Here is a 135,293-nt window from a genome sequence, read left to right as displayed (position 1 = left end):
CGCACAGGACCAGGCTGGCGCAAGGCTTGGAGCAGCTTTTGCCAGCGTGGCAAAGGGGTGTGGAGGTGACCATGCCCAGCATCAGGCCTGGAGCAGGTTTTGTCAGCATGGCAAAGGGGTCTGGAGGTGACAGGGGTCTGGAGGCAGCCATGCACAGCACTTCTTTGGGTGGGTGTCTGCCATGCTGGAGACCCAGGGGGTTAACGCAGGCACCTTCCCCAGCCTCCCTGGCAGCTCGCTGGGCTCAGCCCTGGCATCCAGCCGAGGATGGGCATGAATAATTGAGCAAGCTGTTGTGTGAGCCACAAGAGCTGCTGGGCAGCAACAGGCAGGCAGTGGGTTCCCACAAGTGGCCTTGCCTGCCTGGCACCCATGAGAAGGAGCAAGGGGACTGTGTCACTACAGCAGCTTGCAGCTCTTTGCTGCTGGGGTGGGGGGCGCACAGCCAGTTCTGCCAGAGCCCGTGTGTGTAACCCCTACGTTTGCCCACCAGATGAGAAGGAGGAGAGCATCCTGGGCAGCATCCCCCTCCTCAGCTTCCGTGTGGCAGCTGTGCAGCCCTCGGACAACATCAGCAGGAAGCACACGTTCAAGGTCAGCCTGTGGTGCTGCTGCTGCTGGGACAGCGCTGGGCGGGGGCGGTGGTGATGCTGGCAGGGCTCCTGCTGCTCCCTCTTCTTTGCTTTCTTGGTGATGGGGTGTGGACCAAGCTGGGCAGAGGGGTGGATGCAGTGCCCACCCCCCTCCCCTCACTCTGCCCTGGGTGACCCAGCATGGATTTGGCTTTTGCTGGGGAAACTGAGGCACGTCTGGAGCCAAGCAGCAGCTCCAGGGGCCGGGAGGTGGCTTGCAAAGAGTCGCTGCTCGTCAGCCTGAGCTGCTGTGGCTCTGGGAGTGGAGAGAGGTGCAGGGTGGCTGCTGCAGCTGGAGCTTCCCCATGCCCATTTCCAGCAGCAGACCTTGGCTCTGCCTCACTCAGAGCAGAGACTGAGCTCCCCTGGCACCACATGGTACTTGTTGGCACCTGTGGCACCACCATGCACCTTCCCCAGTGCATCTGCTCGTGGGTCATGTTAGCACTTGTGATGGACAGATGCACAGGGTGGCTTGTGCCCAGCTACACTTGTGCAAAGTTCCAGTGGGCACCTTCTGGCCTGGGTGCTGCCAAGGAGCTTTGCCAGTCTAAGGGATGGATTTTTATAGCTGCCACCCTTAGACCTGCATTTAGCTGTGGCTGAGCATTGGTAAGCAGCAGCAGTGCGTGGCCAGGAGCCACATGTGGGCTGTGCCACATGCCTGTGCTGATGCTGGCAGCTGGCATCATGTCCCTGCCTATGGCTTCCAGAGTGAGAGCAGAGAAGGTTGCCCAAGGAGGTGGCAAAATCACCATCCCAGAAGTTCAAGAGATGTGTGGCCATGGCACTTTGGGTCGTGGTTAGTGCCCGTGGTGGTGTTGGGTTGATGCTTGGACTGGAGGATCTTAGAGACCTTTTCCAACCCAACCAATTCTGTGCCTCTAAGTGACCCAGAGGTGACAAAAATGTCTCTCTTGGCTTGTGACACCACTGAGGAAAGAGCTCTTCAGGCCCCTACCTAACTGCCCAGCAAGGTTCTGAGGGATGGTTTTGGTCAGAGAAGGGTAGAGAGGGCCTAGATGGCCAGGAGACCTCTGTGCCACAGTGCCCACACCCCTGCCACGCTGCGCCTTGACCCTGTGTCTGTCTTTCCTCCTCTCTCCGAGGGCGAGGATCCCTGGACAGGTCTCTCTTCGTGCCCTTCCACCATGCCAGCACCCAGCCAGCACCTAGGTAGTACCTTCTTGTGTTTCTGATGCATGCAGATGGGTTGAGGGGACCTTCTGGCTTGCTGGCATGCTCTGCTCACCCTGCTTGCACTAATCCGGGGGAGGAATGGCTTTGGTTATGCCTTCTGCTCTGGCTGCAGAGCTGCTAGAGGCAGGAGGTGACCCCATGGCTGGGCACAGTGGCTGCATGCTCTGGGGAAGGTCAAAACCCACTGGAGGGGTTTAATCAGAACAGCCCCCCAGTATTTTATTTGGTTTTCATTGTCTTTAAGAGAGTCTCAAGGGCAGGACCCTCCTGCTGCCTCTCTTTACTTCCTCCTCGCTCCCTCCCATCCCTTTCCACAGAGTGGGAAGGTGGAAACTTCAGAAAGGCCCTAAAGAGCCAGACCTGCTCTAGGTTGACAGTGGGCACCAGTATCTTGGACCCAAAGCCAATTCTTTCCCCTCCCCAAAGTGCTGCCTGAGCCAAGAGGCCACTTTCTCCCTACCCATGCATGTCCCTTCCAGCGCTGCTGCTGCTGCTGCCACCTGGACCCTTCGGTCCTGTGAGGACTTGCTTCGTGCTGGGCTGTGGCATCCTCTGCACCGAGGTGCTGCTTCTCTGGGGTGGCCAGGGGAACTCACGGCCCCAAGAGGGATCCCTTGTGAGGGGACAAGACCTGGCACTGCCTCTGCCTGCAGACCCTTCTGAGGTGACACCGAGGATGTAGGTGGCTGCCAGGCTCGGCCAGCAGGGGAACGACCAGCAGCGGGACCTGACGGTGGGGTGAAGATGGAGCTCTCACCCTCCTGTCTGTCTCTCTCCCCACTTCTCTGCCTCCCTGCAGGTGACGGTGTGCTGGGTGGAGGAGATGCCAGCGAGTAACGAGCGGTCCCTGTCTCCCCAGGCCGAGCACGCTGGCATCCGGACCTACTTCTTCAGCGCCGAGAACACGGAGGAGCAGGAGTCCTGGATCCAAGCCATGGGCGAAGCTGCCCGAGTGCAGATCCCCCCCACCCAGAGGTCAGCACCCACCAGCTCCGTGCCACCCCTGCCTCTTGGTCTCTTGGAGATAGGGCAGGGGAGCCTTGCACTGGGGCTGGGCACCTTCCGGGAGCGGGAGGGTCCCTCTGGAGAAGGGATGTGAAGGAGCATTGCCCCCTCCCCGAGGTGGAGGGAGGGAAGGGCTCTGCAGAGGGATCTTGACCGCCTGGACAGATGGGTAGAGTCCAATGGGATGGGGTTCAATAGCTCCAAGTGCAGGGTGCTGCACTTTGGCCACAGCAACCCCATGCAGAGATACAGGCTGGGGTCGGAGTGGCTGAGAGCAGCCAGACAGAGAGGGATCTGGGGGTGCTGATTGATACCCACCTGAACATGAGCCAGCAGTGTGCCCAGGTGGCCAAGAGAGCCAGTGGCATCCTGGCCTGCATCAGGAATGGTGTGGCCAGCAGGAGCAGGGAGGTCATTCTGCCCCTGGACTCTGCACTGGTTAGACCACACCCTGAGTGCTGTGTTCAGTTCTGGGCCCCCCAGTTTAGGAGGGACATTGAGATGCTTGAGCGTGTCCAGAGAAGGGCGACGAGGGAGGTGGTGGAGTCGCCATCCCTGGAGCTGTTCAAGGCAGGACTGGACGTGGCACTTGGTGCCATGGTCTAGCCTTGAGCTCTGTGGTAAAGGGTTGGACTTGATGATCTGTGAGGTCTCTTCCAAGCCTGATGACACTGTGACACTGTGATGCCTTGGGGCCAGTGCGGAGGGAAGGTGACCCTCTCTGTCCTGCCCCTCCCCAGGCATGAGAAACCAGACTCTGAAAACATCCCCCCCAGCAAGCAACTCCACCAGCACCACCACTGCAACGCCGCCCACCGCGACCACCCCAAAGCCGACCCCGACGCCAAGACCCGGGGGGAAGGCGACGGCCGCGGCTCGGAGAAGCCCGAGAGGAAATCGGAGAGGACGGAGGGCAAAAAGGAGCCCTTGGCCAAAGCCAACGGCATCAGCGGGCAGGAGATGCCCTCGGAGCCTGGCAGCCCTTACCCCGAGGCGGGGCGGGTGGCAGGCAGCGCCGAGCGACCCCCGCAGCCCAACGGTTGGCCCTGCCCCTCCCCTGGCCGGCCTGGCAGCACTGCCTGCCCTCCGCCCGACGGCGACAGCCTGAGCCAGCGCCGGGGCTGCGCCCCCCGCACCAACCCCGAGAGGCTCGCCCAGCGCAAGAGCTCCATGAGCCAGCTGCAGCAGTGGGTGAACTCCCGCCGAGGGGTTGCGCCCCCCGAGGAGATGCGCAGGTGAGGGCTGGGGCAGAGGCTGGCCAGGGCCAGGGGTGGGCATCCTGCTGCTTACCTCTCAGGTGATGCCTTGGCAATGTTTGGGTTGTTTGGGGGTGTGTTGGTTTTTTTTTTCCCCTTCGCGTTTGTTTTCTCCCCTCCTGGAGTCAGAAAACAAATCTCCTTTCTGGGTTACGTTAGAAGAAACTCGAGTGCTGGGTTCAGTTTTGGGTTCCTCACACTAAGAAGGACGTTGAGGTGCTGGAGAAAGTCTCCAGAAGCTGGGGAAGCCTCTGGAGAAGAGGGCAAGGGAGGAGCAGCTGAGGGAGCTGGGGATGTTTAGTCTGGAGAAGAGGAAGCTGAAGGAGATCTCATTGCTGGAGCCAGGTGGGGGTTGGGCTCTGCTCCCTAGGAACAAGCCAGAGGACAAAGGGGAAGAGCCTCAGGTTGCCGCAGGGGAGGTTTAGTTTGGACGATAGAAGAAACCGCTTTGCTGAAAGGGTTCTCAAAGCCTGCCGCAGGCTGCCCAGGGTCGAAAGGAGGCTCCTAGGTGACCTTCTTGTGGCCTGCCAGGATCTGAAGGGGGCTCCAAAAAAGCTGGGGAGGGACTTTTGAGGCTGTGAGGGAGTGGCAGGAGTGGGGGGAATGGAGCAAAGGTGGAGGTGGGGAGAGTGAGGCTGGAGGTGAGGAGGAAGTTGTTGAGCAGGAGAGTGGTGAGAGTCTGGCATGGGTTGCCCAGGGAGGGGGTTGAGGCCCCATGGCTGGAGGTGTTTGAGGCCAGGCTGGCTGAGGCTGTGTGCAGCCTGCTCTAGGGTAGGGTGTCCCTGGGCATGGCAGGGGGTTGGGACTGGCTGCTCCCTGTGGTCCCTTCCAACCCTGATTGGTTCTATGATTCTATGAACCTCCATCCCTGGAGCTGTGGTGCCAAGGGCCACGGGTTACCCCAGCCTTAGCAGAGCTAGAGAATGGTTGGACTGGATGAGTGCTTTGCCAACCAAAGTGATTCCATGATCAACACGTGCCAGCTGTCAGCGGTGTCTGGGACACCCCCCAGAGGGTGGAGTTTGGAGGGGAGGCCACCACAGTGTCCTTTAGAGCAGGGATGCCAGGAGGGGAAGTCACCATACGGTCCACGGAAGAAAGGAAGCCAGGAGAGGAGGGCACCATGGAACCCCTGCAAAGAGGGACATGAGGAGGGCAGTCCAGCACAGGACCCCTGTGAGGAGTGGTGCCAGGAGAGAAGCCCAAGATGGAATCCCTGTGAGCAAGGATTCCAGGAGGCCAGACCACCATGAGGTCCCTGGCAGGACAGATACTCCCCAGCCAGCATTCCAGACGCTGGTGTCAGAGCTGCCTGCTCTCACTCTCACCCACCAGAACCATCACACTCATAACTAAGGACTGGGCACCGCTTGGCCACCAGCCTGGCACTCACAGCTCTCTTCTCCCCTGCAGCCCCACCAGACTGTACCCCGTGTCTCGCCGGGTGCCTGATTACTACTCCCCTTACTCACCCCAGTACCCTGAGGACTACCAGTACTACCCGCCCGGGGTGCGCCCGGACAGCATCTGCTCCATGCCCGCTTTCGAGCGGGTGAGCCCTCCCTGGGCGCTGGAGGACAAGCGCCACTCCTTCCGCAACGGGGGTGCCTACCAGCTGCGGGACTGGAAGGAGCAGGCTGCCTTCGGCCGCCAGGACGTCCCGCTCTGGCTGCCCTCTCCGGGGAGGCCACCCAGCTACATGGACGAGGTGGAGGCGGCGTCGGGCTCCCTGCGCAGGCTGTCGCTGCAGCCGCGCTCCCGCTCCGTGCCCCGCTCGCCCAGCCAGGGCACCTACGGCCGGGCGCGGCTCTACTCCCCGGTGCGCTCGCCCAGCGCCCGCTTCGAGCGCCTGCCGCCCCGCGGGGACGAGATCTACGCCGACCCCACCACCTTCGTGATGAGGAGATCCATCAGCTCTCCAAAGGTGAGTGCCTGCTGGCGCTTGGGCTGCACGGGGCTGGAGGGAGAAGCCTCCTTGGGGATGGTGTGGCGCAGCACAGCCGGTGCCCGCCGCACTCGTGGCGCAGCACAGCTGGTGCCCGCCGCACTCGTGGCGCAGCACAGCCGGTGCCCGCCGCACTCGTGGCGCAGCCTGGCCTCGCAGTGTCGCCAAGTCCGCAGCTTGCAGCAGCTGATGTATTTAGGGGTCCACTTTGCTGTCCTGCAAGGCTGCCCAGGTTGTGGTTGTTGCTTCCTGGCTGCTCCTCCTGGCTTGCTGTGAGCCTGGAGGGATGGGATGGGGTTGGACAAGATGGGCTCAGAGATCACTTCCAGCCTCAGCAGTTCTCTTGTTTGATGGGATGGGGATGGGGTTGGACAAGATGGGCTCAGAGATCACTTCCAGCCTCAGCAGTTCTCTTGTTTGATGGGATGGGGATGGGGTTGGACTAGATGGGCTCAGAGATCTCTTCCAGCCTCAGCAGGTCTCTGGCTTGATGGGATGGGGTTGGACAAGATGGGCTCAGAGATCACTTCCAGCCTCAACAGTTCTCTGGTTTGATGGGATGGGGTTGGACTAGATGGGCTCAGAGATCTCTTCTAGCCTCAGCAGATCTCTGGCTTGATGGGATGGGGTTGGACTAGATGGGCTCAGAGGTCCCTTCCACCCTCAGCAGTTATGGTTGGATGGGATGGGGATGGGGTTGGACTAGATGGACTCAGAGGTCCCTTCCAGCCTCAGCAGTTCTCTGGTTTGATGGGATGGGGATGGGGTTGGACTGGATGGGCTCAGAGGTCTCTTCCAGCCTCAGCAGTTCTCTGGTTTGATGGGGTGGGGATGGGGTTGGACTAGATGGACTCAGAGGTCCCTTCCAGCCTCAGCAGTTCTCTGGTTTGATGGGATGGGGATGGGGTTGGACTGGATGGGCTCAGAGGTCTCTTCCAGCCTCAACAGCTCCATGGTTTGATGGGATGGGGTTGGACTAGATGGGCTCAGAGATCACTTCCAGCCTCAGCAGTTCTCTGGCTTGATGGGATGAGGATGGGTTTGGACTAGATGGGCTCAGAGGTCTCTTCCAACCTCAACAGTTCTATGGTTAGATGTGATGGGGATTGTGTTGGTCTACATGGGCTCAGAGGTCTCTTCCAGCCTCAATAGTTCTCTGGTTTGATGGGATGGGGATGGGGTTGGACTTGATGGGCTCAGAACTGCTGTGGTGAAACAGACCTCTAAGCCCATCAAGTCCAACTCCACCCCCATCGAACCAGAGAACTGTTGAGGTTGGAAGAGACCTCCATGGTTTGATGGGATGGAGTTGGTCTAGATGGTCTCAGAGGCCTCTTCCAGCCTCAGCAGTTCAATGGGTCAATGGGATGGGATGGAGTGGGACAGGATTTGGACTAGATGTTCTCAAAGGTCTCTTCCAACCTCAGCAGTTCTGGGCTGGGGTGCTCAAGGCCCCCACGAGCGATGTGCTCCCAAGCAGTGGGCTCTGGTGTCCCCATCTCTCTGCTGTGTGCCCCAAAGCGAGGCCTGACCTTGCCGTGGCGCTGAGGTCTACCTTTGCCTGTGCTTTCTGGCCTCCTGCACCCCCCTGACGTGTCTCTGGTTTTGGGGTGGGGGTCTCCTCTCTCCTCAGTATGACTACCTGGGGGACAGACGGCCGGTGCCCGCGGGGATGTACCCCTACCCCTACCCAGCATCTCCCACCGTCCATGACAAAATGGTATGTATGCTGCTGGCACTGGGGGGGGCTCAGTCCTGCTGCTCTGGGGTGCACAGGGCACCCAGGGGAGGAGGGCTCCGTGCCCAAGGAGCAGATGCCCCCAACTGCTCTGCTCCAGGGGCAGCACTGTGGGTTGGAGCTGAGACAGGTTGGGACCTGGTGTCCTTTCTCTGGTGTTTCTGGTCCCTCCCTGCCATACTCAAAGGAAATCCTTGTGGAAAGGCCCCCCCGGTCCTTGCCCTGCAGCCCCCAGGTTGTGGGAGCAGTCAGACACCCTTGGACCACCCCCACCCCATACGCCCTGCGACGCTGAGCCAGGCTCATCACCCCCAGGGTGATCCCCGGCTGGGGCTGGCACACACCTGGCACCGCTCCTGCTCTTGCTTCCTCACTTCTGGCTACAGCTGCTGCTGCTTCCTGCCTTGCTGCCCCTCGGAGCGCTGAAGGGCTGGAGCTGGCAGGGTCCCCCCCAGCCTAGCATGGACCCCAAACGGTGGGGCAGGCCCAGCCACCAGAGGAGGAGGAAGAAGCTCAAGTTGCCATAAGCCACCCATGCTCCATCCATCCTCGCCAGCCAGAGACGCAGGGAACAGAGCTGCGACGCCTCTCGGGGGAGGCACTGGGGAGAGCTGGGAGGAGACAGCAAGATCCATCCCCCCGCAGGGCACAGCCCTGGTGGCTCTCGGGGCTCTGTGCCAGGGAGATGCCTCCTTTGCTTGGGCCGAGAGGTCTCCACCTTGTTCGTAGGCTCCACCTAACCGCTTTGCTTCTTCTTTTATCTGTCCTGTGTTCGTTTCTTGCCGTGTGCCTGCTGGCTCCTGGTAGGATGAACTTTTAGACCTTCAGTTGCAAAGAAACCTAGAGTATTTGGACCAGCAGGTAGGCAGAGCTGGCTGCAAGCCTCATGCTGCTTACCTCCCTCCTCTGCCCTGTCCCCTCCCAGCGCAGCATCTCGCCCCCTCACCTCCATCCTCACCCTTCTTGGCATTCAAGCAGCACGACTTGGCTTTAGTTTGCTTCTTCCATCCTTCCCCTCCAGAGGGTTGCTCATTGCTTGGCAGAAATAACCTCCCCCTAACCACCTTCCCTCCCCCCACCCCCTACAGTACCTTCTGTGTGGTGTGCTGGAGATGTTGGGGGAGAGGGAGGTCTGGGGAGGGGGCAGCTGGGGCAGCTTCCCAGGTGTTTGGCTCCTGGGTTGGCAGAGGGTGCAGCTGGCTCCAGAACCCCTCCCCAAGTCGGTGTGGGACATTGGTGCTGGTGTGGCCATGCTGGATGGCACGACCCCTCCACACCCAGCACTGCCCTCTGGCATTGGGGTGAGCTCAGGCTGTTGTGGGGGTGCCCGGAGCTGGTGCCCTGTGTGGAGCTGGATGGGTACAAGGTGGTTTTGGTGATGTGCTGGTCCTGTTCCTCCTCGAAGGTGAGAGGCTTGGTGCAGGGTGGGCATGGCCTACCCCAGGTGGCCCTGCTTTGGCGAGGTGGGGGGGGCTGTACTCCATCTCTGGAGGTCCCTTCTGGTGCCCACCACTCTGAGGTACCCACAGCACCGGTGCCAAAGCAGCAGCTCTCAGGTTTGTGCAGTCAGGAGGCGTTTGGATGACAGCTGTGAACTGACCTCACCCCAGGAGCAGGGTGGGCACAGTCTGCCTGGTAAGGACTCACAGAACTGGTGGGGTAAGGACTGCAGGCACTGGCTGAAGCCAAAGCCAGGGCCAGGAGCCTGCTGCAGCCCAGGCTCTTGCCTGCCAACTCCAGGCTTGCACTGGGGGAGCTGCTCCAGGGACAATCTCATTAGTCTGCAGATCTCCATCGGTGCAGCAATCACCAGGATCTGTGTCTGCCTTGGAGCAGAGCCAGAGCCAGGCAGGAGCTCTCTCTGCAATAAAAGCTCTCTGGGTTATTTCACAGCCCTGGGCAGCAGTGCTGCCTCTCCCAGGCTCTTTAAAACACTCCCTAAAAAGGCTTTGCATCTCCTCCTCCTCCTCCTTCTCCTCTGCTGCTGACCTCCAGGGAGACTAATCGGGAGTGACGCTGTCAAGTGGCTCTTTTCAAACAGCTCCCTGCTTTGTTTTCTCTCTCCTTGCTCATCCCAGTTGCAGGAATGGCTCCCTCAGCAGCATCTCACCTTGCTGACCTGCCCCAAGGTGGGGTTTGATCCCTGCTTTGTGCTTAAATAGCTGACACCCTTTGGACCTTGAAGGGCCTGGCTGTGGAGCACAAGGTGCTGTGGGCTCCTGCAGCTTTGGTGCTGCTGGTTTGAGCAGCTCCATCCTGCAGCACTGAGGGACCCTGTGGCCACAGCTGGCTGCATGCCTCGGAGAGCAGCAAAAGCCTTCAGGCTGCAGGGGTATGGATGGAGCCCAGGATTGGGTTAGTCCTGCTCCTCTGGACAGAGCTGGGTGGAGTGTGGCAGGCCTCAGGGCAGTGATGGCTTTGGGGAGGTTCAGGTGAGCTGAGCATCATCACATCCTTGCCTGGCAGCATGGCTACAATGAGGTCTAAAGAACAAGTCTGGTGAGGGCTGTTCAGGCTGGAGAAAAGAAGGCTGAGGGGAGCCCACCTGGCTCTCTGCAGCTGCCTCAAAGGAACTGCTGCTGCTGGTTGGTCTCCTCTCCCGAGGAACAAGCCATAGAACAAGAGAAAGTGGCCTCAGGTTCCCACCAGGGGAGGTTTAGGTTGGACACAAGGATTAATTGCTTGCTCAAAAGGGTTGTCAAGCCCTGGCCCAGGCTGCCCAGGGCAGTGGTGGAGTCCCCATCCCTGGAGAGGTTTCCAAGCCTTGGAGATGTGGTGCTGAGGGCCATGGGTGACCTGGCAGTGCTGGGTTAAGGGCTGCACTGGATGATCTCGGAGGTCTCTTCCAACCTAAACTGCTCAGTGATTCTGCAGAGCCATCTCCACAGGTGCATCCCATTCCCACCTGGCTAGAGCAGGGGGACACTGCTGTCCCCAAGCCCAGACTTCAGTCACCTTCCTCTGTGCCTGGAGCTCAGCCGAGCCTCCAGCGGGGCCGTCCCAGCTGCAGCTGTGCCGTCCCAGCTGCAGCTGTGCCGTGAGGGCAGGGCACTGAGCTGTTTGTCAGCATGAGGAGCAGGGTTGGTCGGTCTGTCTGTCTGTCTGCTGGGACCACACCATGCACTGCAGCCGTGGGGGGTCTCTGTGCCAGCTCCTGGCTGTGTCCACAGCTCAGAGCTGCTTTGGGTTTGTCTCTGTTTTCCCCTCAACAACATTTTCAGGGCATCCAACCAGCCCAGGCCACTCTTGAGTGCCCAAAACGGAGCAGCAGCATCCCAGGGCAGCCATCCTGATGTGGCTTAAGCCCCTGGGACATCTCTTGGAGGTGACATCTTACAGCCCAGTGCCCTGAGGACACCTGGGCTGAGCTTCCTTGCTGCTCCCACAGCACCCTGGGCACCGCCAGGGCACCTCCTGACTTCTGAACTTTCCTTCTCTGTCTGCTGCAGATGAGTGAGAGCGAAACCCTGATCAGTATGGTCAACAGGATGGTGGAGACCTCCTCCCCTAGGGCTCAGCTCTACATGCAAGTAAGCCACGGGCCACCAACGGGGCCGTGCATGGCAGCTGTGCCAGCCGCCCCCTGCTCCATCCCCGAGGTCACCTCCTGTCATCTCCACTCATGCAGGCTCCAGCAGCATCCATGTGGCTCTGGCACATCACGCTCTCGGGGGGCCTGCTAGTCCATCCCAGGCTTTGCTAATCCATCCATGAGCCATTCAAACCTGGCAGATCCTTGTGCTGGGAGAGCACCAGGTGGGGACGTGGCCGTCCTCATCCTCTCACCCTTGCTTTGGGGCTGGGCTCGGTTGTTTCGCTCACCCTCGGTTTGCTGTCGTCTGTTGATGGAGGCAAGGAGTGGGCTGTGGACAGGAATGCTCAACCAAAGCTGGGACAGGGAGAGGAAACACCTTCTAACCCCCCTGATGCTCTGACTCTTCCTGTTTCCCAGCTCAAAGAGGGCTGGAAAAGCACCAGGCTGACGTTGGGCTGTGCAGATAGGACGTGGGGAAGCATCTCTAGGTCACTGTGGGCTGCAGAGGGGTCGTGGGGCCCCCACCAGCATCCAGTGGCTGGATGATCTCTGGGGTTTTTCATCGAGGGGAAGGTGCCTGTTTGCCTTTGCTGTGTGTGTGTGTGGGAGAAGCAGGGATGTGCTGGAGGGAGAAACTGAAGCTGCTGAGATGCTCTCCTGGCTGAGCTCCCTGTCTGGAGGCAGCAGCATCCCCATCCGCCAGGTTCTGCCTCCAGGTTTGAGTCTGTTTGCATCGTCCTGGAGTTTTAAGTGGCTGTAAAGCAGCATCTTACTTTCTAGCAATAATGATCCCCTTCTTTCCATCTCCATTCCTTTCATCTCAGGCTCTTGGAGGCATTTCATTGGTGGAGGCCCCATTAGTAATTTAGATTTCCAGGAAAGGAAAATGACTCACAGAGAAGCCAGGATGGTAAACAGGCCCTGCTGCAGCTCCTGATTTATAGGTGTTTCCACTCTGCTAAGTGGAATTGCAGCTTCAGCCTCCTGCCTTTGTGTCCCTGCCTGAGTAATAGTGGCAGCTACCTGCAGGGCAGTTAATGATTCACCAGGCATCCTCTCTTCAACTCAGCTCCCGTGGAGAGCTTGTCCCTGGCTCCTTCCCAAGGGCTCAGCCAGCTGGTGGGCAGCAGGGAGTGAGGGAGGTGGTTTGTGTCTTCATCTGAGCCCCCAGGCATGGCCAGGGTGGGAGCTCCAGCATCAACCTGGGTTTTAAAGCCAAGAGAAGGGAGGTTTAGACTACAGATCAGGCAGAAATGTTTGACATTGAAGGTGGTGAGACCCTGGCACAGGGCTGTCCAGAGAGATGGGAGGTGCCCAGCCCTGGCACCATTGCCTGGGGCTCTGAGCAACCTGCTCTGGTTGGGGATGATTAAGTTGGTAAGATACTGGGACAGGTTGCCCAGAGAGAAGCTGGAGACATTCATGGTCAAACTTAATGGTTGCCCTGAGCAAACTGCTCTAAAGATGTCCCTGCTGACTGCAGGGGAGCTGCACAAGATGACCTTCAAGGGTCCCTTCCAATGCAATGTGACTCTGTGTCCCTGCTGACTGCAGGAGGTTGGACTAGATGAGATTGACAGGGCCCCTCCAGCCCACCCCAGCCTGGGATTCCATGATCCCACCTCACCTGCAACCATCTGCCAGGATCACCTCTGGATACTCAGCTCTGGCCTCTCTGTCCCCATTCACTTTGATATGGATCAAGAACTGGCTGGAAGGCTGGGCCCAGAGATTGGTGGTGAATGGTGCCACATCCAGCTGGCAGCTGGCACCAATGGTGTGCCCCAGGGGTCAGTGCTGGGCACGGTCCTGTTCAGTATCTTTACTGATGCTCTGGAGCAGGGGATTCAGTCCAGCATCAGGAAGTTTGCAGATGACACCAAGCTAGGAGCAGCTGTGGAGCTGTTGGAGGGTAGCAGAGCCCTGCAGAGGGACCTGGCCAGGCTGCATGGGTGGGCAGAGGCCAAGGGGATGAGATGGAACAAGGCCAAGTGCAGGGTTCTACACTTTGGCCACAACAACCCCAAGCAGCACTACAGGCTGGGGCCAGAGTGGCTGAGAGCAGGCAGGCAGAGAGGGAGCTGGGGGTGGTGGGAGAGAGGAGCTGAAGAGGAGGCAGCAGTGCCCAGGTGGGCAGCAGAGCCAATGGCATCCTGGGCTGGCTCAGGAGCAGTGTGGGCAGCAGGACAAGGGAGGTTCTTGTGCCCCTGTGCTCAGCACTGCTCAGGACACCCCTGCAGTGCTGTGTCCAGTTCTGGGCTCCTCCATTGCAGAGAGCTGCTGAGGTGCTGGAAGGTGTTTGGAGAAGGGCATCAAGGCTAGGGAGGGGCCTGGAGCACAGCCCTGTGAGGAGAGGCTGAGGGAGCTGGGGAGGTGCAGCCTGCAGCAGAGGAGGCTCAGGGCAGAGCTGATTGCTGCCTGCAGCTGCCTGCAGGGAGGCTGTAGCCAGGTGGGGTTGGGCTCTGCTGCCAGGCAGGCAGGGCCAGAAAAAGGGGACACAGCCTGAAGTTGTGGCAGGGCAGGTCTAGGCTGGATGTTGTTAGGAAGTTGTTGTCAGAGAGAGTGATTGGCACTGGAATGGGCTGCCCAGGGAGGTGGTGGAGTGGCTGTGGCTGGAGGTGTTGCAGCCAAGCCTGGCTGGGGCACTTAGTGCCATGGTCTGGTTGGTTGGGCAGGGCTGGGTGCTAGGTTGGGCTGTTTGAGCTTGGAGCTCTCTTCCAGCCTGCCTGATTCTATGATTGAAGGGATGGGGAAAAGGTGTTGGGAACTGCCTCACCTTCCCCAGGGGCTGCTGGAGCTGGGCTCACCCCAGGCTCTGCTTGCAGGTGACTCCCTTCCCAGAGGCCTACAGGGAGACGCTGCACACCTACAAGATCAGCGAGCAGGACACTGATGTAAGAGCAAATGTCCACCCTGGCTGTCCCCTCCCTGCCCCACGCTGGTGTCCCTGCAGTCCCCAAGGAGAGACCCACGCTGAGTGCTTCTACCCAGCTGGGGTGGGACCTGATGCTGGCTCCCAGGGACTGCAGCCTGCACTGAGCTGAGCTGCTTGCTCTTGCCCCACATCCAGATCTGGCCACTCTCACCCTAGCTGGGGTCGAGGTCCCTGTAATGAGAGGAGTGGGCTGGAAACCCTCCCCAGGACCATGCATTGTCCCATCAAACCAACCCTGTGGGCCATGGCTCAGGTCCATCCTGCCTCTCCTGGTTGAGCACAGGAGAACCCTGCAGTCCTCACTGCTGGACTCTCATCCTCTCCTCCCTTTCTTTTCACCTCCTGGGGGCAGAAGCTGCTGGGGAAGCTCTGTGAGCAGAACAAGGTGCTGCGGGAGCAGGAGAGGCTGGTGCAGCAGCTCCGGGCAGAGAAGGTAGGTGGTGAGCAGCTACCAAGTGGCCATCTGAGGGGGAACCTGGCTGTAGAGTCATGGCCATGCTCAGGCAGCACCTTGTGGTGAGGAAGCTCTCTTGGGGATAGCTCAGTGAGGACGTTTCTGAGCTGGGAGAGATGCCCTGGCCGTGACTCAGCCCTTGTGTGTCGGTGACCTCTTAAAGAGAGGGTGTGGAGCTCCTGCACGGCTGAATTCCCATCCTATTCCCTCCAGGAGAGCCTGGAGAGTGCACTGATGGGGACACACCAGGAGCTGGAGATGTTTGGGAGCCAACCTGCTTACCCAGAGAAGCTGCTGCACAAGAAGGAGTCTCTCCAGAACCAGCTCATCAACATCCGTGTGGAGCTGTCGCAGGCCAGCACGGTAACAGCTCCTGCCCCTGGCACCATCCCCACCACCAGGGGGGAAAAACACCAGCAGGGAAATCCCCACAGCTGGCCGAGGACCCAGAGGAGCCAAAGTCCTTCCCTGGGCACAAAGCAAATTAACCCTCACGGTGCCAAGCTGGCACACCTGCCTGGAGCCATCTCAGCTCCTGCTTTTGGCTCCCTGAAGCTTTGACCCCAGCTGCTGCCGCCCCCTTCATGCCCTGGGGTGAGCTGTGTTGGGTGCAGCACCCTTGTGCTGTCCTGGCTGGTCCCCTGGTTGAAGCTGGGGGGAGAAATCTACCAAAGCTCCCCCCAACCCCACCCCTAACCCACCCCCACCTTTCCCCTCCCCAGGCCTTGTCCAACAGCACTGCTGAGTACGAGAGCCTGGAGAGCGAAGTGTCTGCCCTGCACGACGACCTCTGGGAGCAGCTGAACCTGGACATCCAGGTGAGAGGGACCCCACAGGCCCTCCCCTGCCATCCCCCGGGGTCCCCCTTGCTAGCCCTGTGGAGGTGTTCCAACCACTCCATGATTCCCTGCCCTGCAGAACGAGATGCTCAACAGGCAGATCCAGAAGGAGATCTGGAGGATCCAGGACGTGATGGAAGGGCTGAGGAAGAACAACCCCTCCCGTGGCACCGACACTGCCAAGCACAGAGGTCAGCAGGCTCCATCCCTGTCCTGGCACAGCACAAACCTCCTTGTGCCATGGCTTGGCACACCCCTAGTGCCACCTTCTCAGGCAGGAGGTGCCCTGGTGCACATCCTCCTTCCTGCTCTTCTCCACAGTGGCCATCGGCCCCTCGGGGACCTTCAGCTCCAACAGCCCTGCCAGCCCCCTGAGCTCAGCCAGTCTCACCAGCCCCCTCAGCCCCTTCTCCCTCGTCTCTGGCTCCCAGGGCTCGCCCACCAAGCCAGGACCTGGTGAGGTGAGTGCTCTGAGGGGTCCCCAGGGAGCCCTTTGCCACCGTGGTGCCCCCAGCCCAGCTCACAGCATGTCCTGTGCCCTCGTTCTCAGGGGGATGAGTGGGCAGCAGGCACAGAACGTGACTGGGCTTCATCGTGGCTTTTGGCCACATGCATGGCCTGTGGTGGCCCCTGGTGACATCGAGGTGCATGATCCTGGCAGGACTCTGCAGCCTTTGGGCTCCTGCACCAAGCAGTCCTGAAGGCTGAGAATTGCTCAGGTCCAGCCTTTGGCCTCAGGACCAGCATCTGCTGCCACCTCTCGCTGCCCTTTCTCAGGGTCCAGCAGTGCTGGCCCCACCTTCATCCACGTGGAGTCCCCAGGTGGAATCTGGGGACGTCCCCAAGCCCACCTGGCTGCGCAGAGGTGACGCCAGCATCTCCTGGGGCACTGCCAGCCTCAAGCTGGGGAAGCCTCTCTCTTGGGCAGCTCCCAAGCCCTGCCTTGCCTTGCTGCCCTGGGGAGGTGCAGCAGCTGGTGGTGGGCAGCACTGTCCCCTTCTGCGTGGGGACGTGGAGACCTCGGGGGCCCCGGGGAGCGGTGGCCAGCAGCTCCCCCTCCTCCCTCCCTCGGCTCAACGCTTCCTCCGCCCTGTGTCGCCTCCGTCTCTCCTCTAACTCTCTCTTCCTCCTGGCTCTCAGTGTCTCTGCTCTCATGCCTCATGCTCCTCTCCACCCCAGGAACCAGGTCCGCCTCGACCTCCCCTCCCCAAGTCCTACGTTCCCCTGGAGCCTCCTCCGACCGTTCCTCCGCTGCCCGGCGAGAGCCGGCCCTGGCCGTACCCCACCTCCCCCTCCTGGCAGCAAGGCAGCGAGGCGAAGAGGGGACAGGTACAGAAACCTCTGCAGAGCAGCAGCAGGCAGCCCCCTCCTCTTCCACCCCTCCCTCCAGAGAGCAGCTGGCAGGGCTCGGCGGGAGGCAGGTGATGGAGCTGCCCACCCTGCTAGGGGCGACGACAGGGACAGCGCCCAGGTGGCACTTAGCTAAGGCACAGCAGCGTGCGGGAGGTGCCTGCCCTCTGCAACGAGCAGTGCCCCACTGCCAGCCTTGCTCCTGACCACTGCCTATTGCCCTCTGCAACGAGCAGTGCCCCACTGCCAGCCTTGCTCCTGACCACTGCCTATTGCCCTCTGCAACGGGCAGTGCCCCACTGCCAGCCTTGCTCCTGACCACTGCCTATTGCCCTCTGCAACGGGCAGTGCCCCACTGCCAGCCGTGCCCCTGACCACTGCCTATTGCCCTCTGCAACGAGCAGTGCCCCACTGCCAGCCTTGCTCCTGACCACTGCCTATTGCCCTCTGCAACGGGCAGTGCCCCACTGCCAGCCTTGCTCCTGACCACTGCCTATTGCCCTCTGCAACGGGCAGTGCCCCACTGCCAGCCTTGCCCCAGACCACTGCCTATTGCCCTCTGCAACGGGCAGTGCCCCACTGCCAGCCTTGCTCCTGACCACTGCCTATTGCCCTCTGCAACGAGCAGTGCCCCACTGCCAGCCTTGCTCCTGACCACTGCCTATTGCCCTCTGCAACGGGCAGTGCCCCACTGCCAGCCGTGCCCCTGACCACTGCCTATTGCCCTCTGCAACGAGCAGTGCCCCACTGCCAGCCTTGCTCCTGACCACTGCCTATTGCCCTCTGCAACGGGCAGTGCCCCACTGCCAGCCTTGCCCCTGACCACTGCCTATTGCCCTCTGCAACGGGCAGTGCCCCACTGCCAGCCTTGCCCCAGACCACTGCCTATTGCCCTCTGCAACGGGCAGTGCCCCACTGCCAGCCTTGCTCCTGACCACTGCCTATTGCCCTCTGCAATGAGCAGTGTCCCACTGCCAGCCTTGCCCCTGACCACTGCCTATTGCCCTCTGCAACGGGCAGTGCCCCACTGCCAGCCTTGCTCCTGACCACTGCCTATTGCCCTCTGCAACGAGCAGTGCCCCACTGCCAGCCTTGCCCCTGACCACTGCCTATTGCCCTCTGCAATGGGCAGTGCCCCACTGGCAGCCTTGCCCCTGACCACTGCCTATTGCCCTCTGCAATGGGCAGTGCCCCACTGGCAGCCTTGCCCCTGACCACCCTGGCCCTCCCATCTCTGCCAGGTCCCTGCCAGGTCCCCTGCAGCACACACAGCACCTACTGCACTCACTCAGGCTCCTCCTGGGCAGCCCCCAAACCAGCTGCAACACCCCCCCCCCAACCCCCAGCATTGACCCTTCTGCTTTCCTCTGCCCTCCTCTCTCTCGCTGTCCTTCTGTGGCACTGCTTGTCCTGGCAACCTCTGCCCATGAGGGTGACCCTCCCCTCAACCAGGTTCTGCCCACCCAGGGCAAACAGGGGTTTGGGAATTCCAGGTAATCCCTCAGCCATGGTCCTGCTGGGGGAAGGGACAGGTTTGGAGAAGCATCCCTGCAACTGGGGGTGGTCAGGATGTGTGCATGTGGGAGCTGGCACCCCAAAAACATCATCTGTGTGGAGTGGGGAGGGGTCAGAGAGCCCCCTGTGAGGGCTGTGGGGTGGCACAGTGGTGGCAGTGTGCATCCTGACACACACCCCATGGGCCAGCATCCATGGAGGCTTGAGGGGGGCATGCTGGGCTCCTTGCCCCATTACTGTGCCCCTCTATCACACCAGCACCACTGCCCTGGCTCTGGGGCAGGCCTTTCCCATGGGATAGCAGAGGAAAAGGATCCCAGCAATGGCCCTTTGCTCAGCCTCTGCTGCTGCCTGGTGCCTGTCCCATGTCACCTGAGGGCACAGGATCTTGCTGGATGTCAGCACAGAGCCAGGCTGTCCCCCATCCTGGGGCTCCTGGGTGCCCCCTCTGAGCCATGGCAGGATTGTCACCACTCCAGGAAGCTTTGCCCACGCAGGAGCCTGTCCTGCAGGGACAGCCACAGCTGTTCAGCCTCGATGGGTCAGAGATGAGGAGAGCAGAGCTCTGCCAGGCCCTGTCCCCACACATCTGGGGTGCACTGGGACTGCCTGGCCAGTGTCTGTGTGTCTGCAGGACGTGTGTCAGCCCATGGCTGTGGAGAGCAGCAGGTCTGGCCCTAGGTAGAGCAGGGACTCACCAGGAACCTGCTTCCCTCCCACAGCCCAGGCCCAGCTTTGAGCAGAGCAAGAAAGAGGCTCAGCGAGCAGCCCTCCCTGGCCCCCCACCCGAGGGGCTCCCACTAAGCCAGCAGGAGGCAGAGAAGCAGGCAGCTCTCAACAAGGGTAAGGCACCAGGGACCAGCAGATGCCCTGCCACAGAGGGCTCCCCGTGCCTGCCAGGGGCACCCAGCCTCGTGCTGGCACCCTGCCCTTGGTTCCCCAGGAGGCTTCAGCCTGGTGCTTTGGTTTGTTCCACAGTGGGCATCGTTCCCCCCAGGACCAAGTCTCCAGCAGAGGAGGAAGTGGTGCCCACAGCTGGCGTGCCAAGGAGGAGCACCAACGGCATGGCCAATGGGCTCAGCTCTCGGGTAGGGCTTGGGGCAGGGAGACACCAGCTGGGCTGGCTTGGAAGAGACCTTAAAGAAGATCATGGAGACCAAACATAATGGCCTGGAATTGTGCCAGGGGAGGGTTAGGTTGGATTCTCAGAAGAATTTCTTGGCTGCAGGAGCGGTCAAGGATTGGCACAGGGAGCTGGTGGAGTCCCTGTCCCTGGAGGTGCCTGGGGACATGGCACTTGGGGACATGGTTCAGTGGCCATGGAGGTGTTGGGTTGATGGTTGGGCTGGGTGATCTCGGAGAGCTTTGCCAACAAAATCAGTTCTAAGCTTCTATGATTAGCCCAACACTGCCAGGGCACTGCTGACCCATGGCTCTCACCACCACATCTCCATAGCTTTGAAACCCCTCCAAGAATGGGGACTCCACCACTGCCCTGGGCAGCTGGGTCCAGGCCTTGACAACCTTTGTGGGGAAGAAGTTGTTCCTTGGGTTCAACCTAAACCTGTCCTGGTGTAGCCTGAGCCCATGTCAGGGGGCTGGGATGGTGTATCAGGAACTGTAGCCAGCAGGACAAGGGAGGTTCTTCTGCCCCTGTAATCAGCACTGCTCAGGCCCCTCCTGCAGTGCTGTGTCCAGTTCTGGGCTCCTCCATTGCAGAGAGCTGTTGAGGTGCTGGAAGGTGTTTGGAGAAGGGCAGCAAGGCTGGGGAGGGGCCTGGAGCACAGCCCTGTGAGGAGAGGCTGAGGGAGCTGGGGGGGTGCAGCCTGCAGCAGAGGAGGCTCAGGGCAGAGCTCATTGCTGCCTGCAGCTGCCTGCAGGGAGGCTGTAGCCAGGTGGGGTTGGGCTCTGCTGCCAGGCAAGCAGCAATAGAACAAGGGGACACAGCCTCAAGCTGTGCCAGGGCAGGTCTAGGCTGGATGTGAGGAGGAAGTTGTTGTCAGAGAGAGTGATTGGCACTGGAATGGGCTGCCCAGGGAGGTGGTGGAGTGGCTGTGGCTGGAGGTGTTGCAGCCAAGCCTGGCTGGGGCACTTAGTGCCATGGTGTGGTTGGTTGGGCAGGGCTGGGTGCTAGGTTGGGCTGGCTGAGTTTGGAGCTCTCTTCCCACCTGCCTGATTCCATGATTCTATGGGGCTGAGCTAGCAAAGTGAGGCAGCACACAGCAGATCCTCTCCGTAGGTGGTTCCACAGCTCAGCATCCACCTCTCTGGGCTATTTTGACACCTTGCCCCTAGCCCAGCAGCAGGCTGAGCAGAAGCTTGTGGCCCTGGGTGATGGGTCTGTGACCGTGGGGCTGGGTTCTCCTCAGGAGAGACCAAAGAGTGCTGTGTTTGCCAACGAGGCGAAGGTGAAGATGAGTGTGGAGGAGCAGATCGACCGCATGAAACGGCACCAGAGCAGCTCCATGAAGGAGAAGCGCCGCAGCCTGCAGCTGCCCAGCAGCCAGCAGCCTGACACCCCTGGCACCAAGGCACCCACCTCCTACAAGGTGGTGAGTCCCTGCACCAGCTGTGGGGCTGGGCACAAGCTGCACTATGCTTTGGAGGGGGCCTGAAGTTCCTTGGAGAGCAAAAGGGACATTGGGAGCTCCTGGGAGGGCAAAGAGGACATTGGGAGCTCCTGGGGGTCCTGGGAGGGCAAAGGAGACATTGGGAGCTCCTGGGGTTGCTGAGAGGGCAAAGAGGACATTGGGAGCTCCTGGGTGTCCTGGGAGGACAAAGGGGACATTAGGAGCTCCTGGGGGTCCTGGGAGGACAAAGGGGACATTGGGAGCTCCTGGGGTCCTGGGAGGGCAAAAGGGACATTGGGAGCTCCTGGGAGGGCAAAGGAGACATTGGGAGCTCCTGGGGGTCCTGGGAGGGCAAAGGAGACATTGGGAGCTCCTGGGGGTCCTGGGAGGTCAAAAGGGACATTGGGAGCTCCTGGGGGTCCTGGGAGGGCAAAGGAGACATTGGGAGCTCCTGGGGTTCCTGGGAGGTCAAAAGGGACATTGGGAGCTTCTGGGGGTCCTGGGAGGACAAAGAGGACATTGGGAGCTCCTGGGGGTCCTGGGAGGGCAAAGGAGACATTGGGAGCTCCTGGGGGTCCTGGGAGGACAAAGGAGACATTGGGAGCTCCTGCGGGTCCTGGGAGGGCAAAGGAGACATTGGGAGCTCCTGGGGGTCCTGGGAGGACAAAGGGGCCATTGGGAGCTCCTGGGGGTCCTGGGAGGGCAAAGGGGACATTGGGAGCTCCTGGGGGTCCTGGGAGGACAAAAGGGACATTGGGAGCTCCTGGGAGGGCAAAGGAGACGTTGGGAGCTCCTGGGGGTCCTGGAAGGACAAAGAGGACATTGGGAGCTCCTGGGGGTCCTGGGAGGTCAAAAGGGACATTGGGAGCTTCTGGGGGTCCTGGGAGGACAAAGAGGACATTGGGAGCTCCTGGGGGTCCTGGGAGGGCAAAGGAGACATTGGAAGCTCCTGGGGTTCCTGGGAGGGCAAAGGAGACATTGGGAGCTCCTGGGGGTCCTGGGAGGGCAAAGAGGACATTGGGAGCTCCTGGGAGGACAGAGAGGACATTGGGAGCTCCTGGGGGTCCTGGGAGGACAGAGAGGACATTGGGAGCTCCTGGGGGTCCTGGGAGGGCAAAGAGGACACTGGGAGCTCCTGGGGTTCCTGGAAGGGCAAAGGGCCCCCCCCAGGAGCTGGGGCAGGGGTGGGCGTGGGCAGGGCTCGCTGCCCCATCGCAGGGGGGCTCAGCAGGGCTGGGGTCCCTCGCAGGTGCGGCGGCACCGCAGCATCCACGAGGTGGACATCTCGGACCTGGAGGCAGCTCTGCGCTCGGAGGAGCCTGGCAGGGTGTACGAGACGCCGCAGGAGGAGATCGCTCGGCTGCGGAAGATGGAGCTGGAGCCTCAGCACTACGATGTGGACATCAGCAAGGAGGTGAGGATGGGCTCTGAGCCTGGCCCCGGGGGCATCCCTCCCTCTGCTCCCGAGGGCCTGATCCCTCCTCTGGCGTCACTCGGAGCCACTGGTTGTGCCCAGCCAGGGTGCTGGCAGCTGGAGGGGGAGTGGGGGGAGTGGGTGCTGCTGTGGGGGTGGGTGCCCAGCTCTGGTGCTCAGCTCAGCCCTTGACGCTGTGCCCAGCTCTCCACACCAGACAAAGTCCTCATCCCTGAGCGCTACGTGGAGCTGGAGCCTGACACCCCACTCAGCCCCGAGGAGATGAAGGAGAAGCAGAAGAAGGTGGAAAGGATCAAGACCCTCATTGCCAAATCCAGGTGAGGCTGCTCTGTGTGTCCCCCCCCCTACCCCCCACTCCGGGCTGCATCCCACCGCCCCGCAGCCCTCTGGGACCCTGCAGGGGTGCTGATGCTGGATGCTGTGTGCAGCCTGCAGAACGTGGTCCCCCTGGGTGAGGGGGAGGTGGACACCCCCCAGGACCCTGAGAGCCAGCTGCAGGAGCAGGAGAAGAGGATCGAGATCTCCTGTGCCCTGGCTGCGGAGGCCTCGCGCCGCGGCCGCATGCTCTCGGGTAAGGCAGGGGGCACAGAGGGCTGCATCCCAGGGGCAAGATGGCACAGGGGGACAGCAGGTGGGCAGGTTGGGTGCAGGTCTGGCTGGTGGATGGACGAGCAGCAGGAGCAGCAGGAGCAGCAGGAGCAGCAGGCAATGTTCTCTTTAATGCCTTCGTCAGTGATCTGGGCGAGGGCATCCAGGCAACCTCAGTCAATGCACAGATGGCACCAAGCTGGGTGGCTGTGTGCATCTGCTGGAGGGGAGGAGGCTCTGCAGAGGGACCTGGGTGGGCTGGATCAGTGGGAGAGGGCAAGGAGATGAGGTTCAACGAGACCAAGGGCTGGGTCCTGCACTTGGGTCTCAACGACCTCATGAAAGCTTGGCTGGAAACTTGCCCAGCAGAACAAGACCTGTGGGTGCTGAGTGCCAGCTGCTTGAAGATGAGGCAGGGTTGGCCAAGAAGACCACCTGCATCCTGGCCTGGGTCAGCTATGATGTGGCCAGTGGGAGCAGGGAAGTGATTGTCCCTCTGTGATTGGCACTGATGAGGCCACACCTAGAGCCCTGGGCTCAGCTGTGGCATCCTCACCCCAAGAAGGACATCGAGGAGCTGGAGAAGGTCCAGAGAAGGGTGGTGGAGAACAGAGCTGGGAGGAGCAGCTGAGGGAGCTGGAGGGGTCTAGTCTGGAGAAGAGGAGGCTGAAGGAGACCTCATTGCTGTCTACAGCTCCCTGAGAGGAGGCTGGAGCCAGGTGGGGGTTGGGCTCTGCTCCCAAGGAACAAGCCAGAGGACAAGAGGAAAGGGCCTCAGGTTGCTGCAGGGGAGGTTTAGGCTGGGGAGGGCTCAGCTTGGGCATCCTCACCCCAAGAAGGACGTTGAGGAGCTGGAGAAGGTCCAGAGAAGGGTGGTGGAGAACAGAGCTGGGAAGGAGCAGCTGAGGGAGCTGAGGGTGTTCAGCCTGGAGAAAAGGAGGCTGAGGGGAGGCCTTTTGGGTCTCTGCAACTCCCTGCAGGAAGCTGGGAGCCAGGTAGGGGTTGGGCTCTTCTCAAGTTATAGAGCAAGAGGAAATGGCCTCAGGTTGTAGCAGGGGAGGCTCAGGTGGGACAGTAGAATAAACTTCTTTGCTGAAAGGGTTCTCAAAGCCTGGCACAGGCTGCCCAGGGAGGTGATTGAATCCCCATCCCCTGGAGGGGTTTCCAAGAGGCAGAGCTGTGGTACTGAGGGCCACAGTTTAGCCCCAGCCTTGGCAGAGTCAGACAGTGGTCAGAGAGAGTGAGCTTGAAGGGCTTTGCCAACCAAAACAGTTATGTGGCTCTAGGATATGGGCAGGAGTGCCAATGCCTGGGGCAGGGCATCCTTGTGTGGTGGCACAGCCAGCCTGGTGATGCCAGTCTCACCTGTGCTGCCCAGGGCTACCCTTCCCTGTGGCTCTGTGGGATGGAACAGGCACTTTGGCCGGATAGGAGGTTCAGCACCAGGTCAGAAGCATTGGTGAGGGCTGCAGGGTGGCACTCTGTGCCCAGGTGAGGGTGGTGGCATGTGGAGCCTTGTCCATGAGGAGCCCTGCGGGCAGCTCACGTGTGCAGTGCTGCCGGGCACCGCTCTGGCTGCTTGTCCTGACCCCGCTTGCTTCCTCCCTCCCTTCCTCTTCATTTCCTCCTCTCCTCTAACCTCTGCTGGGTCACCTCCTTGCCCTCTCTGCTCCAGCAGCTCCTCCCCTTCATGCCCTTCTCCCATTTCTTGTTTCCAGCTCAATGTGCTACCCCAAGCCCTCCCACCTCCCCAGCCTCCCCGACTCCACCGACCAACCCCCTTTCGTCCGACCCGCCCCGGGGCGCCGACAGCAGCCACTTTATGCGTGTCTGAGCCATGAAGTAAGCATCTCTTCTCTTCTTCTTCTTCTTCTTCATCCCACTCATCCTCTCTCCAGCCCTGGCAAGGGTCCTGGGGCAACTGAGGCTGCTGCCTCTTCTGTGCCCAGCATCCCTCTGCCGCTGCTTGCTCCAGCTAACATCTGAGCCGCGTCAGCTGCGTCTCCTCTCATGGACCAAGGGCAGGTGGCTCCAGGGAGACCTTAGAGCTGCATTGCAGTGTCTGAAGGAGAGCTACAGGAAGGCTTGGGAGGGGCTGTTTAGAAGGGCCTGTGGGGGTAGGATGAGAGGCAATGGTTTGCAACTGGAGCAGGGTGGAGTGAGGTTGGACCTCAGGTGGTGAGACCCTGGCACAGGCTGCCTGGGGATGTGGTGGAGACTCCATCTATGGAGACCATTCAAGGTCAAACCTGATGGGGCCCTGAGCAGCTTGCTCTAGTTGCAGATGTCCCTGCTGCCTGCAGGGGGGTTGGGCTAGATGACCTTTAAAGGTCCCATTCCAACCCAAACCCTTCCATGATCCCAAACGTCCTCCGAGGCAACCCCCTCCAAGGACTGGATCAGCCAAAGGTCCCAAGGTGGCCACGGAGGGAGGTGCTCAACAGGCTGCTCTGGGCAGGGAGCAAACAGGGTGTCTCAAGGCCAGGATTTGGGGTACACCTGCCCTGGCACATCCATCTTGGTGGCTGTGAACAGGAGGGGACACAGCATCCCCTGCTCAGTCAGAGGTTCTCCCCAAGGGGCTGAGGGCACAGAGCTGAATCTGTGCTTGGTTTTAGTTCAAGCAGAGCAGGAGAGGGGTCTGTGGGGTGGGCACAGGACTGCCCCACCTGTGCAGCTCAGCCCTCCTCTCTTCTCCCTCCAGCTCAAGCCCTGGCTGCTGCTGGTGCCATCAAGTTCCACGGGGCCACATTTTAGGACCCCCAACACGACGCTGAGCCTCTCGCCATCGATTTTGGTTCTCCTGGACCCTCTTCCCTGCCACCGATGGTGAGACCACGTGGCCTGGCATCACCAACAGCACCCCAAGGAGACATGTGGGTGCTGGGAGGTTGTCTGCTGGAACAAGGTCCCTGAGGAGCCCCCCCAAGGCTGCCAGCCAGGACAGGGACAGATCCATGGTGTCCTGGGCATCAGGCTTTCGTGGAGGGCTGAGCAGGGCCAGCAGCAGCACGATGCCCATCTCACTGCCCTGGGTGGGCAGGGGACAGACTCCCTGGGCTCTATGTGCTGGTGTGTTGGTTTCCCAAAGGAAAGGAGTTCTTCTGGCTGGAGACCTGCCAGTCCCCACCATGGATGGTGCTGTCACCTTACACTGGACCTGGATTACTCCATCTCTGCCCCACGGGCACCTCTTCCCCTCCCTGTGCCCTGAACCTGCTTTTAGCATCCATCTGGCTAGGGGTGGTCACCAGCAGAGCCTGGTCTGGCCCATCGTGGCTCAACAGGAGGAAGAAGGAGCTGTATTGGGGACAGGATGGATGGAGGTGGGACTAGTGGGGGACACAAAAGTGCCCAGGTGGCAGTGCTGTGCTCCATGTCAAGGTGGCACAAAGGCTGCCCTGGAGCCCTGGTGCACGGCTGGCACAGAGCAGGAAGTCTGGGCAGGGATGGAGATGTTGCACGGGAGCAGAGTGATGCAGGGAGCTGGACTGGGAGGATGAAGCTGAAGCTGTGGGCTCGGCAGGGATTCCTCTGTGCTGGAGGGGAAGGGATTGAGGGCCAGGCAGCAGCAGTGGCACAGGGAGCAGCACCCTGCCTGGCCCCTGGCCCATGGGCACCTCTGGCTCAGCCCCTCTGCAAACCTGGCAGCTCATCTTCCCTCCAGCCCTTGTTGCACTCCAGCTCCCTGCCCTTTCTTTGGCTTTCCTGTAGCAGTTTCCCTTTCCCCTCTCCCCTTCCTTCCCTTCTCCCCTCTCCCCTTCCTTCCCTTCTCCCCTCTCCCCTTCCTTCCCTTCTCCCCTCTCCCCTTCCCTCCCTTCTCCCCTCTCCCCTTCCCTCCCTTCTCCCCTCTCCCCTTCCCTCCCTTCTCCCCTCTCCCCTTCCCTCCCTTCTCCCCTCTCCCCTTCCCTCCCTTCTCCCCTCTCCCCTTCCCTCCCTTCTCCCCTCTCCCCTTCCCTCCCTTCTCCCCTCTCCCCTTCCCTCCCTTCTCCCCCCTCCACTTCCTTCCCCTTTTCCCCCTCCCCTCTGGAAGGAGAGCACCAACCTGGCTCCACCTGGCCGAGCTGCCTGGCACTCAGCAAGGCTGAGCTGCAGCCAGGAGCCAGCCCCCAGCCAACCTGCCCCTATTTATTTCCCTCTTGCCTCTCTCCTGACACCTTCAGAACCCCTTCCCCACTCTCCCTTCTGCCTCCCTCCATCATAGCAATACTGATAGGATCCCAGGAGCCCCCCCAAGTCCTGCTCTGCTCCCAAGCCTGTCCCTTGCCCCAGCCCCTTTTAGCTCATAAAGCTGGCCCTTTATTTTGCTATTTACATGCCTTAATATATGTTTGATGGAAATTCTACATTTATAATATATAATCTATATTTGCTTTTCTTGGGTTTTTTTTTTCTCTTCTTTTCTGGGAGGTATTTTTTGTGCTAAGCTCTCTCCCTCTCTCCCCACCGGGGGCTGTTGGCACCAGCCCTGCCCGTGGAGGTAACAGGGGAAAAAGAAACCAAACAACAAAAGAGGCAAAAAAGAGAAGGGAAAAAAAAAGGGGGGGGGAAGGGAAGGGCAAATTCTTTGCCAATTTGTCAGAGGAAATGAATTAGAAAAGGAAAAGACAGAAAAATTAAAAAGAGGAAGAAAGAAGGGAGGGGGAAAAGAGGGGAAAGGGTGGGGGGAGGAAAAAAGAGGAGGGGAAAGAGGAAAAAGAAGGGAAAGAGGGAAAAAAGGAGGGGGAAGAGAAAAAAGAGGGGAAAGAGGGGAAAATAAAAGAGGGGGAGATGAGGAAAAAAGGGGGAGGAAGAGAAAAAAGGGAGGAAAATGGGGGGGGGAAGAGGGAATAAAGAGGGGGGAGAGAAAAAAGAGAGAAGAAAGAGGGGGGAAGAGGGGAAATAGTGGTGGGGGGGAAAGAGTGAAAAAAGAGGGGGGAAAGAGAAAAAAGGGGAAAAAAGAGGGGAAGGGGGGAAGAGGGAAAAGGGTGGGAAAAGAGGGGGGAAAGGGGGAGAAAGAGGGGAAAAAAGAGAGGGGGGAAAGAAAAAAGAGAAAAAATAGGGGAGAAGAGAAAAAAGAGAAGAAAAAAGAGGGGGGAGAGGGGGAAAAAGAGCAGAAAAGAGAGGGGGGAAGAGAAAAAGAGGAGGAAAGAGGAGAAGAGGAAAAAAGAGGGGGAAAAGGGGGGAAAAGAGAAAAAAACAGGGGGAAAAAGGGGGGGGAAAGGAGGGGGAAAAGGAAAAAAGTGGGGGAGAGAGAGGAAAAAAGAGGGGGGGAGGGAAAAAAGAAGGGGTGAAGGGGGAAAAGAGGAAAAAATAGGGGAAAAGAGGAAAAAATAGGGGAAAAGAGGAAAAAGGGGGGGGGGAAGAATAAAAGAGGGAGGAAAAGAGGAAATAAAGAGGGGAAAGAGGAGTGGAATAAAGAGAAAAAAGTCAGGGGGGAAAAGGGGGGGAAGGGGAAAAGAGGGGAGAAAGGAGGGGAAAGAGAAAAAAGAGAGGGGAAAAGTGGGGGAAAGGAGAAAAAAAAGAGGGAGGGAAAGGGGGGAAAAAGATGAAAAAGGGGAATTAAGAGAAAAAAGTGGAGGGGGAAGAGAAAATAAGTGGGGAAAAAGAAAAAGGGGGAAAAGAGGGGGGGAAGGGAAAAAAAGAGGAAAAAAGAAGGGGGAAAAGAGGGGAAAAGAGGGGGGAAGGGGAAAAAAGAGGAAAAAAGAAGGAGGAAAAGAGGGGAAAAGAGGGGGGGAAGGGAAAAAAAGAAAAAAGAGGGGGGAAAGAGGAAAAAAGAGGGGGGAAAAGAGGAGAAAAAGAGGGGGGGAAGGGAAAAAAGAGGAAAAAAGAGGGGGGAAAAAGAGGAAAAAAGAGGGGGAAAAGAGGAGAAAAGAGGGGGGAAAGAGAAAGAGGGGAAAAGAGGGGAAAAAAAGAGGGGAAGAAAACAAGTTGGGGGGAAAAAGGAGAAAAAAGAGGGGGGAAAATATTTTTAAAAGGAAGAGAGGAAAAAGAAAAAAGGAAAAAAAAGAAGAAGAGAAAAAAAAAGGAAAAAATAAAGGGGAGAAAAAGGAACAAAAGAGCCAAAAAAAGAGCCAAAAAAAGAGCCAAGAGGACTAAAAGGAAGAAATCTCTATTTAAAGTGTATCTATTTTTTTTTCCCTGCTTTTCTTAAAGGCAAAGTTTATTTCCAATAAACTCTAAAGAGACTCTAAGTTTGGAAGAGGTTGATGCATTTCTTTCCTTCCCCCTCCAAAGCCAAGCTGGGGGCTCCCCAGCTCGTGTCACTGGGGGGCAGACCAGTTGTGGGGGGCAACCCCTGGAGCCTGTGGGTGCAGGAGATGAGAGGGGGAGCCCCCCACAGCAAGCCATAAGCTGGGATGCCTCCTGTCTCTGAGCGACTGGAGGGCATCCAGGAGCATCCTACTGCTCCACATCACCTCTCAGCCTTCCCTATGGTGTCAGCACAGCCCTGGTGCTCCTGGACACCCCCCCCCCCCGAACTGCCCTGCTGATGGTCCTGATTTTTTTTTTGGGGGGGTGGGGTGGTTGGGTTGGGTGTAAGAAAGGGAAGACAAACCCAAACCCAAGCCAGTCTTTAATTCTTGATTGGATTTTGGTTGGTCCTTTCTTTTTTTTTCATACCACTTCACCTTGCAGTGAGGATTTGCATCAAGGGAAGATCTATTTATGCACTGGGGGAGGGTGGGGGGCTGGGGGGGCAGTGGTCTTCTAGGAGGGATTTTTTGGCTAGTGTTAGAGGAATAAAGTATCTAAGCAGCAAGATAGTGTCAGTGTCCTCTGTGCAGAGCTGCCACCAGTCACTGTTTTCATCTTAGACTGAAAGGGATGGAGGACAAATGGCTCCAGCAGCCCCTCCAGCAGAGCAGTCAGCAAGGAAAGGTCTCTGCCCAGGGGCTGGTGGCATCTACTGCTCCTTTAGGCTGGAGAAGAGAAGGCTGAGAGGGGATCTGATCAATGTCTATAAAGATCTGAGGGGTGGGTGTCAGGATCATTGAATGGTTTAGGTTGGAAGGGAGCTCAAAGCTCAGCCAGTTCCAACCCTTCTGCCATAGGCAAGGACAGCTCCCACTGGAACAGGTTGCTCAAAGCTTCTTCCAGCCTGGTCCTGAACTCCTCCAGGGAGGCTGTGGAGCACAGAAGCACCCAATGTGATCCAAGATCACATTGGGTGCTTCTGTGCTTCACAACCTCCCTGGGAAACCTGTGCCAGTGTCTCCCCACCCTCAACCTGTGTCAGTCTCTCACCACCCTCACTGCAAACAACTTCTTCTTAACATCCACTTTCAGTCTCCCCTCTGCCACTTCAAACCCATTCCTCCTCCCTAGCCAAGCAACCAGACCATGGCACTAAGTGCCCCAGCCAGGCTTGGCAAGAACACCTCCAGGCACAGCCACTCCACCACCTCCCTGGGCAGCCCATTCCAGTGCCAATCACTCTCTCTGACAACAACTTCCTCCTCACAGCCAGCCTAGACCTGCCCTGGCACAGCTTCAGGCTGTGTCCCCTTCTTCTGTTGCTGGCTGCCTGGCAGCAGAGCCCAACCCCACCTGGCTACAGCCTCCCTGCAGGCAGCTGCAGACAGCAATGAGCTCTGCCCTGAGCCTCCTCTTTGTCTTAGCAGCAGAGACCAAGGCTGTTGCCATGTTTGTTTTCTCCAGGTTCCCTGTGCTGCTCAGCAGTGTGATAACAGTCCTGAGTTTGCTACTCAGGCATTACAGGCTCCCAGGACGCCAGGGGTTGGAAGAGCTCATCCAGTCCAACCTCCCTGCCAGAGCAGGACCACACAGTCTAGAGCTCAGAGCACACAGGAACACATCCAGCCAGGTCTTGAGAGGATCCAGAGGAGGAGTCCCAAGAGCTCATCCAGTCCAACCTCCCTGCCAGAGCAGGACCACACAGTCTAGCTCAGGGCACACAGGAACACATCCAGCCAGGTCTTGAGAGGATCCAGAGAAGGAGTCCCAAGAGCTCATCCAGTCCAACCCCCTGCCAAAGCAGGACCACACAGTCTAGAGCTCAGGGCACACAGGAACACATCCAGCCAGGTCTTGAGAGGATCCAGAGAAGGAGTCCTAAGAGCTCATCCAGTCCAACCTCCCTGCCAGGGCAGGACCACACAGTCCAGAGCTCAGGGCACACAGGAACACATCCAGCCAGGTCTTGAGAGGATCCAGAGGAGGAGTCCCAAGAGCTCATCCAGTCCAACCCCCTGCCAGGGCAGGACCACACAGTCTAGCTCAGGGCACACATCCAGCCAGGTCCTAAGAGGCTCCAGAGAAGGAGTCTCAAGAGCCCATCCAGCCCAACCCCCCTGCTGAAGCAGGGGCACCCACAGCAGCTTTGCCCAGGTGAGTTTGGCAGCCTCCAGAGGAGACAGCAACTGCCTATGGCACAGGCTCTGCTGTGCCACCCTGCAGCCGTGCTTGGGCAGCCTGTCCTGGGCAGGGCAGGCTCTGGCAGGCTGTTAATCATTGGCAGGGTGACGTGGGGACTAAAGGGCCTTTCCAAGGGTCACTCTGGGCAGGACTTGCCCCAGCCCTGGGCTGGCAAGATGGTGACTCTGACTGACTTCCAGAGTGAGCACTGGGGCTGCGGTGGCACTGTGAGGGGTGGCACTGTGAGGGGTGGCATTGTGTGTGTGGCACTGTGCTGGTGGACATGTGTGGGTGGCATTGTGCTGGTGGCACTGTGAGGGGTGGCACTGTGCTGGTGGACCTGTGCAGGTTGGCACTGTGTGGGGGTGGCATTGCATGGGTGGCACTGTGCAGATGGCACTGTGTGGGGTGGCACTGTGCTGGTGGACCTGTGCAGGTTGGCACTGTGCAGGTGGCACTGTGTGGGTGGCATTGTGCAGGTGGCACTGTGAGGGGTGGCATTGTATGGGTGGCACTGTGTGGGGTGGCACTGTGCGGGGTGGCATTGCACGGGTGGCACTGTGTGGGGTGGCATTGCATGGGTGGCACTGTGCAGGTGGCACTGTGTGGGGTGGCACTGTGCTGGTGGACCTGTGCAGGTTGGCACTGTGCAGGTGGCACTGTGTGGGTGGCATTGTGCGGGTGGCACTGTGAGGGGTGGCATTGTATGGGTGGCACTGTGTGGGGTGGCATTGCACAGGTGGCACTGTGCAGGTGGCACTGTCCAGGTGGCACTGTGCTGGTTGGCACTGCCCAGCCCTAGGGGATCAGGGATGACTCCCAGCACTGGGGTCAGTGCTGGAGGCTTTGGTGGTCTGGGTAGAGTGAGGGAGCAATGGGGCAGGGGAGCCCAAGCAGGGTGTGGGGGACCAGCACTGGAGTCCTGCCCTCACCTTCTGCCCCAGGGCTGGATCAGGAGCTGCAGCTGGGGAGGTGCCAGCCTCATCTGCAGGCCATCCCCAGCTTCTCCCACCAGCTGCCTGCACCCACTTCTGTGCCACTGCTGGAGAGGACCTTCCCTCTTCTCTTCTCTTCTCTTCTCTTCTCTTCTCTTCTCTTCTCTTCTCTTCTCTTCTCTTCTCTTCTCTTCTCTTCTCTTCTCTTCTCTTCTCTTCTCTTCTCTTCTTTCTCTCTCCTTCCTTCCTTCCTTCCTTCCTTCCTTCCTTCCTTCCTTCCTTCCTTCCTTCCTTCCTTCCTTCCTTCCTTCCTTCCTTCCTTCCTTCCTTCCTTCCTTCCTTCCTTCCTTCCTTCCTTCCTTTCTTCCTTCTCTCTTTCTCTCTTTCTCTTTCTTCTTCTTTCTCTTTCTCTCCTTCTCTCCTTCTCTCCTTCTCTCTTTCTCTGTCTTTCCTTCTTTCTTTCCTTCTTTCTTTCTTTCTTTCTTTCTTTCTTTCTTTCTTTCTTTCTTTCTTTCTTTCTTTCTTTCTTTCTTTCTTTCTTTCTTTCTTTCTTTCTTTCTTTCTTTCCATTGTGCTTTACTCTTCATTTAGAAACCCAAAAGGGTTTGTAGGGCTCCAACCACCTCCCCAGACCTCAGGAAGGTGGTGAGGCTGCTTCTGAGCTTTGGGAGCAAACCCAAAGCACACTTCTGGGAGGGAAGCAGGCCAGGGAGGGTGCTGAGGAGAGCAACCACAGCCCAAGGTGGGACCTAAGCTGTGTGCCCCAAGCCTCATCTCAGCCTTCTTCTGGGGCTCCCACAGGGATCGGCGTGGGACTGGTTGGCTTTGGCCTCTTCTTCATCCTTTTTGGGATCCTCCTGTACTTTGATTCGGTGCTCCTGGCCTTTGGGAACGTGAGTAGAGGCTCATAGGATCATAGAATGAGTTTTGGAAGGGACTTCAAAGCTCAGTCATAGGCAGGGACACCTCTCACTAGAAGAGGATTCATCCAGCCTGGTGCTGAACACCTCCAGGGAGGTTGTGGAGCACAGAAGCACCCAATGTGATCTTTGATCACATTGGGTGCTTCTGTGCTCCACAACCTCCCTGGGCAACCTGTGCCAGTGTCTCACCACCCCCAACCTGTGCCAGTCTCTCCCCACCCTCACTTCTTCCTAACATCCACTCTCAGTCTCCCCTCTCTCACTTCAAACTCACTCCTCCTCCTCCTCCTCTCATGACAAGACCTTGTCCATAGTCCCTCCTCAGCCCTTCAGTAGCCCCCTTCAGATCCTGGAAGGTGTCAGGGTGGAGTAAAGGTCTGGGCAGCTCTTCTCTGACCCATTCCCCTTTGTCTTCCCAGATTCTCTTCCTCTCTGGCTTGGTCTTCATCATTGGCTTCAAGAGGACCTTCACCTTCTTCTTCCAGCGGTCGAAGATGAAGGGCAGCAGCTTCTTCTTGGGGGGGGTCATCATTGTCCTCATGAGGTGGCCCCTCCTGGGCATGCTGCTGGAGGCTTATGGCTTCATCAACCTCTTCAGGTCCATCCTACAACATCTGCCCAGCCCAGCATGGTGTGGGGACCCTGGGATGGAGAACAGGAGTTGGGGTGGTAGGGGTTGGGGTGGTAGGAGCTGGGTGACAGGAGCTGGGGTGATAGGAGCTGGTGATAGGAGCTGGGGTGGTAGGAGCTGGGTGACAGGAGCTGGGGTGATAGGAGCTGGGTGGTAGGAGCTGGGGTGATAGGAGCTGGGTGGTAGGAGCTGGGGTGATAGGAGCTGGGTGATATGGAGCTGAGGTGACAGGAGCTGGGTGATAGGAGCTGAGGTGACAGGAGCTGGGTGATATGGAGCTGGGGTGATAGGAACTGAGGTGACAGGAGCTGGGGTGGTAGGAGCTGGGGTGGTAGGAACTGAAGTGACAGGAGCTGGGGTGGTAGGAGCTGGGGTGGTAGGAGCTGGGTGATAGGAGCTGAGGTGACAGGAGCTGGGGTGATAGAGGCTTGGTGACAGGAGCTGAGTGACAGGGGCAGGGTGATAGGAGCTGAGGTGATAGGGGCTGGGTGACAGGAGCTGAGTGATAGGATCTGGAATGATAGAAGCTGGGTGATAGGAGCTCGAGTGACAGGAGCTGGGTTGATAGAGGCTGGGTGACAGGAGCTGGGTGACAGGAGCTGGGTTGATAGAGGCTGGGTGACAGGATCTGGGTGACAGGAGCTGGGTTGATAGAGGCTGGGTGACAGGAGCTGGAGTGACAGGAGCTGGGTTGATAGAGGCTGGGTGGCAGGAGCTGGGTTGATAGAGGCTGGGTGGCAGGAGCTGGGTTGATAGAGGCTGGGTGGCAGGAGCTGAGTGATCCTCACAGAACCACAGAATGTCAGGGGTTGGAAGTAACCTCCAAACCTCCAGTCCAAGCCCTGCCAGAGCAGCAGCACCCAGAGCAGATCACACAGAACACAGCCAGGCAGGGTTTGAACATCTCCAGAGAGGGAGACTCCACAGCCCCCCTGGGCATTCTGTGCCAGGCTCTGGCACCCTCACAGGCAAAAAATTCCTCCTCATGTTTCCATGGAGCTTCCTCTGCCTCAGCTTCCACCACTGCCCCTTGTGCTGGCATTGGGCATCCCCCAGCAGAGCCTGGCCCCAGCCTCTGGCACTCATCCTTTACACAGCCTCATGCCCTGCAGCCCTGGGCAGACCCCACCAGCACCCCCACCAGCACCACCACCAGCACCACCACACTCCCATCCTGATGGGTTCCTGGCTCGGGGCTGAGCAGAGACTTTTCTTTTGCTGCAGGAGCTTTTTCCCAGTGGCTTTTGGGTTCCTGGGCTCGGTGGCAAACATCCCTCTGCTGAGCAAGGTGAGCAGACCCTGCTGGCACCCCCGGGGCTTGGCAGTCCTTGGGTGGGACCAGACAAGGAAGGTCACTGCGGTCCCTCCGCGGCCCCCCCGAGGATGCTCTGCGGGAGGATCCTGCTGCTCAGCATCTCTGCCTCTTGCAGCTCTTGCAGAAGGTGGGAGACAGCAGCTCCATGGTGTGACCTTGCCTGATGGGACACGATCCTGGAGATGGGATGGCAGCAGCCAGCCCTGGGGCCAGCTCTCCCGCTGTGACCTGGCACCTCTCTTGGCCCTGGCACGCTTGGCGCTGGCCAGTGCCACCTGCACTGTGGGGGGGACATGCCTTGCCCTGCCAGGGGGCTCCCACCAGCAGCTCCCCAGCGAGGCTCTGGGGAGTGTTTGCTGTTCCAGATGGGTTGCTGGAATGATTGGAGTTGTTTTATTCCTCTGCTGAGAGACTGAATTAAAAAGTGAGTCTGAGCCTGACCTCAGCCTGTGCTGCTTTCCTCTGCCTCAGGGCCTGGCCCAGCTCTGGCACCTCTCAGTGTCACCTTGGCATTGTGGCCGTGGCTGGAGGTAGCACAAGGCCCTTCCCGTGGCCACAAGTGGAGGTGGAGCAAGGACCTTCCCGTGGCCACAGCTGTAGGTGGCACAGGGACCTTCCCATGGCTAGGGGTGGAGGTAGCACAAGGATCTTCCAGTGGCCATGGGCAGAGATGGCAGAAGAACTTTCCACTGGCCAGGGCTGGAGGTGGCAGAAGAACTCTCCAGTGGCCAGAGATGGAGGTGGCAGAAGAACTCTCCAGTGGCCAGAGATGGAGGTGGCAGAAGGACTGTCCAGTGGCCAGGGCTGGAGGTGGCAGAAGAACTTTTCAGTGGCCAGGGCTGGAGGTGGCAGAAGGACTTTTCAGTGGCCAGGGCTGGAAGTGGCAGAAGGACTCTCCAGTGGCCAGAGCTGGAGGTGGCAGAAGGACTCTCCAGTGGCCAGGGCTGGAGGTGGCAGAAGGACTCTCCAGTGGCCATGGGCAGAGATGGCAGAAGGACTCTCCAGTGGCCAGGGCTGGAGGTGGCAGAAGGACTCTCCAGTGGCCATGGGCAGAGATGGCAGAAGGACTCTCCAGTGGCCATGGGCAGAGATGGCAGAAGGACTCTCCAGTAGCCAGAGCTGGAAGTGGCAGAAGGACTCTCCAGTGGCCAGAGCTGGAGGTGGCAGAAGAACATTCCAGTGGCCAGGGCTGGAGGTGGCACAGGGACTTTCCCATGACCAGGGTTAAAGGTGGCATGAAGACCTTCCAGTAGCCATAGCCTTCAGCTGTGGCCATGAGCCCCAGGCAGCTCGGGCAGCCCTGGCACTCCCTTCACATGGGTCCCACAGGGATGCTGGCTTCGGAGAGCAGAGCCTCGGGAGGCAGGGAGAGGGCAGGGGAGGTCAGGAAAACAGCCATTAAAGCACATCAAGATTGCATGGCCTGACAGGAGCAGAGTGAATTAACCCCTTGGAGTGCAGCCACCAGGGACAAGCAGTTGGCATCTGGGGTTATTAATCAGCTGAGAGATGCCAGGGTGGCAGCAGGGGGGGAGGTGAGGGCACTGGAGCAAGTGCACAGTTACAGTGTTGGCATCTCTGAGCCTCAGGGGCCAGGACATGGCATTTCCCATGGAGCTGTTGCCTGCTGGGATGGGGCAGAGCTGGATCTGCTGCCTGGGGTTGGATGGATGAAGCTGAGGGGATGTGTGGTGGTGGTGGTGGTGGTGGGCACTGGGGCAGCTGTGTTGGGCTTTGAGCCAAGGAACACCTCCAGCACCATCAAGGTGTTGGCATGGGTGCTGGGGGAGGGGACAACTCTCTGCCTACTCATGACCTGGGCACCTGCACCACTGCAGGAGAGCCTGCTGGTGGCTCGCAGCCCAGAGAGGGTTCCAGCCCCATCAGAGGACCTTCTCAGCTGCCACACATCCCCACAGCCCCAGCACACCTCCTGGCAGGGCAATGGGAAGCTGCTGCTCTCCAGCCTGCTTCTGCGGGGATAGAAAGGGACTGCTGCAGCCAGCTGCTGGTGACAGCTTCACCAGACACCCATCTGTGTCCTCCACCACCCACCCACCTCTGTGTCCTCTATCACCCACCCACCTCTGTGTCCTCTATCACCCACCCACCTCTGTGTCCTCTATCAGCCACCCACCTCTGTGTCCTTCACCACCCACCCACTTCTGTGTCCTCTATCAGCCACCCACCTCTGTGTCCTCCACCACCCACCCATCTCTGTCCTCCACCACCCACCCACCTCTGTGTCCTCTACCACCCACCCACCTCTGTGCCCCCTATCACCCACCCAGCTCTGTCCTCCACCACCCACCCAGCTCTGTCTCCTCCACCACCCACCCATCTCTGTGTCCTCTACCACCCACCTACCTCTGTGTCCTCTATCAGCCACTCACCTGTGTCCTCCACCACTGTGCTAGTTTGAAGCAAGCTGGAATGTTTTGGTAAAAGAACTTGATAACAGGCAGTGGAATGAAAAACATGGTGTCAACTTCTCTCACAGTCACGCTGAGAACTCTGGGAAGAAGAAGAAAACATTCTCCATTTTGTTTCTCACTCTTGTTTTTGCCTTAGACCTGGTCACATCTCATTAACCCTGCTCCTACTAACCTTGCTCCCTAACCTCTTGGCTGCACCTCTTTTCTTCCTGAGAACTGGGGTAAGGTTGAGAGGGCCGGGGGGAGGTGTTGGGGTGGTTTGAGAGCCCCTCCTGGGGACTCAGGTTTCTGGGAGGGGAGTTGTGCTTTCATATTGTTTATCCTTTGTATATTTCTGTATATAACTGTATATAACTGTATATATTGTAAATAGCTGCTTGTAAATTCTGCTAGCTGTAAATAAATTGCTTCATCTATATTCCCAGAGGCCGTCTGAGTTAGCTGGGGCAAATACAAAGTGTGGGGGGGCGGGGTAACCCCCAAACCATCACATTTTTAATTGGCGCCCAACGTGGGGCTAGATATTTCAGTGAGTGGAAATTAGCTCTGGGAATTAAGATGAAGCTAATCAAGCAGCTATTGTATTTGGTTGGTGCATTGCTATGGTCTGGTTTTGTTTTCTTGGCATTTAGTTGGTTAAAAGGCCAAATTGTTGCTTATTTCATTGATCTGGCCTATAATAAGGCTAAAGCTAAGGTTTCAGATATGTTCTGGAGCTGGGGTGATTTTATTCTTGGTTATGCTGGTTTTAATATCTCTGAGAATATTACCAAGGACATTACAGGAGCTCTGGTCAATAATGTGACAATCAATGGAAATTCTGCTTTGAATATGGCTCTAATGAGAGTTATTCAGCCTAAGACAGGAATCCCAACTGTTTGCATAGGTACATGCTCGTGTAAAACTGTTTTTCTTCTCACAATTTTTAATATTTGCCTCATGATTTTAATATTCATATTAATTTTGGCATTATTGGTGAAAAATTCTAAACCAGCTTCTATAAGAACTAGGAAAAATTCTGTGTCTCAGAAGCAGTCTCTTTCACAGCAAAACAAGGGAACACAGTTGTCGGCTTCCCCCTTGCCAGCCTCTCCACCCTCCTCTATAGGTTCTGGGAACACGGCCAGTGTTCCCACCACTAACATAAACACTGATAACAAAAACAACAACAACGCCACAGAGTCCAGACAGGAATCGAACTTGGGACCTTTTGCACGGCAGGCAAGCACTCTACCCCAGAGCTACCATGACATTGCTAATGCTTTCTTCTCTATTCCCATAGCAAAGGAGTGCAGGCCTCAGTTTGCATTCACCTGGAGAGGAATCCAGTACCAGTTCAACCGTTTGCCTCAGGGGTGGAAACACAGCTCAACCATCTGTCACTCAGTCATCCATAATGCACTGGAGAAAGGTAAAGCTCCAGAGCACATCCAGTACATCGACGACATCATTGTGTGGGGCCAAACTGCTGAGGAAGTCTTCGAGAAAGGTAACAAAATCATTGACATTCTGTTGCAAGCAGGTTTTGCCATTAAGAGAGACAAGGTCAAAGGACCTGCCAAAGAAATTCAGTTTCTGGGAGTGCGGTGGCAGGATGGTCGCCGTTACATTCCTCAGGATGTGATCAACAAAGTCTCTACCATGGCAGTTCCCACCAGTAAGAAGGACACACTTTCTTTCCTTGGTGTGGTGGGATTTTGGAGACTACACATTCCTGGTTTCAGTCAGATTGTCAAACCTCTGCATGATGTGACTCGTAAGAGAAACAATTTTGAGTGGGGACCTGAACAACAAGCAGCCTTTGATCAGATTAAGCGAGAAGTAGTCCATGCAGTGGGCTTAGGACCTGTGAGATCTGGTCCGGACATTAAGAACATTCTGTACACGGCTGCCAGTGACAATGGTCCAACTTGGAGTCTTTGGCAGAGAGCTCCAAATGAGACACGTGGACGTCCACTTGGTTTCTGGGGACGTTGTTACAGAGGTTCAGAGACAAATTACACTGCAACTGAGAAAGAGATTCTAGCAGCCTATGAGGGAGTGAAAGCAGCTTCTGAAGTGATTGGAACTGAGTCACAATTGCTTTTAGCTCCTAGACTGCCAGTTCTTAACTGGATGTTCAAGGGCAAAGGTTCATCACCACATCATGCCACAGATGCAACCTGGTCTAAATGGATGGCTTTGATAACCCAACGAGCACGAATGGGTAATCTTGATCGACCTGGTCTGGTGGAGGTGATCACCAACTGGCCGGAAGGCACAGACTGTTCCAAACCTCCAGAGGAGAAAATAACTCGTGCTGAGGAAGCTCCTCCCTATGGTGATCTCTCTGATCAGGAAAAGAACTATGCTTTGTTCACAGATGGTTCCTGTCGTCTTGTTGGGAACAAGCGAATGTGGAAGTCAGCAGTTTGGAGTCCAACCAGGAGAGTTACCGAAACGAAAGATGGCGAAGGAGAATCCAGTCAGTTCGCTGAGGTAAAAGCTGTTCAACTTGCTCTTGATGTGGCTGAACGTGAGAATTGGCCTATCCTTTACCTCTACACCGACTCGTGGATGGTAGCCAATGCTCTATGGGGTTGGCTGAAGGACTGGAAGAAGAATGGTTGGCAGAGGAAAGGAAAGCCTATTTGGTGTGCTGATCTATGGCAGGACATTGATGCACGGCTGGAGAAAATTCCAGTGAAGGTGCGGCACGTAGATGCACACATGCCTAAGAGCAGAGCCAATGAGGAACATCACCATAACCAGAAGGCAGACCAAGCTGCTAAGATTTCTCAAGTTGATACCAACTCTGATCTTGACATTGACCTTGATTGGAAACACCGAGGTGAGCTGTTCTTAGCTCGGTGGGCCCATGACTCATCTGGACATCAAGGCAGAGATGGAACATACCGATGGGCTCGTGATAGGTCAATTGACTTGTCCATGGATGCTATCACCCAAGTCATCTATGACTGTGACATTTGTGCTGCTATTAAGCAGGCTAAGCGAATCAAGCCCTTATGGTATGGTGAGAGATGGTCAAAGTACAAGTATGGTGAAGCCTGGCAGATTGACTACATCACTTTACCTCGATCACGTTCTGGCAAGCAGTATGTGCTAACGATGGTAGAAGCCAGCACTGGATGGTTGGAAACCTATCCAGTTCCACATGCTACTGCACGTAACACCATTGTTGGTTTGGAGAGACAAATCTTGTGGAGACATGGAACTCCAGAAAGAATCGAGTCAGACAATGGCACTCATTTCAAGAACAATCTAGTGAAAAACTGGGCCAAAGAGCATGGTATTGAATGGATCTATCACATACCCTACTATGCACCAGCTTCAGGGAAGGTTGAGCGCTACAACGGTTTGCTGAAAACCACCCTAAAAGCCATGGGGGGTGGAACTCTGAAAAACTGGGACAAACATTTAGCACAAGCTACTTGGTTGGTAAATAGTAGAGGTTCAGTAAACAGAGCAGGACCTGCACAATCAGATTTAGTCCAAACAGTAGACGGTGATAAAGTTCCTGTTGTACGTGAAAAGAATCTGTTAGGGAAAACTGTTTGGGTATTTTCTCCTTCAGGCGAAGGGAAACCTGTCCGAGGGGTGGTATCTGCTGAAGGTCCTGGTCATACATACTGGGTAATGCAGGAGAACGGTGAAATCCAGTGTATTCCACAGAGAAATCTAACCTTAGCTGAGAGAGTTTAAATTCAAGCTCTTAGGAGTTTTCTGTTCTAGGTAACATCGGCGCCCAACACTGAGAGAATCTACGATAGAATCTACAGTACGTGAGCACGAACCCAATGTCACCTGGGAGTCCCTGTTCTGAGCTTTTGAATCACCTACATCTGATTGAAGTGTGAACTGAACTTGTATATATAGTTTTAGTGTAAATATTGGTTTAGATTAGATTAGATAATTCTCAGCGATACTCTGAGTGAAGTAGACAAGGGGTGGATTGTGCTAGTTTGAAGCAAGCTGGAATGTTTTGGTAAAAGAACTTGATAACAGGCAGTGGAATGAAAAACATGGTGTCAACTTCTCTCACAGTCACGCTGAGAACTCTGGGAAGAAGAAGAAAACATTCTCCATTTTGTTTCTCACTCTTGTTTTTGCCTTAGACCTGGTCACATCTCATTAACCCTGCTCCTACTAACCTTGCTCCCTAACCTCTTGGCTGCACCTCTTTTCTTCCTGAGAACTGGGGTAAGGTTGAGAGGGCCGGGGGGAGGTGTTGGGGTGGTTTGAGAGCCCCTCCTGGGGACTCAGGTTTCTGGGAGGGGAGTTGTGCTTTCATATTGTTTATCCTTTGTATATTTCTGTATATAACTGTATATAACTGTATATATTGTAAATAGCTGCTTGTAAATTCTGCTAGCTGTAAATAAATTGCTTCATCTATATTCCCAGAGGCCGTCTGAGTTAGCTGGGGCAAATACAAAGTGTGGGGGGGCGGGGTAACCCCCAAACCATCACAACCACCCACCCATCTCTGTCTCCTTGACCACCCACCCACCTCTGTGTCCTCCACCACCCACCCAGCTCTGTCCTCCACCACCCACCCACCTCTGTGTCCTCCACCACCCACCCACCTCTGTCTCCACCACCCACCCACCGCTGTGTCCTCTATCAGCCACTCATCTGTGTCCTCTACCACCCACCTCTGCACCCCCTATCACCCACCCATCTATGTCCTCCACCACCCACCCAGCTCTGTCCTCCACCACCCACCCAGCTCTGTCTCCTCTACCACCCACCCACCTCTGTGTCCTCTATCAGCCACTCATCTGTGTCCCCCACCACCCACTCATCTCTGTCCTCCACCCCCCACCCACCTCTGTGTCCTCTCTGCAGCTAATTCCACCTCAAGAACCCTTCAGGCCCAGATGCTTTTAAAAGCTGCTGGGGGCAGGCATTGCCCTGCTGAGTGCTCTGGGGGACCACCAGCTCCCAGCTGGCTTTCACAGGGACACCTTCACGGCAGGCAGGAACCTGAGGGCGATGTGGAGCCCTCCCAGAGGATTTCACAGGAGCTGTTCTGCTGGGGCTGCAGAAAACCTCCTCTCCCCAGGAGCACAGCCAGCGCTGCTGGGGAACTGGTTGGATAGCTCAGTGGGGCTGCAGGATCAGAGAGAGGAGCTGCGTGGATGCCAGCCAGGTTTCTGTGAGCACTTGGGAAGCTGGGAGCAAGCAGGAGTTTAATTAAAGCAAGGCAATCACATCAAAGCTGGTCCCTGTGCAGATCCCTTTCTTCACTTGCAGGAATTAATTAATGAGTCTGAGTTAAACCTGTTCCCTCTCCAGTGAAGAGCAGGCTGCTGGAGCTGGTGCCTGAGCTTCTCTTGGCATTCAGCAGACACTCTGCCAGGGCCCAGGTTTGCACCAGCTGAAAGCAGAGCTGGGAACTGCTCTGACTGCTCAGCTGATGTGAGGTCACTCAGTTGGGCACCTGGAACCCAGCCCCAGCAGCCAGGCTGAGTCACAAAGGACCAACTTCCCAGCAGGGAGAAATCAGGTCAGCCTCTTCCCCCTGAAGGTGGTGAAGGGTCTGGAGAAGAGGTCTGGGGAGAAGTGGTTGGGGGAAAATGGGGTTGTTAGGTCTGGGGGAAGCTGAGGGGAGGCCTTGTTTGCCCTTTCCCATCTTGTCCTGGTCAAGCTTCATCCTTGGGGCTTCACCCTTAGGAAAGAGGAATGGTGCTGGAGACATCATAGAATCACAGAATGGTTTTGATTGGAGAAGACCTCTGAGGTCACCGAGCCCAAGCACCAACCCAAGACCACTATGGCATCGTGTGCAGGGTGAGTGATGCCCACTTACCTAATGTCCCCATCCCTGTGGATGGGCAGGGTGTGTGCCCTAAGGGGCTGCCATAGAACCATAGGATCACAGAACCAAGCAGGTTGGCAGAGAGCTCCAAGCTCAGCCAGCCCAACCTAGCACCCAGCCCTGCCCAACCAACCACACCATGGCACTAAGTGCCCCAGCCAGGCTTGGCTGCAACACCTCCAGCCACAGCCACTCCACCACCTCCCTGGGCAGCCCATTCCAGTGCCAATCACTCTCTCTGACAACAACTTCCTAACAACATCCAGCCTAGACCTGCCCTGGCACAGCTTCAGGCTGTGTCCCCTTCTGCTGGCCCTGGCTGCCTGGCAGCAGAGCCCAACCCCACCTGGCTACAGCCTCCCTGCAGGCAGCTGCAGGCAGCAATCAGCTCTGCCCTGAGCCTCCTCTGCTGCAGGCTGCACCCCCCCAGCTCCCTCAGCCTCTCCTCACAGGGCTGTGCTCCAGGCCCCTCCCCAGCCTTGCTGCCCTTCTCCAAACACCTTCCAGCACCTCAGCATCTCTCTGCAGTGGAGGAGCCCAGAACTGGACACAGCACTGCAGGGGTGTCCTGAGCAGTGCTGAGCACAGGGGCACAAGAACCTCCCTTGTCCTGCTGCCCACACTGCTCCTGAGCCAGCCCAGGATGCCATTGGCTCTGCTGCCCACCTGGGCACTGCTGCCTCCTCTGCAGCTCCTCTCTCCCACCACCCCCAGCTCCCTCTCTGCCTGGCTGCTCTCAGCCACTCTGGCCCCAGCCTGTAGTGCTGCTTGGGGTTGTTGTAGCCAAAGTGCAGAACCCTGCCCTTGGCCTTGTTCAATCTCCTCCCCTTGGCCTCTGCCCAGCCATGCAGCCTGGCCAGGTCCCTCTGTAGGGCTCTGCTACCCTCCAACAGCTCCACAGCTGCTCCTAGCTTGGTGTCATCTGCAAACTTCCTGATGCTGGACTTAATCCCCTGGTCCAGATCATCAATAACGTTATTGAACAGGACTGTGCCCAGCACTGACCCCTGGGGCACACCACTGGTGCCAGCTGCCAGCTGTCACTTCACTCTGCAGGGAAAATTAAGCCAGGAAGGAGCATCACCCCTGGGTGGCAGTGAGGGAAGCTTCCCATCAGTGATGCAGGGAAACTCGAGCAGGGTTGGAGCAGGCAGCAGGAGCTGCTCTCCCTATCCCTTATTTGGGAAGCTTAATGCTGGGGGTGCTTCCCAATGTGATGCAAGGAAGCTGGAGCAGGCAGCAGGAGCTGCTCTCCCTGCCCTGCATTTGGGAAGCTTAATGCTGGGGATGCTTCCCCAGGTGATGCAGGGAAGCTGGAGCAGGGATGGAGCAGGCAGCAGGAGCTGCTTTCTCTATCCTGCATTTGAGAAGCTTAATGCTGGGGATGCTTCCCAAGGTGATGCAGGGAAGTTGGAGCAGGCAGCAGGAGCTGCTCTCCCTGCCCTGCATTTGGGAAGCTTAATGCTGAGGATGTTTCCCAAGGTGATGCAGGGAAGCTGGAGCAGGCAGCAGGAGCTGCTCTCCCTGCCCTGCATTTGGGAAGCTTAATGCTGGGAATGCTTCCAAAGTGATGCAGGGAAGTTGGAGCAGGGATGGAGCAGGCAGCAGGAGCTGCTCTCCCTACCCTGTATTTGGGAAGCTTAATGCTGGGGATGCTTCCCCAGGTGATGCAGGGAAGCTGGAGCAGGGATGGAGCAGGCAGCAGGAGCTGCTCTCCCTGCCCTGCATTTGGGAAGCTCATTGCTGAGGAATTCATTTTCCCTCTGCTTCAGTGCATTGTGATTCCAATGTGCCCTGTCAGAGCAGTTTGGGGTTTAAGCAAACCTTTGCTTCTGCTGATGTCAACACCCAAAATCCCCCTCCTGCTGCTGCTGCTGCCATCCAGAACCTCCTCTCAATCCTTCCCCAAAGTCACTTTCATGCTCCAGATTTTGGCCCATCCAGATCCTCAGGAGCCTCCTGTGTTTTCACTAGCAGCAAAGTGTGCCTGAGCTGGCAAAGTGTGGGAAGGCCAAAATTGCCCCCACCTTTGGAAAGAGAAGCTCCCTGAAGGAAATCAGGCTGCTTAGTAAAGCTTCCTACTGATTCCATTTCCAGAGGGAAGCACTTAATGATTCAAGTTTTATTTTAAGCAGCCTGCTCCATCAGCCCAGTGCTGGAGGAACACATTTATCTTGCAGGAAGGCTCTCTGGAAAGCCTCTTCCTTCAACTCCACTCTCAGCTCAATCATTTAGCTCCTTGAAAGCAGGCAGGGAAACAGCTCAGCAGCATTCCCCTGCTATTTCCAGATGAGCTGCTCCTTGTTGTAGGGGACCTCAGGATTCCACAGTGGTTTCCCCACAGCAGGGCATGAAGTGAGAGGGGAGCTGTGGCTGATGGCCTGGTACCTTCAGTCATGCCAGAATCAGGTTGAGTGGTGCTTTGGTTGGAGCTGCCTGGTGCTAGGAGGCTGTGTGGGGAGGGTAAAGGATCTGTCTTGTGGCCCTGGGCCTCCTGAAAGCCTGGGGATAAGATGGGGCTGGCACTGCTGACAGAATGGCAGCAGTTAGCAGAGCCCTCTGGAGGTGTGGTGCCATGGCCTTGGCAGGTAAGGGCTGTGTGCCCCTGGCTCTGGAGCAGGAGGGTGCTGCCTCTCTCCTGAGACCTTCCCATCCACTCTTCCCAGCCACATCCTGCTCCAGCTGGCAGAGGAGCTCATCTGGGGGAAAGCCATGCCCGGAGCATCCAACGCTCCTCAGGGCTCCTGCAGACGTCTCTGCCCTTGGCCCTGGGTCAGAGGAGAGCTGGAAATGTCCAAGCCCCACGGCCCAGCATCCTGGAACCCCCTTCCCCCAGCTGACGTGGTCCCTTCCCCTCGAGGTCACAGTGCAGCCCCAGCCTCTCCTTTGGGGACCAGAGGCTTGGCAAAGCAGGCAGAGCCCGCGGGATGCCCGGGCAAGGGATTGATGCCAGGTGGCTCCCTGCCAGCCTCTCTCTCCCTCACGTCGCTGCAGCTCCCGAGCTGAGCTGCTGCTTCCTGACCTCTGCACCTCACTGCAACCTGCACAAGGGCAAGAGGCTGCCCAGAGTGACGCAGCACCGAGGCTCGGCGTGGGAAAAGACGTCAGGACCGGGCGGGGAGGGGGACGGGGCTGTGACCCTCAGTGCCTGCTGAGGTCACCTTCCCCTGGCTCCAACCACTGCAGCCCAAATCCCCCTGGGAAAGAAGGTTTTCAAGCCCCACTGTTTTGGGGAGAAGCTGTTTGTGGCTTCTGGGCTGTCTTCCTCATCCCCCTCCCCAGCGCCAGCGTGCCCTGGGCAAGGTTGGCAGCAGTGCCCTAGGTAACTGCCATCCCTAGCAGGAGATGCTGAGGGTTTCAAGGCAGGGGCAAGTGTGCCACCAGCGTTCTGCCAAGGACACTTTCGTTGCTTCTGCCATCATTTCCCACCAAGGTTGCTTGAGTTCAAGCCCAGGCCTTGAAGGCACAGGGCCTGATCCTGCATCCCCCACCCCTAGCTGGGGGAGACACAGCTGAGCTGGGGACCAGTGATGCACCCTGCCCAAAGCACTCCTCTGCAGTCTGCCCCGGGGTTGTTGGGCAGCATCTCCTTCCAAAACCCACAGCAGGGTTGGGCACAGCAGCTCAGGCAGCCAGAGCCATGCTGGGCTCCTCTGCACCCTACTTCTACAGGATGGAGGACAAAGCAGTCCCCTCCAGGCAGGCTGTGGGTGCTCATACCTTAGGTTTGTGTCACATACAACAAGTGCCATGAGTTTAGCTGTCCTCTGCCCCAGGCTCTGCTCCCTCACTGGTTTAACAGAGGTGAGACCTGATCATAGAATGGCAGCAGTTAGAAGAGCCCTCTGGAGGTGTGGTGCCATCCCCTTGGCAAGGAGGGGCTGTGTACCCCTGGACCTGGAGCAGGAGGGTGCTGCCTCTGCCCTGGCACCTTCCCATCCACTGTTCCAAATCACATCCTGCTCCAGGTGGGGTTTTCTCCCCCCTTCACCCTGCTCAGAGCAGCAGCAGTGGGGTCTGATGGGTTTGCAGGCAGTGTCTGTGTGGTTGAAGGTGCTGTGGCTGAGCACCCTTCTCTGATCCCTTGGGAACAGCCCATCCCTCTGGGACATGGAGCCTGGGGACATCTCCTTGGGCAGGTTTCCATCTACCACCACCTGCCTCAGCATCACCCTCACCCCCCACCTCCCCCAGCTCTCCTGACTGGCATCAGCAGGCATTTGGCACACACCACGGTGGCAGTGGCCTGGCACTGACACACAGCAGTGCTGGTGACCCGGAGGAGAGAGGCTCTGTGGCTCCCACCTGTTTGCAGCTCCCCCCACAGGCCACCTTTGCCAGCTGTGCCCACCAGGCATGGTGCTGGCTGCATCACCCTCTGCAGGATCTGTTCTGGCCAGCACCCAGCCACCTGCCTGGAGGATTCCCCAACCCTTCCCCCAGCCCAAGGGGAGGAGAAACCCACAGGGATGCAGGAACCCAGGCTATAAAAGCATCCTCCCCTTCAGGACATAAGGAAGCTGCTGGCGAAGGAGCTGCCCTCGGAGAGCAAGATGCTGGCAGGACACAGCAGGAGGGTGCAGCAGTGGCTGGTGGTCTTGGCCATGACCTGGGGCATCAGCTTCTTCCCCTCCCCAACCCAGGCTTTGCAGAGGTACAGGCATGCATGGCTCAGGTGGTCCACAAGGTGCTGGGGCTCCATGTGCCCTCTTCTTTCGGGGTGCTTGGGCTGGTGCTGAGGACCAAAAGACTCTCCTGATGTTACAACTGTGCTGGGAAACCTTCCTCCTCCTCCTCCTCCTCCTCCTCCTCCTCCTCCTCCTCCTCCTCCTCCTCCTCCTCCTCCTCCTCCTCCTCCTCCTCCTCCTCCTCCTCCTCCTCCTTTTCTGTTCTGTGCTGGCACACCTGCTCTTCCCTGCTCCTCTTCTGCTCTTCCCTGCTCCTCCTCTGCTCTTCTTTGCTCCTCTTCCTCTCTTCTTTGCTCCTCTTCTGCTCTTCCCTGCTCCTCTTCTGCTCTTCCCTACTCCTCTTCTGCTCTTCCCTACTCCTCCTCTGCTCTTCTTTGCTCCTCTTCCTCTCTTCTTTGCTCTTCTTCTGCTCTTCCCTGCTCCTCTTCTGCCCTTCCCTGCTCCTCTTCTGCCCTTCCCTGCTCCTCTTCTGCCCTTCCCTGCTCCTCTTCTGCTCTTCCTTGCTTCTCTTTTGCTCTTTACTCCTCTTTTGCTCTTCCTTCTTCTACTTTTGCTCTTTCTTGCTCCTCGTTTGCTCTTCTTTGCCCCTCTTTTGATCATCTTTGCTCTTTTGCTCTTCCTTCTTCCTCTTTTGCTCTTTCTTGCTCCATTTTTGCTCTTCTCTGCTCCTCTTTTGCTCTTCTTTACTCCTCTTTTGCCCTTCCTTGCTCCTCTTCTGTTCTTTGCTCCTCTTCTCTTTCTTCTCCTCTTCCTCAAGGACCACCGCTGAGGCTCAGCACCATCCCCTGCCCCCCCAATAACCCAGGAGGCCAAGAGGAAGAGTTTCCCTTGCACATCAAACGAGAGGAGCGTGAGGCTGGGCTGAATCCGTGGGGTCTGAGGGTGACTCCGGTGGGGGTCCCTGTCGAGGGTGGGCTCTGGTGCATCCCCTGCAGGACCAGCACGGGGCTGATGGTGGGTGGCAGCCAGCGGCAGCGCAGGGTGCTGCGGGCAGCTGCTGCCATCTAGAGCCACCCGTCTGGACTTGCGACGGAGTGCTGGGACAGGAGGGGTGGCAGGGAGCTGGGAGGTGTCTCCTGCGGGGTGCTCGCTGTTTGCCCAGCCCTGCTCTCGCCCCGCTCCCGGCAGGATCCCGCTGCGGAGGATGCCTTCCATCCGCCAGACGCTGCAGGAGATGGGGGTGAAGGTTTCGGATGTCTTCCCCGAGCTGAGGCAGAGCAGACGCAGAGGAGCTGTCGGCCCCCGAAACGGGACGGCTCCCACCCTCCTCACTAACTACCTGGACGTGAGTGTGTCCCCGCGGGGGGTTGTCGCCTGCGAGATCCCCCTGCACCCCACGAGTCCCACCCGCTGCACCCCACGGGATGTTGGCTGCCAGGGGCTGGGGTTTGTGGCAAGCCCAACTCCTGTCTGAGCTGTGCCCCAGTGATGCCCTCCGTGCCCTGTCCCTTCCAGACTCAGTATTTCGGTGAGATCAGCATCGGGACCCCCGCCCAGACCTTCAAGGTGGTCTTTGACACGGGCTCAGCCAACCTGTGGGTGCCATCCTACAAGTGCTCCCCACTCTACAGTGCCTGTGGTGAGTGTGGGGGCAGGGCTGGAGCCAGGCTTGGGCTGAACCTCTCCAATCTCAGCTCCACTCAGTCCCAGACAGTTCCTCTGTCCTGAGGGCTTCTGGAAGCAGGCTGGGACCTGGTACTTGGTTTACCTTTGAACAAAGGAGGGGGGGTGGGGGGGTGTCTGTCTGCTGCTATCCAACCCTCTGGCACTGGGGCAGAGATTCTCAGCCAGCCTTGTCATTGTCACCTTACTTGCTTTCTTTAGAGAACCTTTAAGGTGACCCAGTCCAACCTTCAACCCAACACCACCATGGCCACTAAACCATGTCCCAGAGCCCCATGCCCACACCTCTCTTGAACATCTCCAGGGATGGGGACTCCACCACCTCCCTGGGCAGCCTGTGCCAATCCCTGACCACTCCTGCAGTGAAGGAATTCTTCCTAATGTCTAACCTAAGCCTCCCCTGGTGCAGCTTGAGGCTATTTTCTCTCTTCCTAGAATCATGGAATCATAGAATCAGTCAGGGTTGGAAGGGACTACAAGGATCAGCCAGATCCAATCCCCCTGCCATATCCAGGGACACCTCACACTAGAGCAGGTTGGGCACAGCCTCATCCAGCCTGGCCCTTAAACACCTCCAGGGATGAGGCTTCCAACACCTCTTTGGGCAACCTGTGCCAGGCTCTCTGATGGTGAAGAACTTCTTCCTAGCATCCAGTCTGAATCTCCCCATTTCCAGCTTTGTTCCATCCCCCCCAGTCCTATCCTTACCTGACAGCCTAAAAAGTCCCTCCCCAGCTTTCTTGTAGCCTCCTTCAGACACGGCAAGGCCACGAGAAGGTCACCTGGGAGCCTCCTCCTCTCCAGACTGAACAGCCCCAGCTCTCTCAATCTCTCCTCATAGCAGAGCAAATCAATGCCCACTTGACTCCAACCTCCTTTCATGGAGCTGTAGAGAGCAATGAGACCTCTCTTCAGCCTCCTCTTCTCCAGGCTGAACCCCTCCCCAGCTCCCTCAGCCTCTCCTTCCCAGCCCTGTTCTCCAGACCCTTCCCCAGCTTCATTGCCCTCGTTGGTGTAAGAGCAGGGCACACCCTTGGCTGGCAGCTCGTTCCCCCTGGAGCTGCATCTGAGAAGGGCTCAGAGATGATGTCACAGCCTTCTGCCAAGCAGCCACCACCACCACCTGGTGCACCTCCTCCCTGTCCCCAGTCTCCCACAGCCGCTACGACTCCTCCAAGTCGCGGACGCACATCGCCAACGGCACCGCCTTCGCCATCCGCTACGGCACAGGCAGCGTCAAAGGCTTCCTCAGCCAGGACATCGTCACGGTGAGCTCCTGCCCTCCGCGCTGGGCATGCTGCTGCTGCTGCTGCTGCTGCTGCCTCAGCCAGCACATGCCCACCTGTGGCTCTGCTCCCCTCTGCGAGCAGCCCCCCCCCCCCCCGTTACCCGAGCTAGCAGGCAGTCGAGCGCGGTAGAGGTGGAGATGGGGGTGGAGGGAGATGGAGGTGGAGATGGAGGTAGGGTGGAGGTGGGAGTGGAGGGAGATGGAGGTGGAGGTAGGGTGGAGATGAGAGTGGAGGTAGATAGAGGTGGGACTGGAGGTAGATGGAGCTGGAGGTAGGGTGGAGATGGGAGTGGAGGTAGATGGAGGTGGAGCTGGAGGTAGGGTAGAGATGGGAGTGGAGGTAGATGGAGCTGGAGGTAGGGTGGAGATGGGAGTGGAGGTAGATGGAGGTGGAGATGGAGGTAGGGTGGAGGTGGGAGTGGAGGGAGATGGAGGTGGAGGTAGGGTAGAGATGGGAGTGGAGGTAGATGGAGGTGGAGCTGGAGGTAGGGTGGAGATGGGAGTGGAGGTAGATGGAGCTGGAGGTAGGGTGGAGATGAGAGTGGAGGTAGATGGAGCTGGAGGTAGGGTGGAGATGGGAGTGGAGGTAGATGGAGGTGGAGCTGGAGGTAGGGTGGAGATGGGAGTGGAGGTAGATGGAGCTGGAGGTAGGGTGGAGATGGGAGTGGAGGTAGATGGAGGTGGAGCTGGAGGTAGGGTGGAGATGGGAGTGGAGGTAGATGGAGGTGGAGATGGAGGTAGGGTGGAGGTGGGAGTGGAGGGAGATGGAGGTGGAGGTAGGGTAGAGATGGGAGTGGAGGGAGATGGAGGTGGAACTGGAGGTAGGGTGGAGGTGGGAGTGGAGGTAGATGGAGCTGGAGGTAGGGTGGAGATGAGAGTGGAGGTAGATAGAGGTGGGACTGGAGGTAGATGGAGCTGGAGGTAGAGTGGAGATGGGAGTGGAGGTAGATGGAGGTGGAGATGGAGGTAGGGTGGAGATGGGATTGGAGGTAGATGGAGGTGGAGATGGAGGTAGGGTGGAGATGGGAGTGGAGGTAGATGGAGGTGGAGCTGGAGCTAGGATGGAGGTGGGAGTGGAGGTAGATGGAGGTGGAGCTGGAGGTAGGATGGAGGTGGGAGTGGAGGTAGATGGAGGTGGAGGTGGAGCTGGAGGTAGATGGAGGTGGGAGTGGAGGTAGATGGAGGTGGAGATGGAGGTAGGGTGGAGATGGGAGTGGAGGGAGATGAAGCTGGAGCTGGAGGTAGGGTGGAGATGGGACTGGAGGTAGAGTGGATATGGGATTAGAGGTAAATGGAGCTGGAGGTAGGGGGAGGTGCAGTGGATGTGGGTGGGGATGGATGAAGGTGGATGGAACCGGCTGGAGGCAGGTGGAGGTGAGGTGGATGTGGGTGGGGATGGGTGAAGGTGGATGGAGCTGGCTGGAGGCAGGAGGAGGTGCAGTGGATGTGGGTGGGGGTGGGTGAAGGTGGATGGAGCTGGCTGGAGGCAGGAGGAGGTGCAGTGGATGTGGGTGGGGGTGGGTGAAGGTGGATGGAGCTGGCTGGAGGCAGGAGGAGGTGCAGTGGATGTGGGTGGGGGTGGGTGAAGGTGGATGGAGCTGGCTGGAGGCGGTGTTTATCCTCAGCCACATCGGTTGCGGAGCTCTCTGGGTAAAGGGGGAGTGTCTCTGGGAGGTTCAGCCCCACAAGGACACTTGTGCCCTCCCCAGGTGTCAGACATCCCCATCATCCAGGTGTTCGCCGAGGCGACAGCGCTGCCTGCCTTCCCCTTCATCTTCGCCAGGTTCGACGGGGTGCTGGGCATGGGCTACCCCAGCCAGGCCATTGATGGCATCACCCCTGTCTTCGACAGGATCCTCTCCCAGCAGATCCTCAAGGAAGATGTCTTCTCAGTCTACTACAGCCGGTGGGTCCTGGGGGGAGTGGGCAGCAGGGCCGGGGAGATGTTTGTTCTTGCAGAGCATGGGCATGGGCATGGCACTCACAGCAGTGCTGGGCTTGCAGCTGGGAATTGGGCAGGAGCCGAGGCTGGCCCTGTGGGACCTGGGATGGAGTGGAGGGCGTGGACACGTGGAAGATGTTTGGAGGAGCTGGGATGGAATGAGGCAGCACAAGAGGTAGAGCCAGGTGGATGCTCACCTGGAGCTGCCAGGCGAGGAATGCCAAGGGCAGGAGCTGCTGCTCCCTGCTGGTTTGCCACGGTTGGATTGCACAAAGTCACCAACTCTGCTGGTGGGGCTTGGAGTGGTCACAGCCAGGGGTGGGTTTAGTGTTTTATCTACAGGCAGAGCTAAAAGGACCCCAAACCCTGCTGAAAACCCTGCACTAGCAGCCAAATCTACTTCCATTTCTCACCCCAAACCCTTGTGCCCCAGCATTCCTCCTCCCAGCAGCACCGAATCCCAGAGGGGCAGCCCTGGCAGCTCGGGAATGCTGTCCCCCACCCCAGCACTGCTCAGCCAGCCCTAGGCACAGCAGCCTGGCAGCGTCCAGTGACAAACAGATCCACCAGCTCCTGCTTAAAGCAGGCGTGGCAGCTCCTCGCCTCAGCTGAAAGGGAACCCATCAACAACAAGCAAAGCCTGATGAGGCTGGCTGCAAACTGGGGTGCTGCTGGGGTCCCCTTGGCACCCCTTAGGGGCAGAGCCAACCTTGGAGCACAGGCTTAGGGAGGCACTTTTCTCTTTGCAGAGCATCGAAGTAAGAAGACCAAAAGCATGAGCACCCCTGAGACATCAGCACTAACAGTCACCCTGGGGCCATGCAGCACACCCTGCTCCCGGCTGCCAGCCCCAGGCTGGCCCTGCCCAGACCTGGAACCAGTGGGCACTGGTCTATGGGAGCTCAGCCACCCACACCAGGCTCTGCCCACACGCTGCCAGCATCAACCTGCTCAGAGGCAGATGGGCACTGGTCTATGGGAGCTCAGCTCTGCCCACACGCTGCCAGCATCAACCTGCTCAGAGACCTCAGCATGCAGCACCTTTCTCCTGCAGGCTCTTGCACCTCTCTGAACTAACTCAGGGCTCCTTCTGCTTCTCCACAGCTGCCTGCTGGGTCAAGAGAGCCTCACGGTCCCTTCTTGCTGGTTCTCGTGGGACAGCAGCCGAGGTTGGGGGGGGATTACTCCACTGTGTTTTGCACCCTAGGAACGCTCCTCTGAAACCTGGAGGGGAAATAATCCTTGGAGGCAGCGACCCAGCCTACTACACCGGCGACTTCCACTACCTGAACGTCAGCAGGAGTGGCTACTGGCAGATCAGCATGAAGGGGTGAGGCCAGGGTGGGCTTGGGGAAAGCTTGCTGGGTGCTGGGGAAGGTGGTCCACACAGGTATGAGTTGACTTGGAGTTGCTTTCCCCTCTGGAAGGCAGTGAGGTTGGTGTCCCCCCCAGCAGCTGGTTGAATTCTCCAGCGCCGTGTTGGTCCCTCCAGCACTTGGTTGGTCTCTCCAGTGCAGGGTTGGTCCCTTTAACGTTGGGTTGGTCCCTCCAGCATAGGGTTGGCCCCTCCAGCACTGGGTTGGCCCCTCCAGCACTGGGTTGGTCTCTCCAGTGCAGGGTTGGTCCCTTCAACGTTGGGTTGGTCCCTCCAGCATAGGGTTGGCCCCTCCAGCACTGGGTTGGCCCCTCCAGCACTGGGTTGGTCTCTCCAGTGCAGGGTTGGTCCCTTCAACGTTGGGTTGGCCCCTCCAGCACTGGGTTGGCCCCTCCAGCACTGGGTTGGCCCCTCCAGCACTGGGTTGGTCTCTCCAGTGCAGGGTTGGTCTCTCCAGCACTGTGTTGGTTCCTCCAGCACTTGACTGGTCTCTCCAGTGCAGGATTGGTCTCTCCAGCACTGTGTTGGTTCCTCCAGCACTGGGTTGCTCTCTCCAGCACTGTGTTAGTCCCTCCAGCACTCTGTTAGTCCCTCCAGCATTTGGTTGCATCCTCCAGCACTGTATTGGTCTCTCCAGCACTTGGTCAGTCCCTCTAGCACGGGGTTGGCCCCTATGAGCTCAGCAAAGAGCTGGAGGACGCCCAGTGGGTGGCACCGTGGGCTGGTTGAACTTGGAAGCTGCAGTGGAAGAGTTTCGCCCCCTTTTGTCCTGCAGGAGGACTGGGACAGTTGTGCTGTATTCAATTCACCACAGAAATCCCACACACACGTGCTGGAGCTTGGCTTCCAGATCCCAGAAGGCTGAATCATAGAATCATAGAATCAATCAGGTTGGAAGAGAGCTCCAAGCTCATCCAGTCCAACCTAGCACCCAGCCCTATCCAGTCAACCAGACCATGGCCCTAAGTGCCTCATCCAGTCTTTTCTTGAACACCTCCAGGGATGGTGCCTCCACCACCTCCCTGGGCAGCCCATTCCAATGGGAAATCACTCTCCCTGTGAAGAACTTCCAGCACCCCTGGAGACTTCTTGCTCCAGAGGCAGTGGGAGCAGCACAGGCTCTGCCAGGCCAACATTCCCTAGCCAAAGATGTGGTACCTGTGCCCCTGGCAGCTGAGCTGTGGTCCCCCACAGGACACCTGGAGTCACCTCTCTCCCTTCCCACTCCAGAGTGTCTGTAGGGGCTGAAATCCTGTTCTGCAAGGAAGGCTGCTCCGTGGCCATCGACACCGGCGCGTCCTACGTCACGGGGCCAGCCGGCCCCATCTCCGTGCTGATGAAAGCCATTGGGGCAGCAGAAATGGCTGAAGGAGAGGTGAGCAGACCCCCACTGCCCCCCCCTTCCACGTCCCACCACCTGCTGCTCCCTTGGCTGCCTCTCCCCCGGCCCTTCCTTGCCCCAGCAAACAGGCTCAGGGCTGTTTCCTCCTCCTCCTCCAGTACGTGGTGGACTGCGACCAAGTGCCTCAGCTGCCCAACATCTCCTTCCACCTGGGGGGGAAGATCTATGTGCTGAGTGGCTCAGCCTACATCCTGCGGGTAAGCTGCAGCCCTCTGGGTGGGATGGGGTGGGGTGGCAGAGCAGCTGTGCCAGGCTGGGTACATGTGCTGAGGCATCACGGGGTGCAGCTCTCCAGCAGCACCCTGCATCCTCTTTGCCCCCCCCCTCTAGAGCAGCTGAGATGAGCCCTAGAATGTGATCTTCTTTTTCCCCAAGCCTCCCTGCTTAGTAGAGGTGTCCAGGTGGGTCAGACCAACCCAGCACTGTTTATTTGGGTGGGCTGAGGGATATCTGGGGGGAGCAGAGACAGGCAGGGATGCTCCTTCCTGGAGGAAGGACCATCAAGGCCAAGCAGAGGCGCTGAGAGAGATTCCCTCTCCTGCTACCTCCTCCACCTTGTGGCTCTCCTCCTCTTTGCAGCAATCCCAGTACGGGGAGGACATCTGCGTGGTGGCTTTCTCAGGGATGGATATCCCACCTCCAACTGGTCCACTCTGGATCCTGGGTGCCAGCTTCATCGGGCACTACTACACTAAATTTGACCGACGCAACAACCGCATCGGCTTTGCCACTGCCCGCTGAGGGCCTGGGGGGGCTGCAGGGAGGGGTAGGGATTTGGGAGGGAGGAGACTATCCTGAAGCCAAGAGCACCACTGAGAAGAAACTGTTTGAAGAGCATTTCCTTGCAGCTCAGCCACCTCCTCTCTGTGAGGAAGCAACTGCAAAACCTCACCTTCTCCCACTCCAAAACCCCCGCAGCGCTTCCCGGGAATCTCTGCTGCTGGGGAGAGCTGAACCTTAAAGGCATCTCCCAGCCCCTTGTGTGCTGGGATCCTGTGGCTGGAGCTGCACTTCCAGGGACTTTTATGAATCATAGAATCAAGCAGGTTGGAAGAGAGCTCCAAGCTCAGCCAGCCCAACCTAGCACCCAGCCCTGCCCAACCAACCACACCATGGCACTAAGTGCCCCAGCCAGGCTTGGCTGCAACACCTCCAGCCACAGCCACTCCACCACCTCCCTGGGCAGCCCATTCCAGTGCCAATTACTCTCTCTCACAAAAACTTCCTCCTCACATCCAGCCTAGACCTGCCCTGGCACAGCTCCAGGCTGTGTCCTCTTCTTCTGGCCCTGGCTGCCTGGCAGCAGAGCCCAACCCCACCTGGCTACAGTCTCCCTGCAGGCAGCTGCAGGCAGCAATGAGCTCTGCCCTGAGCCTCCTCTGCTGCAGGCTGCACCCCCCCAGCTCCCTCAGCCTCTCCTCACAGGGCTGTGCTCCAGGCCCCTCCCCAGCCTTGCTGCCCTTCTCCAAACACCTTCCAGCACCTCAACATCTCTCTGCAATGGAGGAGCCCAGAACTGGACACAGCACTCCAGGGGTGGCCTGAGCAGTGCTGAGCACAGGGGCACAAGAACCTCCCTTGTCCTGCTGCCCACACTGCTCCTGAGCCAGCCCAGGATGCCATTGGCTCTGCTGCCCACCTGGGCACTGCTGCCTCCTCTGCAGCTCCTCTCTCCCAGCACCCCCAGCTCCCTCTCTGCCTGCCTGCTCTCAGCCACTCTGGCCCCAGCCTGTAGTGCTGCTTGGGGTTGTTGTGGCCAAAGTGCAGAACCCTGCACTTGGCCTTGTTCAATCTCCTCCCCTTGGCCTCTGCCCACCCATGCAGCCTGGCCAGGTCCCTCTGTAGGGCTCTACTACCCTCCAACAGCTCCACAGCTGCTCCTAGCTTGGTGTCATCTGCAAAACTTAGAGTCATAGAATCAGTCAGGGTTGCAAGGGACCACAAGGATCATCTAGTTCCAACTCCCCTGCCATGGGCAGGGACACCCTACCCTAGGTCAGGCCAGAGCCTCAACTTACTGATACTGGTCTCAATCCCCTGGTCCAGATCATCAATAAAGATACTGAACAGGATCCTCTTGGATCTAACTTCCTCCTTCCTCTTGGAACTAAGTGAGCTTTCTCTATCCTATTCTACACCACAAAAGCTCTGCTCTGGAGACGATTCCAGCGATGCCAGCTTCAAAAAGCAGCAGGTGGCTTAAGACCCCTGATGGCTTCAGCCCTCAGCTGGCCTAAAAGTGGATGGAGTTGTTTTTTTTTTCTCAGTGGCTCCAGATCTGTTCCTGTTCAGCTTGGCTGCTTCAAGTTGCAGGAGGGGAAAATGCCTGGGCTGCTGCTGTGTGGTTCCTGGGCCCCTTAAGCCAGGCTATTAACACCTCTAATCGCTTGTGCCAGGGCAATTTCCCCGTGGCTGCTGCCCAGTTCTGGCTGCAGGGCACCAATAACCCACCACTGCCTCAGATTAACACTCAGGATCATTATGGGCCAGCAATTAGGGCTACTCTCAGCCCAGCAAAGCAAGAGGAGCAATTATGAGCATCCCATTAAAAGCTGCCAGAGCTGGCTCTATATTTAGCAGCTCGAGTGAGTGGCTGATGGAGTTTTATTATATATATATATATTTCCCCCCCCCCCTCTCTCTTTAAATGACTTTCCCCAAGTCTCCATGGTCCATTTAGCTGGTTTCAGCCTCCAGCCAGCTGTAAGCTGATGGGGGGGGGGGGGGACGACACACAAATCTCTGCTGTCAGCCCTGTGCTGTTGTTACTCCCTCTGATAATGAAGTAGGGCTGGAGTGGGGTCAGCAGGCTGTGGGGAGGGCTGTGCCAGCCAGTCCTGCTTGCTCTTTATCCACTAACCCTCAGGCACCAAGCAGTGACCCTCCTCAGTAAGGGATTTCCAGGTGGGTGAGATGGGAGAGGTTGGTCCAGAAGGGACATGTCCCTCCTGGAGCCTAGGGTGCTGCCAGCTCATCTTGGGGTGCATCTGACGTGTAGCATCCCCATCCTTTTTATCTCAGCTCTCAGGGGGGCTGTGGGAGACCCCTGAAGTGGTTGAGGTGGGAGGAGGAAGCACCTAGGGGGAAAGCATCGGCTGCAGGTGTGGTGAGTAGAGGCAAGGGGGGGTTGTGGATCTCCATCCTGTTTATCCCAGATCCTACAGGGATGCGGGGGCTTTGTGGACTCCCCGGGACGACTGAGGAGGATGGAGGGGATAGAGGGGAAGCACCTGGGTGGAGAGGAACGGCAGCAGGTGCTGGTGAGGGGTGCCCCGGTGCATGTCCCGAGCGGAGCGGGTCTCAGCGCAGCATCCCCCATCCTTTTCAATCCAAAGGGATGGGGAGGGGCTGCGCAGACCCTCCCTAGGGATGCTGCGATGGGAGGAGAGGAAACATCTGGGAGGAAGGCAGGCAGGCAGGCAGGCAGGCACCGGCTGCAGGTGCTGGAGGCAGAGCAGGGGGGTCTCGGTGCGGGTCCGGCGCGGGTCCCGCTGACCTCACAATGCGGGCGGACGCTGCCGCGGGAGGCGGGCGGGAGGCGGGCCGGTGACTCATGGCTTCCCAACGGCGGGCGGCTCCGGCTCCACCTCCTCCTTCTCCTCCTCCTCCTCCTCCTCGCCTCCCTCCCCACGGCCGCCGGCCCCGAGGCAGCCCCCGGCACATGGGCCGCAGCTCCGGTGGCTTGGAGCTGGCTATGGCCGTGTCCCCCGGTCGCTGTCCCGACTGCCCGGGGCCGGAGCGGGGCGGTGATGGGGGAGCGATTTCCAGTGTCCCCCACCTCGGCATTGCGGTGGACGAGAGGGACGTGCTGCCAGGGGCTCTGCGGCTCATGCAGGAGCTGAGACCCGGCTGGGACCCGGCCAGGGTGAAGACCAAGGTATGTCCCACCGGGGGTAGGGTCGGGGAGGACCCCTGGCTGGAGCATCCCCCACCGCCTTCGGGGACCTGCTGCTGCAGCCCAACAACCCCCCGGGGGGCTGCAAAGCTCAGCCTAGGGGATTATAGAGGCTACCCGATAAGCTAGAGGGGGCAGCTCTGGGAGGGGGAGCTGTGGGGTGCACCCAGGGGTGCTATAGGGCTCACCCTGGAGCAGCTGTGGAGATCATTTGGGGAGGGTGGGGGCTGTAAGGTCTGCGTGAGGGTGACTGTAGGACACACCATGGGGGGGCTTTAAGACCTGCTAAGGAGAGTGCAGCATCCTGCCCTGACACCCCCGGTTCTCCCCTCCACTCTCAGCACATAACTGGCATCGATCAGGTGTTGGAAGCTGTGATACCATCCCCCTACCCCTCAGGCTTTGGGGACCCCCTTGGGCAGGCACCACTTTGTAAGCATGGCCCCTGGGGCCTTCGAGGCTGCCAAGGTGGGTAAAGGCTGAGGGGGTGGCATCCTGCACAGCTGGTACCGCTAGAGCCTATCCTGCAGGTGCTGCTCCCAGTGCTGCCAGGCCACTGCTCACAGGAGCAGCTGCTCCCTGGAGTGGGTCTCACTTGGGTTACTTCTTGGCTTGCACCTCTGCCAGGCTGTGCAAACTGGGAAGGGAGCTGGGATTTGGTGCTGGCCTCCTTGGGAGAGAAGCTGGGATTTGGTGCTGGGATTCAGTGCTGGGCTCCTTGGAGTGGGAGATGGGATTCAGTGCTGGGATTTGGTGCTGGGCTCCTTGGGAGGGGAGCTGGGATTTGGTGCTGGGCTCCTTGGGAGGGGAGCTGGGATTTGGTGCTGAGATTCAGTGCTGGGCTCCTTGGCATAGGAGCTGGAATTTGGTGCTGGGGTCCCTGAGATGAGAGCTGGGATTTGGTGCTAGGCTCCTTGGGATGAGAGCTGGGATTTGGTGCTGGGATTCAGTGCTGTGCTCCTTGGGATAGGAGCTGGGATTCAGTGCTGGGCTCCTTGGGATAGGAGCTGGAATTTGGTGCTCGGCTCCATGGCATGGGAGCTGGGATTTGGTGCTGGGCTCCTTGGGATAGGAGCTGGGATTCGGTGCTGGGCTCCTTGGGATGAGAGCTGGGATTCGGAGCTGGGAGCAGGGACCTGTCTGTCTGAGGGCTTTGCTGTGGCAGCTGGGACTGCTGGGCTGGCAGCTGTTTGTCATTAGAGTCCCATGCCAGGTCTGGGGTGGAAAACTGAGGCCAGTGGTGTGTGTGTGCCCTCGCTGGGCTCCTGCATGCGAGCAGGGGAGCGTGGAAGTGGCAGTGCTGGGCGCACTCCAGAGCTCCACACGTGTGCCTGCGTGTCCTCTGCCGGGACGTGCTTCCCGTGTGCCCGGAGTGCCATTAACGGTGTATTAATAGCCACGTGTAATCAAATACAAGAAGCTGCAGGAAAATCCCTATGAAAGGGCAGCTGGCAATAGGCAGGAAGCTGGGAACTGGAGTTCCTGAGAGATGGAGCCAGTTCCTCACAGAGCTGGAAGGGCAGGAAATGTCTCAGGGCTCTGCGCAACTCGCAGCGAACTCCTCGGCGGTGAGGGTTGGTTGGGAAGGGCTCCGCTGCCAGGCTCTCTGCAAGCGTCAGAGGGGGTCAGCGCTCAGCAGCAGCTTGTGGGGGGGGGGGGGGGGGGGGAAAGGTCTTCTTACTTAAGGAAAAAAAGGGTAAGAACCCAGAGACCTTCGGAGCTGTGTGGGAGAGATCCTCCAGTTGTGCTTCCCCTGGCTGCGATGGCAGGAGCTGCTTTCAGGAGGGGGACTGGAGCAGCCCTCAGCTGCTTCCCATTAGCCTTTCCGTTCACTTTTCCTCTGCTCACTGGAGCTGTGCCCAGTTCACACCACCTCGCTGCACGGTGTCGGTGCCCAGCTGCTTGCAGGGATTGTACCAGGCTGTGCCAGTGACACCAAAAACTCGCCCCGGGCATGGGGTTGGGTGTGGAAGATGGGAAGGGAAGGATCTGGGATGCTCATCCTCCCCCCCACCTGCCCTCTTCCTGATAGGATCTTCAGCCCTGCCGTGCTCCAGGCTGTGCCAGCTTTCCAGGGCTGCCATTCCTCAGCCTCTGAGCTCAATCCCTGGGCAGCAGCATCTGGTTACAGGGAAGGCACAGGCGGTGTTGGTGAGTCAGGGAAGCACACACTCCTCCATCCCACTCCTCCATCCCTCAGACGGTGATAAGAAGAGCTGCAGCGACATGGAGCCAACCCCCTGTGAGAACTCCAGCGTGGCTGGATGGTGTTAGCCCAGTTTCTGGCTACAAGATGCCCTTTTGCAGCCTGGCCCTGGCTTTCTGGCTACCTCTCAGGCTGAGGGGTGCTGCTGGGGGTGCACAGAGCCAGCACAGCGATCTTTTGGGGATGCTGAGAGGGTCTCACCGGTGGAGCAGCAGCTCCTTTTCAACCCTCTTGCACAGGGCTTGTGTCTCACTTTGCATTTCATCGCTGCAAGCGGAGTCAGGCTGGCTTCAGGTCACACAACCACAGCAGGGAAGGGTCTGGGCTGGTAGCAGCAGCAGCACCGTGGCCCTGCTGAGAGCTGACTACACTTTGGATCCAGAAGGAATAGCAGTAGGAATCTGCCAAGCTCCTTCCTTGGGAGCTGGAGGAGCTGCTGCCTCCCAACCCAGGCGAGTCCCTGCCTGTGTGTGTGTGTGTGCAGGTTGCTGAGGAACCACGTGTGAGTCTCCAAAGCTAGTGACCTGGAATTCGGTGGGGTGGAGGGGGGATAAGGCTCAGTAATCCTGTTAAACCCTCTGGAAAGGGCTGACCAGGCTGTCGAGCAGCAAAACAAAGCAGCAGAAGGATGTTGGAGGGGAGGTGATGCTGAGCATCTCCACGCGGAGCTGCTCACCTGCAGCTGGTGGAGGGCACCAGCCCCAGGGTGCAGCATCTCCTGCCTGGGTGGGCACTGACACCTCCTGCATGCTGAATTCTTGGCCTGGACAAGGAGAGGAGGGAGCCAAGCAAAGCACCGTGGTGGGAACACTGCTTAGCTGGCCTGGGAAAAGCAGCTTGATGGCTCGAGGAGGCTCAGCTCTCCCTCCCCACCCCCCCACCAGGCACAGCTAAGGAGCAGGGGATGCAGTTCCCAGGCGCCCTCTTGTCCTGCTCACAGCCAGCTGTGGGACTGAGGGGTGCTGAAGCTGCCTAAATTGGGGTGTCTGATTCCAGTGCTTCCCCCAGGGAGGCTGTGTGGAGCCCTATATATAGTCACCCTCTATAGGAGCCTGAGTTGCTGTGTGGGATGTCTATAATTAGCTGTCCCACCCCCGAGCACCGCTGCTGCTGCCACACGTGCCCTCGTCCCCCTCCTGCTCCACCAGCATCACACCTGCTGCAGCTCCCCAGACCCAAAGGAGAGCAAGAAATCACTCTCCTGGGGAGCAGCACCCCCATGGCACACTCAGCCTCAGTGCCAAGCTGGGATTCAAAGCTTCATAGAATGGGTTGAGTTGGAAGGGACCTTTGAGAGTGTGCCCAGCAGATGAAGGGAGGTTCTTCTCCCCCTCTACTCTGCCCTGCCGAGACCTCATCTTGAATGCTGTGTTCAGTTTTGGGCTCCCCAGTTGAAGAGGGACAGGGATCTGCTGGAGAGGGTCCAGTGGAGGGCTGCAAGGATGATGAGGGGACTGCAGGGCATGGCTTATAAGGAGAGGCTGAGGGCCCTGGGGCTGCTTAGTCTGGAGAAGAGAAGACTCAGAGGGGATTTGATCAATGTTTATAAGTGTCTGAAGGCTTCCAGGAGGGGGGGGACAGGCTCTGCTCACTGGGATAGGACAAGCAGCAATGGGTGTAAATAGCAGCAAAAGAGGTTCCAGCTGAACACAAGAAGGAACTTCTTGCCTGGAAGGGTCCCAGAGCCCTGGCACAGGCTACCCAGAGAGGTTGTGGAGTCTTCTTCTGTGGAGCCTTTCCAGGCCTGTCTGGATGTGTTGCTGTGTGCCCTGAGCTGGATTGTGTGGTCCTGCTGTGACAGGGGGTTTGGGCTGGATGATCTCCTTGGGTCCCTTCCAACCCCTAATATCCTCTGATCCTGTGAGATCATAGAATCAAGCAGGTTGGAAGAGACCTCTGAACTCATCCAGCCCAACCTAGCACCCAGCCCTGGCCATCAACCAGACCATGGCACTAAATGCCCCATCCAGGCTTTGCTTGAACACCTCCAGGGATGGTAACTCCATTGCTTCTCCCACTCCCAGCCCTGGGTCTTCTCCCACTTCCAGCCTTAAAGCTCATCCAGTTCCATCCTCCCTGCCATGGGCAGGGACACCTCCCACCAGCCCAGGCTGCTCAAGGCTACTCATCCAATCTGGCCTTGAACACCTCCAGGCAGGAAGCATCCACAACTTCCCTGGGCAACCTCTGCCAGCCTCTGCTCACCCTCACCATCAAGAATTCCTTCCTAATCTCCAGTCTCACTCTGCCCTGCGTGGGGCTGAGCAGCTCACATGCAGGGGGTGGGGGGGGTTCCCATGGGACAACAGCAACCCAAACCCCTTGGTGTCAGCAGAGGCAAGAGGAATCCCCCAGGGGATGAGCAGAGGAGCTCGGCACAGGCGGCAGCAGCAGCAGCAGCCCCTTGCATGTGCGCGGGCAGCCGGCCAAAGGCAGGCAGAGCCGAGAACAAAACTCTCTTTCCATCTGTGAGGAGCCATCAGAGCAATGACACAGAGATGTCCCCAGCAGAGACGTCCCTGCCTATCAGCGACCTGGCCCTGCGGGGGGAGGGTCTGGAGGAGGGGATGGAGGGGGGGCGGTGGTGGTGGTGGTGGTGCTGTTTGCTCCGAGTTGTTTGCTGAGTTGTTGTGGGCTTTGGGTTGGTTTTTTTTCGGGGGGGGTGTGTGTTTGGTTTTTTTTTTCAGTCATTTGATGCCAAAAGATATGCAGAGATTTATTTGGAGGGGGGGGGGGGGGGAGCCATTTCCCAGGGCTGGTTGGTTGCCAGGCAGTGCTGGAGCCACATCTGGCCTGAGCTATTCCTGAGCTTCCAGGGGTGGGGAATGAAGAAATTGGCAGGATTTCTAAGGTCTGTTCCCCCACCCACCCCCAAACCATCACCATCCGTGCCTGGAGGTGTGCAAACCTGTGCCACCTGCTGCTGTGGGCATCATTGCTTCCTGCTCCCTTCTGCCCCTCTTGGCACAGAGGGGCACAGGTTGGAAGAGATCTGTAAGATCCTCGAGGCCAACTCTTAACCCAGCACTGGTCAGGTCATCACTAAGCCATGGCCTTCAGTACCACAGCTCCATGGCTCTCAAATCCTTCCAGGGATGGAGACTCCATCACTGCCCTGGGCAGCCTGGGACAAGCTTTGAGAACCCTTTGGAGGGAGAAATTGTTCCTCATGCCTGACCTAAACGTCTCCAGGTTCAACCTGGGCAGCCTGGGCCAAGCCTTGAGAACCCTTTGGAGAGAGAAATTGTTCCTCATGCCTGACCTAAACCTCTCCAGGTTCAACCTGGGCAGCCTGGGCCAAGCCTTGAGAACCCTTTGGAGAGAGAAATTGTTCCTCATGCCTGACCTAAACCTCTCCAGGTTCAACCTGGGTAGCCTGGGACAAGCTTTGAGAACCCTTTGGAGAGAGAAATTGTTCCTCATGCCTGACCTAAACCTCTCCAGGTTCAACCTGGGCAGCCTGGGCCAAGCCTTGACCACCCTTTGGGGGGAGAAATTGTTCCACATGTCTGACCTAAACCTCTCCTGGTTCAACCTGGGCAGCCTGGGCCAAGCCTTGACTACCCTTTGGAGGGAGAAACTGTTCCTCATGCCTGACCTAAACCTCTCCAGGTTCAACCTGAGGGTGTTCCATTTTGCCCTGCTGCTTGTTCCTTGAGAGAAGAGGCCAACCCCCACCTCTGCCACAGGTGTGACAGGGAAGGAGGTGGGGATGGTTCTAACTCATCACTGGAGACTCAAATGCAACCTGTTGGCCAATCTCTAACCAGATTTGCCTCCTGTGCCACTGTGCCCCTTCATGGGACACTGGACAGGCTATGGGTTTTGAGCCCAGGACATGCTGGTGGTGCCCCTGCTGCCCAGGGAGGCGGTTGGCACAGGCTGCTCAGGGTAATGATGGTCTGGAGGATGAATCCAAGCCAGGTTGGATGAGTCCTTGAGCAACCTGTTCTAGTGGGAGGTGTCCCTGCCTCTGGCAGGGGGCTGGAACTGGCTGAGCTTTGAGCTCCCTTCCAACCTCAACCATGCTGTGACAAACTCCATGGCTTAGTGACCACCCCCACCCCTGCCCCTGAACCCTGCCTGCTGCTGTCACCCTGGGGGTGTGCTGGTGGGGAGGGAGCTTCCCCCGTGCCCAGCTGGGGCCGCAGGGCTGCGAGCTGTGCCTCTCCTCTTCCTCTGCAGCTCTTCACCGACGGCATCACCAACAAGCTGGTGGCCTGCTACACGGAGGAGGGCATGGGGGACGCGGTGCTGGTGCGTGTGTACGGCAGGAGGACAGAGCTGATCGTGGACAGGGAGACCGAGCTGCGCAACTTCCAGGTGCTGCGCGCCCACGGCTGCGCCCCCGACCTCTACTGCGCCTTCCGCAACGGCCTCTGCTACCAGTTCCTGCCCGGCGTGGCGCTGGGGCCCGACCATGTGCGCGACCCTCGCCTCTTCAGGTGCGCCCCGGGGCTGGCGGGAGCCGCAAAGCAGAGGCTTGCTCTGTGCTTCCAGCTCTCTTCTTCCTCGTCCTCCTCGTCCTCCTCGTCCTCCTCGTCCTCCTCGTCCTCCTCGTCCTCCTCGTCCTCCTCCTCGTCCTCCTCGTCCTCCTCGTCCTCCTCGTCCTCCTCGTCCTCCTCGTCCTCCTCGTCCTCCTCGTCCTCCTCGTCCTCCTCGTCCTCCTCCTCCTCCTCCTCCTCGTCCTCCTCGTCCTCCTCCTCCTCCTCCTCCTCGTCCTCCTCCTCCTCCTCCTCGTCCTCCTCCTCCTCCTCCTCCTCCTCCTCCTCCTCTTCGTCCTCCTCCTCTTCGTCCTCCTCCTCCTCCTCCTCTTCGTCCTCCTCCTCCTCGTCCTCTTCCTCCTCCTCCTCTTCCTCTTCCTCCTCGTCCTCATCCTCCTCCTCCTCCTCGTCCTCCTCCTCCTCCTCCTCGTCCTCCTCCTCCTCCTCGTCCTCCTCCTCCTCCTCGTCCTCCTCCTCCTCCTCGTCCTCCTCCTCCTCCTCGTCCTCCTCCTCCTCGTCCTCCTCCTCCTCGTCCTCCTCCTCCTCGTCCTCCCCATCATAGAATCATTTGGGTTGGCAAAGCTCTTCGGGCTCATCCACTCCAACCCTTCCCTAGCTCTCCAACCCTTCCTTAGGTCTACCTAGGCTGGGGCTCAACCGTGGCCCTCAGCACCACAGCTCTGCCACACACACAGGCATGGGAATTCAACCACCTGCCTGGGCAGCCTGTGCCTGGGCAAAGCTCTTCAAGCTCATCCATCCCAACCCTTCCCTAGCTCTGCCTAGGCTGGGGCTCGACCATGGCCCTCAGCACCACAGCTCTGCCACACACACAGGCATGGGAATTCAACCACCTGCCTGGGCAGCCTGTGCCTGGGCAAAGCTCTTCAAGCTCATCCATTCCAACCCTTCCCTAGCTCTGCCTAGGCTGGGGCTCAACCATGGCCCTCAGCACCACAGCTCTGCCACGCCACCAGGGATGGGGATTCAACCACCTCCCTGGGCAGCCTGTGCCAGCCTGTACCAGAACCATTTCAATCAAGAAGTTGCTTCTGGTGTCCAACCTAAACCTCTCCTGCTGCAGCTTGAAATCATTCCCTCTCATCCTGACACTTGTTTCTTGGGAGAAAAGACCAACCCCACCTGGCTTCAGCCTCCTTGCAGGGAGCTGTAGAGCCAGGTCTGCCCTCAGCCTCCTTTTCTCCAGGCTGAGCACCCCCAGGTCCTTCAGCTACTCCTCACAGGAGTTCTCCAGAGCCTTTTCCAACTTCGTTGCCCTTCTCTCTTAGCTCCAGACCTGTGCTCAGGCATTGCTGATGGGCACAAACCTGGCTGGTGCTGGGGGCTAAATGGTGGTGCTGGGGGCTAAATGGACCAGACTGCAGCCAGGTGGATTCCCACTTTCTTACAGCAGGTGCACAGAGGTCTCACATGAACCATGCCTTCTATCTGACCTTGCCCTGGAGGGGTGATTGCTGCTTTTGATGACCCAGAGAGGGTCTAGAAATGCTTCAGAGCTTGGCAGCTGGAGCAGAGGGAAGCTTCTTCTGAGCTGCCCCTGTGCTTTTCAGCACAGAGCATCTGAAGGCTGCTTTTGAGGAGCACTGCTCTCAGCAGTGCTGCTCCTTGGCCACCTCTCAGGCTCTGTTCTCCTCCCAGGCTGGTGGCCCAGGAGATGGCCAGGGTGCATGCCATCCATGCCAACGGGAGCCTCCCCAAGCCCATCCTCTGGCAGAAGCTGCACAAGTACTTCACCCTTGTGAAGATGGATCTCAGCCCAAAGGTATCCAACCCCAGGTAAAGGCAGAGGGATCCCAAAGAGCCAGGCTCTGGCTTGGGCATCCACTGCCCACCCATCCCTAAGCCTTCCCTGTATGGCACCAGGGGGAAGAGCCCTGGGCCCCAGGTAAAGCCTCTGTGGGGGACTGGGGCTGGTGTTTGGGATGGATCTGACCACTTCTGGATCATAGAATGCCCTGGGCTGGAAGGGACCTCCAAAGCTCATCTAGTCCAACCCTTCTGCAGTGAACAAGGACATCCCCAGCTAGAGCAGCTTGCCCAGAGCTCCATCAAGCCTGACCTGGGAATGTCTCCAGAGATCCTCATCATCCCTCTCTGAGAAAACTCATGGCCAGGTCCCTGCCCATCCCTGAGCAGGTGTGATGGAGACATCTCCCTGCACCATTCAGCACCCTTCCTCCTGCCACTCTGGGAGCAGGTTTAGAGCAGAGACAGCTCTGGGTTATGTCTGTGCAGCAATGAGGCAGGATCTGGCCAGAACCTCCCACCTGCTCTACTCATTCTTCTCCTCTTCCTCCCTGCAAATCTCAGCTCTGCATTTTAAGCCTTCCCTGGAGGAAGTTCAGTTCCTCCTTTTAGGGATCTGCAGGGTTCTGCACTTTGACCACAACAACCCCAAGCAGCACTACAGGCTGGGATCAGAGTGGCTGAGAGCAGCCAGGCAGAGAGGGAGCTGGGGGTGCTGGCAGAGAGGAGCTGAAGATGAGCCAGCAGTGTGCCCAGGTGGCCAAAAGAGTCAATGGCATCCTGGCCTGCATCAGGAACAGTGTGGCCAGTAGGATGAGGGAGATTCTTCTGCCCTTGTGCTCAGCACTGCTCAGGCCACGCCTGCAGTGCTGTGTCCAGTTCTGGGCTCCTCCATTGCAGAGAGATGTTGAGGTGCTGGAAGGTGTTTGGAGAAGGGCAGCAAGGCTGGGGAGGGGCCTGGAGCACAGCCCTGTGAGGAGAGGCTGAGGGAGCTGGGGGGGTGCAGCCTGCAGCAGAGGAGGCTCAGGGCAGAGCTGATTGCTGCCTGCAGCTGCCTGCAGGGAGGCTGTAGCCAGGTGGGGTTGGGCTCTGCTGCCAGGCAGCCAGGGACAGAAGAAGGGGACACAGCCTGAAGCTGTGCCAGGGCAGGTTGAGGCTGGATGTTGTTAGGAAGTTGTTGTCAGAGAGAGTGATTGGCACTGGAATGGGCTGCCCAGGGAGGTGGTGGAGTGGCTGTGGCTGGAGGTGTTGCAGCCAAGCCTGGCTGGGGCACTTAGTGCCATGGTGTGGTTGGTTGGGCAGGGCTGGGTGCTAGGTTGGGCTGGAGGAGCTTGGAGCTCTCTTCCAACCTGCTTGATCCTATGATTCTTTGATTCTGAGCAGCAAGGCTGAGCTGATGTTGGAAAGGATGCTGGGAACCCCCTAGAGATTTAAGCAGCCAGTTCCCACTTCCAACCAGTTCATCCCGTTTCTGAGAGCCTGAGTTCAGGTCAGGTGAGTGCTGGGATGTCTGGGAAGGATTGGGGCAGCCCCAAGAGGTGGTGGAGGTGAATGAACCTGAAGGCAAGCAAATAATTAACCTGCTCCCTGAGCAGCACTGGCAAGACGTGGGGGCTTTCCTCAGCCCTCCCCCTGCTGCAGGCAGACTTTACCCAAACCCACACCTTCAGTGTCAGCCAATTAATTAATCATTAACCAGCTCTGCTCCTGGAACTGGACCTTCTGAGCTCACTGAGAGGGGGACGTGCCCTGGCAGAGTCCTAAACGTTCCTGTTGCCTGGGGATTAATTGGGAGCTTTGGGAGTGGGGGCTAAGAGGTTTGGTGCCTGTCTGGGGGTGGAGGTAGGGGGAGGGTTGGGATCGATCTGGGAGCTCTTCCACTCCAAAAATGTCTTTCTCAGTGCACTCAGGAAGTGTATTGCCTGCAGCAGCTGGTGGAGGAAACATCTTCACAGACCTCCTCTTGTCTGGAAGGAAACAGTTTTGAGTTTAAGCAGATCCATTTGGTTTTCCTCCCCGTGCAAATAGGTAGAGCAAGGGGCAGAGGGCTCAGAGTGGAGCCCAGGGGGGTCCATCTGAATAGGAGGAGAAACTGCTTTGGTGTGAGGGTGCAGGAGGCCTGGAGCAGGCTGCCCAGAGAGGCTGTGGAGTCTCCTCTGCACAGCTTCCAACCCCACCCTGGCCATTGTGCTCCTGGGCAAGCTGCTGTGGGTGCCCTGCTTGGGCAGTGGAGTTGGACTGGATGATCTCCAGAGGTCCCTTCCCACTCCCCCACCACCACCCTGGGACTCTGTAATGTGGGTGTCAGTAGGGAGAAGGGAAGAGCTGTGGCACCTGCCAGGCTCCCTGGGCACATAGGAGGATGTCAGCTTTGGGCTCCACACCAAACATGTCCTCTTTAGCTCCACTTTGTCTTATTTCTAACGTGCAGGGAGAGACTCAGGGGAGCAAAGCTGTCCCTCTGCCCCTGGGGGAGGCTCCCCATGAACAGAGAGAGTGATTGGCATTGGAATGGGCTGCCCAGGGAGGTGGTGGAGTGGCTGTGACTGGAGGTGTTGCTGCCAAGCCTAGCTGGGGCACTTAGTGCCATGGTGTGGTTGGTTGGGCAGGGCTGGGTGCTAGGTTGTGCTGGCTGAGCTTGGAGCTCTCTTCCAACCTGCTTGATTCTATGATTCTAAGAGTGACTTTGTGTGTGTGTGTTTGTTTCCTCCCGTTGCATCCTTCCCCAGCCTCCAGCAGGACATGCCCAGCCTGGAGATGCTTGAACATGAACTGGCCTGGATGAAGGAAACCCTCTCCCAGCTGGGCTCCCCTGTCGTGCTCTGCCACAACGACCTGCTCTGCAAGAACATCATCTACAACCAGGCACGAGGTTGGTAGCAGCAGCCTTGTGTGACCAGCAGAGGGTCTACCCCTTGCCCACCTCCCTGGGAGGGGCTGGCAGCTCCATCTCCAGCCTGGCTCGGGAGCAGTGTGGGCAGCAGCACAAGGGAGGTTCTTGTGCCCGTGTGCTCAGCACTGCTCAGGCCACCCCTGCAGTGCTGTGTCCAGTTCTGGGCTCCTCCATTGCAGAGAGATGCTGAGGTGCTGGAAGGTGTTTGGAGAAGGGCATCAAGGCTAGGGAGGGGCCTGGAGCACAGCCCTGTGAGGAGAGGCTGAGGGAGCTGGGGGGGTGCAGCCTGCAGCAGAGGAGGCTCAGGGCAGAGCTGATTGCTGCCTGCAGCTGCCTGCAGGGAGGCTGTAGCCAGGTGGGGTTGGGCTCTGCTGCCAGGCAGCCAGGGACAGAAGAAGGGGACACAGCCTCAAGCTGTGGCAGGGCAGGTCTAGGCTGGATGTTGTTAGGAAGTTGTTGTGAGAGAGTGATTGGCACTGGAATGGGCTGCCCAGGGAGGTGGTGGAGTCCCCATCCCTGCATCTCCAGCCTCTCTCACAGCCTTTGCCTCCACAGAGCGAGTTCACTTCATAGACTATGAGTACACAGGCTACAACTACCAGGCCTTTGACATTGGGAACCACTTCAATGAGTTTGCAGGTGAGTTGGGCTCCTCTCCCTGGCACCAAAGCTCCCCCCTTGGCCCTCAGTGGCTTACTTTGAGGTCTCCCCAACTCTGGAGGTGGTAGTTGGCTCCCTGTTCCCATGGTGGGAAATGAAGCAGCTTGGTCTCCTTTGGGCTTGATGGATCTTGAAGGTCTTTTCCAACCTCAATGATTCCAATTCTCAGGGTTAGAGTGATGGGAGGGAGGCTCTCTGCTGCTGGTGCTGAGCTGCTGAGGGCAGCAGCTTCCCAAGCCCACCTCAGCCATTCAAGGACATCCTGAGTGCCTCAGATCCCCCTGGCTTGTGCTCATTCACAGCTTGCTTCAGCTTGGAAGGGAACCTCAAAGCTCATCTTGTCCTGTCCCCCCCTGCAGTCACAGGGACACCTCCAGCTAGAGCAGGCTGATCTTGGATGTGACCTCAACCCCATCCCTGGGCAGCCTGTTGCAGTATTCCACCACTCTGCACAGAACTTGCCCACCTGGAGCTCTGCAGAGCTTTCCCTCACCCATGCATGGGGACAGCTCCATGAGCAGGTCACTTTGTCCTGGGGGAAGCTTCCCTTGACCCTCATGTCCCTCGGGCATAGCTGACCCTGGCTCCCCCCACAGGTGTGAAGGAGGTGGACTATGGCCTCTACCCCAGCAAGGAGACCCAGCTGCAGTGGCTGCACTCCTACCTGCAGGCCTACAAACAGCTGACCCAGGGGGACCGAGGTGGCACCGAGGTGTCCAGGGAGGAGCTGGAGGCTCTCTATGTGCAAGTGAACAAATTCTCCTTGGTGAGTGGTGGAGATGGGAAGGAGCCAACCTCTTGAGGGAGGCTTTCCCTCTGCTCTCAGGTGAGCCTGGCAGGTGAGGACAAGGGTGGTGTAGGCACCAGCCTAGGGGTCTGGAGGCACCTGGAGTAGGAGGCTGCCCCAGAGAGCTTGGCTGCACCTCAGAGGCACTGGACAAGGTCGAAGATAGCGCTGGCTGCTCGCCATCCCCCCAGCACATGCCAAGGAACAGCGTGTCTCTGATAGCTGTGGCCTTGGGCATCCCTTCAGAGACGTCAAGCACAGCTCTGGGCATGAGGAAATCCTCTCTGGTATCAATGCCACGAGTGGGCAGAGCCAATTTTCTGGAAGCTGAAGGCAAAGTCTCATCTAGAGCTGCCAGGGGGCACATCCCGGCTGGTCCTCTGGGCACGTGGTCTGGCTGGTCAGCATCCTTCGGGCTGGCAGCCCTCACCCAGCCTGGGAGCAGCCTCCAGAGGGTACAGAAATACATCCGTGGGCCAGCTGCAGCTTGGCTGCCACCCTACATCCTGTCACCACAGCCATGGGACCTCAGAGAGGCAGCCAGGGAATGCTCCGTGCCTGCTTCTGATCCTGGGCTTGTCTGTTGCAGGCATCCCATTTCCTCTGGGCATGCTGGGGGCTGATCCAGGACAAATACTCTACCATAGACTTTAATTTCTTAAGGTGAGTCCCCTGGGGTTGTTGGGGGGAGGGGGTGAGGTTGATTTGCTGCCAGCACAGTTTGGTGGTGACTGGAGCAAGAGGATCCCAACAGTCGCCTCCGCGCTGGAGGTACCCTCTGGAGCCAGGTGGCATAGAGCTGAGGAGGGTAAGGGTCTCACCTCTGTGCCCCCCTCCTCTCTTGGCAGATATGCAAAGCTAAGGTTTAAACAGTACTTCAAGATGAAGCCAGTGGTCATGGCCCTGCAGCCCCCCAAATAGCATCTCTGGCCAGTGAGAGCCTGAACTGCTTTGTCCTTGCTGCGGCCACAGCTCTCGCAGCTCCCTCGGCCCCTTCCCCACCCCAGCTGGGGGCTGAGGGCAGATCTTGATGGTGGGAAGGGGGAGGAGAGGAGCTCTGACCCAGCCACTGATTAGAAGAGACCTTGGACATACCTGAAACTGGACCATGAGACGCTGAAGAGGACCATGGCCTCGGGGAGGTCCCTGCCTGTGCCAGGAAGCCTTCACCGTCGCCTTAACGCCGAGCCCTGGCTCACACCCAGTGCCCAGCAGCTCTGTCCTTTGCTGGCACTGCTGCCACTTGGCCTGGCACTCTGTTTGCTCCCTCTCTGCTGTCCCCGAGGGGGAAAACGGGTCCTTCCCATCTGCTCAGGAGCACCCAGAACTGCCCAGCTGCTTTAGCTGCCCACACTGTGCCCGTTGCCTTCGCTGCCCACTCCCTCCTCTCTTGCTTGGTGCCACTTGGGCTCCCATGCCCAATCCAGCACCTTTCCTGGGTTCACCAGTGGTGGTCCTGGACTTGGGGCTGCCTGTGGGCATGGGACCCTTTTCCATGAGGGGTGGGTGCTGCTGTGCTCCAGCTTAGATGGTGCAAAAGGGCAGCGGCAGCCACGAGCCAGGTGGGCTTGGCACCAGCAGGCTTTTGCTGGTGGGGGCTGGGTGCACCCTCCTGCTGTGCCCAGCCTTTCTGCCTCTGCTTTTCCTCCTGGCTGTGGTCTCCCAGACTCCTGTTGGCTCCCTGCTCCCACCGTGGCTTCACTTGGAGCATCCTGTGCTGCTGGAGCAAGGGGCTCCCACCTCTGCCTTCCTCACCTCCTCCAGGGCCAGGGGGGGTTGGTCCTGTCCCACACATGGGCATCCTCCCTCTGCCTCCCTCTTGGCTGTGTCCCAGCGTAGGACCCCTCAGCAAGAGGCTGAATGGAGCCAAACTGCTTCACCACCAGCACCAGCTGCTCCCCACCCCAGGCTCTGCCAGGGTGAACCAACTGCTGAGACCCATCCAGCTCATGCCAGTGGTTGTGCATCAGGGGGGAGAGTGGAATCAGCCCCCTCTGCTCCTGCCTTGGCTGCTGGGTGAGAGGACAAGGTGGCTGCCCCCTCTGCAGGGGCACAGGAACCTGTCAGTCCCAGCCAGAACCAGGACTGCTGCTGCCTCTGATGTTGATCTTGGTGCAAAATAAAAGCTGCTGGTAGCTGGAAACGGAGCAGATGGTAAATGTGTGGGGACAGCATCCCTGGGGGTGCCACTCAGCTCCTCTCCAACATGAAGTGTCCCCTCCCAGGGTGAGCTGGCAATGTCCTCTCACCTTCCCGACCTCCCTTTGGGTGCTGCAGCGCAGGAAGGGGGTTGGCAGCTTTGCCACTTGCCTGCTGCTGGCACTGTCCTTGTGCCACAGCCATGCCCTGGGGTTTAAAACGTCCTCCTGCAGAGCTGCTCCCACACCTTCACCCTGGGCATCCCCAGCAGCCTCTCTAAGCTCTGCTGGGCCCTGGCAGGGCCAAGCTGGAGCAGGGGGCAAAGGAGGCTGAACCCCAAATCTGCTGCCGTGCTGGGGGGGGAGGGGAGACTTTGACTAAAACTCATGTGAGAGGGAGCAGCTCAGGAGGATGAGCAGGGCAGGAGGAAGAGCTGAGAGCCAGCACAAGGGGCAGCAGGGGAGGGGGAAAGCCTTAGGAGGGGCTGTGCTGGAAGAGAGGCAGGGAAGGAGGGGCACAAAACACCCCAAAATACCCTGACCAGTTTGGGAGGGAGCTGCCTGCCCAGCTCTTGGTTCTGCCAAAGCCCAGACCTAGATCTCTGCTCCAAAAAGTCCATTTTATTGTGCCAAGGGGGTGTGGGGGGGGGGGGGTGGGGAGGGCAGGGACAAAGGGGACAGTTGTAAACAAGTCTGTGAAATATACAGGTTAAGTTATTAACAAAATAAAGCTCTATCTATATTTACAGTCTCCAGAACAAAAGAGAGAGGAAGAGCTGCATCTTTGTTGGGCTCCTCTGCTTCCAGCCCCCCACCCTGCAGCACAGCACAGCCCACTCTGGAAGCTGCCACCTCTTTCCTCAGGGTTATTTTCCTTTCCTTCCCTTCCCCAGGGGTATTTCCCCCTGTGAGCTCTTCCCTAGGGACCACTTCCCCAGGGATATTTCCCCCTGTGAGCTCTTCCCTAGGGACCACTTCCCCAGGGGTATTTCCCCCTGTGAGCTCTTCCCTAGGGACCACTTCCCCAGGGATATTTCCCCCTGTGAGCTCTTCCCTAGGAACCACTTCCCCAGGGGTATTTCCCCCTGTGAGCTCTTCCCTAGGGACCACTTCCCCAGGGGTATTTCCCCCTGTGAGCTCTTCCCTAGGGACCACTTCCCCAGGGATATTTCCTCCTGTGATCTCTTCCCTAGGAACCACTTCCCCAGGGGTATTTCCCCCTGTGAGCTCTTCCCCAGGGACCACTTCCCCAGGGATATTTCCCCCTGTGAGCTCTTCCCCAGGGATATTTCCCCCTGTGAGCTCTTCCCCGGGGACCACTTCCCCAGGGATATTTCCCCCTGTGAGCTCTTCCCCGGGGACCACTTCCCCAGGGATATTTCCCCCTGTGAGCTCTTCCCTAGGGACCACTTCCCCAGGGATATTTTCTCCAGGGCAGCTTTCTCCAAGGATCCTCAGGGCACATTTCCCCAAGGACTGCTTTCTCCAGGGATCTCTTCCCCAAGAATCCCTTCCCCAGGGATCTCTTCCTCAGGGACACCTTCTCCAGGCATTTTTTCCCCAAAGAATCCCTTCTCCAGGGCATCTTTCCCTCGGGACCCCTTCCTCAGGGCACCTTTCTCCAAGGACCCCTTCTCCAGGGGCCACTTCCCTAAGGATCTCTTTCCCCAGGGCACAATTCCTTTGGGATCCCTTTCCTTAGGGACCCTTTCCCTACAGATCTCTTCCCAGAGACCCCTTCCCCAAGGTACCTTTCTCTGAGGATCTTTTTTCCTCAGGGACCCCTTCCCCAGGGATATCTTTTCCCAGGGATTCCTTCCCCCCAGGGCACCTTTCTCAAGCATCCCTTCCCCAGGGGCACCTTTCCACAGGGGCCTCTTCCCTAGGGCACAATTTCCTTAAAGAACCTTTTCCTCAGGGATCTCTTCCTCAAGGATCTCCTCCCTGGGGACCCCAACCCCAGCCAGAGCAGCAGAGGGAGAGGGAATAAATAAAGCACTGGGGGGAGGAGGGGGCAGGGGGAGGTGTTTGCTGGGGTGGAGGAGGCAGGCAGGATGCTGCCCTGGAGCAGCCTCTTCCCTCTATCCATGTTTTCTCCATGCAGGTCCCAGGTGGAGCCTGCAGCTGGCCAGAGGCAGGGAGAGGTGCCCAGGGATGGATGGAGCACAGCCCCACCACGGCCTGGGCTTGTGCCCAGCTGTGCCCCCAGGGGCAGGGGGGCAGGCAGGGAACAGGCACCTGCTTTGTGTACAAAGTGGGGCAGAGCTGTCAGGAGCATAAAGGCCTCCTTGGAGTCCTTGGCTGGTGCTCAGATCCAGGCAGCAGCTAAAAATGGATCCATGGGAATTTGCTGGCAGGAGGCTAAAGGCAGCAGGGGACTTGGGCAGGGCTGGCTGAGGGACAAGAATGTCCCCATCCTGCATCCCTGGCAGTAGGGGGGGCGGGGTTTGCAGGTGAGGTTCTCTGAAGTGTGGGCACTGAAGAGGTGGGAGATGCTCTGGAGGTTTTCCCACACCCCAACCCCCTCAGGTACCTGCTGGAGGGGTTGTGAGTGGCAGCTGTGGCCCCCACAGCCCCGGGCAAGGTGGCAGCAGCTCCCCAGAGCTCAGCAAGTTTGCCCAGTGGGCTCAGCACGTCCCAGCCGTGGCCCCATCTCTGCTCACCCCTCCCCCCTGGGGTGGGGGGGGGGGGGAAGAAACACCAAGCACTGGGTGCCCACCTTCAGAGGTCCCATCTGGCAGGGCAGCAGCTCTCCTCTGCTGCCAACGCAGCCCTGAGGAGGCTGAGTCCCAGCCCATCAGGCTGGGGGATGCTGCGACCTCCTCTTTGGGTGGCAGGTGCCCCCCACACCCTGCCCCCCACCCTGGGTCCCCCTCCCTCAGTCTGTCAGCACCACCAACTCTCCATCGCTCTTGTCCTCGCCCTCCGAGTCCTCCTCCTCGCTGTAGCGGTACAGCTCCGCCTCCGCCGCCGCCTGCCCGTCCTCGCCGCCGCCGCCGCCCTCGCCCTCCTTCAGGCTGCGTGTGTTGACGATGATGGGCATGCCAGGGTCCATGCCGCGGGGCAGGTAGTGCTCCAGCAAGGGAGGGGTCAGCTGCATGCCCACCGGCCGCTGGTACAGCACATCCGAGGAGGCAGCGGGCAGCTGGGTGCCCTGGGGTCTGCGGGGCAAGGGTGGCACAGTCAGCAGCTGAGGTGCTGAGGTGCTCCCCTAGCCAGCTGAGGTGCTGCCCTAGCCAGCTGAAGTGCTCCCCTAGCCAGCTGACGTGCACCCCTAGCCAGCTGAAGTGCTGCCCTAGCCAGCTGAAGTGCTCCCCTAGCCAGCTGAAGTGCTGCCCTAGCCAGCTGAGGTGCTCCCCTAGCCAGCTGAGGTGCACCCCTAGCCAGCTGAAGTGCTCCCCTAGCCAGCTGAAGTGCTCCCCTAGCCAGCTGAGGTGCACCCCTGGCCAGCTGACGTGCTCCCCTAGCCAGCTGAGGGGCACCCCTAGCCAGCTGAGGTGTTCCCTAGCCAGCTGAGGTGCACCCCTAGCCAGCTGAAGTGCACCCCTAGCCAGCTGAGGTGCTGCCCTAGCCAGCTGAGGTGCTCCCCTAGCCAGCTGAGGTGCTCCCCTAGCCAGCTGAGGTGCACCCCTAGCCAGCTGAGGTGCTCCCCTAGCCAGCTGAGGTGCACCCCTAGCCAGCTGAGGTGCTGCCCTGGCCAGCTGAGGTGCTCCCCTAGCCAGCTGAGGTGCTGCCCTAGCCAGCTGAGGTGCTCCCCTAGCCAGCTGAAGTGCTCCCCTAGCCAGCTGAGGTGCACCCCTAGCCAGCTGAGGTGCTCCCCTAGCCAGCTGAGGTGCACCCCTAGCCAGCTGAGGTGCTGCCCTAGCCAGCTGAGGTGCTCCCCTAGCCAGCTGAGGTGCTGCCCTAGCCAGCTGAGGTGCTCCCCTAGCCAGCTGAGGTGCTGCCCTGGCCAGCTGAGGTGCTCCCCTAGCCAGCTGAGGTGCACCCCTAGCCAGCTGAGGTGCTGCCCTGGCCAGCTGAGGTGCTCCCCTAGCCAGCTGAGGTGCTGCCCTGGCCAGCTGAGGTGCTCCCCTAGCCAGCTGAGGTGCTGCCCTAGCCAGCTGAGGTGCTGCCCTGGCCAGCTGAGGTGCTCCCCTAGCCAGCTGAGGTGCTCCCCTAGCCAGCTGAAGTGCTCCCCTAGCCAGCTGAGGTGCTCCCCTAGCCAGCTGAGGGGCTCTTCTTACCAACTTAAGTTCTCTTGCCAACTGAGGTTCTATAACCAGCTGAGGTTCTCCTCTTACCAACTTAGGTTCTCCTCTTACTGCCTTAGATTCTCCTCTTGCCAACTGAGATTCTCCTCTAACCAGCTGAGGTTCTCCTCTTACCAACTTAGGTTCTCCTCTTACCAACTTAGGTTCTCTTGGCAACTGAAGTTCTCCTCTAACCAGCTGAGATTCTTCTCTTACCAACTTAGGTTCTCCTCTTACTGACTTAGATTCTCCTCTTGCCAACTGAGGGTCTCCTCTGGCCATCGAGTCCAACCATAACCCACCTACAATGGCTACTAAGCTATACTCTGAAGTGCCACAGCTGCAGCAGCTTCTTGAACATTTCCAGGCCTGGCACCTCCCTGGGCAGCCTCTTCCAGGGCTACAAAACCCTTTCAGTGGAGAAGTTTCTTCTAATGCCCAACCTAAACCTCCCTGGTGCAACTTAAACCCCTTTGCTCTTGTTCTGCCACTGGTACTTGGGAGGAGAGACCAACACCAGCCTCACTCCAACCTCCCTTCAGCCAGTTGGAGAGAGGGGGAAGTCCCCTCTGAGGTCAGGGTACCCACACCCCCTGGTGAGCCCCCTCTGAGGTCAGGGTACCCACATTGCAGGTTGAGCCCTCTCAGAGGTCAGGGCACCTACACCCCATGGGCATCTGGGTGAGTCCCCTCAGAGCTCAGGGCACCCACACCACATGTTAAGTCCTTTCAGGTCAGGGCACCCACACCCCACAGTGAGCTCACTCAGAGGCTGGGGCACCCCCATGCCATGGTGATCACCCTCAGAGGTTGCAGAGCTTGGGACTCCTTCATGCCATGGTGAGCCCACTCAGAAGTCAGGGCACCCACACCCCACAGTGAGATTCCTCAGAGGCTGGGGCACCCCTACACCTGGGTAAGCCCTCTCAGAGGTCAGGGCACCCCCATGCCATAGTGAGCACATCCAGATATTGGGGCACCCCCATGACATTTTGAGTCTACTCAGAGGTCAGGGCACCACACCACACCCCACAGTGAGCCCCCTCAGAGGCTGGGGCACCCCCATGCCATGGTGTGCCCCCTCAGAGGTTGCAAGCTTGGGACTCTCCCATGCCATGGTAAGCCCACCCAGAAGTCAGGGCACCCACACCCCACAGTGAGCCCCCTCAGAGGTCAGGGCACCCACACCCCACTCCACAGTGAGCTCCCTGAGAGGCTGGGGCACCCCCATGTCGTGGTGACCCCACCCAGAAGTCAGGGCACCCACACTCCACAGTGAGATCCCTCAGAGGCTGGGGCACCCCCACACCTGAGTGAGCCCCCTCAGAGGTCAGGGCACCTCCATGCCATGGTGACCTCCCTCAAAGGTTGCAGAGGTTGGGACTCCCCCATGCCATGGTAAGCCCACCCAGAAGTCAGGGCACCCACACCCCACAGTGAGCCCCCTCAGAGACTGGGGCTCCTCCATGCCATGGTGAGCCCGCCCAGAGGTTGCAGAGGTTGGGACTCCCCCATGCCATGGTAAGCCCACCCAGTAGTCAGGGCACCCACACCCCACAGTGAGCCCCCTCAGAGGTCAGGGTACCCACACCTCACAGTGAGCCCCCTCAGAGGTTCAATGCTGTGGTAAGCCCACCCAGAAGTCAGGGCACCACACCACACAGTGAGCCCCTCAGAGGCTGGGTCACCCCCATGCCATGGTGAGCCCACCCAGAGGTCAGAGCACCCCCACACCCCACAGGGAGCCCTCTCAGAGGCTGGGTCACCCCCATGCCATGGTGAGCCCACCCAGAGGTCAGAGCACCCCCACACCCCACAGGGAGCCCTCTCAGAGGCTGGGGCACCCCCATGCCATGGTGAGCCCACCCAGAGGTCAGGGTACCCACACCTGGGTGAGCCCCCTCAGAGGTCAGGGCACCCCCATGCCATGGTGAGCCCACCCAGAGGTCAGAGCACCCCCACACCCCACAGGGAGCCCTCTCAGAGGCTGGGGCACCCCCATGCCATGGTGAGCCCACCCAGAGGTCAGAGCACCCCCACACCTGGGTGAGCCCCCTCAGAGGCTGGGTCACCCCCATGCCATGGTGAGCCCACCCAGAGGTCAGAGCACCCACACCCCACAGTGAGCCCCCTCAGAGGCTGGGGCACCCCCATGCCATGGTGAGCCCACCCAGAGGTCAGAGCACCCCCATGCCATGGTGAGCCCACCCAGAGGTCAGAGCACCCCCACACCCCACAGGGAGCCCCCGGGCTGGGGGGCAGGGGCACGTTACCCTATCAAGTAGCCCTGCCTGGCGTCCTGGCGCCGGTTCCTCATCAGCGCCTTGTACTCGCCCACCCGCAGCCGCTTGCCCTCCACGATGCAGGTGCGCTTGGGCCGGGGCTTGTACTTGTAGTCAGGATACTTCTCCAGGTGCTGCCTGCTCAGCCTGGCCTGCTCCTCGTAGTAGGGCTGCTTCTCCTGGTTGCTCATGGACTTCCACCGGGAGCCTGCGGCGAGAGGAGCCGTGGGGTGCCCGCAACCGCCCGGCGGGGATGGAGCCAGCCCGGGGCTGCCCGCTGGGAGAGCCAGCCTGGCACAGAGCCCCTGGGGTGCCAGGCATGGCAGCTGGGTTTGGCAGCTGAAAGAGGGGGCTTGAGTTGGGTATCTGAGTGTGGGATGGAGTTTGGTGTCTGAGTTTGGTGTCTGAGTTTGGTGTCTGAGTTTGGTAACTGAGTTTGGTAACTGAGTTTGGTAATTGACTTTGGTAACTGAGTTTGGTATCTGAGTTTGGTAATTGAATCTGGCAGCTGAGTTTGGCATCAGAAATTGGGAGTGAATTCAGGACCAAATTTGGGACCTAAATCTGGTTTCTGGGTTTAGTAGCTGAATTTGGGACCTAAATTGGGACCTAAATTGGGTCTCTGAGTTTGGCATCGGAAATTGGGAGCGAATTTGGGACCTAAATTTGGGTTCTGAGTTTGGTAGCTGAGTTTGGGACTGAATTTGGGACCTAAATTGGGTTTCTGAATTTGGTAGCTGAGTTTGGGACTGAATTTGGGACCTGAGTTGGGTATCCGAGTGTGGGATGGAATTTGTTATCTGAGTTTGGTATCTGAGTTTGGTAATTGAATCTGGCAGCTGAGTTGGGTCTCTGAGTTTGGCATTGGAAATTGGGACTGAATTTGGGACCTAAACTGGGTTTCTGAGTTTAGTAGCTGAGTTTGGGACTGAATCTGGGATCTGAGTCGGGTATCTGAGTGTGGGATGGAATTTGGTATATGAGTTTGGTACTTGAATCTGGCAGCTGAGTTGGCTCTCTGAGTTTGGCATCTGAATTTTGGACTGAATTTGTGACCTAAATTGGGTTTCTGAGTTTAGTAGCTGAGTTTGGGACTGAATTTGGGACCTGAGTTGGGTATCTGAGTGTGGGATGGAATTTGTTATCTGAGTTTGGTATCTGAGTTTGGTAATTGAATCTGGCAGCTGAGTTGGCTCTTTGAGTTTGGCACTGGAAATTGGGAGTGAATTTGGGACCTAAATTTAGTTGCTGAGTTTGGGACTGAATCTGGGACCTAAATTGGGTCTCAGAGTTTGGCATCAGAAATTGAGAGTGAAGCTGGGACCTAAATTGGGTCTCTGAGTTTGGCATCAGAAATTGGGAGTGAATTTGGGACCTAAATTGGGTTTCTGAGTTTAGTAGCTGAGTTTGGGACTGAATTTGGGACCTGAGTTGGGTATCTGAGAGTGGGATGGAATTTGGTATCTGAGTTTGGTAACTGAGTTTGGTATTTGAATTTGGTACTTGAATCTGGCAGCTGAGTTGGGTCTCTGAGTTTGGCATCTGAATTTTGGACTGAATTTGGGACCTAAATTGGGCACCTGAATTTGGCAGCTGAGTTTGAGACCTGTATTTAGTATCTGAGTTTGGGACTGAATATGAGACTGAAACTGGGACTGACTTTGGGACCTAAATTGGGTTTCTGAGTTTGGTAGCTGTGTTTGGGACTGAATCTGGGACCTGTATTTGGGTATCTGAGTTTGGGAGTGAATTTGAGATTGAATTTGAGATTGAATTTGGTTTCTGAGTTTGGCAGCTGAAATTGGGAGTGAATTTGGGACCTGAGCTCTTGGACCACAGCACTCTGCTGCCAGGGGCTTTGGAGGTCCCTTCCAGCCATGGTTAGGGTTAGCCACGGTTTGGGTGAGGACAGAGCAGTGCTGCTTTGGCACAGCCAGGGCTGCTTTGTGTCCTGGCTGTGTGCTCCTTGTGCCCAGCAGCTCTTGGGCCACAGCACTCTGCTGCCAGGGGCTTTGGAGGTCCCTTCCAGCCATGGTTAGAGTTAGCCATGGTTTGGGTGAGGACAGAGCAGTGGTGCTTTGGCACAGCCAGGGCTGCTTTGTGTCCTGGCTGTGTGCTCCTTGTGCCCAGCAGCTCTTGGGCCACAGCACTCTGCTGCCAGGGGCTTTGGAGGTCCCTTCCAGCCATGGTTAGAGTTAGCCATGATTTGGGTGAGGACAGAGCAGTGCTGCTTTGGCACAGCCAGGGCTGCTGTGTGTCCCTTCCAGCTCCTGACATTCAGTGGTTCTTTGAAGCTTGTGTCCCACCACAGGGATGCAGAGATGAGCCCTGCCCAGCTCCCCAGCACTCACCTAGGATCTTGCTGATGCTGGAGTTGTGCATGTCTGGGAATGCCTGCAGGATCTTCCTCCTCTCATCCTTGGCCCACACCATGAAGGCGTTCATGGGCCGCTTGATGTGGTTGTTGTTCCTGGACTCAGGGAAGTGCCGAGAGCCTGCAAGAGCAAAGCCCAGCCAAGGTCAGGAGCCAGAGCAAGCACCCAGCAGGCAGTGCCAGCCTGGTGCTCTCAGCCAGCCCTTACCATCCATCTCACAGCTCAACAGAGCCTCGTCCAGCCGGTGGGCTGGGGGCTCCTCCATGCGCTCCTTCACTGGGGATGAGTCAATCCCGATGTGATCCTGCAACAGAGTGGAGTCAGGAAGCAGCTGTGAGCCAGGGAGCCCATCCCAGGATGGAGACCTGGCTCTGGATACTGGTGATGGGGTCAGAAATGGGATGGTGCCCACCCAGCTGGGTGCCCCTCACCTTACGGTAGGAGCCACTCAGGGACCCCTCCATGGCACCGCTGTGGCCATGCAGCAGCTGCCGAGCGTCCTGGATGGCTTTGGTGATGGCATCACCTTCACCCAGGAACCCTGCCAGGACATCAGCACCCATCAGCATCCCTGCCCAACCTCCTTCAGCACCCTGCAGCATCCCATCCCACCCCAGCAATCACAACTGTGTGCCACGAAGGGCAGCAAGTGCCCATCCAGGACACCTTAGGCAGCAGAGATGGTGGCCAGGGAAGAGAACATCCAACAGGACCTTACAGTGAGGGTGGGGAGACACTGGCACAGGTTGCCCAGGGAGGCTGTGGAGCACAGAAGCACAGAATGGGATCAGAGATCCCATTCTGTGCTTCTGTGCTCCACAACCTCCCTGGAGGTGTTCAGGACCAGGTTGGATGAGTCCTTGAGCAACCTGTTCTAGTGGGAGGTGTCCCTGCCCATGGCAGGGACTTTGGATGATGACTTCAAGGTCCCTTCCAGCCCAGCCCACTGTCAGAGAAGGTACTTAGGAACCCACCCAGGGGCAGGCTGGAGGGGCTGGCCTGCAGGTCCCTGGTGGCACCATGGCTTGGTGTGAGGGACTGGCAGCTGCTCATCTTCAAACTGGGTGAGCTGGAGGCACTGGGGAGGTCAGAGCCTTTGGGTTTGGCTGTCAGGTTCAGTGGCTGTGAGGTCTCCTGGGGTAGAGAGGAGGAGAGGTTGAAGCTCAGCCCCACCCCCCCAACAGCCCCCCCAGCCTGGGGGATGGAGGGATTTGGGGAGCTGTACCTGCAGCTGGAGGTGACCTGAGCCAGGAGGTCTCTTCATGGTGGGAGGAGGGGAGCTGTGCAGCAGCTGCACTGGGTAATCCACTGCAGGGAGCAGAGGGAGAGGGGTTGGGGCAGAAGGGACAAGGCCACCTCACAGGGCTGGGACAGTCCCAGGGGACCTCTCTCACCTGGTTTGCAAGGGATGGGCTGGATGGGCAGCGCTAGCTGGGAGTCAGGAGTGACAGGGAGGGGCTGGTGGCTGGGGGTGAAGGCAGGGATCATGACGTAGGGCATGTTGACCTGCTGGAGGGAAGAGGGGCAGAGGAGCAGAGAGTCCAGATAACCACGGGGGAGGCACCTCGGGTAGGTGGCATCTCCTTGGCCTGGCCCCAGGAGGGGACACAGAAGGAGGGGCTGCCATCAGCCAGCGTGGGAAGGGGAGCACAGGGAGGTGCCCCCTGCCTTTACCTGGATCTGTTGCTGCAGCAGGTTGATTTTGTGCTGCTGCTGGATCAGCTGCTGCTGCTGCTTGGCGATCTGGCAGAGGAGACAACAGGGCTCAGTGGTACCAACAGCGGTGCCAAGCTGGTCCCAGCAGGGCCACAGCCTGGCATGAGCTGCCCAGCACAAGCAAAATGCAGACAAGGGGTCCCAAGGGCCATGAGGAGGGCAGGTGAGAGGTGGCAGAGTTGCCCTAGGGCCATCTTGATGGACATGGGGAGAGAATTGCCTTTGGGTCAGGGCAATGCCAAGCACCAATCCAAGCTGGGCAGTGCCAGGCTGGAGAGCAGCCCTGAGCAGAGGGACTTGGGGGTGCTGCTGGAGGAGAAGCTCAGCAGGAGCCAGCAGTGTGCACTTGCAGCCCAGAAAGCCAAGCAGAGCCTGGGCTGCAGCAGCAGCAGTGTGGCCAGCAGGGCCAGGGAGGGGATTCTCCCTCTCTGCTCTGCTCTGCTGAGACCCCACCTGGAGTCCTGCATCCAGTTCTGGAGCCCCTGGGACAAGAGGGCTGTGGAGATGCTGGAGAGTGTCCAGAGCAGGGCCAGGAGGATGCTCAGAGGCTGCAGCAGCTCTGCTGTGAGCACAGACTGAAAGAGTTGGGGCTGTGCAGGCTGGAGCAGAGGAGGCTCCCAGGGGACCTTCTTGTGGCCTGCCAGGATCTGAAGGGGGCTCCAAAAAAGCTGGGGAGGGACTTTTGAGGCTGTGAGGGAGTGTCAGGAGTGGGGGGGATGGAGCAAAGGTGGAGGTGGGGAGAGTGAGGCTGGAGGTGAGGAGGAAGTTGTTGAGCAGGAGAGTGGTGAGAGGCTGGAATGGGTTGCCCAGGGAGGGGGTTGAGGCCCCATGGCTGGAGGTGTTTGAGGCCAGGCTGGCTGAGGCTGTGTGCAGCCTGCTCTAGGGTAGGGTGTCCCTGGGCATGGCAGGGGGGTTGGAACTGGCTGCTCCTTGTGGTCCCTTCCATCCCTGCCTGCTTCTAGGATTAAATGTGCTGGGAGGTTGGTGCCATCCCCACCAAAGTGCATGTTGGGCAGGTCACCCCTGCCCTTGGCACCATATTAGGTCACCAGGGAGAAAAAAAACAGGCGTCCAAAGAGCAGAGAGAGCACAGGCAGGAAGCACTCAGCCTGCTTTAATTCTTTGGAGGACTCTTTGAGGTGGACCCAGGAAACAGGAGAGGCTCTGAGCAGAGAACTTCCACTGCCCGCAGCGCCGAAGCCGCCACCCCCACGGGGCTTTGGCCCCGCACCTGTGGCCTGTGGGCATCCCCCAGAGGGTCTGTAGAGCAAACCTTGAGCCCACCTGCTCCTGCTGCTGCCTTGCCAGCTCCATCTGCTGCTGCTGCTTCTCGAAGAGCATGGCTGCCATGTTCTTCTGCTCCGAGTGGGCTGTCAGCAGCTGGTCCCGCAGCGTGGACAGTTGGTTGATCATGACGAGTAGCTGCAGCTCCTTCTCAGCCAGGCTCTCCTGGGTGCCTGGAAGAAGCCAAAGAGGGCAAGATGAGCAAACCCAGGCTGGGTGAGGAATGCCTGGAGAGCAGCCCTGAGGAAAAGGACCCTGGGGCGGGGGGTTGGGATGATGCTGTGCTCAGCACTGCTCAGGCCACACCTTGAGTGCTGTGTCCAGTTCTGGGCCCCTCAATTCAAGAGAGATGCTGAGGTGCTGGAACATGTCCAGAGAAGGGCAGCAAAGCTGGTGAGGGGCCTGGAGCACAAACCCTATGAGGAGAGGCTGAGGGAGCTGGGGGGGTGCAGCCTGCAGCAGAGGAGGCTCAGGGCAGAGCTCATTGCTGCCTGCAGCTGCCTGCAGGGAGGCTGTAGCCAGGTGGGGTTGGGCTCTGCTGCCAGGCAGCCAGGGACAGAAGAAGGGGACAGAGGCTGAAGCTGTGCCAGGGCAGGTTGAGGCTGGATGTTGTTAGGAAGTTGTTGTCAGAGAGAGTGATTGGCACTGGAATGGGCTGCCCAGGGAGGTGGTGGAGTCACCATCCCTGGAGGTCTTTAAGAAAAGCCTGGATGAGGCACTTGGTGCCATGGTCTGGTTGACTGGATAGGGCTGGGGGATAGGTTGGACTGGATGAGCTTGGAGCTCTCTTCCAACCTGGCTGATTCTATGATTCTATGATTCAACATGAGCCTGCAGTGTGAGTGCAGCCCAGACAGCAACCCTGTGCTGCCCTAGGGCCATCTTGATGGACATGGGGAGAGAATTGCCTTTGGGTCAGGGCAATGCCAAGCACAAATCCAGGCTGGGCAGTGCCAGGCTGGAGAGCAGTCCTGAGAAGCAGGACTTGGGGGTGCTGCTGCAGGAGAAGCTCAGCAGGAGCCAGCAGTGTGCACTTGCAGCCCAGAAAGCCAAGCAGAGCCTGGGCTGCAGCAGCAGCAGTGTGGCCAGCAGGGCCAGGGAGGGGATTCTCCTCCTCTGCTCTGCTCTGCTGAGACCCCACCTGGAGTACTGCATCCAATTATGGAGCCCCCAACACAAGAAGGACGTGGAACTGTTGGAGCCAGTGCAGAGGAGGCCACCAAGATGCTCAGAGGGCTGCAGCAGCTCTGCTGTGAGCAGAGAGAGTTGGGGCTCTGCAGCCTGGAGAAGGCTTCGAGGAGACCTTGGAGTGGCCTTCCAGGATCTGAAAGGGACTACAGGAGGGCTGGGGAGGGACAACTGACAAGGGCTTGTAATGAGAGGCGGAGGAATGGGTTTGAAGTGGCAGAGGGGAGATTGAAAGTGGATGTTAGGAAGAAGTTGTTTGCAGTGAGGGTGATGAGACACTGGCACAGGTTGAAGGTGGTGAGACACAGGCACAGGTTTCCCAGGGAGGTGTTCAGGACCAGGTTGGATGAGTCCTTCAGCAACCAGTTCCAGTGGGAGGTGTCCCTGCCTATAGCTGGGGGCTTGGAACTGGCTGAGCTTTGAGCTCCCTTCCAACCTTAACCATTCTCTGACTCTATCACCAGCAGCATTGCCACCCTTGGGTGCTGGTGGGTGTTGGGGTGGTCAGGGAATGGCCAATGTGCTGGGAGTAGAAAGGTCCTTGTGAGCTGAACCACCCCTTCTAAGCAGTCAGGGGCAAGCTTTTAGCAGTGATGTTCACCTTCCAAAGCTCAGCTGAGAGGATTTGAACTATGGAATCATTTTGGCTAGAAAAAGTCCCTTCCATGGACCCCAAATGATGACTTCCCTTCCTGGCATCCCTGCTCCCAAGGATGCTGTGGTGACCTCTCACCCTTTGTAGGGTGTCCCACACGCTGCTGACAGCTGGCAGAAGGAGATCATGGAACCATTTGGGTTGGCAAAGCCCTTTAAGCTCATCCCCTCCAACCATTCTCTAACCCTAGCAAGGCTGGGGCTAACCCATGGCCCTCAGCACCACAGCTCTGCCTCTCTGAAACACCACCAGGGATGGGGACTCAACCACCTCCTGTGGGGCACAGGGCAGCCTGTGCCAGCATTAGAAAACCCTTTCAGGGAAGAAATTTCTTCTCATGCTCAACCTCAACCTTCCCAGGGGCAACCTGAGGCCATTTCTTCTTGTCCTGTCAAAGCAGTGTTCTGGTTAACTAATGCTCAGGGCTCTGTTAAACACAGCCCCTTGCAGCCAGTGCTGCCCTCCTGCCAAGGTGGGGAATGTCCTGGTACCAGAGCCCAGGCTGCCCAGGCAGAGGGCATGGGAGTGAGGCTGGTGGAGCTGGGTGGCCAGGACAAGACCTCACCTTTCACTTCCTTGGACTCGGCAGCGTTTCTGCCCAGCAGCTGCTCCTTCCAGTCACTGGACAGCAGCTTCTCGATGGTTGGCATCACTGTTGGGGTGCCAGGGTCAGGAGGCAGGGAGAGGGAGAGGAAAGCCCAAATGAGCACAGTTCAAAGAATCACAGAGCTGCTTCTGTTGGAAAAGCCCTCTGGGATCTCTGACTCCAACCACCAGGAGCCAGCACACCCAGGACGTGCCCAGGGAGTCCCTGTGCACAAAGCTTGTGCTGGGAGGCAGAAACAGCCAGAAACCATGGGTTGGCACCTCACAGCCCATCACATACTCCAACTCACCACCACCATGCTCTCCCCAGCCCATCCCCTGGCCTGGAGGCAGCACCTTCCACCACCCCAGGTCCCAGGCTGGGTCCATCCCACATCCCCAGCATGCCACAACACCTCCATCCTTCACCCCAGCTGCACCTACTCATCCCACCCTACAGCTTTGGGAAGCTCAAAGGGTGCAGGGAGTGATCCCAAGAGGCCACTTGGAAGCCTTTCTTACCCTCCTTCAGGTTCTTGTTGAAGTCCAGCTTGTCCTGGCCGCTGGTGGCCGGCTCGAAGGCAGAGCTCCTGGGCTCCAACGCATCGCTGGGGGGCGAGCAGGACTCCTGCAGCACACACAGAGCTGCTGGGCTCCTGAGCTCAGGGCTGGGGACACTCCCAGCTCTCCAGGCAGGAGATCACACAACCATCCAGCTTGGCAAAGCCTCTCAGGATCACCAAGTCCAACCTAGAACCCTGCTCTGCCAAGAGAGCCAGTGGCATCCTGGCCTGCATCAGCAATGGTGTGGCCAGCAGGAGCAGGGAGGTCATTCTGCCCCTGGACTCTGCACTGGTTGGACCTCACCTTGAGTGCTGTGTTCAGCTCTGGGCCCCCCAGTTTAGGAGGGACATTGAGATGCTTGAGCGTGTCCAGAGAAGGGCAACGAGGCTGGGGAGAGGCCTTGAGCACAGCCCTACGAGGAGAGGCTGAGGGAGCTGGGATTGGTTAGCCTGGAGAAGAGGAGGCTCAGGGGTGACCTTATTGATGTCTGCAACTACCTGAGGGGTGGTTGTGGCCAGGAGGAGGTTGCTCTCTTCTCTCAGGTGGCCAGCACCAGAACAAGAGGACACAGCCTCAGGCTGTGCCAGGGGAGATTTAGGCTGGAGGTGAGGAGAAAGTTCTTCCCTGAGAGAGTCATTGGACACTGGAATGGGCTGCCCGGGGAGGTGGTGGAGTCGCCGTCCCTGGAGCTGTTCAAGGCAGGACTGGACGTGGCACTTGGTGCCATGGTCTGGCCTTGAGCTCTGTGCTAAAGGGTTGGACTTGATGATCTGTGAGGTCTCTTCCAACCTTGGTAATACTGGGATGCTGTGAGACTGTGATGCTGTGATTCACCTTAAACCATAGCCCTGAGCACCACCCTTAGACACATCCAGGCTGGGGGACTCCACCACCTCCCTGGGCAGCTCATTCCAGTCCCTGACCACTCTCTCTGTGACAAACTTTCTCCTAATGTCCAATCTAAACCTCCCCAGCCTCAGGTTGAAGCCATTCCCCCTTGTCCTGGCTCAAACCACCCATGAGCAGAGCCCAGCAGCAGCCTCTCCACAATCATAGAATCAACCAGGTTGGAAGAGACCTCCAATGTCCTTTCAGGCAGCTGGAGACAGCAATGAGCTCTGCCCTCAGCCTCCTCTTCCTCACACCACCCATCCCCAGCTCCTTCAGTTTCTCCTCATATGATTTACTCTCCAGGCCCTTCCCCAGCTTCGTTGCCCTCCTCTGGACCTGCTCCAGCACCTCCACATCTCTCCTGTATTGTGGAGCCCAAAACTGAACACAGCCCTCGAGGTGTGGCCTCACCAAGGGCACAATCCCCTCTGCTCACTGCCCCCTGGCATAGGACAAGCAGCAGTGGATGGAAGCTGCAGCACAGGAGGGTCCAGCTCAGCACAAGGGCAACTTCTTGCCTGGAAGGGTCCCAGAGCCCTGGCACAGGCTGCCCAGAGAGGTTGTGGAGTCTTCTTGTGTGGAGCCTTTCCAGGCCTGTCTGGATGTGTTGCTGTGTGCCCTGAGCTGCATTGTGTGGTCCTGCTGTGGCAGGGGGGTTGGACTGGATGAGCTCTTTGGGTCCTTTCCAACCCCTGACATCTGTGATCCTGTGCAAAGCACCCAGAGAAACAAACCCTCCCAGCACATGCCAGGGGTCATTTCCTCCTGCTGCCTGAGCCCAGGTCTGGAGCAGCAATGACCTCCACACTCTGCCAGCTCAGAGACCCCAGTCAGGACCAGTGCTCGTGTCTCAGCCACAGGACTCACCTGTGGCAGGGTCTGAGGGTCGGTGCCCTCCCTGGGTGGTGGCCCAGGTGGGTCACTGGGCTGAGGCTCAGTGCTGGGAGCAGCTCCAGGTGGGGACTCGTAGCCAACCTCCTTCTTCTCCTCTGTCTTGATGGTGCAGTTCACCATGCTGCCTGCTCCATCGAGCTCCAGGTGGGGAGAAACAGGGCTCCTCATGGACATCCTGTGGGGCAAGAGGGCAGTCAGCAGAGCCAGGGGGCAGCTGCCAGTCACCAACAGTCTTTTCCCAGTCTGGGCACACCCATACTGGGGTGTTCTGTGGTGCTGGTTTCTCCAGAGGCAATGGGTTTGCTTTTTGCCATGGAGTGTTGGTTGAAAGCCTGAGGGTGCTGGTGAACAAATGGCTAAGGTCAGCCAAAGTGTGCCCAGGTAGCCAAGAAGACCAGCAGCAGCTTGGCTTGCATCAGCAGCAGTGTGGCCAGCAGGACTTGGGCAGATTGCTTTGGGGATGGCATCACCCAGGAACCCTGCCAGGACACCAGCACCCATGCCCATCTCCTCCAGTGCCCTGCAGCATCCCAGCAACCACAACTGTGTGCCACAAAGGGGTGGCAGAAAGCAGCAGGTACCCATCCAGGCTACTCCAGGCAGCAAAGGTATCTCCATTCTCCAGGAGGTGGCCAAGGAAGAGGGTGATGAGAGACTGGCACAGGATGAGGGTGGTGAGAGACTGGCACAGGTTGAGGGTGGTGAGACACTGGCACAGGTTTCCCAGGGATCTTTGATCACATTGGCTGTGATCTTTGATCACATTGGCTGCTTCTATGCTCCACAACCTCCCTGGAGGTGTTCAGGACCAGGCTGGATGAGGCCTTGAGTGATCTGTTCTAGTGGGAGGTGTCCCTGCCCATGGCAGGGGATGGGGGTTCAAACTGGATGCTCTTTGAGGTCACTCCAGCCCAACCCCTTGTCAGAGAAGGTACTTGGGAACCCACCCAGGGGCAGGCTGCAGGGGCTGAGCTGCAGGTCCTTGGTGGCACCAGGACTTGGTGTGAGGAACTGGCAGGCTGCAGGGGCTGAGCTGCAGGTCCTTGGTGGCACCAGGACATGGTGTGAGGGACTGGCAGGCTGCAGGGGCTGAGCTGCAGGTCCCTGGTGGCACCAGGACGTGGTGTGAGGGACTGGCAGGCTGCAGGGGCTGAGCTGCAGGTCCCTGGTGGCACCAGGACGTGGTGTGAGGGACTGGCAGCTGCTCATCTGCAAGCTGGTGAGCTGGAGGCACTTGGGGAGGTGGAAGCCTTTGGGTTTGGCTGCCAGGCACAGCAGCTGTGAGGTCTCCTGTGCTGGATGCTCCTTGAGATCCCTTCCACCCCAATTCTAGGACTCAATGACCTCAAAGCTCTTTTCCAACCTAAATTTCCTCCCATCAGGACCCTCTTAAACCAGGGCTGGGCTTGCAAGTCGAGGTGGGCTAGAGGCTGAACCTGGGCTGCTTGGACTTTGGGGGGCAGCAATGACCTAACAGACAGAGGCAGAGGCAAAACTCCAAGCTTCAAGCTGCGAATTAATCAAAGGGCTGAAAATAAAAACCTTCCTCTCAGGAACCTGCCAACAAAAGAAAGCCAAACAAGAAGGAGCTGGCTGGGGAATGAAAAGCCAGGGCCGGGGAACAGGGGACAAAGGGAAGTGGGACAATGGGTGGTGGACAAAAGCAATAAAGCCAAGGGAAGTGTGACAGCTCCACAATAGGGCACAGCCGCTGCCAGCCTCTCTGATCTCGGCCGCCCTCTTTTTTTTCCTCCTCTTCCTCTCCTAATCTCAGTTCCTTTGCCCTCCTGTGCTGAACAGCCCCGGCCAAGCCTTCCAGCTTCCTCCCGCCGTCGGCAGTGCTGCGTCCTGCACCATCGCCCCCTTCCTGCCCCCTTCGGCTCTCACCTTGGCCAGCAGGGTGAACCCCAGGCATGGGCAGCAGCCAGCACAGCCAGGGCGGGGAGGAACCCAGACACGGCGGCGGTGCCATGTGGGCAGAGGGCTGCTGTGCCATGTGGGCAGAGGGTGCTGTGCCGTGTGGGCAGAGGGATGCTGTGCCGTGTGGGCAGAGGGATGCTGTGCCATGTGGGCAGAGGGCTGCTGTGCCATGTGGGCAGAGGGTGCTGTGCCGTGTGGGCAGAGGGCTGCTGTGCGCTGTGGGCAGAGGGCTGCTGTGCCCTGTGGGCAGAGGGATGCTGTGCCGTGTGGGCAGAGGGATGCTGTGCCATGCGGGCAGAGGGTGCTGTGCCGTGTGGGCAGAATGATGCTGTGCCATGTGGGCAGAGGGATGCTGTGCCCTGTGGGCAGAGGGATGCTGTGCCGTGTGGGCAGAGGGATGCTGTGCCGTGTGGGCAGAGAGATGCTGTGCCATGTGGGCAGAGGGATGCTGTGCCGTGTGGGCAGAGGGATGCTGTGCCATGTGGGCAGAGGGGTGCTGTGCACTGTGGGCAGAGGGGTGCTGTGCCATGTGGGCAGAGGGGTGCTGTGCACTGTGGGCAGAGGGGTGCTGTGCCATGTGGGCAGAGGGGTGCTGTGCCATGTGGGCAGAGAGATGCTGTGCCATGTGGGCAGAGGGATGCTGTGCCGTGTGGGCAGAGGGATGCTGTGCCATGTGGGCAGAGGGGTGCTGTGCCGTGTGGGCAGAGGGATGCTGTGCACTGTGGGCAGAGGGGTGCTGTGCCCTGTAGGCAGAGGGATGCTGTGCCATGTGGGCAGAGGGCTGCTGTGCCATGTGGGCAGAGGAGAGCTGTGCCATGTGGGGGGTGGAGGAGGCTTGGGAGCAGAGGTGGAACTGAGCTCTGGGGGAGTGGTTGGACTGGAGGACCTCAAAGGTCTCTTCCAAACCCAACAGCTCTGTGGTTCTGAACTGGAGCTGGGTGGGGAAAATGAGGCACAAACACACCAGGGCTGCAGGGACTTAGCCTTAGATGGGGAAACTGAGGCACAGGCACACCAGGGCTGCAGGGCCTTAGTCCTGGGTGGGGAAATTGAGGCACAAACACACCAGGGCTGCAGGGACTTAGTCTTAGATGGGGAAACTGAGGCACAGGCACACCAGGGCTGCAGGGCCTTAGTCCTGGGTGGGGAAATTGAGGCACAAACACACCAGGGCTGCAGGGGCTTAGCCTTAGATGGGGAAATTGAGGCACAGACACACCAGGGCTGCAGGGGCTTAGTCCTGGGTGGGGAAATTGAGGCACAAACACACCAGGGCTGCAGGGGCTTAGCCTTAGATGGGGAAATTGAGGCACAAACACACCAGGGCTGCAGGGGCTTAGCCTTAGATGGGGAAATTGAGGCACAGACACACCAGGGCTGCAGGGGCTTAGCCTTAGATGGGGAAATGGAGGCACAAACACACCAGGGCTGCAGGGGCTTAGTCCCGGGTGGGGAAACTGAGGCACAGACACAGCACATCACCCATGCCCCTTCCTAACTCTTCATCTGCAGGTGTGAGTGCAGTGCCCCACTCCCTCCTTCCAGCCTTTCTGGCCTTTTAAAGGCAAACCCCACCCTGTCCAGTGCATCCCTGCCCCAGGTCCACCCTCCCTCTCTGCCCAGCCAGGCTGCAGCACGCAGCCATGCCAGCGATGCCATCTGAGGCAGGCACAAAAGCACTGTTCCTGCTGCTCCAGCGGGTCCCTCTGCTAGGCAACTCAACCCTCCCCGTGCCAGTGGAAGTCGTCCTTTAAAAGCAGAAAGGATAAAAACGGGGTCGGTGCTTTAAATGGGGTCGGTCTGAAAGGGACCTCTCGCTGCGGCTGCCTGGTTCGGTTCGGGCAACAAGGGAACAGCAAAGGGGAAGAAGAAAGGAGCAAAGCGGCGCCGTTATCTCCTTACAGGGCTTGGTTCCCTGCCCCCAGGCTTCAGGTGCTGGGTTCCAGGGCTGCCTGTGGCAGACAATAGGGCAGGGAACAATTGGCTTGGCACTGGCAGAGCAACAGATCTCCGCTTTTAACGTTTCCCACTTCATGCAGGGTAGAGGGGAAGAGAGGGAATGGGGTTGGGATGCGAAGTGCCAGCCTGGAGGACCAAAACGGGGGAGCTGCCAAGTCCTCGTTGAGTGGTCAAGGGGGGACCCCTGGGGCTGCTTCATCCTGGCACAGCATTTACATAGAATCAGTCAGGGATGGAAGGGACCACAAGGAGCAGCCTGTTCCAACCCCTCTGCCATGCCCAGGCACACCCTACCCTAGAGCAGGCTGCACACAGCCTCAGCCAGCCTGGCCTTAAACACCTCCAGCCATGGGGCCTCAACCACCTCCCTGGGCAACCCATTCCAGCCTCTCACCACTCTCATGCTGAATTTCTTCCTGACATCCAGTCTGACTCTCCCCATTTCCAGCTTTGTTCCATTCCCCCCACTCCTATCCCTACCTGACAGCCTCAAAAGTCCCTCCCCAGCTTTCTTCTAGCCCCCTTCAGATCCTGGAAGGCCACAAGAAGGTCACCTTGGAGCCTTCTCCTCTCCAGACTGAACAGCCCCAACCACCTCAGCCTCTCTTCACAGGGGAGCTCATTTCACAAGCCCTAAAATGCCCAGAACTGATCAGGCACTGATGTGAGCACCTCCAAACTCCAGCCCAGCAAATAAATCCAAGGGCTGGGATTTTTTGGGATGGTGACAGCTTTGCTTTCTCCATTCTCACCCCTGAACTCATGTCCTGCCATTCTCCCCGTGGCTGTGCCACCCTTCCTGCCTCCAGCAGATCCTATCTGCCCTGTTTGTGTTGCAGCAGAACAGCTTGAAAGTGCCAGGGGGAACCGGGCACCCACAAGCCCCCACCCTGCCCAGCACCACAGACACTTGGACAGCACTGGTGAGATGCTGAGACCCACCCCCGACCCTGGGCACTCAGAGCCTCGTCCCTGCTGCTGCTTGGCAAAGGGAGTGGTTGGCATCACCCCATCAGCACAAAGCATAGAGCCAAACACCTTCTGGAAGAGGATGTGGGAATCTTCTCAGTGCACAGCAAGAGCTAAAGGATTAGGGGCAAGAGGATGGGGCCAGACTCTCCTCTAATGCCCAGCAACAGGACAAGGGGCAATGAGCACAACCTGGAACCCAGAAATTTCCATCTGAACAGGAGAAACTTCTTTGGTGTGAGGGTGCAGGAGCCCTGGAGCAGGCTGCCCAGAGAGGCTGTGGAGTCTCCTTCTCTGCAGAGCTTCCAACCCTCCCCTGGCCATTGTGCTCCTGGGCAAGCTGCTGTGGGTGCCCTGCTAGAGCAGTGGGCTTGGGTTGGATGGTCTCCAGAGGTCACTTCCATCCACTGCTGGGAATGGTCCCACAGCCTTGCCCTGGGCCGCTGCATCCCTGCCCCATGCACATCTGCCTTGGAGCTAATCCTGCCCCTCAACTCGGGGCAGATCCCACCAAGGGGACAGCAAAGGTCTCCTGCAGGAGGGAGCCTCAAGCTTGACTGGAGGATCTGAGCTACTCAGATGTGCAGGCTGACCTTGTCCCCATCTACCTATCAGCTTGACCAGGGCAGTGGGAGAGGTTCTTGAGGCTTTTGTCTCCCTCTGTCTCCTCAACTCCAGCAGGAAATGCTCATTTCCCAGCTCAGGGCAGGCTCTTCCCTCCAGGAGCAGTGCACTACCCAGCCATACCCTACCCAGCCATACCAAAGCCAACCTGAGCAGCATCCTGCCACTGCAGCCCAGGTAACCAACCCAGCTGGAGGAGAACCACACAGGACACCCAAACCCCTGAGTGGGGGAGTAACCCCCAAGTGGGCAAGCACAGAGATGCCACCCAGAGCCACACCGCCGGGCACGCAGCAGCCACGCGCAGCACCCCCGGCCTCCAGCACCCCCTCAAGGAACAAAGAAGACACCCATGGAGGTTTTCTCCTTCCAAGCAGGGCCTGAGGAATCCCGGCTGGCCAGCAGGCCAGACAATAGCCCATCTCCTGCCAGACAAGAGAGCTGCTTTCCTGCCAGACTTGGCATGTCCTTCTGGGGCTGCTCCCGAGCGTTTCCGCCCGGCGCAGCTTCGCACATCAGAGAACTGATGGCTTCCGCCAGCCTGCCCGGGCAGGGGTGGCCAGGGACAGCCAAGGTGAGTGGCCCTGGCTCGGGGGAAGTTCATGGGGTTGCCAATGTTCCTCGTTCTCACCACCAGAATGGTCAGACACTGGAATCATCAGGAATGGTGTGGCCAGCAGGAGCAGGGAGGTCATTCTGCCCCTGGACTCTGCACTGGTTAGACCACACCTTGAGTGCTGTGTTCAGTTCTGGGCCCCCCAGTTTAGGAGGGACATTGAGATGCTTGAGTGTGTCCAGAGGCTGGGGAGAGGCCTTGAGCACAGCCCTACGAGGAGAGGCTGAGGGAGCTGGGATTGGTTAGCCTGGAGAAGAGGAGGCTCAGGGCAGACCTTATTGCTGTCTGCAACTACCTGAGGGGTGGTTGTGGCCAGGAGGAGGTTGCTCTCTTCTCTCAGGTGGCCAGCACCAGAACAAGAGGACACAGCCTCAGGCTGTGCCAGGGGAGATTTAGGCTGGAGGTGAGGAGAAAGTTCTTCCCTGAGAGAGTCATTGGCCACTGGAATGGGCTGCCCGGGGAGGTGGTGGAGTCGCCGTCCCTGGAGCTGTTCAAGGCAGGACTGGACGTGGCACTTGGTGCCATGGTCTGGCCTTGAGCTCTGTGCTAAAGGGTTGGACTTGATGATCTATGAGGTCTCTTCCAACCCTGATGATACTGTGACACTGTGATCCTGTGATCATCTGTCCAGGGGACGTGGTGGATTCTCCTGCGCTGGGCAGGTTGAAGGCTCAGCCTGGCATGCTGCTGGGGCAGCTCTGCCAGCACCTAGGAAGGTTGGAGCCCAGATGAGCCTCAGGGTTATAGGGTCATAGAATGTCAGGGGCTGGAAGGGACCTCAAATATCATCTGGTGCAGGCCCCCCCTGCCAGGGAAGGAGCACTCAGAGCAGGTCACACAGGAACACATCCAGATGGTTCTTGGCTATCTCCAGAGAGGGAGACTCCACAGCCCTCCTGGGCAGCCTGTGTCAGGGCTCTGGCACCCTCACAGGGAACAAACTCCTCCCCAGGTTCACATGGAACCTCTTATGCCTCAACCTCCACCCATTGCCCCTTGTCCTTGGCATCACTAAGAAGCTGGCTCCAGCCTCCTGGCACTCACCCTGCACATATTCATAAACACTAATGAGGTCAATGTTCCTTCCAACCTGGATTCCTGCCAGCTTGGCTTTCTGGGGTTCTGTGATCCCCTCTCCAAGGGATGCAGAGCACCCCAGGATGGTGGCTTATTCCCTGGGAAGGAGAAGCAGGTGGGCATAGGGGATGAGAACTCTGCCACCCCAAAAATGGATGGATGAGTACTGCCAGGTTAACAATATGCTGTAGGTGAGACAGTGTGGATGAAGAAGAGTGTGGCCAGCAGGCTGAGCTTAATTCTCCTCCTCCTCTACTCTGCCCTGCTGAGACCACATCTGGAGTACTTGGTCCAGTTCTGGGCACCCCAGTTCAAGAGGGACAAGGATCTGCTGGAGAGAGTCTGGCAGAGGCTATGAGGATGATGAAGGGACTGGAACATGTCTGATGAGGAAAGGCTGAGAGCCCTGGGGCTGTGGAGCCTGGAGAAGAGCAGCTCCAGTGGGGATCTTATTGATGGCTACAAATACCTGAAGGGTGGGGGGCAAGGAGAAGGGGCCAGGATCTTTTCAACAGTGTCCTGGGACAGGACAAGGGGCAATGGACACAAACTGGAACCCAGCAGGTTCCACCTCAACATGAGGAGAAACCTCTTTGGTGTGAGGCTTTGTGGGTGCCATGGACAGAGGCACTGAGTGCAGCCTCAGCAAGTTTGCTGCCCACACCAAGCTGTGTGGTGCAGCAGCCAGGCTGGAGGGCAGGGATCCAGCCAGAGGGACCTGCACAGGCTGCAGAGGTGGGCACAAGCCAAGCTCAGGAGGTTCAACAAGACCAAGGGCAAGGTCCTGCAGATGGGTTGAGGCAATGCTAAGCACAGATCCAGGCTGGGCAGTGCCAGGCTGGAGAGCAGCCCTGAGGAGAGGGACTTGGGGTGCTGCTGGAGGAGAAGCTCAGCAGGAGCCAGCAGTGTGCACTTGCAGCCCAGAAAGCCAAGCAGAGCCTGGGCTGCAGCAGCAGAAGTGTGGCCAGCAGGGCCAGGGAGGGGATTCTCCCCCTCTGCTCTGCTCTGCTGAGACCCCACCTGGAGTCCTGCATCCAGCTCTGGAGCCCCTGGGACAAGAGGGCTGTGGAGATGCTGGAGAGTGTCCAGAGCAGGGCCAGGAGGATGCTCAGAGGCTGCAGCAGCTCTGCTGTGAGCACAGACTGAAAGAGTTGGGGCTGTGCAGGCTGGAGCAGAGGAGGCTCCCAGGGGACCTTCTTGTGGCCTGCCAGCATCTGAAGGGGGCTCCAAAAAAGCTGGGGAGGGACTTTTGAGGCTGTGAGGGAGTGGCAGGAGTGGGGGGAATGGAGCAAAGGTGGAGGTGAGGAGAGTGAGGCTGGAGGTGAGGAGGAAGTTGTTGAGCAGGAGAGTGGTGAGAGGCTGGAATGGGTTGCCCAGGGAGGGGGTTGAGGCCCCATGGCTGGAGGTGTTTGAGGCCAGGCTGGCTGAGGCTGTGTGCAGCCTGCTCTAGGGTAGGGTGTCCCTGGGCATGGCAGGGGGTTGGGACTGGCTGCTCCTTGTGGTCTCTTCCAACTCTGACTGATTCTATGAGGCTGCTGGAGCCCTGGAGCAGGCTGCCCAGAGAGGTTGTGGAGCCTCCTTCTTCAGAGGCTTTCAAGACCCACCAGGATGCATTCCTGTGTGCCCTGCCCAGGGCAATCCTGCTTTGGCAGAGGAGTTGGACTGGATGATGTCCAGAGGTCACTTCCAACCCATGCCACTCTGACAGTGTGAGAGCCTGGGCTTTATTGCTCCTGGGCTTCATTGCTCCTGACAAAGCAGGGCTTAATCCCAGCAGATAACTGAGTGCATTCAGCCCCAGAACTGCTGTCACCACCAGAGCCACAGCTCCACATGTCCCTGCTGGACACGTGCTGCCCCACAGGGTCACGTCACAGGGCAGCAGCCACCCCTGCTGCCCCACGAACCAAGGTGCTGCAGCCACAGAAGGCCTCTGCCTGTGGGGGAGGACTTGGCACACCCTCAAACGCTGCCTTCTCAGCCTCCCACCTGCCACCCCCACGGGAAGCCTCTGCCCACACCTGCCCAGGAGGCTGCAGAGAGCTCACAGCCTGCCTGAAAAGCTGCAAAATCAGCACTGAGAAGGGAGAGCTTTGGCAGGTTGAGGTGGGATTTGGGGGGGTAAAGCCCCAGCTGGGCAGCAGTAAGCACCCAGCAGGCATAGCCTGAGCTGGCACCTGCGTGCCAAGATGAGCCATGAGCAGGACAATGCCCAGGTGGAGGCGCCAGGCATGTCCTGCCTCGCAGCAGCTGATGGATGCTTTGCCATCCCAGAGAGACTCCCCAGAACCCAGCTACACTTCCCCATCCTGGCAAGGCTTGGGGTGCCACAGGAGAAGCTCTGGCACCAGCAGAAGCTGGGATTTCCCTCTGTCCACACAAAACAGAGCAGGCTTTGTCCAACCTCCACCCGGCAGCAGCTCCCTGGCAGCAGTTTCTCCCCCCGCGAAGGGCAGACAATAGCCTCCAGCAGGAGCAGGGCAAAGTGGTTATGACAGGGTGAGAGCCTCAGAAACAGCTGGCACAGAGGCCACACCACTGCAAGCCACCTCCCTGGCACAGCCTAAAGGCTTCATTCAGCCACTCTCTGCCCAGGCTTGCCCCCAGCACAAGGTCTTTCCTGGGACTCACCCCCAAGCCACACATCTACAATCCAGAGATGCCACCTTCCATAAGCCTGGCAGGGGTCATGGGATGCCAACAAAACCCAGCCAGAAGCTTCCCCCACCATCCAGACAACAAAAGCAACTCAAAAGGTGGCGCTCAGCCCCTTCCTGGGGTTATAACCTGGCACAACTCCACCATCTTCACAGCCAGGACCCAAACATGGCTTTTTTTTGTTTCCCTTTTCCCCTTTTACTGGGATGAGTGATGGGCAAAAATTAAACTGAACCTCAGGTGGAACTTCCTGAGCAGGAGATTTATGAGGCAGGGAATGATCTCATCAGGGAAGCAGAGGAAACTCCACGGCGCTGGAATTAGTTCAACCCCTGCGAAGCTCAGAGGAGGAAGAAGGTGCAGGAACAATCCCACGTGAGGGCTGGGGACTGCTCTGGTCATTCCCATTTCCTGGCTTCGAGGTTAAACAGTCTGCAGGATGCTTTCTGGGTTGGTTTGGGGGTTGTTTGGGTTTTCTTTCCTTCCACTCCACAAGATGCATCCATAAGGAAAATAAAAACCCAACCAGAGCCTCCTCCAGCCTTGGCTCCTGGGAAGGTTGCTTGGTTCAAAACATGGAGTGGTGGAATCTTTTCAGTTGGATGTGGTGGTGCTGGGTCATAGGCTGGAGTTAGTGATCTCAGAGGGCTCCTCCAGCCTCAGTGATTCTGTGAAAAGTCCTCTGAGCTCATCCAGTCATAGAATCGCAGAGTCAGGCAGGTTGGAAGAGAGCTCCAAGCTCAGCCAGCCCAACCTAGCACCCAGCCCTGCCCAACCAACCACACCATGGCACTAAGTGCCCCAGCCAGGCTTGGCTGCAACACCTCCAGCCACAGCCACTCCACCACCTCCCTGGGCAGCCCATTCCAGTGCCAATCACTCTCTCTGACAACAACTTCCTAACAACATCCAGTCTAGACCTGCCCTGGCACAGCTTGAGGCTGTGTCCCCTTCTTCTGCTGCTGCTTGCCTGGCAGCAGAGCCCAACCCCACCTGGCTACAGCCTCCCTGCAGGCAGCTGCAGTTCCAGCCTTAAGGATCTTCCAGTTCCAGCCTTGAAGATCTCCCAGTTCCAACCCTGAAGCCCACCCAGTTCCAACCTTAGAGATCTCCCAGTTCAGCCTTAAAGGTCTCCCAGTTCCATCCTTAAAGATCTCCCAGTTCCAACTTTAAGGATCTCCCAGTTCCAGCCTTGAAGATCTTCCAGCTCCAACCTTAAAGCTCATCCAGTCCAACCCCACCCTGCCATGGGCAGGAACACCTCCCACCAGCCCAGGTCACTCAAGGCTCCCTCCAACCTGGCCTTGGACACCTCCAGGGAGGCAGCATCCACAACCTCCCTGGGCAACCTGTTCCAATCTCTCCCCACCCTCTCTATAAAGGATTTCTTCCTCACCTCCAGTCTCAATCTCCCCTCCTCAACTCCAACCTCCTTGGGGCTGCTCCCGGCACAGGCTTCAGCTCCTTCCACCTCCCAATTTCCCCAGTCTGCATCAACGGATCCATGAGGGGAAAGAAATTCCAACCCCCAGCAATCTCAGAGCTAATAAAGAGAGGTGCAGGAGGCCAGCAGGAGGCCAGCAGCAGAGCCAGGAGGACGAAGGACGAGGACAACTCACCCGGTGCCGGCGCGGCGAGGGAGCGCGGTGAGCGAACCTCCCTCCTTTTCTGGTGAGCGAACCTCCCTCCTTTTCTTCTCGGTTTCTGTCCTCCCCTCACCCAAAAGCAGCCCTGGGGCTTATCAGGGAGGCCAATCTGAGTGTCGTTTTTGTGTCATTTCACTCACTCAGCGTTTCCAGGCAGAGCAGAGGGCACAATTTGCCTCGCCTGCTTCGTAAACAAGACTTTCCTATCGCCTGGGTGAAGACATCTGACCCCTTTCCTCTCCTGCCCAGAGAGGAGCCATGCTCCAGGGCTCACCTACCTCCACTTTGTTCTGCCCCTCCTGGACTGGGGGTTTAGAACCTCTTTTTGCTTTGAACCATTTCACTTTCTGAACTCTTCTGCCACGCTCCACACCGTGGGTGAGGTTTGCGGAATGTGGGACCTGGAATGTGGGCACAGCCCCAGGGCTCATGTCGTGGCATCTCACAGGGCATCTCACCCCTTATGCTCAGCTTCTTATGGTGGTTTTGGATAGGAAGAGGTCTTTGAGATCATCAAGTCCAAGCCTTAAGCCAGCACTGCCAGGACATCACCAAATCACAGCCTTCAGCATCACATCTCCAAGGCTTTGAAAGTCCACCAGGAGTGAGGACTCTACCACTGCCCTGGGCAGCCTGGGCCAGGCCTTGACAACCTTCAAGGGGAAGAAATTGCTCCTCATGTCCAACCCAAACCTCTCTTGGTGCAATTCCAGGCTGTTTCTTTTGGTTCCTTGGGAGAAGAGACCAACCCCACCTCACTCCAAGCTCCTCTCAGAGGTCTCCCTTCAGCCTCCTCTTCTCCAGACTAAACACCCCCAGCTCCTCCAGCCGTTAATGTCACCCTCCACTGATACCATCACTTCTTGAGGGGTGAGGGGTCTCATTTGCAGGGAGGTCTCCTCTTGGTTCTTTACCTGAGCCAAGCACATGCATGAGCACCAAAAGGCAGCTTGGAACCAGCCCTGGCAACCCAAGCCCAGGATGGCAACCAAAAACTGCTGGGGCCATGCTTCCGCCCGCAGCACCCCGCCGGAAGCCTTTGGGGTCCCTTTGCACGAGATGCTGAGCTGCAGCAAGCAGATCCTTCCCCCCACAGGCTGTTGTCTGCTGGGGCACAGAGGACACTGCTTGGGGCTCCTTGGGGCAAAAGCTCTGTGGGGTCACTTCAGCCTTTCCAGCTGCTGCTGCGATTTGGGGCTGCCTGATGCTTCGGCTTCGCTTCGCTTTGCTTCGCTTTGCTTTGCTTTGCTTTGCTTCACTTCGCTTTGCTTTGCTTTGCTGGTGTGATGGGAGCTGCTCCAGCAGCCCATCATCAGCCTCCCTCTGAGACAGCAGGCAGCCTGAGGGATGTGTGTTGGCTGCCAGAAGCTGTCCATCATCTTGCCCCACACCATTACACCCTCACTAATGGTAACCCTGCCTCTGCTGCTGCCCTGCTCTGGTTCGGCAGAGTCACAGCTGGCTGGCTCTGGATGAAGATCCCCAAGGATCAGGCTTGGAGCCTGACTTTTGCCCCTCACCAGCGTGAGCTGTGGTCACTGAGGGTGTGGATTCAGGCTGCTTGCATTCACAGCTCAGAAAGGAGCTCATCCCCTCACCCCATGCGCAAGTCAGAGGAGCATCTGAGAGCAGCAGCAATGGAGCTGGCAACCAGCATCACCTCCTGGGGCTGGTGGTCATCTTAACTGGGCAGGTTAAGATAGAAAGTGCAGGAGGGAGCCAGGATCTACTGCAGTGGCCTCAGGCACCCACATGTCGTCCCCCCCCCGCCGGATGAGCTGTGGGCTCAGCCCCTCCCCTGGCTCTTCGTAGAATCGTTGTGGTTGGAAGAGAACATTAAGATCATGGAGTCCAACCATGAACCCAGCACTGCCAGGTCACCACTGAGCCATGGCCCTCAGCTCCGCAGCTCTACAGCTGAGGATGTTTTTAACTGTTAGCATTATTTCATCTCGGGGAGACACTCCCCAGGCTCTGGAGAGGCCAGGGAGGGATCTTCCACCACCCCATCCCACAGCAGGACCCCTCCTCCAAACCAAAACCACCTCCTGAGGCTTGGTTTGTCATCTCAGCCTTCCTCTTCCCTCTGGCTGCAGAGGAACCGAAGCCCACGAAATCCTGGCGGGGCAGCAGGCTCTGCTTCCCTTTAAGAGCAGAAAGCTTCGGGAACAGGTTTTTACTGGCCCACTAGGATCGTTTTCATTGCACAACAAAAACACAGCGCGGACGAGAACCGAGGCTCTGCAGCAAGGAGCTGCCAGCCCTCCCCATTTGCAAAGGGAGGGGGGAGGGGATCCAACAGCCCCCAGCCAGCCCGAGGCTGCCTGTGTCCCACAGCACGGAGCAGCAGACAAGGGGCTCTTTGTGCCCGGTGGCACCTGTCCCCATATCCCTCTGCCCCCTGGGATCCCCGAGCCTGCTCTCTCCGACGAGGGCTTTTGGCAGCTCCTGCATCATCCATGTGCCATGTCCCAGCCTGCTCCCAAGCTTGGCTTAGAGGAGCTGTGGGCAGGCACAGTTGCTCTGCCCACATGGGCAGGCAGATGCAGGCAGCCCTGCTGTGGCGTTTACCACTCGTGTGCCACGGAGAGGGGGTTCAGGGAAGGCAAGGGAGAGTCTGGAGGCATTTCATGCCACGCTGGCAAAGTCACACGTGGCTGGCAGAGCCGTGCAGCTGCTGGCTGACAGCGCTGGAACCCCCCAGGGAGGGGTCAGCCTTGTTTTGTCCCCTGAAACAAAGTGGGGAGCTAAAGGTGTAGGGAAGCCTGGAGCTGTGGTTTGCAGCTTGAGGTGCTCAGGAGCACTCACAGAGCTCCTGTTGCCAAGAGCCATGGACGATGCCCAGCCCCTGGGTACCAGCACACACAAATGGGCATTCCCCAACCCCAGTGCCCAGCGTGGACCCACAGCCCTGATGGACAGGGCAGGAGAAGCCTAAGGGTCAGAGCTGCTCCTGGAGAGCCAAACCACTGCTCAAACGCCTCCAAGAAAGGCAAATACTTCTCTGCCTCTGTGCAGGCTGCAGCCTGGGCGTGGGTATGGATGTGGGTATGGAATCACAGAATGGGTTGGGTTGGGATGGAAGGGACCCTTGAAGGTCCATAGTTGGACTCAGTGACCTTGAAGGTCCTTTCCAGCCAAAATTACTCTATGGTTTTATGAGGTTATTTTCAACACCCCTCTGCAGTGGGCAGGGACATCTCCAACTAGATAAGGCACAGGTGTCCATAGAGGTGTGGATGTGGAGATGTGGATGTGGATATGTGGATGTGGAGATGTGGAGATGTGGATATGTGGATATGTGGATATGTGGATATGTGGATTGTGCTTCCAGCCTGACCAGGCACAGCCCTAGGAAATTCCTCCAAACCAACCCTCCAGCTCCTGAAATCCTTTTTGTCACACCAAGGAAAACCAGCAAGAAAGGCCCCCTATGGATAGCAGCACCCAGGCAGGGCCACACAGCCCAGATTGGTGAGGGTGGCCCTGCCCATCCCTGCCCAGAAACCCCCTCCCGCAGCCAGACACAGTCGGGTGCAAGCCTCTGCCCCAGGGGACTGAGCTTTCCGGCTGGGCGTGCAAGGTAGAACAATAGGGCCAAGCCCTCTATTGTTCCAGACAAAAGATAAGCCAGGCTCTGGCATTCCCCTGCATTCCCTACGCCCTCTCGGGCAGGGAGCAGGCAGGGAGCAGGCAGAGCTGCTGCCACCTCCAGCCAGCGCTGAAGCTTTCCTCAGCCCTTTGCAGGTCGCTTTCGGGTAGCAGAGGGGGTAGCTGTGGGGGGCTGAGTCTCCTGCCCAGCTCAGAGCTGGCACACAGCCCACCCTGCCTCATCCCTGCTCACCCTGCACTGCAGGATTTGCCCCAGCCCTGTGTGGTCCCCAAATCCTGCATGGTCCCCAAGTTCTGCTGCAGTGAATTCAGCCCCCCGAGTGTCCCCCGCAGCAGGATACCCACCAGGGATGAGCTCTGTCCTAAACTCCTGCTCTGGCTCTTCACAGAATCGTTTTGGTTGGAAGAGACCTTTAAGCTCATTGAGCCCAGCACTGCCAGGGCACCACTGAACCGTGGCCCTCAGCACCACATCTCCATGGTTATGAGACCCTCTCCAGGGATGGGGACTCCACCACTGCCCTGGGTAGCCTGTTTCAAGGCTTGGCAACCCTTTGGGGGAAGAAATCGTTCCTCATCTCCAACCTAAACCTGACCTGGTGCAACTCGAGGCCATTTCCTCTCATTCTGTTGCTTGTTCCTTGGGAGCAGAGCCCAACCCCCTCCTGGCTCCAACCTCCTTTCACAGGATCACAGAATTAACCAGGTGGGAAGAGACCTCTGAGATCATCGAGTCCAACCTAGCACCTCTCACCTTCTAATTAACTAACCCCTGGCACAGAGTGCCTCATGCAGCCTCCTTTTAAACACCTCCAGGGATGAGCATTCCACCTCCAGGGATGAGCACTCCACCTCCAGGGATGAGCACTCCACCACCTCCTCGGGCAGCCCATTCCAACGCCAATCACTCTTTAAGGGAGCTGTAGAGAGCAATGAGGTCTCCCCACAGCCTCTTCTCCTCCAGCTCCCTCAGCTGCTCCTCCCCAGCCCTCTTCTCCAGACCCTCCCCCAGCTCTGTTGCCCTACTCCAGCCCCCCAATGTCCTCCCTGGGCTGAGTGTGTGTCCCCCCCTTAGAACTGAACACATCTCCCAGCTCAGCTTTATCAAAGAGGCTCTGAAGAAGGCTGCAAACCGGAGCCCTGCTGAGCTACAGCACCCAGGGAGGAAGACTCCAGGGGATGAGGGCTGCTCACCGCAAACCCACACCCACCCAGCCGCCCCAGGCAGGAGCTGTGCTGGGTGAGAAGGCCGGAGGTGAGTTGCTGCAGTGGATGCAGCAGCAGCAGCAGCAGCAGCAGCCTCATCTCTGCCGGGAAATGCTCCCCCCGCAGCGCTGCCCCACCCGGCCTGCCATGGCACCACCTGGGCCTGCTCTCATAGAATGGGTGGGCTTGGGAGGGACCTTAGAGATCATCCAGTTCCAACCTCCTGCCACGGGCAGGGACACCTCCTGCCACCTCAGGTTGCTCAAGGCTTTGAGTGCTTCCAGGCTCGTAGCATCCACAATGTCTTTGGGCAACCTGTTCCAGTGCCTCAGCATCCTCCTGGGGAAGAATTTCTCCCTGATGGCCACAGAATCGATTGGAAAGGTTGGAAAAGAACTTTAGGAGTCCAACCTGTCACCTGACACCTTCTCATTCACTCACCCATGGCAATGAGTGCCTCATGCAGCCTCCTCTTAAACACCTCCAAGGATGGGGAACTCCACCCCCCCCCCCCGGCAGCCCATTCCAGTGCCAATCTCTCTTTCCATGAAGAATCTCTTCCTAATGTCCAGCCTAATCCTGCCCTGGCACAGTTTGAGACTATGTCCTCTTGTTCTTGTTCCAATCTCAAGCCAGCTTCTTCCAGTCTGAAGCCATCACCTCTCATACACAGACTCACACAATCACAGAACCTTCCAGGTTGGAAGAGACCTCCAGAGATCATCCAGTCCAACCCACAGGACCCCTCCCTGCCCAGGGTAGTTCACACAGGAACACATCCAGGTGGGTTTGGAAAGTCTGCAGAGCAGGAGAACTCCACAACCTCTCTGGGCAGCCTGCTCCAGGGCTCTGCCACCCTCACTGTAAAGAAGTTTCTCCTCATTGTGGAGGTGAAACCTTCTCTGCTCCAGTTTGCAGCCTTTGCTGCTTGGCTTATTTGCATCAAATTCGGTTTGGGTGGAAGTTCAGGGCTAGGCTGCATTCCAGGGAGGTGTGATTGTGTTGATGAAGCATTTTATGTTTAGTTCCTAAGTGATCAACCTTTAGGACAAGTGAGGTTTTGAAACGTGATCTTTTATCCTTGCACCTCAGATCTATCTACCACATATGGAACTAGCACTGGAGAGAGGGTCCAGCAGAGAGCTATGATGAGGGGACTGGAGCACTGCCTGGTGAGGAGAGGCTGAGGGACCTGGGGCTGCTTAGTCTGGAGAGGAGGAGACTGAGAGGGGATTGAATCAATGTCTGTAACTCTCTGAGGGCTGGGGGTCAGGAGGGGGGGACAGGCTCTGCTCACTGCTCCCTGGCACAGGACAAGCAGCAATGGATGGAAGCTGCAGCACAGGAGGTTGCAGCTCAGCACAAGAGGGAACTTCTTGCCTGGAAGGGTCCCAGAGCCCTGGCACAGGCTGCCCAGAGAGGTTGTGGAGTCTCCTTGTGTGGAGCCTTTCCAGGCCTGTCTGGATGTGTTGCTGTGTGCCCTGAGCTGGATTGTGTGGTCCTGCTGTGGCAGAGGGGTTGGACTGGATGAGCTCTTTGGGTTCCTTCCAACCCCTGGCATCCTGTGAGCTATGGAATGGTTTAGGTTGGAAATGGCCTCTAAGATCATCTGGTACCTTTGTCTAAAGTCCCTCCCCAGCTCTTCAGCTACTGGAAGGCTGCTCTAAGGTCTTCCTGGAGCCTTCCCTTCTCCAGGCTGAACAACTCCTCAGCTCCTTCAGCCTGTCCTCAATAAAGAGCTGCTCCCATCGTGGCATTGCCTGGCCCTAGCATCCCACCTTGACATTCCCTGGCCCTGGCATCCCACCCTGGCACCCCCTGGCCACACTCAGCCCTGCTGAATTGGGCAGATTGACTTTCACATCCAAAGGATTTTGATTTCTGCCCCTTGGGGGACAGCAGCAGGAGAAAGCAGCAATCTCCAGCACCATGGTGGTGGCAGAAGCTGGCAGCACCATTGGGTATTTCTATCCAGCTGCTTCTGCAGCTTTTGTGTACTGAGAGATCTTAGCCTACATTTGGACTGGATGATCCTAAGGTGTTTCCCATTCTCTGACTCTGATTCTCTTTCTCCTGTCATTCTCAGCCCACAATAGTCCCATTTTTGCTTGGGCCAAGAGGCTCAGATCCCCACTGGGCTCACTGCTGCCTCATGCTCCTTTAGTTCTCCTTGCTGGATGCCACAGGATCACAGAAAGGGTTTGGCTGGACAAGCTCTCTGAGCTCGTTGAGCCCAAGCATCAACCCAGCCCCACCATGGCCACTCAACCATGTCCCCAAGTGCCATGGCCACAGGTTTCTTGAACACCTCCAGGGGTGGGGACTCCACCACCTCCCTGGGCAGCCTCTGCCAATCCCTGAGCACTCTTGCAGCCAATATTTATTCCTACTGTCCAACCTAACCCTCCCCTGGTGCAATTTCAGGCCATTTCCTCTTGTCCTCTCACCTGATGGCAGGGAAGAGAGATCAACTCCCACCTCTCTCCAACCTCCCTTGCTAGAGGTCATCTAGAATCTCCCCTTCCCTCCCAGCAGACAATGAACTGCCACCAGCTGCCTTCACCAGGCTGAGCTCAAACCCAAGAACTCAGAGTTTGTCCTGGCCCAGGGGGGTGCTTGCAGGACTCCTCCAGACACCTTTAATGATGAGCCACCTTATCTTGTTGCTCTCTGATAAGACCCCCCACACACACAGGGAGCAGGTGAGGAGGAGGCTACTCAGCCTCTGCAAGCCACCAGACTGCATCTTTCCAAAGGCTCATGTGCCTGGAGCAGCTCTGGCTGGTGATGGAGCATTAGATGCTGGAAAGGCAGAACTGGAGCTGCTTCAGAGCCATCTCCCTGTTTGCATGCTCCAGCTGAAGGGCTGCGAGCAGGAGCAGGATGGGAAGGCAGAGGAAGGAGCTTCTCTCTGGCACAACACTCACAGAATTCACTTTCCCCTTGGAAAACCAACCCTAAGAGTGTGTGTGGAGACATTTAGGGGTGCAAGGTGCTGGGAGGTGCTCAGAGTTGGAGGGGACAAGGCTGTCTGGAGTCACCTGGGGATGCCAGGTGCTGAGGGCTGCCCAAAGGCAAAGGGGACAAGGCTGTGTGGAGTCATTTGGGGGTGCCAGGTGCTGGGGGGTACTCAGAGGTGAAGGGGACAAGGCTGTGTGGAGCCATTTGGGGGTGCCAGGTGCTGGGGGGTACTCAGAGGTGGAGGGGACAAGGCTGTGTGGAGCCATTTGGGGGTGCCAGGTGCTGGGGGGTACTCAGAGGTGAAGGGGACAAGGCTGTGTGGAGCCATTTGGGGGTGCCAGGTGCTGGGGGGTACTCAGAGGTGAAGGGGACAAGGCTGTGTGGAGCCATTTGGGGGTGCCAGGTGCTGGGGGGTACTCAGAGGTGGAGGGGACAAGGCTGCGTGGAGCCATTTGGGGGTGCCAGGTGCTGAGGGCTGCCCAAAGGCAAAGGGGACAAGGCTGTGTGGAGCCATTTGGAGGTGTTGGGTGCTGGGGGGTGCTCAGAGGTGAAGGGGACAAGGCTGTGTGGAGCCATTTGGGGGTGCCAGGTGCTGGGGGGTACTCAGAGGTGAAGGGGACAAGGCTGTGTGAAGCCATTAGGAGGTGCAAGGTCTTGGGAGGTGCTCAGAGACAAATGGGACAGGGCTGCTTGAGCAGTGCCCCCTCCATTGTGACTGTGCACTCCTATAAATGCTTTGTGGGGGGCAGATTCAGCCTCTGCACCCCCCCAGATTATTTTTCACTGACCTATTCAAGCTATTAGGAAGTTTCTGATGCGAGCCAAGGCCCTACCAAGCTCCCCTGCACCTCCCCAGCCTCCCCTCTCTGCCAGCACCAGGCTGGTGGGACTGGGTAGACCAAGGGCCCTTGTTTAGGGGCTGGAGCTGTTCCAGCTCGGGACATGTGGTCCTGGAGCAGGTGGACATGGAGTGGGAGGGAGGGAGAGAGGGAAGGCTTCAGAGCAGCAGAAAATATTCCAGAAGTTGATGCCTTGGAGCCTGCCAACTTTCCTGGTGCTGGAGGAGCCCACGCACTTCTCAGCCCAGCACAAGCCACACATGAGGAGCTCACCGGTGCCAGGGCCAGGCCAGCAGCAGCTCTGCCCAGGAGAGAGGATTTCACTCCTGAAGTGACTCCCCAAAGGGCACAGGATGGAGGCAAAGACGCTGAGATAGTCATATTTATTTTTTTTCTTTCAGCAAGAACTGTCAGGAGCTGCCCTAATTTATTTCCCTTTTGCATGCCCTTCACTGGGTTAAACCAGGGTGGAAATTCGTGCACAACTTCTTAAGTGGCTCAAATCTTCCTCCCTGCAGCACAATGAAACCAAAACCTCCACAAAGCTTCTGGGGTGGAGGGAAGATATAAAGCAGCAGAGCTTAGGAAAGCCCAATCCTGGCTGGGTTGCTGCAAGGAACCCCTTAGCCAGGGGAACACCCGACCCTGGAGCTGCCCCATCTTTCTGGGCTCTCCCTCCTGCCGAGCACAACTCCTTCATCAGCCTCTCTGCCAGACCAAGCTGCTGTCAGATGCACAAGAAACCGGCGCCTCTCTGCCCCATCAGTGCCTTTTAGCCCGGGGGGGGGGGAAACGAAAATATTTCACCATCCGTCCCCAGTTGGCAGCAGTGATGCTCCCAGTTCGCAGCGATGCTGCTCCCAGGTCGCAGCGATGATGCTCCCACTTCAGCGGCGCGGCCGCAGGAAGAGAACAAAAGAGGCCAAGGAAGCTCTCTCCGCGGCTCACAAGCGAGAGGTTAACAATTGCCCTGCCTGTCCACCGCTCGATTTGGGATAAAACAACCCCGTTTTTAAAGGCAAATAAGCAGGATGCTTTTTGTTACCACGGTTGGGGAGGATTCCAGGGCACAAAAGCAGAGCTGCCCTGCCGAGAGCATCCCTGTCACCGGTCGCAGCTGCCCGAGGAAGGTCAGAAAGGTTTCTCTTTTCTGCAGGCACACATCTGGGCACACAGCTGGCCCAGCACAAACCACCCCGACTGTTTACAATGGGCTAAAGCTGGAGGAGCAAGCAGGGACGTGGCTTGGCAGCAGGCAGACAAAGCAGGGCTGACCGCGCTGCGTGCTGGGCAGTGCGGGACAGCAAGCGGCGAGGGACCACAGGCTCACTGAGAGCCTCTGCTCCTCCTCGGTCTGGGGCTGCACTGAGGGACCCCTCCCGCCCCTAAAAGCAGAGCCAACAGCTCGGCTGTGACACCAGCATCACTTCCAAACCCTTCCCAAAGTTAGTTTGGCTTTTTGGCTCTGTGCTGGAGCTCAGGCAGGCATGGCCGAGCCGCGGCCGAGCAAGCTGCAGCTGCACGGAGCGTGTGAGAGGGCTGGGGACAGCCGAGGTGACCTCCTCCCTCCCTGCAGGGAGCAAAATGTCCCACCTTGTGTACACCCACAGCCCACTCTACCCCTCAGGGATCTATTGCACCACCCCACCTGCTCAACAGCAAACTTTCAACCCCTTCAACACCAGCTCACTGCAGCCCCAAGAACGCTCCATCCGTGGGGGCACTGCTCAGACCCAGGCTCCAGCAACCCCAGGAGCAGCTGGCATGCATCTCCCTACCACTACCCCCCCAAGCAGCCCTGAAACGGAGCTAAACTCACCTGGGAAGGGCCAAAGCACGTTGCTACCAGGTCCCAGAGCCACCCTTTGTCCCTGTCCTCCAACCAGCTCATAGGGTGTGGAAGGGCTGCTTAGCGAGCCTCGATTCCAGGAAGGCAAGAGGGCAACAGAGCTTGGGCAAACCTTCCCCCGGGGGAGGGGATCCCACCAGCAAGTAACGAAGGTAAAAATAAACCCACTGAAAGAGTAGATTTACTGTGCCTCTGCCTTCCCTGCACGGAGAGAAGAACCCTTCCTGTGAACGAAATTAAACCCCCCTCCAGCACATAACAAGTTTACGACCTGCTCCATCTCTCCTTGGTCCCAAAGTGGCAAGGCACAGCTCCCCCCCACCCCCACTCCCTTCCTCTGGCACCTCCGTGGAAAATGGGCACTTCGGCAGGGAGACAAAAAGCTCAGCTATTCCCCTCCGGGGTATTTTGCACCCTGGCTGGAATAAACTTTGTTTGTCAGGACCTTGTTGGTGGGGGGAGGAATGGTTTGGTGGGGGTGAAAAAAAGCACTTCGGGCACGCTGGAGGTGAGGTGGCAGCCTGAAGGGCTTCACGGTGGGGAGGAAAATGGAGTTTTAACCATCTGAGGTCTCTGCTCCTATTTATTGCTCTGCTCCAAAGGGATTTGTGCTTCCTGGGTGAGATTCATAGAATGGTTTAGGTTGGAAGGGATCTTAAACGTCATCGAGTTCACAGATCACAGCACCACAGGATGTCAGGGGCATGGAAGGGACCTCCTAAGCTCGTCCAGTCCAAACACCCCCCCCTGCAGTGCAAGATCACCTCCACCAGATCACATAGGAACACATCCAGGCAGATCTTGAGTATCTCCAGAGAGGGAAACTCCACAACCCCCCTGGGCAGCCTGTGCCACTGATTGCATTGGGTTAGAAAGGACCCTCAAAGGTCACCTTGCCCAACACCTCTGCCACGAGCAGGAACATCTCCCACTAGACCAAGCTGCTCATGGCCTCATCCAACCTGGCCTTGAACACCTCCAGCAACGAGGCATCCACAACCTCCCCGGGGCAACCTGTTCCAGAGTCTCATCACCCTTCACTGTCAAGAATTGCTTTCTAACATACCACTTGAGATGCCAAGGGCAAGCCCCCAGCCCCAGCAGCAGCTCTGCCAGCCTGGAGGTGGACGGGGGGGGGGGTAGGAAACAAACAAACAGCACCAAGGGAGATACCGGTTAAAAAAATCATCCTGTCACTCGCCAATGATTTAGCAAACTGCCTTTAGCCTGCCCACGTTTGTCAAAGGACAGCAGCTATTTTTAACACAAAGCCTCTGAAATCGCAGCCTTTCGACGAGAGAAGAGGTGGGGAAGGGGGGAGAGGGCGGGGGGGGGGGGGGGGGGGGGGAAGGGGGGAGGAGGAAAGAAGTCCTGTATCAGTGTCAACAGAATGGATTGAGTACAGAATGAAATTGAACTAAAAGGAAATTGCATGAATTACAAACAGGAGTTCTTGGCTCAATAGGGGAGTCGCTGAGTGATATTATCTGCTCTGTGCTACGGAGAAAATCACATTAAGCCGAGCTAATGGGGGGGGTGGGAGGGGTGGGGGGGGAAGAGAGCTTTCGTTTATTTCTCTCTTTTCCCACTCCTAAAACCTATTACTCCTGATTTGCTGGGCAAGTGGAGTGTTTGCCGACGCCCCAAGTACTCCACGAGAGGTAACTGAGACTCCCAACTACACGCAGCCACCTTCTGGATCTCTTTTTTTCCCCTTCCTGACACCCAAACCTTGCCGAAAATCAGCAGGGTGGAAGAGGAAAGAGGCAAAGTTTTGCCTTTATCTCAGCGTTTCACCCTCAAAAATCCTCTCCTCGATGGCTCCCCTGGGGGGATGCATCGCTTGGGTTTATTTCTCCGCTGGCAACTTTGTTGGCGTTGACCTAAGGGGGGGTGGAGGGTCCCCCGGAGGTGAGCTTCCAGCTCTGGGCTCCGTCGCCCACCTCACTGCTTTCTGAGCTGAGGTTTGTCAGCGCCCAGGAGGTGAAAGCTTCCCCCCGCTCCACGCCAACAGCTGCCCCCACAGCTCCATAGGGGCTGCCGGATGGCTGTGGGACCCCCACCCAGCACGAAGCCCACTGGGAGGGCTCTGCTGTGCAGCGCTTTCGGACCTCAGCCTGCCCAGGACGGGTCGGGCAGGCGGCTCCGAGGCTGCCAAGGGAGCTCGGTGCCAAGGTTCCCTCTTGCTGAGAGTGAGTTCAGTGCTGAGCCCAGCCCCAAACCCTCTCTGGCCTGGTGCTATCACGACGCTGGGGCTAAGGTTTGGCAGAGCAATCCCAGCCCCTCTCGGACGGACAAACACCCGCGGCAACTTTTCCTTGCCCGGAGGCTGTGCCTGCTTCCCTCTGATGCTGCCGGGACGTGGCTCTGCGGGGCTGGCGTGGAGTGATGCTGTCACAGAGGACAACAAACTGCCTCTCTGCGCACGGGAAAGACGCTGGGAGATGGACAAGGGGGCAGGAATGTCCCAACTGTGCCACGGTGAGGCAGGGGATGAGGGACAGGGATGAGGGATTGGGATGAAGGATGGGGATAAGGCACGGAATGAGGGATGGAGGGCAGAGGTGGAAAGGAAGGATGAGGACAAGAGATGGGAAAGACGGATGAGGATAAGAGACGAGGGCAAGGGATAGAGACTAGGGAGGGAGATGAGAGGTGAGGACCCCAACCCCTGAGCGCCGCAGAGCTATGAAAGCCCCCAGCCGGCCCCCAGCCCTGGGGGCACACACCATGTGCCCATGGCAGCCGGGTTCTGTGCCCGTCTGTGCCGGCCCGAGGTGTCAGCATGTCCGTCTGTCCCTGCGCACTGCTATGACCCCCAGTGCCGTGTCTTGGGGGGTGCCAGCTGCCCCCCCTAACCTTGACCCAGAGCATACAGTGAGTCCGAGGCTGTGTGCCCAGGTCCCCACTCCAGGAACCCAAATGACCAGCGGGAGGGGGCGAGAAGCCTTCCCAGGGCGGGTGTCAGGGGGGTCCCGGGGAGGGGGCTTCCGTGGGGCAACCTCTGGTAGTCAGGTCAAGGGTCGGGAAGGAAGAGAATGTCCTCATGGGTTAATCCTTTACCTCCCAGTTCTGTGGCCCCGGGGGTTGCCCGTGGCTTAACCCTTTCCCTGCCGAGTTCTCGGGTGGGGGGGTGGGGGGAGAGGGGGGGGGTGGAGAGCTCTCGGAGGAGAGTTCACAGCCCCAAACTTTGCAGCGGAGACTGGAGACGGCTCCTGCACCCCCACTTCCAGCGTCCCCTTCTCCTCTTTAGGCGAAAAAAGGCTTTGGAGGGAGGGACGAGGGTCCTGCCATGCCCCCCCCCCCCCCACGCCCCCAGCCGCTCTCAGCCCAGCCGGGATCAGGGACTGCAAGCCGGGAGGATGCTCCTCACCCCGAGAGGATGTTCACTGCCCCGGGACCACGTCGGTGCCCCGCCTGGGGCGATGCCCGTGCCCCCCAAGCCGGGCTTGAGTCCCTTGCCCGTGCCCCCGCTTCACTCACGGCTCCTCCGCGCGGTGCCCCTGTCCCCGCCGCCGCTCTCGGTGCTGCCGCCGCTGCCGGTTGCCGGTGTGGGTTCCGCTACCGCTTCGCCCGGCTCAGGTCCGCTCCATGTCCCCAGCGCCTCCGGTGGAAGCTGCCCCGGCGCCGGGCGGAGAGAAGGAGCGACGAGGAGGAGGAGGAGGAGGAGGAGGAGGAGGAGGAGGAGGAGGGGAGGAGAAGAAGGAGGAGGAGTGACACCGGTCCAGCCAGCCAGCAGCCAGCTCCGGGGGCGGCCCCTTTGCCCTGTCCCCTCCCCTCGGGACCCCCTGCCCTGCTAGGAAACCCACGTGTGACACCTCCGGGTGCCCCCCACCCTCTTCCCTGGAGTTCTCTTTGGGAACCCAGACGCCACCATAGGCTCGGAGCAATCCTGGGAGGCAGCCTGGGACCCCCTCCCCAGTGCCCCTCCCCTGAACCCTCAACCATGCAGGGACCCCGCGAAGGAGCCGAAACAATGCCTGGCTTGTGGGGAGAGCTCACAGCTCGGGGGGGGAGCGTTCCCAAAACCACGGCACACCAAGCGAAAGCCCAGCTGCCAGCCTCTCCTTCGCACATCCCCCCAAACTCCGTGCCTTTGCCCACATCACCCCCAAACTCCGTGCCTTTGCCCACATCACCCCCAAACTCTGTGCCTTTGCCCACATCACCCCCACACTCTGTGCCTTTGCCCACACAAGCATCCCACACCCGCAAGACCACCACGGGCTCTGAAGGAGACCACATCGGCACGGAGCAGGGGTGGACAGCAGGCAGAGAGCTGCCCCCCCCCCCCCCCAGCCAGACCGACAGAGAGAGCTGCCCCCCCCCACCCAGACCGACAGAGAGCTGCCCCCCCAGCCAGACCGACAGAGAGAGCTGCCCCCCCACACCCAGACCGACAGAGAGAGCTGCCCCCCCCAGCCAGACCGACAGAGAGAGCTGTCCCCCCCCAGCCAGACCGACAGAGAGAGCTGCCCCCCCACACCCAGACCGACAGAGAGAGCTGCCCCCCCCAGCCAGACCGACAGAGAGAGCTGCCCCCCCACACCCAGACCGACAGAGAGAGCTGCCCCCCACAGCCAGACGGACAGAGAGAGCTGCCCCCCCCCAGCCAGACCTACAGAGAGAGCTGTCCCCCCCCCAGCCAGACTGACAGAGAGAGCTGCCCCCCCCACAGCCAGACCGACAGCCAGACAGAATCCACACCCATGGGGCTGGGGGGCACAAACCATTGCACACCAAGTGCCAGTCCCCCCCACTTCCAGCCTCACCTCCCCCTCCCCCCTCCCCAATTCCCTTCTTTTTTGCCCACACAAGCAGCCCAGAGCCACAAGACCACCCCAGCTCTGGGGGACAATGTTGGCACGGAGCAGGGTGGGCAGTGGGCAGAGGGACAGGCAAAGAGCATTCCCACGCGTGGGCAGGTCCAGACAACTTGGCTGGGAAGCTTGGGGGGGGGGGGGGATACCACCAGAGAAATGTGGGTCCTGGCAGGCTCTCTGCTGCCATCAGGCACCGAGGAGCTCACCCTGCGCCCTGCATCCCACCGAACGGGGTTCGGTCGGGAACGCCATCACCAGCCGGAGAGCGGCGGGGGGAGGGGAGGCGGTTTGGACAGACAGATGTTGACAAACAGACTTTTTTTTTCTGTGCCGTGAAACCTTTCAAATGTTATGTCAACACTGCAGGAGAAGTGTTTACATTTCTCCAACCGGGAAAATTCCCAGTGCCTCCACGCCGCTTCCTCCCCCGCGCCCTTATTCCCTTCCATGGGAATTTCTTTTGTCCAAACATTGTTTTCACCCCGGTCTCGGGAGCAGAAGACAAAAGTTCAGGCTCCTGGAGCTCTCAGGACTCTCTAATCTCCCAGGCTGGGAAAAGATGGGAATTCTGGAGAGGGGTTTTTTATTCTCTGCAGCCACAGCCTCTTCTCGCCCTGGCTCCAGCACACAGGAGAGAGCAAAGCCAGGCAAGAAGCGAGCTGGGAGAGTTTCTCAGCTGGCATCTACATCCAGAGGGTTAAATCCAAGTCATGGCAGTGTTTGGAAGCCAAAGTGGTGAGTGGGCTGCACCCCAAAACCACGGGAAGAGTTCAGTGGCACAAATTCCCACTTTGGAGATGGAGAAAGTGAGGTCCGGAGCAGACACAGCAAGTCCCAAACACAGAATCATGGAATTGTGGAATCATGGAATTGTGGAATCATGGAATCATTTAGCTTGGAAAAGACCTTCGAGGTCAGCAAGTCTGACCATTAACTCCACTCTACCAAGTGCATCACTCACTCTGTCCCCAAGCACCACATCTCCACAGCTTCTAAATGCATCCAGGGATGGAGACTCTGCCACTTCCCTGGGCAGCCTGCAGGGATGCAGCAGGGCAGGATGCAAAGTTAGCTCCCCCTGTCTGAGCCCCTCCAACGCCCCCAGTTAACTGGGACTGGTTGCCCTCAGAGCCATCCCTCATATGCCCACTCGAAGCCACCAGCCTCTCTGTGTTGGCTGCCACTGCTCTCACCTCCAGCTCGAAGAAGACCCCAAGAGGTCACATGAAGGAGAGGTGAAGCAAGTGCCAAGCTCACAGCAACCTCCAGGTGCTCCTGGGGACGTGGATGCCCCAAGTTGCCCCTCAAGCCCCTCTGGAGGCAGGAGGAGGCATCCCCCAAACTGGACAGGGAAACAATTAACAAAGAAGCTGAGGACTGGGCATGACTGAGCCAAAAAAACAAGAAGAGGGAGCAGGAGCTTTGTTCAGGTCGTCATAGCAACAGCCAGGCCAGAGCAGCAGCCACGGACTTTCACTTTCCTTTCCTTCTTCCCTGTCCCCACTGGCCGTGGTGGCCACGGTGGCCATCCCTGCCCGGTGCCTGGCAGGTTCTACCAGGTACTGGCCACACACTGCTGTCTCTTGACTCCAACATCACTTCCCAGATGAGTGCCAGGAGGTGGTGTCCTAACTCCACACCCCTGTCCCCATCTTGGCTCTGCTCCTCCTCATGTCCTCCTTTGAGTCACACCAGCTCCACCCACATCTTCTCTCCACCCTCTCTGCCGGGCATCCCCAGGATGTGCAGGGCTCATCCCCACGACCTGTTTTGCATCTCCATTGTTTCTAACTCTCTGAGGGCTGGGGGTCAGGAGTGGGGGCACAGGCTCTGCTCATTGCTCTCTGGGATAGGACAAGCAGCCATGGATGGAAGCTGCAGCACAGGAGGGGAACTTCTTGCCTGGAAGGGTCCCAGAGCCCTAGCACAGGCTGCCCAGAGAGGTTGTGGTCCCCTCCTCTGGAGCCTTTCTAGGCCTGTCTGGATGTGTTCCTGTGTGACCTGAGCTAGATTGGATGCTCCTGCTGTGGCAGGGGGGTTGGACTGGATAATCTCTTTGGGTCCCTTCTAACTCTTAACATCCTGTGATCCTGTGATCCTGTGATCCAGGACCCAGTGGGGCATCCCTAGCACCTGCTGGGTATCCTCAGGACCACGGGAAAGAGGTGGCAGGGCAGATATGATGGCACAGGGGCAGATATGATGGCACAGGGGCAGCTCCTGTCCTTTCACCTGGGGTCACACGAGGTCCACTCCTGTTCCATCTCTCTTTACTGGGTTCCCCTTGGGTGTGCAACCAAGGCTGCTCCCCCTCTGCAATCCTTCCCCTGGCTTTCTGCTTGCCTCAGCAGAAGGAAGCCAGGACAATGGGTGGAGGGATCAGGAAAGCTGATGGGGGCAAAGATCCTGCAGCCACCAGCGCAGGGGGCACGGAGGGGGGAGGCACAGCCAGCCCTCACCTTCCTTTTCCCAAGCCCCCCACCCTGCAGCGCTGCTGGCCACAGGAGCTGGGCCTCCTGCTTTGTGCTGGCTGCAAGTCTCAGCCTCACCATCGCAGGATACTGGGGACTGAGTCATGGAAATGGTTCAGACAATGGCTTGGCCACTTCAGAACTGGCCAGAGGGGGCAAAGCAGGGAGAACAAATCCGACCTTGCTTCCTGCGCGGAAGCAGAGCCATTGTTTGGAAATGGGCATGTGCTCTGCTCCTCACCAGCCTGGGAAAGCTGCAGGGCTAGCAGGGAGCAAGCAGAACGGGGCCTGCCAACTGCCCCCGTGGCTCCCAGATGCCCACATGGCTCCCTGAGGCTTGTGAGAATCTGGGGAAGAGCCCCAGCGTGGTGGGGATTGAAAGGGACTGATGGAGAACATCTAATCATAGAATCATTGAATCAAGCAGGTTGGCAGAGAGCTCCAAGCTCAGCCAGCCCAACCTAGCACCCAGCCCTGCCCAACCAACCACACCATGGCACTAAGTGCCCCAGCCAGGCTTGGCTGCAACACCTCCAGCCACAGCCACTCCACCACCTCCCTGGGCAGCCCATTCCAGTGCCAATCACTCTCTCTGCCAGCAACTTCCTCCTAACATCCAGGCTGACCCTGCCCTGGCACAGCTTGAGGCTGTGTCCCCTTCTTCTATCCCTGGCTGCCTGGCAGCAGAGCCCAACCCCACCTGGCTACAGCCTCCCTGCAGGCAGCTGCAGGCAGCAATGAGCTCTGCCCTGAGCCTCCTCTGCTGCAGGCTGCACCCCCCCAGCTCCCTCAGCCTCTCCTCACAGGGCTGTGCTCCAATCCCACTGCTAGAGCAGGAGCACCCAGAGCAAGTGACAGGAAGGTGGCCTGGAGCGTTTGGAAGCTCTCCAGAGAAGACTTCACAGCCTCTCTGGGCAGCCTGCTCCAGGGCTCCTGCACCCTCACACCAAAGAAGCTTCTCCTTCTGTGCAGATGCCAACTCCTTGGTTCCAGTTTGTGCCCATTGCCCCTTGTCCTGTTGCTGGGCATTACAGAGAAGAGTCTGGCCCCATCCTCTCGCCCCCAACCCTTTAGCTCTTGCTCAGCATTGAAAGGAAGTTTGTGGCCACTGCCCCTTGTCCTGTCCACTCAAACACCACAATTCATCCCAGCCATTCCAGAGCATTTTCCAGCAGCTGGGAGTTCTGTGCTGCCTTTTTCCCTGCCACTGGCAGTGCCCAGCTACTGCAGGGACTGGGGGCTGTGTGAAAGCCCACCCACAACCTGCCAGGCTCTAATCTGGGCATAATGAGCCCAAGATGTTCCAGGAGTGCTCCATGGGGAGCACAATTGGAGCAGCTCCACTCTTAGCCATGTCTCAGGGAGAGCTCCTCTGAAAAGCAAAGCAAAAGTGAGCAGCTCAACGACTCTGTAGCAAAGCAGAGCTGAGGTGACCCAGGCTGGGCTTGCAGGTGAACTCCAGCAGGTGCATGAGCAGAAACAGCTGAGGACAATACTCAGGAATGGTTCCTGTGGAAAGCATAGGATGGACACTGCTAAATTCCTGCATCCCACTGCCCTGACCCCCTCCCCACCCAGCCAACAGCCTCTGCCAAGGGCAATGTGTGGTACTGGGAGGAGGCTGGCTTTGGCCAATGCTGCCTGGTGGCAAGACACAGAGGAGATGCCACCAGAGTAAGTGTGCAGCCAGGGCAGGTGATAAAGAAGAGACCCAGGACCACATTTTGAGGCTGGAAGGAGGATTTCCAGGAAGCTCCTGGAGCATCTCAGATTGGCATCTCCAAAAGAGACTGAAAGAGAATCCCTGGAGGTGTTTAAGGCCAGGCTGGATGAGGTGGTTCCTGCCCATGGCAGAGGGGTTGGAACTGGCTGATCCTTGTGGTCCCTTCCAACCCTGACTGATTCTATGAGTCTGTAATTGTTTGGGCTGGGAAAGGCCTCTAAGCTCATCCAGCCCAAGCACCAACCCAGCCCCACCATGGCCACTAAACCATGGCCCCAAGTGTCACTGCCACACCTTTCTTGAACACCTCCAGGCATGGGGACTCCACCACCTCTCTGGGCAGACTGCTCCAATCCCTGACCACTCCTGCAGCAAAGAAATTGTTCCCCAATCTCCAACCCCAACCTCCTTTGGGACTATTCCAGGCCACCACTTCCTCTCCTCTTGCCTGATGCTGAGGAGATTCACCTCCTACTTCCAAATCAACTGCAGCTACAAGCAGCCAACCACCCCAGGTGCAGAATGGTGCCAGCACCCCAGCTCCACTGGCACCATCCTCACCCCTCACTGGTTGTTCAGCCCTGAGGCTACCCACAGCATCCCCTCTGGAGTCAGCACATCCAGGGCCCTGCATCCCAATAACCCTGCCCCAAAGAGGGATTTGATGGGGAGAGGAAAGAGAGCAGCATTGCAGCATCACATCAAATCCTCATCCAACCTGGTCTTACACAGTGCTGTGGACACCTCATCCTTGGAAGTGTTTGACACCAGGCTGGATGAGAGGCTTTGAGCAGCCTGGACCAGTGGGAAGTGCCCCTGCTCATGGCAGGGGTTTGGAACTTGATCTTTAAGGTCCCTTCCAACCCTTCTCTGATTCCATCATCTCCATGACTCTCTCTTCCCAGTCTGAATGCTGCTGTTGGCTTTGATACAGCTGCTAAGAATCTGTCCTCTCCAGCAAGGCTGGACCAAACTGAGCTACACACACACCTCTTGAGGGATAAGCCATGAGGTGGCAAGGATGCAGCCAGCCTGGAAGCACCCCCAGAGGTCCCCATGCCACGGGGTTGAGGTGGGAGACAGGAGAAGGGGTTGTGGTGGAGGAGTGCAGGGGGTGAGGCTGAGCAGAACGTGCAGGAGAGATGGGTGGGGATGGAAGGAGGGAGAGGTGGAGAGAGGGAAGAAGGGAGAGAGGGAGGGAGGGAGGGGGAAGAAGGGAAAGGTGGAGGGAGTGTGGAAGGGAAAGATGGAGTGAGGGAGGGATTCAGGGAGGGAGGGAAAAAGGGAGGGAGGCAGGGAGAGAAGGAGGGAGAGATGGAGAGAAGGATGGAGAGAGGGGGAGAAAGAGGGAGGAAAAGAGGGAGGGAAAGAGGGAGGGAGGGAAGGAGGGAGGGAAGAACAGAGAGAAGGAGAGATAAAGGGAGGGAATGAGGGGGGGGATGCCCGGTCCGGACCACACAGCAGGATGGGAGGAGGCCCCGGCCGGAGGGCAGCGCAGGAGCAAAGCCACATCCCCAGGCTGCCGACGACCTGCAGGCAGCTCCTGAGCCGGCTCCACGCTGGGGTGTGGGTGTCTGTGTGCGGCCGGGGGGTGGGGTGGGGGGGTGGGTCGAGCCCATCACCTCCAATTCAAAGGCCAAACTGGGTCTCCACCGAGTCTCCACTCCCAGGCTCTATCACCCTGCGCTGCAGCAGGCACCCAGCCCTGCCACCCACCTCCCAGCGGGGCTGGGACCCTCCAGCTCAACCCCTCGGATGGAGCTTTTCTTGTCCCCCCCCGCCTTTGTTTTCTATTTAGTGCTTTTGTTCTCCCCTCTTTGGTCCTTTTGTTCCAGCTTGTCCTTTGTTCTGACGCCTTTGCTTTCTCATCCCTTTGATGCTTTGTCACTCCCTTCATCTTGGTGCCTTTCTTTCGCCAGGGGTTTTTTAAGCCGAGGGTTGGGGTTGGGGTTTTTTTTCCCCCCCCCCGGCCTCTCTGCGCTTGGCATTTTATTTTATCCTTTCTCCTCGCCTGGTCCACTCCTCGGGTCAGATGGAGCCGGCCCAGATTGTCTTCAAATCCCCATTTGTCTTCTTTCGGGGCTTGGATTTCCCTGCCTTTATGTCCCTTTCTTAAGAGACTCTTAGCGATTTCTTCTCCTCGCTGAAGAAAGTGATGTGGGGAGCAAGGGAGGAGGATGGGGGGGGGGAGGGAAAGTGTTGGGGGAAGGTCGGAGCTTAATTAATTAGCGAGTGTAATCTTTAGACGGGTGGCACCGCAGGACGTGTGGAGCATCATTATTATTGTCATTAGGCTGTTAAGGGTTAGCGAGGGTTTAAATACCAGCTAATTACCAGCGGGGGGGGGGGTGGGGGGGGGGAGGGGGAGGGGAAAAACCCCTCCGACCTCACAAAAATCATCTCCGACAAAAAAAGAAAGCAAGAAGCAGATTTAGTTTCCCCCCAAGCAGGCTCAGAAGAGAGAAATTCCTCAGTCGGGCAGGCAAAGCAAAGGATGAGCCCCGCAGGCTGGGCGAGGCTTGGAATGGGCTGCTTGGAGGGAGGGAGGCTTCCCAGGGAAGACCAAAGAGCATCAGGCTGGGTCTGAAGGAGAGGGGAGGTTTGAAATGCACAGCCTCAGTGGTGTGGCTGAGCCTGGTGGAAGCAGGAGGGTTGAGGGTGGCAGAGCAGAGCTGCTTGCCCTAGGGAGGGTGGAGGGAGTTAGAAGTCCCTGGGCTTAGTGGTTAGTGGTCAACTCAGCCACTGGGAGCAAGGACATGCAAAGGGTCCTGCCAGAGGCAGAGAAGGATTCATAGGTCCATAGAGTCACTGAATGGGTTGGAAGAGACCTTCAAGATCATCCAGTTCAAACCCCTTTGCCCTGCACAGGGACACCAACCACTAGGTCAGGTTGCTCAAAGCTTCATCTGATCTGGCCTTGAACACCTTGGCCAGGATGCAGACCATGGAGCTGCCTCTCCAGCAAGGCACAAAGGGTTTGAGGGCCTTGAGGACAGCATTGAAGTGGGAAGAGACCTCTAAGATCATCCAGCTGAGCCATCAACCCAACACCACCATGTCCCCCAAGTGCCATCTCTACTCATTCCTTGATAGAACCATGGAACATTCCTTGGTAGAACTCAAGATAGCTCAGAGCACATCAGACATCAGCTGGGCAGGATCATAGAATGGTTGAGGTTGGAAGGGAGCTCAAAGCTCAGCCAGTTCAAATCCACCTGCAGGGACAGCTCCCACTAGAACAGGTTGCTCAAGGACTCATCCAACCTGGTCCTGAACACCTCCCTGGGAAACCTGTGCCAGTCTCTCACCACCCTCAACATGTGCCAGTCTCTCACCACCCTCATCCTGTGCCAGTCTCAGCACCCTCACTGCAAACAACTTCTGCCTAACATCCACTTTCAGTCTCCCCTCTGCCCCTTCAAACCCATTCCTCCTTCTCCTCTCATTCCCAGACCTTGTCAATAGTCCCTCCCCAGCCCTCCTGGAGCCCCCTTCAGATCCTGCAAGGCCACTCCAAGGTCTCCTCCAAGTCTTCTGCAGGCTGCAGAGCCCCAACTCTCTCAGCCTGTCCTCACAGCAGAACTGCTGCAGCCCTCTGAGCATCTTGGTTGCCTCCAACAGTTCCAGGTCCTTCTTGTGTTTGGGGCTCACCACCCTTCTACTGAAGAACTTCTTCCTCAGCTCCACTCTAACTCTTCCCTGCCTCAGCTTCAAACCATTCCCCCTTGACCTGTCCCCAGACACCCTCAGGAAAAGTCTCCTGCAGGATCCCTTCAGGTCCCTTCCAACTCACTGCACTCTGTGGTTCTATCATGGAATCAGAGAACTGGAAATGCCCTCCAAGATCCTCTGCTCCAACCAGCAACCCAACACCACCATGGCCACTAAACCCCATCCTCAACTGCCGTGGCCACAGCTGCTGAACACCTCCAGAGTTGGGGACTCCACCACCTCCAAGCTCAGCAAGCAGCAGAGGGTCTGCTACTGTGTGTGGTCTCCTGCCAGCACAGATCCATGCCCTGCCCCAGGGTGCTCACCACAGCCAAATCAAGCCCAGGATGCATTTGGAGGAGCACCAAACCCTCTCTATGGCACCTGCCACCCCCACCACAGCCAAACCAAGCCCAGGGTCCATTTGAAGGAGCACCAAACCCTCTCTACGGCACCTGCCACCCCCACCACAGCCAAACCAAACCCAGGATCCACTCTGAGGAGCACCAAACCCTCTCTATGGCACCTGCCACCTCCACCACAGCCAAACCAAACCCAGGATCCACTCTGAGGAGCACCAAACCCTCTCTATGGCACCTGCCACCTCCACCATAGCCAAACCAAACCCAGGATCCACTCTGAGGAGCACCAAACCCTCTCTATGGCACCTGCCACCTCCACCACAGCCAAACCAAGCCCAGGATCCATTTGGAGGAGTACCAAACTCTCTCTATGGCACCTGCCACCTCCACCATAGCCAAACCAAACCCAGGGTCCATTTGAAGGAGCACCAAACCCTCTCTATGGCACCTGCCACCTCCACCATAGCCAAACCAAACCAAACCCAGGATCCATTCTGAGGAGCATCAGACCCTCCCTATGGCACCTTCCACCCCCACCATAGCCAAACCAAACCCAGGATCCACTCTGAGGAGCACCAGACCCTCTCTATGGCACCTGCCACCCCCACCACAGCCAAACCAAACCCAGGATCCATTCTGAGGAGCACCAAACCCTCTCTATGGCACCTTCCACCCCCACCACAGCCAAACCAAACCCAGGATCCATTCTGAGGAGCACCAAACCCTCTCTATGGCACCTTCCACCCCCACCACAGCAAAACCAAACCCAAGATCCATTCTGAGGAGCATCAGACCCTCCCTATGGCACCTGCCACCCCCACCACAGCCAAACCAAACCCAGGATCCACTCTGAGGTGCCCCAGCCCCCTCCCCCAACCCCTGGCAGGTGCCATCCCCTCCAGGCAGGTCGAGAGCAGCTGTAGCTGCACAAACAGCAGCTGATGGGAGGAAGCAGCCAAACTTAGCAACAGGATGTCCCCTCAGATAAGATGATCCATATCAGAATTGCTACTTTCTCAAGTGAGAGCTTCAACCCATCTGCTAAACCTGGCTGGCTGAGATTGGCACTGATAGGCAGTGCCTTTGACTTGGTCTTCACAACAACTTGATCTGACTGCCTGGGGAAGTCCAGCACAGAGCCACAAAGTGATGAAGGGAAAGGGACATCTCTGTTAGGAGGAGCTGGAGAGCACTCAGGAGCCAAACCATCCCTTGTGCCTCAGTGCATACCAGCTCTGGACCATCTGCAGGTGCATCATCCTGGTGGGCACCACCCTGCTTGGGTGGTGGAGGATGAGCAGAGCAAGCAGGTGGACACAGCTGGAAAGCTGAGCTGTTGGAAGGCAGGGAAGGGGGAAAAGATCTGGTGGATGGGAGATTGAGCTTGAGCCAGCAATGTGCTCTGGGGGCCAGCAGGGCCAATGCCATCCTGGGGTGGGTTAGAAGGGCTGTGATTAAGAGGTCCAGTGAGGTTCTCCTGCCCCTCTGCTCTGCCCTGCTGAGGACACATCTGCAGTGCTGTGTCCAGTTCTGGGCCACTCAGTTCAAGAAGGACCTCAGGGAACTGCTGGAGAGAGTCCAGCACAGAGCCACAGAGATGCTGCAGGGAATGGAACAGCTCTGTTAGGAGCAGAGCCTGAGGGAGCTGGGGCTGGGAGCTTGGAGCAGAGCAGCTGAGAGGTGACCTCAGCAATGGCTCTAAAGATGTGCAGGTGAGTGGCAGAGGCTGGGGCCAGGCTCTGCTGGGGGATGCCCAATGCCAGCACAAGGGGCAGTGGTGGAAGCTGAGGCAGAGGAAGCTCCATGGAAACATGAGGAGGAATTTTTTGCCTGTGAGGGTGGCAGAGCCTGGCACAGGCTGCCCAGGGGGGCTGTGGAGTCTCCCTCTCTGGAGATATCCAAACCCACCTGGCTGTGTTCTGTGTGACCTGCTCTGGGTGCTGCTGCTCTGGCAGGGCTTGGACTGGCTGAGCTGTGGAGCTCCCTTCTAGCCCTGACATTCTGTGATGCTGTGGTGCTGTTTTCTCCTCTCCCATTTATGGTGTCTGGCTGATGTCCCCATGGGTTGTGGCAGCCTGCAGTGGGGTGGCATAGGGAGGGATGACTTGGTGAGTGCAGGACTTGAGGGGGGAAGGAAGGGCATGAGCATGGTGGGAGCTCCAGCAAGGGATGGGTGTCTGTGGCAACATCACTGCCTGCCCAAAGGGACAGATCCAGTTGGATCAGAACATGTCTGGGTGCTCTAGAGCTGTGGTGCTTTGACACACAGCTGGTAGCTGTGCTGGGATCTCTAGGGCCAAGAGGATGCTGAGAGGCTGCAGCAGCTCTGCTGTGAGCACAGCCTGAAAGAGTTGGGGCTGTGCAGGCTGGAGCAGAGGAGGCTCCCAGGGGACCTTCTTGTGGCCTGCCAGCACCTGAAGTGGGCTCCAAAAAAGCTGGGGAGGGACTTTTGAGGCTGTGAGGGAGTGTCAGGAGTGGGGGGGATGGAGCAAAGGTGGAGGTGGGGAGAGTGAGGCTGGAGGTGAGGAGGAAGTTGTTGAGCAGGAGAGTGGTGAGAGGCTGGAATGGGTTGCCCAGGGAGGGGGTTGAGGCCCCATGGCTGGAGGTGTTTGAGGCCAGGCTGGCTGAGGCTGTGTGCAGCCTGCTCTAGGGTAGGGTGTCCCTGGGCATGGCAGGGGGGTTGGCACTGGCTGCTCCCTGTGGTCCCTTCCAGCCCTGCCTGCTTCTATGATTCTATGATCTGTCCATGCCTGCATGACCCTGGGGTGTACCAGGCAGGACCAGACATGAGGAGACAACTGGAAAGGTCCCACAGAGTGAATTTGCCACACACAAACTGGTTGAAAGCTCCACCAGCTCCACTGCAACCCCTGAACCATCACAGCCCCAGCAAGAGAGGTCTGCACCGAGGGCTGCAGAAGCCTGGCTGGTGGGAACAGCCATGCCCCATGGCACATCTCAAGGGGCTGCCACTGACTGGCACCAGCCAAGGGTGGGATACTGGGGACAAGAAGACAAAAAGGGCCCAGGGCAGTGCCCTGTCCCTGCCCCATCCCCCTTAACCATGGCAGCCCCAGCACAACGAGAGCCAAATGGGCACCACCTGCCCAGCCTCTAGCTCCAGGTTGAGCACAACTTGGAGCGTGGAAGGACGAGGCTGGATGGACTGGGAACATCTTCATCCAGAGTGGACAGACTCAGGCTCATATAGAGCCATGACCTGCAGATGAACCCCTCCAAACTGTGCCCTCTGGTGACCCCCACAGCCACCGAGCAGGGCAGGGGTCAGAGGGATGCCAAGGATCTGGAAGTGCCAGCAGCTCTGGCAGCAGCCAGGGAGGAGGTTGCCAGCCCAGCAGACAACCTCTTTGCCTGCCCCCACACTGCAGAGGTTAAAAACCTGAGGTGCCTGTAACAAAAGCAGGCAGCAGAAGCAGTTTTCTGCTCTGCCCACTCGTGCCTTTGGGCCTGCAGCTGCCCAAATGCAGAGAGGCTGAGAAGTCCTGCACCTGAGGCAGGAAACTCCTGCAGGAGCCACCAGCTCCTGCTCACAGCGTGGTGCTGATCCCCACAGCCACCAGATCCTGCTCACAGTGAGATGCTGATCCCCACAACCTTCAGCTCCTGCTCACAGTGAGATGCTGATCCCCACAGCCACCAGATCCTGCTCACAGCGTGGTGCTGATCCCCACAGCCACCAGATCCTGCTCACAGCGTGGTGCTGATCCCCACAGCCACCATATCCTGCTCACAGCGTGGTGCTGATCCCCACAGCCACCAGATCCTGCTCACAGTGGGGTGCTGATCCCCACAGCCACCAGATCCTGCTCACAGTGAGATGCTGATCCCCACAGCCACCAGATCCTGCTCACAGAGTGGTGCTGATCCCCACAGCCACCAGCTCCTGCTCACAGCGTGGTGCTGATCCCCACAGCCACCAGATCCTGCTCACAGTGAGATGCTGATCCCCACAGCCACCAGATCCTGCTCACAGTGAGATGCTGATCCCCACAGCCACCAGATCCTGCTCACAGTGAGATGCTGATCCCCACAGCCACCAGATCCTGCTCACAGTGGGGTGCTGATCCCCACAGCCACCAGCTCCTGCTCACAGACTGGTGCTGACCCCCACAGCCACCAGCTCCTGCTCACAGTGGGGTGTCAGCCCCCAGAGTTGCCAGCTCCTGCCCATAGTGGGATCCTGTTCTCCACAACCCTCAGCTCCTGCTTACACCAAGTCACTGTCCCTCAGACCCACCAGCTCCCACTCACACCGGGGTGCCAACCCTGCCAGGGCCACCCAGCCTGTCCCTTGCAGCCGCTGGCATCCATCGCTGCCCATCCACCAACCAACCCGCACCATCCTTGGCATCTCTGCATCTTCTCAACCAACTCTGCCTACCCCCTCACCCCCCCTTCCCATGCCCAGCTCTCCACAGGGGCTCAACCTGTTTTTATCACAGAGAGCTGGCACCGAGAAGGCAAAAGAAAAAAGAGGAGAAAGAGAGAGAGAAGAGAGAAGAGAGAAGAGAGAAGAGGGAAGAGGGAAGAGGGAAGAGGGAAGAGGGAAGAGGGAAGAGGGAAGAGGGAAGAGGGAAGAGGGAAGAGGGAAGAGGGAAGAGGGAAGAGGGAAGAGGGAAGAGGGAGGAGAGAGAGGAGAGAGGAGAGAGAAGAGAGAAGAGAGAAGAGGGAAGAGGGAAGAGGGAAGAGGGAAGAGAGAGGAGAGAGGAGAGAGGAGAGAGGAGAGAGGAGAGAGGAGAGAGGAGAGAGGAGAGGGAAGAGGGAAGAGGGAAGAGGGAAGAGGGAAGAGGGAAGAGGGAAGAGGGAAGAGGGAAGAGGGAAGAGGGAAGAGGGAAGAGGGAAGAGGGAAGAGGGAAGAGGGAAGAGGGAAGAGGGAAGAGGGAAGAGAGAGGAGAGAGGAGAGAGGAGAGAGGAGAGAGGAGAGAGGAGAGAAGAGAGAAGAGAGAAGAGAGAAGAGAGAAGCGAGAAGAAAGAAGCGAGAAGCGAGAAGAGAGAAGAGAGAAGAGAGAAGAGAGAAGAGAGAAGAGAGAAGAGAGAAGAGAGAAGAGAGAAGAGAGAAGAGAGAAGAGAGAAGAGAGAAGAGAGAAGAGAGAAGAGAGAAGAGAGAAGAGAGAAGAGAGAAGAGAGAAGAGAGAAGAGAGAAGAGAGAAGAGAGAGCAAAGCAAACCTCCCTCATCTCTCTATCTGCAGCCATGCAAGGAATATTGTTCAGCGCAGCACAAAAGCATCCCTGAAAATAGAAGCGGCAGGACCAGGGCTGGCAGGGGCTGTGTGAGATAACGTCTACCCGCAAACAGGGAGCCTTTGTGTCGCTGTCACTGTCCCCATTGTTCAGGAGCCTATTGCCTCGGGGATATTGTTCCCTCCTTTTGTCTCAGCCCCGGCTCCTTTTTGTTTGCCTTTACTTACCATTTCATTCCTCTCCTTTGTGCCTGGGCTCTTGCTTTTGTCTCTCCCTCCCTCTTACTCTCTTTCTCTCTCTCTCTCTCTCTCTCTCTCCTCTTTCTCTGGGTGATTTGTATTTAGAGATTGTTTCCCCCCCACCCCCGCCCGCCCTGGCCCCTGCGGCGACACAAAAGTGCTCCTGGGTTCTTTTCTCTCTCTCTCTCTCTCCTCTCTTCATGACCTATTCAGGTGGGTTTGGATGCTCAGAGGTAGAGGTGGTTGAGTCACTCAGCCGGGAGGGGTCGTTTGGATGTGGTGCTTGGGGATATGGTTTAAGAGGAGACTTGTAGGGGGGAGCAGATCAAGGGAGGTTCTTCTCCCCCCTCTGCCCTGCCCTGGTCAGACCTCATCTTGAATCCTGTGTTGGGTTTTGGGCTCCCCAGGTTGAAGAGGAGCAGGGATCTGCTGGAGAGGGTCCAACGGAGGGCTAGGAGGATGATGAGGGGAGTGGAGGGCATGGCTGATGAGGAGAGGCTGAGGGCCCTGGGGCTGCTTAGTCTGGAGAAGAGAAGACTCAGAGGGGATTGAATCAATGTCTATAACTCTCTGAGGGCTGCCAGGAGTTGGGGACAGGCTCTGCTCACTGCTCCCTGGCACAGGACAAGCAGCAGTGGATGGAAGCTGCAGCACAGGAGGTTGCAGCTCAGCACAAGAGGCAACTTCTTGCCTGGAAGGGTCCCAGAGCCCTGGCACAGGCTGCCCAGAGAGGTTGTGGAGTCTCCTTGTGTGGAGCCTTTCCAGGCCTGTCTGTGTGATCTGTGTTAGAGAGGATTGTCCTGCTCTGGCAGAGGGGTTGGACTGGATGATCTCTTTGGGCCCCTTCCAATCCCTGACATCCTCTGATCCTGTGGTTCTAGGTTGGACATGGAGATCCTGAGGGGCTTTGCCAACCTGGATGGTTCTGTGGTTGTGTAACTGGGAGGAGTGGGGGTGGGGTGAGGCTCTAGGAGCTCCCATGAGGTTAGTGGTGGTCTCTGGGGACATCAGGGGGATCCCCAAGCCCAGCATTGGGTTCCCTTCTCTGTGACAGATGGGCACTGGAGGAAAGAATAAGGACAAGCCAGCCCCCAGCTTGCTGCTGCTCAGCAGATGGAACGAGGATGTTGGCACAGTGGTGGGCACTCTGTGCCAGAGTCACATGCAGAGCTGGGGCATGGAGGCACAGGGAAGTGCCCAGGACAGAGGCACAGAGAGGTGCCCAGATCCAGCACAGTGGGGACAGAGGGGCACAGAGAGGTGCCCAGATCCAGCACAGTGGGGACACAGGGCACAGAGAGGTGCCCAGATCCAGCACAGTGGGGACAGAGGGGCACAGAGAGGTGCCCAGCTCCAGCAGAGCAAGGACATGGAGGCACAGAGAGGTCCAGCAGGACACAGAGAGGTGCCCAGCTCCAGCAGAGTGACACAGAGACACAGAGAGGTGCCCAGCTCCAGCAGAGTGACACAGAGAGGTGCCCAGCTCCAGCAGGACACAGAGGCACAGAGAGGTGCCCAGCTCCAGCAGAGCAAGGACATGGAGGCACAGAGAGGTCCAGCAGGACACAGAGGCACAGAGAGGTGCCCAGCTCCAACAGAGTGACACAGAGGCACAGAGAGGTGCCCAGCTCCAGCAGAGTGACACAGAGGCACAGAGAGGTGCCCAGCTCCAGCAGAGCAAGGACATGGAGGCACAGAGAGGGACCCAGCTCCAGCACAGTGAAGCCACAGGGACATGGAGGGCTGCAGTGCTCTGCTTGCTCTGCCTGCCAGAGCCAGGATGGGGATCTGAGCTCTGATCCATGCTGGGTCCATACCTGGCCAAGCAGCCATGGCCTCAGCACTGGTGAGCCCTGGTTAACACAGCCATGGCTGGGAGCCAGTGAGGGGATGAGGAGAGCAGCCAAGGGTCAGGAACACCAAGGCTGCCTTGCAGCACTGTTCCCACTCCCCAGAGCATCCTCCTGAAGCTTCAGGGTGGGCACCCATCCCCTTGGCTGTCAGCCACCAGAGCCCAGTGCTGGCTAAGCAGGGTGGGGGCTTCACCCCTCTGCTCCAAGACAGCTTCTGAGGAGCCCAGGGAAGCAAAAAGCAGCTGAGGGCTTCCCCCTTGGGCAGAGAAGAGAGCAGAGGCACCCAGGAAGCAGCTCAAAGGCCCCAGAGGTTGGGGTTGGCCTCGATGACTTCAGAGGTTCTTTTCCAGCCAGAACAACTCCATGATTCTCTGAGGTGCTCAGCTCCTTGCAGGATGGTGGAGACCCCTCCACACCCTGGTTTTACCCCAAGCCCACCCTTACACAGAGCATTACCCTGGAATCAAGGGATGAAGAAGCCCTCCAAGCTCATCCAGTCCAACCTTCAGCCCAGCCCCACCATGGCCACTCGACCCTGGCTCCAAGTGCCATGGGCACACCTTTCTTGAGCACCTCCAGGCATGGGGACTGCTCCAGCTCCCTGGGTAGCCTGTGCCAGTCCCTGACCACTCCTGCAGCAATGGACATTGTCCTCACCTCCAACCTAACCCTCCCCTAGCACAGCTGCAGGCCATTTCCTCTACTCCTCTCACCTGGCACTAGGACACCAGCCCCCACCTCAGTGCACCCTCTTGGTGCTCTCCTTGAGGGGTGTCTGCAAGTGACCAGGGTGGACACAGCCACTGGGCTTGCTTCTAAGGCCAGGAGGAGGAGGAGGAGAAGGAGGAGTAGGAGGAGAGGGAGGAGGAGGAGGAGGAGGAGGAGGAGGAGGAGGAGGAGGAGGAGGAGGAGGAGGAGGAGGAGGAGGGGGGGGGGGGGGGGGGGGGGAGGAGGAGACATCAGGCAAGCTCCAGGGAGTGCCCTGAGCAGCAGAGTGGCTGTCCCCAGAGACAACAAAGCCCTGCTGTTCCCTGGGGCAGGCACTGCCTGACCTGCCAGCACTTCTCCATCCCTCCCCCTGGTGAAACTCTGAGCATCACAGAATCACAGAGCTGGCAGGAATGGAAGGGACCTCAAGGACCATCCAGTTTCAATCCCCCTGCCACGAGCAGGGACACCTCACACTAGGAGCAGGTTGCTCAGAGCCACATCCAGCCTGGCCTTAAACACCTCCAGGGATGAGGCTTCCACCTCCCTGGGCAACCTGTGTCAGGCTCTCAGCACCCTCATGCTGAGGAACTTCTTCCTAACATCCAATCTGCATCTCCCCACTTCCAGCCTTGTTCCATTCCCCTCAGCCCTATCCCTACCTGACAGCCTAAGAAGTCCCTCCCCAGCTTTCTTGTAGCCCTTTTAAGCTACTGAAAGGCCACAAGAAGGTCTCCTTGGAGCCTTCTCCTCTCCAGCCTGAACATCCCCAACTCTCTCAGCCTGTCTCCATAGCAGAGCAGCTCCAGCCCTCGTAGGCCTGCTCTGGACCCTTCCAGCACTTCCAGACTTTTCCTGTAATAGAGGCTCCAGAACTGGCTGCAGTGCTCCAGTTCTGTCCAGTGTTCCAGCAGGCCTGGCTGCAGTGCTCCAGCACAACTGGCTGCAGTGCTCCAGCAGGACTGGCTGCAGTGCTCCAGCAGGCCTGGCTGCAGTCCTCCAGTTCTGTCCAGAGCTCCAGCAGGACTGGCTGCAGTG

At 58.3% G+C, this 135,293-nt stretch overlaps 5 protein-coding genes across 10 annotated transcripts in view; 4 read left to right on the top strand and 1 right to left on the bottom strand.

The window, feature by feature from the left end:
* The window catches only part of PLEKHA6 (pleckstrin homology domain containing A6), a 67,272-nt gene extending 39,899 nt beyond the window's left edge, over nucleotides 1-27,373 (top strand). For 4 of the 5 annotated variants that reach the window (XM_064173515.1, XM_064173517.1, XM_064173518.1 and 1 more), the window contains 22 exons: nucleotides 494-594; nucleotides 2,632-2,807; nucleotides 3,578-4,072; nucleotides 5,507-6,017; nucleotides 7,672-7,758; nucleotides 8,584-8,637; nucleotides 11,226-11,306; nucleotides 14,137-14,205; nucleotides 14,599-14,679; nucleotides 14,914-15,063; nucleotides 15,423-15,518; nucleotides 15,619-15,730; nucleotides 15,861-16,000; nucleotides 16,719-16,868; nucleotides 19,127-19,247; nucleotides 19,383-19,492; nucleotides 20,774-20,956; nucleotides 22,224-22,388; nucleotides 22,593-22,726; nucleotides 22,838-22,980; nucleotides 24,716-24,839; nucleotides 25,702-27,373. In XM_064173515.1, the coding sequence (XP_064029585.1) occupies nucleotides 494-594; nucleotides 2,632-2,807; nucleotides 3,578-4,072; nucleotides 5,507-6,017; nucleotides 7,672-7,758; nucleotides 8,584-8,637; nucleotides 11,226-11,306; nucleotides 14,137-14,205; nucleotides 14,599-14,679; nucleotides 14,914-15,063; nucleotides 15,423-15,518; nucleotides 15,619-15,730; nucleotides 15,861-16,000; nucleotides 16,719-16,868; nucleotides 19,127-19,247; nucleotides 19,383-19,492; nucleotides 20,774-20,956; nucleotides 22,224-22,388; nucleotides 22,593-22,726; nucleotides 22,838-22,980; nucleotides 24,716-24,831 (3,275 nt within the window). In that variant the 3' untranslated portion in view covers nucleotides 24,832-24,839; nucleotides 25,702-27,373. Of the gene's footprint in view, nucleotides 1-493; nucleotides 595-1,745; nucleotides 1,809-2,631; nucleotides 2,808-3,577; nucleotides 4,073-5,506; nucleotides 6,018-7,671; nucleotides 7,759-8,583; nucleotides 8,638-11,225; nucleotides 11,307-14,136; nucleotides 14,206-14,598; nucleotides 14,680-14,913; nucleotides 15,064-15,422; nucleotides 15,519-15,618; nucleotides 15,731-15,860; nucleotides 16,001-16,718; nucleotides 16,869-19,126; nucleotides 19,248-19,382; nucleotides 19,493-20,773; nucleotides 20,957-22,223; nucleotides 22,389-22,592; nucleotides 22,727-22,837; nucleotides 22,981-24,715; nucleotides 24,840-25,701 lie in introns of those variants that run through there. The other variant, XM_064173519.1, reaches the window with a different exon arrangement.
* A 4,158-nt stretch (nucleotides 27,374-31,531) lies between these two features.
* On the top strand, nucleotides 31,532-35,590 carry GOLT1A (golgi transport 1A). The gene is made up of 5 exons (XM_064173742.1): nucleotides 31,532-31,556; nucleotides 33,092-33,183; nucleotides 33,633-33,811; nucleotides 35,069-35,132; nucleotides 35,275-35,590. Exons 1-5 carry the CDS (start codon nucleotides 31,532-31,534, stop codon nucleotides 35,311-35,313), a joined length of 399 nt encoding a protein of 132 aa, XP_064029812.1. The 3' UTR covers nucleotides 35,314-35,590.
* A 12,378-nt stretch (nucleotides 35,591-47,968) lies between these two features.
* REN (renin) lies at nucleotides 47,969-56,474 on the top strand. The gene is made up of 10 exons (XM_064173700.1): nucleotides 47,969-48,069; nucleotides 49,232-49,388; nucleotides 49,559-49,682; nucleotides 50,876-50,994; nucleotides 52,724-52,920; nucleotides 53,706-53,714; nucleotides 54,164-54,286; nucleotides 55,562-55,706; nucleotides 55,832-55,930; nucleotides 56,313-56,474. The coding sequence occupies exons 1-10, from the start codon at nucleotides 47,969-47,971 to the stop codon at nucleotides 56,472-56,474; spliced, it is 1,236 nt and encodes a 411-aa protein (XP_064029770.1).
* A 2,843-nt stretch (nucleotides 56,475-59,317) lies between these two features.
* Nucleotides 59,318-74,568, top strand: ETNK2 (ethanolamine kinase 2). Its single transcript, XM_064173514.1, has 8 exons — nucleotides 59,318-59,610; nucleotides 66,020-66,279; nucleotides 67,978-68,115; nucleotides 70,815-70,957; nucleotides 71,534-71,617; nucleotides 72,235-72,404; nucleotides 73,015-73,088; nucleotides 73,274-74,568. Exons 1-8 carry the CDS (start codon nucleotides 59,395-59,397, stop codon nucleotides 73,344-73,346), a joined length of 1,158 nt encoding a protein of 385 aa, XP_064029584.1. The 5' UTR covers nucleotides 59,318-59,394; the 3' UTR covers nucleotides 73,347-74,568.
* Nucleotides 74,569-77,441: 2,873 nt separating this feature from the next.
* SOX13 (SRY-box transcription factor 13) lies at nucleotides 77,442-116,780 on the bottom strand. 2 transcript variants are annotated; one of them, XM_064173510.1, is made up of 14 exons: nucleotides 116,646-116,780; nucleotides 91,200-91,401; nucleotides 89,400-89,505; nucleotides 88,858-88,944; nucleotides 86,450-86,622; nucleotides 85,124-85,192; nucleotides 84,844-84,958; nucleotides 84,675-84,757; nucleotides 84,424-84,583; nucleotides 83,881-83,990; nucleotides 83,657-83,753; nucleotides 83,426-83,569; nucleotides 81,066-81,282; nucleotides 77,442-77,724 (listed from the first exon to the last, which is right to left on the bottom strand). In XM_064173510.1, exons 2-14 carry the CDS (start codon nucleotides 91,398-91,400, stop codon nucleotides 77,442-77,444), a joined length of 1,845 nt encoding a protein of 614 aa, XP_064029580.1. In that variant the 5' UTR covers nucleotide 91,401; nucleotides 116,646-116,780. The 2 variants fall into 2 exon arrangements, with proteins under 2 accessions (XP_064029580.1, XP_064029581.1); XM_064173511.1 differs by having other exon boundaries at nucleotides 84,844-84,955.
* Nucleotides 116,781-135,293: the final 18,513 nt, after the last annotated feature.

This window comes from Pogoniulus pusillus, chromosome 39 (genome assembly GCF_015220805.1).
Source record: "Pogoniulus pusillus isolate bPogPus1 chromosome 39, bPogPus1.pri, whole genome shotgun sequence".
Classification (NCBI taxonomy): domain Eukaryota; kingdom Metazoa; phylum Chordata; class Aves; order Piciformes; family Lybiidae; genus Pogoniulus; species Pogoniulus pusillus.
Note: the sequence above shows the minus strand (reverse complement) of the source record. Positions and strands in the feature narration are given on the sequence as shown.

What these genes read in the sequence shown, in the direction of transcription:
- GOLT1A (XM_064173742.1), top strand. Translation starts at nt 31,532, where the DNA reads ATGGTGACTCTGACTGACTTCCAGA. An exon ending in GACTCTGACTGACTTCCAGA is followed by an intron (nt 31,557 to 33,091) that starts GTGAGCACTGGG and finishes GGGCTCCCACAG; the next exon opens with GGATCGGCGTGGGACTGGTT. An exon ending in TGCTCCTGGCCTTTGGGAAC is followed by an intron (nt 33,184 to 33,632) that starts GTGAGTAGAGGC and finishes TTGTCTTCCCAG; the next exon opens with ATTCTCTTCCTCTCTGGCTT.
- REN (XM_064173700.1), top strand. Translation starts at nt 47,969, where the DNA reads ATGCTGGCAGGACACAGCAGGAGGGTGCAGCAGTGGCTGGTGGTCTTG. An exon ending in TCCTCACTAACTACCTGGAC is followed by an intron (nt 49,389 to 49,558) that starts GTGAGTGTGTCC and finishes TGTCCCTTCCAG; the next exon opens with ACTCAGTATTTCGGTGAGAT. An exon ending in CAGAAATGGCTGAAGGAGAG is followed by an intron (nt 55,707 to 55,831) that starts GTGAGCAGACCC and finishes CTCCTCCTCCAG; the next exon opens with TACGTGGTGGACTGCGACCA.
- ETNK2 (XM_064173514.1), top strand. Translation starts at nt 59,395, where the DNA reads ATGGGCCGCAGCTCCGGTGGCTTGGAGCTGGCTATGGCCGTGTCCCCC. An exon ending in CGGCCAGGGTGAAGACCAAG is followed by an intron (nt 59,611 to 66,019) that starts GTATGTCCCACC and finishes CTTCCTCTGCAG; the next exon opens with CTCTTCACCGACGGCATCAC. An exon ending in AAGTGAACAAATTCTCCTTG is followed by an intron (nt 72,405 to 73,014) that starts GTGAGTGGTGGA and finishes TGTCTGTTGCAG; the next exon opens with GCATCCCATTTCCTCTGGGC.
- SOX13 (XM_064173510.1), bottom strand. Translation starts at nt 91,400, where the DNA reads ATGTCCATGAGGAGCCCTGTTTCTCCCCACCTGGAGCTCGATGGAGCA. An exon ending in CAAGGCAGCAGCAGGAGCAG is followed by an intron (nt 85,193 to 86,449) that starts GTGGGCTCAAGG and finishes CTCCTCTGCCAG; the next exon opens with ATCGCCAAGCAGCAGCAGCA. An exon ending in AGGCAGGGCTACTTGATAGG is followed by an intron (nt 77,725 to 81,065) that starts GTAACGTGCCCC and finishes CTTGCCCCGCAG; the next exon opens with ACCCCAGGGCACCCAGCTGC.